The sequence below is a fragment of the Mus musculus genome, chromosome 5, assembly GCF_000001635.26.
Source record: "Mus musculus strain C57BL/6J chromosome 5, GRCm38.p6 C57BL/6J".
NCBI classification, from domain to species: domain Eukaryota; kingdom Metazoa; phylum Chordata; class Mammalia; order Rodentia; family Muridae; genus Mus; species Mus musculus.
In genome coordinates, this window is record NC_000071.6 from 138,325,341 (window position 1) to 138,469,519 (window position 144,179).

The following is a 144,179-nucleotide window of genomic DNA, read 5'->3' on the forward strand; positions in this document are numbered from 1 at the left end:
TATTCTTCCACAAGATTCCAGTTTCTGCCTAATGTTTAGCAGTGGGTCACTGTATCTGTTTGCATCAACTGCTGGATGAAGCCTCTCAGAAGACAGTAATGCTAGGCTCCTGTCTACAAGCATAGCAGAGTATCATTAGTAGTGTCATGGGTTGACTTTCTCTCATTGGATGAGTCTCAAGTTGGGCCAGTCATTAGTTGGCCATTTCTTTAATCTCTGCTATATCTTTATCCCTGCACATCTTGAAGGCAGGACAAATTTTGATTGAAAGTTTTGTGCATGTGTTTGTGTCTTCCCTCCTGCCACTGAAAGTCCAGCCTGGTTATATGAGGTGGCCACTTTAGTTTCCATATCTCCAGCTGTTAGGAGTCTCAGCTAGACACCTCCCCTATAGACTACCAGGATCCTCCCCAGTCCTAGGTTTCCTTATCATTCCAGAGATGACCCCCCTGTTCCCGCACTGAAATTTTTTCTCATTCCTAGCCCTATCCCACTTCATCTCCCAACCAGTTCCCTCCCTCCACCCACCTTTGCTGTCTTTTAGTTCTCATTCTGATTAAGATTCAAGCATCTTCCCTTGAACCCTCCTTGTTACTTAGCTTCTTCTTTGGGTCTTTGGATTGTAGAGTGGTTATCCTATACTTTATGGCTAATACCCACTTATAAGTGAGTGAATACCATGTTTGTCTTTCTGGGTCTGGGTTACCTCACTCAGGATGATCTTTTCTAGTTCCATCCATTTGCCTGTAAATTTCATGATGTCATTGTTTTTAATAGCTGAGTATTATTCACTAATATGTGTTTCTCATATACTAGATATTCCTCAATTCAGCTCTGTATCCCATTTTTTGATTGAGTTATTGGGTTTTTTGGAGTCTAATTTCTTGAGTTCTTTATAGATTCTGGATATTAGCCCTCAGTTAGATGGAGGGTTGGTGAAGATCCTTTCCCAATCTGTAGGCTGCTGTTTTGTTCTGTTATTGTCCTTTGCTTTATAGAGGCTTTTCAGTTTCATAAGGCCCCATTCATCAATTGTTGATCTTAGAGCCTGAGCCACTGGTGTTCTGTTCAGGAAGTTGTCTCCTGTACCAATGAATTTAAGGCTATTCCTCACTTTCTGTTCTGTTAGATTTAGTGTATCTGGTTTTACACTGAAGTCTTTGATCCGTGTTCAAGGCTGTCTTCTGACCTCCATAAGCACTTGACCCACATTTGTTACCTTGTACAAAGCTCAAGTCCAAGTGGATCAAGGACCTTAACATAAATAACCAGATACACTGAATCTAGTAGAAAAGAAAGTGGGAAAGAACCTTGAGATCATTGGCACAGGGGGACATTTCCTAAAGTGGCTCATGCTCTAAGATCAACAATTGATAAATGGAACCTCATGAAAATGGAACGCTTCTGTGAGGCAAAGGACATGGTCGATAAGACAAATCAGCAGCCTACAGATTGGGGAAAAAATCTTCACTAACCCCACATCTGATAGAGGGCTAATATCCAAAATATATAAAGAACTCAAGAAGTTAAAAACCAACAAAACAAAACTATCCAAAATATATAAAGAACTCAAGAAGTTAATAACCAACAAAACAAAACAAAACCAAATACAAAAAAACCAAACAGCTCCATCAAAAAATATGGTATAGAACTAAACTGAGAATTCACAAATGAGAAATCTCAAATGGCTGAGAAGCACCTAAAGAAATGTCCAAAGTCCTTAGCAATCAGAGAAATGCAAATCAAAACGACCCTGAGATTCTACCTTGCACCAATCAGAATGGCTAAGATAAAAACCTTAGTGACAACACATATTGGAGAGGATGTGGAGAAAGAGGAATGCTCCTCTATGGTGCGATTGCAAGCTGGTACAACTACTCTGGAAATCAATTTGGAGGTTCCTTAGAAAATTGGAAATAGATCTACCTGAAGACCTAGCTATACCACTATTGGGAATATACCCAAAAGATGCCCCACCATGCCACAGGGGCATGTGCTCCACTATGTTCATAGTGGCCTTATTTGTGATAGCCAGAAGCTGGAAACAACCTAGATGTCCCATGACCGAAGAATGGATACAGAAAATGTGGTTCATTTACACAATGGAATACTACTCAGCTATTAAGAACGAGGACATCCTGAGTTTTGCAGGCAAATGGATAGAACTAGAAAATATTGTCCTGAATGAGGTAACTCAGACCCAAAGGACATGCATGGTATGTACTCACTAATAAGTGGATATTAGCCCAGAAGCTGAGAATACCCAAGATACAATTTGCAAAACAAATGAAACTCAAGAAGAAGGTAGACCAAAGTGTGGACACTTCCATCCTTAGAAGGAGGAACAAAATATCCATGGAAGGAGTTACAGAGACAAAGTTCAGAGCAGAGATTGAAGGAATGACTATCCAGAAACTGCCCCACCTGGGGAATCCATCTCATAAACAACCACCAAATCCAGATACTATTATAGATGCTAACAAGAGCTTGCTGACAGGAGCCTGATATAGCTGTCTCCTGAGAGGCTCTGCCAGTGCCTGACTAATACAGAGGTGGATGATCACAGTCATCCATTTGATGGAGCACAGGGTCCCCAATGAAGGAGCTAGAGAAAGTTCCCAAGTAGCTGAGGGGTTTGCAGCCTTCTAGGAGGAACAACAATATGAACTAACCAGTAACTCCAGAGCTCCCTGAGACTAAACAACCAATGAAAGAAAACACATGGAGGGACGCATGGCTCTAGATGCATATGTAGCAGAGGATGGCCTAGTCGGTCTTCAATAGGAGGAGAGGCTCTTGGTCCTGTGAAGGTTCTATGCCCTAGTATAGGGGAATGCCAGGGCCAGGAAGCGGGAGTTGGTGGCCTGGGGAGCAAGGGGACGGGGGAGAGGATACGGGATTTTTAAAGGGGAAAGTAGGAAAGGGGATAACATTTGAAAAGTAAATAAAATAAGAAAACCCCAACCCCTCCAAACAAAAGTAAAAGCAAAAAACCAATGTACAGAATACCCAAGATACAGTCCACAGAACTCAAAAAGCTCAACAAGCTGAAGTGCCCAAGTGAGGATGCCTCAGTTCCACTTGGGGGAGAGAAGAAAGCAATCATAAGTGGGAGGGAGGGAGGGACCTTGGAGGGAAAGTGGGTGGGGTTGGAGGGTTGGTGGGTGGGGGAGAGGGAAACCTGAGGGTCAGCAGAAAGAATGTAAACAGGCAACCTCAGGCAATAGGAGGTTGGGAGGACCCCCAGAATACACCAGACACCTGGGAGGTGAGAGACTCCCAGGACTCAAAGGGAGGGACCTTCGATGAAATTACTTACAGTAGGAAGAGGGAAATTATAGAGCCCACCTCCAGCAGGAAGATAGGACATCAAGTAAGGGATGGGGCTGCCACCCCATAGTCACATCTCTGACCCATAATTGTTCTTGTCTGAAAGAATTACAGGGATGGAAATGGAGAGGAGCCTGAGAAAAAGAAGGTCCAGTGACAGGCCCAAAGTAGGATCCAGCTCAAGGGGAGGTCCCAAGGCCTGACACTGTTACTGAGGCTATGGAATGTTCACAAAAAGGGACCTATCATGCCTGCCCTCCTAAAGACCCAAAAAGCAGCTGAAAGAGTCAGATGTAGATATTTGCACCCAACCAATGGACAGAAGCAGCTGACACCTGTTGTTGAATTAGAGAAGGCTGAAAGAAGCTGAGGAGAAGGGCGATCCTGTAGGAGAACCAGCAGTCTCATTTAATCTGGAGCCCCAAGATCTCTCAGTCACTGGACCACCAAACAGAAAACATACACCAGCTGATATGAGGCTCCCAACACACATATAGCAGAGGACTTCCGGGTCTATGTTCATTCAGAGATGATGCACCTAAACTTCTAGAGACTGGAGGCCCCAGGGAGTTTAGAGGTTTGGCAGGTTAGGGGTTGGGGGCATTCACATGGAGACAGGGTAGGGTGGGGAGAAGGTGTGGGTTGTGGAGCAGATGGAGGGTGGATTGGGGGTGCTGGGGGATGGAATATGCAGTGTAAAAAAAAAACACGTAGCACAGAATAAACATTTTCCTCCCAAAATGGATAGATGTGGGCATAGGGAGAAAATATGGGAACAGAACCTAGTAGAGCACAAGGCAGTTCCATGTCTAACATTTGGGACTTGTCGTGGGATCACAATGAATGTCCTCACTCCTATTACTGGTTTTCTGAATTGATAACATTTCTCATCACTGACCAATTATCTAACAAAAAAAAGGGGGGCACATTATTTTAGTTCACAGTTCAGAGGAATGCAGTCTATCATGGTGGGGAAGGCAGGATAATGGGAGAGGTTTGGTCTATACTACTGTCCAGGAAGCAGATACAGGGGAATCCCTGTGTTCATCTCAAGCCTTATCTTTTAAAACTGTCTCAGTGGATAAAAGTGTAAGTATAAGAACCTCAGTTCTGATACCTGTACCCATATGAAAAGCCAGGCATGGCCACACACGTTTAACCCCTAGCACCTTGGCAGGAAGGGATAGGTGGAGGGTTGGATCTACCTCCAAGTTCTGTGAGAGACAGTGATGAAACAGAACACCCAATATTTTCCTCTGGGTTTTACACATGCTCTGGTGCATATACCCGTACACACATGGACATAGCATACACATACAGATGTCTACAAAGCTACAACAAAAATGGTGACACAACCCCAAACTGGTGGTATTGCCATAAATTCTGCCAATGAGGAGAGTCATTGGTGCTATATCTGAATCACAAGGTGAAGAGATTTTTTCTGGATTACTCAGTCAGTCTGGATACTCAAAGTTACCCCACCTTTGAGCCCTAGGTCTCTGATTTAGAGGTTATAGAATGAGGAAATCTTTCTTGAAGTGAGGGGAGGCAGTGGAAGGAAGATCTTTGAAATTTTCCTTGGACTCTCTAGAGCCTGACCTGGAAACAGGATGAAACTCTGCACCAAACAAGCCACTCTAGAGCAGGCTTCTAAGAATCCTGGGTGTGGGTCAGGTGTGGTGGCGCACTCCTTTAATCCCAGCACTCGGGAGGCAGAGGCAGGTGGATTTCTGAGTTTGAGGCCAGCCTTATCTACAGAGTGAGTTCCAGAACAGCCAGGGCTACACAGAGAAACCCTGTCTCAAAAAAAACAAACAAACAAACAAACAAACAAACAAACAAACAAAAAACCCCAAACAAGAATCCTGGGTGTGTGCAGAATCAGGATGGCCGGACAGATAGCACTAAGGGGCTGTGGCTAGGAAGAAGTGAAGTACCAAAATTAGAAAACATTGCTACTCACCCTGGGAAGCTAGAGACTTCCAGTATGCAAGTCTCATATTTAATAGAATCAGCAAAAGAGCTGGATGAGGTAGTGCACACCTGTAATCCCAGTATTCAGGAGGTGAAGGCAGGACCATTAGAAGTTCAAGGTTAGTCCCAGCTACATAGTGTGAGGCTGCATGAGACCTTCTCTCAAGTAATCTTAAGTAAGTAAAAAGAACCAGTAGAGAATTATGTAGAAGTCAAACAAGTGTCCTGAGTCATTGCAATGGCAGTTTTGAGTTCTTATGGTGATGTGATCTGGCTCAGTAATTAAGGGATACAGTTTTGGCCTCAGCTCTCCACTGATGCAGCCTTTTGTTAACATGACCTTGTAGTCCATTTACACATTTAAATTTACTTATTTAGTTGGGTTTGTAAAAAGATTTTATTTTTTTAATTGTGGGCATGGGTAGGGTGTAGATGCCAGAAGAGAACACCATGAAGTACAGAAGCGATTATCAGACTTCCTGGAGCTGAAGTTACAGGTGGTTGTGCGTGATGGACATGGATGTAGGGAACCAACCCTGAATCTACAGGAATAGCACATTCTCCTAAGTGCTGAGCCATCTATGCAGCCCTTAATTGTTCTGGCTTTGTTTTGTTTGTTTTTGTTTGAAGAGTCTCATAATGTAGCTGAGGATAGTCTGGAACTTACTGTGTAGCCTAGGCTGGTCTCCAACTTAAGGATAATTCTCCTGCCTCCATCTCCCAACTGTCAGGATCATAAGTGTAAGGCACTACACTGAGACATTAAAAAGTACTTTAAGTTCAAAAACAATTTTCTTAGCTTGAGAGAAAAACAACACAGTAGGTAGACAGAGAACCCAAACTGCCAGGTGTGGGAAGCCATTCCGGACTCCCTGGCCAGCCGGACGGAAATCTATGCCAGGCAGTAAACAAGCCCATATTTGATGGATGGCTCACCCTTAATCCCTGATTGGCTGAGCAAGCCTGCCTGGTGAGGCGATGTGACCTGTGGTGATTTGGTTGAGGTGTGGTTGTGGCTTGAGTGGATAAAAATGCTTGTACCCCGAGAGGCGGGGAATTTGAAGAGAGAAGCTGCCTGAGTAAACTGCTTTAAGATGAACCGGTGGTTGCATTTTCCTTGCTGGTTGAGTTGGACGCAACAAGTGGTGCTGAAACCTGGGACCTGACTCCCCCACCGAAGAGGTTCAGAACTTTCTGCAGTCAGGGTCTGTCGACAGGATGAGTACGGTAAGTAACTCACCATCCCGGGGTTGGGATTAGGCTCTCGGTAAGAGACAATTAGGCTCTCGGTAAAGAGACAATAAGGCTCTCAGTAAGAGACAATAAGGCTCTCGGTAAGAGACAATCTCGGTAAAGAGACAATAAGGCTCTCAGTAAGAGACAAGTAGGCTCTCTGGCTCTGGAGACAAGAAAGTGAAAGTAAGAGGGTAATAGGGACAGTCTATGGATTACTTTCTTTTTCTAGCCATTTGGTTAATTTTTCTTACTGCCTTTTGGTTTAAGGACTGGCCAAAAGGATGGCCTATTCAGGAGTCAGAACAAATATTACCAGGCCTGGGCTATGCAAAGAGCCCAGACATAAGTGCCAGGATGCTCCCTTGGAAAGATAAGGAAGGGCATGATGGGATGTTTCAACCATATGTGCTTGAGCTTCCCATTACCTTATGGGGTAGAGATTTGTTGAAAATAGTGTCCTATTTAGGAGCAAGGATCACCCCTATGGCTGTTTGGCCTCAAAAGATACAGTTGAGGGTTGATTCCTTGCATACTTTAAATGATTTTCAGAAATTGTTAGGCGATATCAATTGGATTCGACCCTATTTGAAGATCCCAAATGTTAAATTAAAACCTCTGTTTCAAATTTTAGAAAGAGACTCAGAGATAAGTTCCGAAAGGGAATTAACACCTGAGGCTAGAAAGGCCCTTGCCCTAGTGGAAGAAGAATTGATTAAAGCCCAGCTTCAGCGTTATAGAGAAGGGTTACCCATCATTTTGATAATATTACCTACTGAGATGCAACCCACAGGATTATTGTGGCAAGAAGGCCCATTGTTATGAATCCATTCCAAAATATCCGCTGGGAGGACATTAGACCATTACCCTACAAGAGTGGCTTCTTTAGCCTTGTTGGGAATTCAGCATTGTTTACAATTTTTTTGGTATAAAACCCGGCTCTATTGTAATCCCTTATGATGGGTATCAGCAAAAGGTCCTAACAGCAAATATTGATGAGTGGGCTATTTTAGCCTGTATTAATGAGGGCTCATTTGATAATCATTATCCCAAACATCCGTTAATGACCTTTTTAAAGGACCATCCAGTCATTTTCCCTCAAGTGGTGAGGAAAACACCCACTAAGGATGCAGTTAACGTGTTTACTGATGGATCAAAAACCGGATGTGGAGTATATATGGTAGAGGGGAAAGATCCTGTTGTCAGGCAGTATTATCCCTGTACTCCACAGATGGTGGAATTACAAATAGTTATTGAGGTCATTAAGGATTGTGATTTTTCTTTTAATCTAATTTCATATTCACAATATGTAGTTAATTTAGTTTTATCCCTAGAAGTGGCTGGCCAAATAAAAGCTCGTAGTACCATCCAAGCCTTGGCCTTACAATTACAGAAGTTGCTGTGGGAAAGACCCCAACCATTATATATTGGACATGTCTGTGCCCATAGTGGGCTTCCAGGACCCTTAAGTAGGGGAAATGATATTGTGGATAATTGTACTCGTATGGAGTTCATATTTTTAGCATTCCCTATGGAGTTAGCCTCACAATTTCATTCTAAATTTCATGTTAATGCTAAAACTCTGCAGAGAAAATTTGGAATCTCTAGAGCACAAGCTCGGGATGTAGTCACTACCTGTGGACATTGCCTTGAGTTTCAATACCTGCCTTCTTATGGAGTGAATGCTAGAGGATTGTTCTCTCTACAGGTGTGGCAGATGGATGTGACACATTTTTCAGAATTTGGCAAATTGAAATATGTTCATGTATCCATTGATACATGTTCAGGAATAGTCTATGCATCTCCCATGGCAGGGGAAAAGTCCTCCTATGTTATACAGCATTGTTTGGAGGCCTGGGCAGCTTGGGGTAAACCCCAACAACCTAAAACAGATAATGGTCCTGCATATACTGCCAAAACCCTGGTGTCTTTGATGGAAGTACAAGTTAAACACAGCCTGCCATATAATCCTCAAGGCCAAGGAATCATTGGACGAGCACATAGAACCTTAAAAGAGTTATTAATAAAACAAAAAGGGGGAATAAGCTATGGCCATACCCCAAAGATAAGACTCTCCTTAGCTCTTTTTACCTTAAATTTTTTACAATTGGATAAGGAAGGTCACTCTGCTGCTGAACGACATGCTAATACCAGCCCCAGTAAACTGGGGTATGCTAAATGGAAGGATGTGCTTACAGGATCATGGAATGGTCCGGATCCCATGTTGGCCTGGGCGAACGGGTCTGTTTGCATGTTTCCACAGAATTGCGCAGAGCCAGTGTGGGTTCCAGAGTGGCTAGTACGACACTGTCAAAATGAAGAAGCTGATCTTGCTGGTGATGAGCATGTGTCTGCTCCTGATGGGTGTGGAACCCAGATGGGGGATACTGTTGGTGTTTCCCAGGCCGATGCCTCTTCGTCATGATGCTTCCTGTTAAGAAATTCCTGTTAAGAAATTGGACTGCAAATTTTGATGGCAAGATGAATTAGCTTCGCTCGGCGATTGTCACTGTGAATTCTACCCGAGTGGATCCTGGCTTGGCATCGGGAAAGAATGGGCTGGGATAGGTGCCCTCACTGTGGCCCTTGTTTTGGCATGCATGTTGTGTGTATGGTGTATATGTCGGTTGCGGAATGCTCAGGTCTACACTGCCGCCATGGTGGTGCAAGCTTTTGCCGCAGTGGAAGCAGGGCAGTCACCTCAGATTTGTCTTGCTGCCATGAAGAATGAACAATGAAGCCATCGCTCTGCAGGCTTGTAAGGCTAAGCACTGCACAGAGGTCAGTCTGGAAGCTGTTTGACGATCTCTGGGAGGTATGTCTGATTGCATGAGGGTTGAGTGTCCTAGTGTCCTTCCTCTAGGAAAAATGGCACGGGAGCAGGTCAGGGTTGCTCTGGGTAAAAACCTGTGAGCCTAAGAGTCAATCCTGTACATGGCCCCTATTTCTGCACACTGGGGATCAGACCTCTATCTTCACCCACAGAGCTTGCTTCAAAAGAATATAAAAGGGGGAATTGTGGGAAGCCATTCCAGACTCCCTAGCCAGCCGGACAGAAATCTGTGCCAGGCAGTAAACAAGCCCATATTTGGTGGATGGCTCACCCTTAATCCCTGATTGGCTGAGCAAGCCTGCCTGGTGAGGCGATGTGACCTGTGGTGATTGGTTGAGGCGTGGTTGTGGCTTGAGTGGATAAAAATGCTTGTACCCTGAGAGGCGGGGAATTTGAAGAGAGAAGCTGCCTGAGTAAACTGCTTTAAGAACAACCGGTGGTTGCATTTTCCTTGCTGGTCGAGTTGGACACAACAGCCAGGAAGAAAGAGATGAAGATGAAGAGAAAAAGTCATGTCTATTGCAACAGAGATCAGCAAGTCAGCTTCATGGCAGAAGGAGGCTTTGGAGAAAGGGTAAGAAAGCCCAGATATTTCTGTTTTAAATTATCTGTGTGGGAGGAAGAAGCAGCTCATTGTAGATCATGCAGTGGTTTTGAGAGGATGGTAAAATTTTTGTCAGGATCCAGAAAGTTGGTTCACTGGGTTTTGACCCTGGGCAAGTAGTTATTTCCTTCAGATTGTAAGTGTGAGTTAACCTGAACAGTTTTGGCAGATAGTATACACCCTGCTGCTTATCTCTCACTACTTCTATTAATTTAATAAAGGGTAAAATGTGCACTAGGAAGATGGTTTAGTTAATAAACTCCTTGCTGAACAAGGAGAAAGACCTGAGTTCAATGACCCAGAACCTATATAACAAAAAGCTAGGCGTGGCAGTGCACCTGTAATCCCAGCCCTAGTGAGGTAGAAACAGGAGGATCCCTGGGACATGATGGTCAGTCACTTGGGCCAACTTGGTCAGCTCCATGTTCAGTGAGAGACCCTGTTTCAAGTAATAAGTTGGAGAGTGATTAAGGAAGGGATGCTGACCTCTGGCCTCCACATGCAGAGACCTGCACACATACCTACACATGTGCTTACACAAATTCATGCATACAGAGGAAATGTATATGTGAAAGTAAAACATAACAATTACCAGCCTTAGCCCATAAGCTCAGGCAAGCAGAAATATAGCTTCACTTTTCTCTATACCTTCAAGCCCTTCTGCCCAGCGAGTGGAAATTTTAACTCTGGGTCTCCAGCTTCCTTCATTTTCCCTAAGGCTGTGCCAAGGCATGTGGATTGTGCCTCTGGGCTTCAGTCCACACAATATGAACAGGGCATGTGCTAGATGTTGGCCTCAGGAATCTGCTTAGCCTTCCCTGACTTGTGGCACATGTTCTTCCTTCAAATGCTATTCTAAGTTGTGGCAAGAGCTCACGTCTCCTCCTTGGCCTCTGACAGGCATTTTATCTGAACTACAGAGTCTCTAGGTTTCCTTAGGAAGCTGAGTGTTCGAATTAAGAGTAAGAGCTAGGCCAACAATGTCAGCTTTATTCTCACCCCAGACCCAGCAGTCCTAAAGTCACAGGTCTTGCCTGGAGATGGCTCTGCTTAACAGGAAGAAAAAACAAACAAACAAAAAAACCCCAAACCAAAAAACTCAAGGAAAATCACAATTGGATATTACCTCAAAAACATCTGGGAGCTGGCAATATAACCCAGTTCAGAGAGCTTGTGCCAGGCATGCATGAAGCCCTGGGTTCCAGCCCAGTACTATAGAAAAACTGATGTGGCAGCACATGCTTATAATCCTAGCCTAGTTAGAGGCAGGAGGATTAGAATTTCAAGGTTATCCTCAGCTACATAGTTCAATACTAACCTGGTATACATGAACTGGCTTAGAAAACAAAGTCATGGATATATATATATATATATATATATATATATATATATATACATATATATATATATATATATATATATAATTTTTAAATTACAATTATTTATTTTGTCTGGGTGGGCACATGCATGCGTGCAACAGTTTCTATATATCATATATGTTAGGTCTCAGGAAGTCCATTTATACAGAAATAAGCTCAAGCTAGACTAAATAAAAGTCAATATTCCCCAGGAACTTGTGAAATGGGTTCATGTCCATATGGCTCTCTATTGACAAGCACCTGTGGTGTGGACCTCCCTCAGTCCCTATTCACAAGTACCTGTTGTTCATTTCAAAGGCCCACACTAAGCTCCACATGCTCCTCACCTCAGATCCCTGCTTTCTTCACACCTCACTTTTCTTACTGTTCTTAGTCTTTCCTCTCTTGCTGTTCTCTTTTCTTGCTTTCTCCATGTATGCTCTCCATTTCCCTAGTCCTGGCTGTGTCTAGTCTACTGCTTTCTCTCTGCTCTAAATTTTCCAGATGCCTCTAGATATTTTCTCTCTTTGTTAATCCCACCAAGCAAGAATAAGACCACTACCACAGTTTTTGAGCCACATGTGAAGTAAGTGTTATGAAATACTGGCCAGGATGATGGACACCAGCCAGGTCCATACCCAAGACTCCCAGAGAATGGCTGCAAATCACATTAGTTAGGAGTTTATAAAGGCAAAACCCACAAGGCTACATTCTTCCTGCCTTTGTTCAATTTGGGAAAAGCATACATTGGGACATACTTCCTGCCATGTACCTTCCACCTATGTATGACCAAGCATATCGTGTGCAGCATGGGCATACAACCTTGTTAACAGAAGTGGAAACACGTGGCTTGTTATATTACATAAACAACAGTTGCCAACTTTCCAGGAGGTTACCTGGGCAAGTGGGGCTTACAGGCTTATCTGTTCTTTGGCAAGTGGGGATAACAGATGAGAATCATTTGGTTTTGTTTGTTTGTTTGTTTGTTTTTGTTTTTGTTTTGAGACAGGGTTTCTCTGTGTACCCTTGGCTGTCCTGGAACTCACTCTGTAGACCAGGCTGACCTCGAACTCACTGAGATCTGCCTGCCTCTGCCTCCCAAGAGCTTAGATTAAAGGTTAAAGGTTTGCACCACCACCACCTAGCTTGTTTTGTAAATCATTTAAACACAGTGATTTAAACTTAAAGTATAAATTTAGCTCTCATATCTTATCCATAACAAAAACCTTCCTTTATGGAGGGGCATTTCAGCACTTACTTTCCTGTGCATCCTCACATCCAATACGGAACTCAGAGGACGGCTTGCAGGCATTCTTTCTCTCCTTCTACCATGTGATTGAACTCAGGTCATCACCCTAGTGGCAAGTGCATCTACCAGTTATGCCCCCAAATTCTGGATTTTAATGGACTGGGCCATGCAGTACCCTGTGTTTGGACCTCAAGAAATGGGTCTTGCTGGAATCACTGCCTGATTTTCTGTCTGCATTAGGCCAAGCCAGTAGACAGAAAGAACAAGGGAACCCAGTGAAGAGCTGGTTACTTCCACAAGGAGACTGGGATATGGAGGTCAGGACTTATGGGGGAAGAAGTATCTGTGTGACTGGGCAGTGGTGGTGTATACCTTTACTCCCAACATTTGGGAGGCAGAGGCAGGCAGATTTCTGAGTTCGAGGCCAGCCTGGTCTACAGAGTGAGTTCCAGGACAGCCAGGGCTATACAGACAAACCCTGTCTCGAAAAACCACCCCCCAAAAAGTACCTGTGTGAAGACTTCCATGCCTGAACTGAGGAGGCTGATTGATATTCATCCCATCTCCACGGAGGTACAGGAAAGATCATGATGCTCTGTGTTGTCATATCTTGCTCATAAATCTCTCTCTCTCTCTCTCTCTCTCTCTCTCTCTCTCTCTCTCTCTCACACACACACACCCCAACACACTCTGTACCCCAGTGTCCTGGAGAGAGAAGCTTCAAGGAAGGTGTCATACCATGGCCACTAACCTTCACTGAGGGTACACGCCACAACCAGCTGAGTGTCCCAACTATACTAACAGACTTAATCCTTTAGCCACACACAGCTTCTTGGCAGGCAATATTAGTTATTTTTCTTGTTGTTATTGGTACAGAAAAGACTAGGAGTAATAAATTGATGTTACAGAGAATTAAGAGGAATTCAGTTGAAGGAGCACTGTTTCTAATGTGACTCAAGGCAGAATAGTACAGTAACCAGATTGTTAGAAACTGTAGGAAGGGAAATTTTTTATAGTGTAGGGAGCCAATCTTGACTACCAGCCATCAGGCCCATCTGCATATCAAAGAACATGCTTCTGTCTACCCTAAGCTTCAAGCTGGCTGGCCTGAAAGCTTCTAGGGATTCTCCTGTCTCCACCTTTTACCTCCCCAAAGAAATGATGGGATTATACACAGCAGCTACCAAGTCCAGCCTTTGCATGGGTTCTAGGTATTCATAAAAAAAGATCCTCATGCCTCAAGCTTTTTTTTTTTTTTTTTTAAACACATTAAGGCCCCTCCATAGACTTCTCAGCTGAGTTCTCAGTTTCTTCTACATGTTGGTAAATGGTGTCAACCAAAGCAGAGAGGACTGCCCCTTCAGTACTTGAAGTTAGCCTGTTTGCCACTGCAGCAAAGAATTTGATTGCTGGCATCACAGCCTGCCTGCTGTGACAGCCATTCAAGTAGGAAGTGCCACCCTAAGGCAGCTATCTGGAGGTGATGAAACAGGCAGGATCTCAGCAAGTGGGAGATGGAGTCCTTTATACGTAGGTGATTGACGTTAGCAGCCCCTTGTGCCCCAGGGATTGTTGATAGAAAAAAAAAAAAGAGACATAACACTCACGTCAAAGATGAGAAATAGTTTATTCTGGAGCCAAGGTCATGGCCTGGGGACACAGGTTGAAGTTGCTCCAAATTCCATGCTCCTACATGGAAGCAGGTTTGTGAAATCTTTATAGTAACAGAAGAAAGCCAAATCAAGATACTTTAAAAATATGTTGGTGGAACCATTAAGTCAACAGTAGAGGTAGGCAAAGGGGGAAACCTTGTGTTACTAGGCCGCAGAGGCTATGTGACAGTGTTTTAAGCATTTGGTTGGCTGGCAAGCTAGCACTATGTTTGACCATTCCAAGTGGTTCCAAATCTAAAGTCAAGTACAGAAGTAAGTTGGTCTTAAGGTGGCTAACGATGGCACAAGATAATGTAGCTCTGGACTTAAAACATTCCAAACTCTCAATAATCTCTGACGTTCCAATCAGCTTATTAATCTTGCAGTCATTCATGAAAGGCAGAGCTTTGTTATGGGAACTTTTTTTTCCATTTTTTTATTAGATATTTTCTTTATTTACATTTCAAATGCTATCCCGAAAGTTCCCTATAACCTGCGCCCCTCCCCCGCCCCACCCTGCTCCACTACCCACCCACTCCCACTTCTTAGCCCTGGTGTTCCCCTGTACTGGGGCATATAAAGTTTGCAAGACCAAGGGGCCTCTCTTCCCGATGATGGCCAATTAGGCCATCTTCTGCTGCATAACTTTTAAAGATCCTTTAGCCTACGTAGCCTGACCTCAGGTTAGTCAGCTTTGTCACATTAACTGGTGAAAGCAGGTCTCTGTCAGGTCTCTGGGCCTCAGAGGAGATCAAAGAATGAAGAGAATGCTGGCCAGACCAGGAACTGTGGGGACAAAGGCCTGGAGACCACTCTGGTAGGCACTGTGAGGGCTAGTTTATATGTCTGCAGCGGCAAGGATAAAGAGACAAAATAGTGTTCAGATAGAGAGAGCCCGGGCTCTGGTGTAGACCTGGGATTCTGGTTCTCAGTACACAGCGTTCTGATCCCTGGACAGGGTCGGTCACCTGTCACCACATATACCGCAGCATCCTGGTCAATTTGTGGCATTCTCTAAATTACTTTGTGTAGGACAAAGAGCAGTGGCAATGCTTGTGGAAAGAAAAAACAATTTGGTGGGGACAGTGACTGCCTCCATGACACAATTCATGGGCAAGGGCCAACCTGCCCTTGGGACTTCCCAATTCAATAAAGCAATATGTCACATAGCAATATGACACATGGGGGTGGGGAGAGTTAAGAACAGAAGCAGGTCTGAGAGAAACTTCAATGTTTTGGTTCCTAGAGAAATAAGGAAGAGCAAGCAAAGGAATGATCCGTGTGTTTTGAGGGTCACCTGGGCTGCTGCAGTGAAGCCAAGGTTGATGTGGGGTGATCAGCAAGCCAATTTGTTATTTTGCTCTTCCCAGCAGATGACATTAATAGGTAGATGGTGGTAAGGGAGGCAGAGAGAAATCAGTTGGTCAGAATGGGAGTCAGCAGGATGGAGATGAACAAACAGCTTCAGGGCTAAGCAGTTTGAAGTTAATGTGCTAACAAGCAGAGCTCTGAATGGGACAAGTGAAGACCACTCTTATTAGTGTTATGAAATATAAAATATAAATTGTGGTATAACATGGTAGGAGTAATACTTGGCAGGACAGTGCCGAGATGTTCCTCTGAGGAATCACACCATGCAGCATGCCTGTATAAAGATTTATTGTGGAGATGGGAGTGGGAACCTGGAAAGAGGTAGAGGCAGAGAAAGGATAGGACAGAGAAAGACAGGAAGAGAGAAAGAGAGCAAGAGAGGCCTGCCAGGAACACATGGGAACTGAGAGAGTGGGAAAGGGAGAAGTGGGGGTAGGGCTGTGAGCAGTCCTCTTTAGATGATGCTGCGCTGCCAGGCACCTGCCTCACACCGGGTGGGGCAGAGACAAGCTTTTGCTGGGTAGCCATTGGGCAGAATTGCCTGTTTCCAGGTGGACATGGGACAGGAGCTGGGAAGGGATGGTGAATTGCAGATTCAAACCAGGGACTACTAGTATGTAATACTGAGAACACACCTTGGGGTGTGCTGGGTCACTCAGGTTGGCTCCTGACTGCCTCCACAATGGCTTTCCTGATTTTAGGATCTTGCAATCTCCAGTTGTTCCATTCCCTGCCCCTTAGCTGTGTAGGGCTGAATGGGATAAGGGCTAAGTTCCTCAGGGGCAGCCATGGACCCTCCTCTCTCTGAGGCAAAGAGACGATTGACCTCAGCGACCTCTGCAGCTTTCCTCACTACTACTGCAGATCTAGGAAGTAGCAAGCAAAGCCTGGTACTGTAACTTTAAGAGGGACAACCCATTACCCTGAGTTCACTACCACTGAGGCCTGCAAAAAGGAAATAAGGCTAGGTTGTGGGAAGTTACCACAGTGCCTCTAACTGCTGACAATGTGAAAACCTCCAGCCATGAGAACAGGCAACACACAGGCTGCCCATGCAACAAATATGGGCCAGATGCAGACCCTGGTTCTATTCTCAACATTGCTGACCCTCTGTGTCTCTGAAGGTGAGTGGAGAGGCCAGAGCAGTGTAGGGCCATGGGGGTGGACAGTATGGACACACAGGCACTGACCTTCCTGTTTTCATTCCTCAGCAAGCCCTGAGGTGTGGGTGCAAGTCCAGATGGAGGCCACCAACCTCTCGTCTTTCTCAGTTCACTGTGGGGTCTTAGGATATAGCCTCATCTCCCTGGTAACAGTGAGCTGTGAAGGATTTGTTGACGCTGGAAGGACCAAACTAGCTGTGTTACATCCAGAATTTGGTACCCAGCAGTGGGCTCCTGCCAGGCAGGCCCACTGGGAAACCCCAAACAGCGTCTCTGTCACTCTGACCATGGGACAATCCAAAGCAAGAAGCTCTCTAGCCAACACCACATTCTGCTGCGAGTTTGTTACCTTTCCTCATGGTTCCAGGGTTGCCTGTAGAGACCTGCATAGATCAGATCCAGGTATGTCTGGGGAGAGGCGGGAGACGGGGAGGATCTTAACACTGGCTGCCCATCTGACACTTTTCTCTGTGTCTAGGACTCTCTGCCCCAACTCCAGCCCTCAATCTTCAAGCAGACCTGGTGAGGATCTTGGGAACCTCAGGAGTTTTCCTGTTTGGTTTCATCTTTATACTATGTCTCCGGTGGCAGCAGAGGCATTGGTGAGATTGGGTTCAGTAATATCCACACACCACTTGGTTAGGTGCCTTCTGCCCCTAACTCTGCCTCTTCTGTCTTACAGGTGTTTGAGTAAATCTCAGCCATCTCTCACTAGCACCCAGGCACAGGTGGAGACTCAGGTAAGGCTTGAAGGAGGATGTTTGGAGCAGGATACCAGGGGTCCACAGCTGGACAGGGACTTGGGGTCTTATCTGACTCTCCTTCATGCCCTACAGCCCACCAAGACCATCCCTGGCCACTGGGGTGGATCCACCATCCCAATACCTTCCCCAACCTCCAGCCACCCTGTTTAGCAGCTCTGTATGAGGCTGTAGTCCATTCTGACCAACACATGCCTCAGGGCACATTGCTCCCCACTAGTGACCCACACCAACCCCATGCCTGTCTCCTCAGCCTCCCCACTTGGCCTCTACACACAGCAGCTTCATCTCCATGGAGAATGGACTGTATGCTCTGGCATGAGTGAAACTTCCCCACACTCTTCCCAACTTCCACCGACTGTCTGGAGCACAGTACCCTGGAAAAATGCTTAGAAGTTCAATGACAGGTACCCTTGGTCCACTACAGGCCTTTGGAACATCTATCTACTGATGTCTTCAACCTGGGCACCAGGCTTCTTCATGAATCTTGCTCTATTCTTAAGCTTCTGATCAGTGTCATCAAACCCTGCTAGCCAGGATGTGGTTATTGAGTGTGCATAAATGGACACAAGTGTGAGCCGAAGAGTACGACAAAGGTTCAGTTACATCCTGTTTTTGCACACATTTCCAAACACCCAGATGATTTCTTTACCAATGTCCATAAAGTGGTCCTTCTGTTTGGGACTTTAGCCTTGGCTTCTTTAGAAATGTTAAAGGCAGGTTCAGTACCTTGGGAAAAAGGAACCAGCTTAGAGCCAAAAGAGACTGGGCCTGAGACCCAGGCTGGGGTGGAATGTCCTGAACCTGTAGGTCTTGCTGAGGGCCATAAGAAGCCCCAGCTCTTCTGGGCCTTCAATCCCTGTTATCTGACCTGGTCTCCTCATGATGGACTCTCTGTATAGCTGGGGTGGAGTCCTGGAACCCTCTTCCACTGAACTCATGTTCAGAAGCAGAGAGGAGAGGGCAGAGGGAGGCCTTTTCCAGCTCCAATACTTGCTCCTTCAGCTTTCCTTTTATGATCAGGGAACCAGACTCCCCACTGGCCACTCAGATGCAAATTGTAGGGTGTTTTCTCTCATGGCCTCAAGCTTCCAGAATAACAGCTCTGAGACTTAAATATATTTACAAATGCCTAGGCCAAAGCTCTGGCTTGTTTTTTGATTATCTCATAATTTAATAACCTATTTGCCTTATTCTTTGTAAACCACATGGGTGGCTACTTCTGCTCAGGTTCTATACATCTGTCCTTCTTAGAGTCCCCAGGGTGAATCCTCCCACACTTGACTCTATCTCAGAATTACTCTCTCTGTACTGAAACTTCCACCTCCCTATATCCTACCTAAGCTAATAGGCTAACAGCATTTTTATAGACAAGTGATGTTTCCATTCAAGAGATTCTCTCTACAGAGGCAGGCAGAGAGAGACCTTGAAGACACAGGGTTGACTATAGGCTCATACACCTGAAATTGTTCTACCTAGGAGCTGTGCTCCTCTGCAGGAGACAAGCACCCTGGGCTCCTGTACCATCCACAGAGAAGACAAAATGAGCTGTAAGCCTTGTGAGAACCTTGTGAGCCGTAAGGACCCTGGGTTTGGATTCCTGGGCCACTCTAGCCTGGCAAACCACATAGCTTGAATACATGGGAGGTTCCCCTTGCTTGTGGGGTACATCCGGAGGCTAAGGAAGCCTTAGGAACATGAAGATTGCAAACAGGGAGACTAAACTGTTGTTTGGTCTGTTTAGGCTTTAATGCCCTTGAACCAAACCTGAAAGATGGAGAAGCTTGGGATCCTGTACAGGGTAGAGAATCAGGAAGTCTTTTAAGGAAAAATCTGAGCATAAGCATTCCTAGTGGGCATCCTGGGAAACCCTGTTAGTGGTTTTGTTCCTACCAGCTGACAACTAACCCCACTGCTGAGGGGCCAGATGGTCCCCACAGGGCCATAGCACAAGAAGCCCAGAAGCCACTGGCAAGGGGATAACTTCACAGCAGCTGTGAGTTAGGGCAGGGTGACCTGGAATTCATAGCCCAGCCCTCTGCTGGGAGGGGGAGCTGGACCATCCTCAGGCACTCTCCGGAAGCTGCCACTGGCTGTTGCTTTTCCCAACTACTCACCTCTGGGAAGACCAGCAACTAGGCCCCCAAGAATCCTCCACAGACTCCTCTGCCTCCAGTCACCCCGAGTCTGACTTCCTTGGTATAGTCTCTGCCACCCTCAGCCTTATTCCCTTGACAATTCTGCTTGTGGTGTCTCCATAGTCTTTCTCACCTTCCCTATGTCTGCTGCATGTCCCCTTGCAACTTGCTGGGTGTCTGTACCCCAGCATAGCCCTCCTGGCAGTCTAGATTCATAACTACCACATCCTGAGAAGCCTGTACCACATTCTGAATTGGCCCAAGATCTTTTCTTCCTCAGTCCAACCTCACTCCAACCAGTGGCAAGCCTATGGAAGCTGTGGGACTGAGGGGTTGTGTGACCTTGAATCAATGGCTAGCCTTTAGACCTCAAACCATTGCCTAGTGCATTGTTCTCAGGTTCTCAACTCCAGCTTCCTGGGGCCACCATGCATAGGAAGTATCCAAAAGACTGCCAACAATGACAACAAGCTATGGAATATGAAAAGAAAATCAGGTCTGAGATCTTGGCCAGCAGGACCAGGGAGAAGGCCCTTGTCAGGGTGGTGTGGTGTGGGAAAGGTCTGATTGGAACAGTGGAGCCTTCCTCCTTCTTTCTATTGCATGAGATTTTCCAAAGCCCCACAGGGGAGTCACTTTAACCATATCCCCCAAAGCACAGGACATTAGGTCTGTTAGCAAAGTTATGGTGAAGAGGGACAAGGTTTCCAAACCGAGGTTCCAGCCAACCTCTGCAGAACAGGGGTCAGTGGCAGAAAGGATTCTGTAGATCCACTCTTAAACCGATTCAGCATCTGTGAAATAAAATAACTTGCTCACAAGACAGTGATGGCTGGAAAGAGTCCAGGGTCTGAGAGCTGCCACAAACAGCTCTTCCAGAAGAGTGAAGGACAAGATAAGGCAGAAGGTCAAAGTGAGAGAGAGGAGGACCAGCCAGCTATGGCATGCCTGTTGGTGGCCAGCTATGGTGCCTTGCCCTCCATATCCTCCTTCAGGATGTCTAAGCACGGATGCATACTGGGCTGGAAAAATGAAGCAGAGTCCAGAATGGGTGGGGTCTGTAGGATTCTGGTCTTTTCTGGCTGGGAGTGAGTGCCAAGGGGTAGAAGGCTTTCTCTAAGGATTGTAGTGTTACAGTTCTTTTAGACAATACTCAATGAAACAGCTCTCTTAGACGCTCTTCAGTGAAACAGCTGGTGTGCATACACTTTATTTGGGGTGGACAATGGTTGTATATGAATCTTGGAGAGTTGGAAGGAGTTTTCAGGTTGAATGTAAAATCATTGGCCAGAGTTTAATCCCAGGTTCTTGCTGGATGGGTCCTTATTTGGAAAGATGTTGAACTTATAGTTTGCCAAGTTGAACTTGTAGGTTTGCAACCTTCTCCAGATAGAGGGTGTGGGGGTCAGGCTCCCCAGACAAGGTCAGAGAGGGGAAACCCATGCTGGAAAAAAAGGAGTCCCTCATTTTGCGCCAAGCTCAGATGAGTGAGCTATCTGGACATGGTAGACTTGGACCTTAAGTAGCAAGGTTTCCAAACATCTCCCCCCCCCCCCCCCGTTTTATTTATAATGGAGAGATGTCATAGTAGCCTTCAGCCCCTGTGTTGGGAACAGTTTGGTACTGAGCTAGAACCCAGTTGGCAATGGTTTTTGTAATGCTACTCATCTGCTGTTTTAAAAATTGGACAAGGCAGGGTGCCAGGAGGAGGGCTCTGATGGCCAGTACAGGGCCAAGGAGGGCAGGGAGAAGCCAAGCCACAAGGGGGTTTGAGTACCATGAGGTTGGGGTGTTAGACACATAGCAGGCTTGGAGATTCCCAGTGCAGATGAGCATTTGTATGTCTTGTTCCACCAGACAGATTTGTTAACATAGAATCAGCATTCCTTTCCCAATATAATGCAGGTCCTTCACTGTTTGGCAGTCATCAAGTCCAGAGCAACTCCCACTAGGAAGTTTATGTGTTGTTGAAGGTTGAAGGGACTCAAGACCATCTGTAGTAGAAGCCTGGTCAAGCTTGTCCTGGAAGTCTCTGGCCAAATGGCGTGCTTGGGCTGTTTCAGCTGCTCCTGTGGCACCCAGTGAGACTGTAAGACCCAGTCTGATGAACGGGGGGGGATGAAAATCTCTTTTCTTTTGGTCTTCTCACAGCTGGAAGGCAAGCTCTTTAGGCTCCTAGAGATAAGCCTGGGGAACAGTCATTATGGGGGTCCAGAAGCCTTGGGAAGGGGGTTTAATGCACTCATCAGTAGTGTTTTTGCACCAGAGAAGAGAGTTGCAGGAAGGAGTTGACAACGATCTCTACATGAGGATTTTATCTCCAACACCATCCTGCCATACATGAGTATTTCAAGAACCCAGTCACCTGAACTGGGCACAGGATCAGACATCTGTCTTCCTTGGAATCTTGAACTTGCAGGTGAAGGACCAGATTCTGTGCTTCTGTCACGTTCATTGGAACACATGGAGAGAAGGCATGAAGGAATGGTAGTCATTTGAGGGGACAAAAATTTGTCACCTACAGTGAGCCTCATCAGCTCAGGCTCTGATGCCCCTGGATTTTTTTGTTCCCTAGAAGGCATCTCAGGCTCTAGTCTCTGACCCTGTTTCAGGTTCTCTCCCCTGCCTCTGCCTTTCCCCATGCCTCTGATCTTATCTTTTCTCTCCCCTCCCCCCGTAATCATCCCCAAACCTCAGCTTCTTCTTCTCGCCTTGCCCCTCACTCTGCTCTCAGACCCAACTGCACTGCACTTCCAAGTTCTCCCTCTTCTTTTTCCGAACTATTACTCTGTTCATAATGACAGCATTACTCAGACCTTATTTTCACAGTATTGGTGGCTGAACCTATTTTCTTGTTTGTTTGTTTTGTTTTGTCTTCTTATTGACTAAGTTATTTATTTACTTTACATCCAGTTCACAGCTTCCCCTCCCTCTTCTCTTCCCAGTCCCTCCCTCTCCTGTCCTCTTCCCGTATCCATCTTTTCTCCCTTTTTCCCCCCGAAAAGGGGAGGCCTCCCATAGACATCAGCCAGCCCCAGCATATCAAGCTGCAGCAAGACTAGGTACATCCTCTTCCACTGAGGCTAGACAAGGCAGCCCAGTTAGGGCAAAGAAATCCAAAGGCAGGAAATGTAGCCAGAGATAGTCCTGGCTCTTGATTTTGGAATCCCATATGAAGACCCAGCTGAACAACTGCTACATATGTATAGAGGGTCTAGGTCTATCTCATTCATGCTCTTTGGTTGACAGTTCAGTCTTCATAAGTCCCCAGGGGCCCAGGATAGTTGGCTCTATAGATTTTCTTGTAGTGTCCTTGACCCCTCTGGCTCCCTCAATCCTTCCTCCTCCTCTTCCACAGGATTACCCAAGTTCCACTCAATGTTTGGATGTGGGTCTCTGCATCAGCTTCTAAGAGTTGCTGGATGAAGCCCCTCTGATAAGATTTATGCAAGGCTCCTTGTCATGTTTGCCTTTCTGCTGGGTTATATCACTAAGGATGATCTTTTCTAGTTCCACCCACTTGCCTGAAAATTTCATGATGTCATTGTTTGTAATGACTAAGTAATACTCCATTATGTAAATGTACCACATTTTAAAAATCCATTCTTCCTTTGAGGGACATCTAGTTTGTTTCCAGTCTCTGGCTATTATGAATAAAGCTGCTATGAACATAATTGAGCAAGCATCCTTGTGGTATGGTGGCGTTTCTTTTGGGTATATTCATAGTAATGGTATAGCTAGGTCTTGAGGTGGATCTATTCTCAATTTTCCGAGAAACTACCAAATTGGTTTCCAAAGTGGTTGTACAAATTTGCACTTCACCAGCAGTAGAGGAATGTTCCCCTTGTCCATATCCTACCCAGCATGAGGTGTTGCTTAAGGTTTTGATCTTAGCCATTCTGACAGGTGTAAGATGGAATCTTAGAGTTGCTTTGATTTGCATTTCCCTGCTGACTAAGGATGTTAAGCATTTTTTTCTCTAAGTGTTTCTTGATCCTTAGTGATTCCTCTGTCTAGGTCTGTACCCCAATTTTTAATTGGGTTATTTGGTTTGTTAATTTCTTGAGTTTTTAAAATATATTTTAGATGATGCCAATCATTTTTATTTCTTCCATGGAACGTTGAATACCAGAAGTTTCCTTGGAACAACCCACACTGCAGGTCCTGTGGTCCTTTTATCTAGCACATAACCTCACAGGAGATGAATCTCCTGTTCATCTATCCATCCTTCCTGTCCTCTACCTTCCCCAGCACAGAACTCAAATTAAACACCAAAATAAGAAGCTCCCAGATGTGGGCCTGTTGGAAGTAAAGGATATTGGAGAAAATGCTAGAAGTCTGAAGACCTGCTGTAATTATAGACTTGCACCACCATGCCTGGCTTCCTCTAGTACTTTTTAATTTTTTTCACTGCCTAGCTCAGGTGGGGCAACCTAAATTCCCAAACACCAGTAGCCAGCCTATAGCACTGTGTCTGTTCCCCAGTAGAACCATAATGCTTCTTTAAGACAGTAAGAGACACAACAGTTCATAAGGGCATTTGGCCAGGGGTTAAACACCAAAATGTGGTTGAGAATATAGATTTTGCCTGGAGAGATGGCTCAGAGGTTAAGAGCACAGAGTGCTCTTCTAGAGAATATAGATTTTATGTAAGTCTTTGCTGTTGGCCCCTTTTGATGTTTCTCTCTTAACAGTCAGTCTCCTGTTAGAAATTAACCAGGCAAGTCCCATGACCATTTGAGTAATAGCTTTGAGGCCCTTTCCCTGTGCTCTGATACCACCAGCATGGACCTGATGAACAGATGCTACTATAGATGACTGGCCAGACCCCAATTGTGGCAGTGTTTGTGTGAACACTTCAGGGATGCTCAATGGAAATACCAGTCCAGCTGCCACGATCACTGTGACTATGACTGCTGCCAGGTGCAGTAAATATGAAAAAAAGGTTCCAATGAATGATTCTTATCACTGGTATCAATCTGGGTCACGTTCCAAGTGCTTGTAAACATTGTAGTTAATCATTAAGAGACAAAAACATCTTTTGCTGGAGGAGAACACAGAAAATGGTTCCTGGACAACTGTCTTAAGATATAAGGTAGCTTCAGTTGTGTTACTGACAGATCAAAGCTAATGCAAGACCAAGAATACATTGTTCACAGGCATGACCTCCAAAGTTTGTGATTTTTTTCTTTTTTCTTTTTCTTTTATTTTTATTTTTTATTAGGTATTTTCATCATTTACATTTCCAGTGCTATCCAAAAAGTCCCCATACCCTCCCCCCCACCACTTCCCTACCTATCCACTCCCACTTCTTGGCCCTGGCGTTCCCCTGAACTGAGGCATATAAAGTTTGCATGGCCAATGGGCCTCTCTTTCCACTGATGGCCGACTAGGCCACCTTCTGATACATATGCATCTAGAGACACGAGTTCTAGTGGGTACTGGCTAGTTCATATTGTTGCCCCACTTATAGGGTTGCAGATCCCTTTAGCTCCTTGGGTACTTTCTCTAGCTCCTCCATTGGGGGCCCTGTGATCCATCCAATAACTGACTGTGAGCATCCACTTCTGTGTTTGCTAGGTCATTTTTATTAGATATTAGAATGGCTACTCCAGCTTGTTTCTTCAGACCATTTGCTTGGAAAATTGTTTTCCAGCCTTTCATTCTGAGGTAGTGTCTATCTTTTTCTCTGAGATGAGTTTCCTGTAAGCAGCAAAATGTTGGGTCCTGTTTGTGCAGCCAGTCTGTTAGTCTATGTCTTTTTATTGGGGAGTTGAGTCCATTGATATTAAGAGATATTAAGGAAAAGTAATTGTTGCTTCCTATTATTTTTGTTGTTAGAGTTGGTATTTTGTTCTTGTGGCTGTCTTTTTTTTAGGTTTGTTGAAGGATTACTTTCTTGCTTTTTCTAGAGCGAGGTTCCCGTCCTTGTATTGGATTTTTTCTGTTATTATCCTTTGAAGGGCTGGATTCGTGGAAAGGTAATGTGTGAATTTGTTTTTGTCGTGGAATACTTTGGTTTCTCCATCTATGGTAATTGAAAGTTTGGCTGGGTATAGTAGCCTGGGCTGGCATTTGTGTTCTCTTAGTGTCTGTATAACATCTGTCCAGGATCTTTTGGCTTTCATAGTCTCTGGTGAAAAGTCTGGTGTAATTCTGATAGGCCTGCCTTTATATGTTACTTGACCCTTTTCCCTTACTGCTTTTAATATTCTCTCTTCATTTAGTGCATTTGCTGTTCTGATTATTATGTGTCGGGAGGAATTTCTTTTCTGGTCCAGTCTATTTGGAGCTCTGTAGGCTTCTTGTATGTTCATGGGCATCTCTTTCTTTAGGTTTGGGAAGTTTTCTATAATTTTGTTGAAGATATTTGCTGGCCCTTTAAGTTGAAAATCTTCATTCTCATCTACTCCTATTATCTGTAGGTTTTGTCTTCTCATTGTGTCCTGGATTTCCTGGATGTTTTGAGTCAGGATCTTTTTGCATTGTCTTTGATTGTTGTGCCGATGTTCTCTATGGAATCTTCTGCACCTGAGATTCCCTCTTCCATTTCTTGTATTCTGTTGCTGATGCTCGCATCTATGGTTCCAGATTTCTTTCCTAGGGTTTCTATCTCCAGCTTTACCTCACTTTGGGTTTTCTTTATTGTGTCCACTTCCCTTTTTAGGTCTAGTATGGTTTTGTTCATTTCCATCACCTGTTTGGATGTGTTTTCCTCTTTTTCTTTAAGGACTTGTAATTCTTTAGCAGTGTTCTCCTGTATTTCTTTAAGTGAGTTATTAAAGTCCTTCTTGATGTCCTTTACCATCATCATGAGATATGCTTTTAAATCCCAGTCTAGCTTTTAGGGTGTGTTGGGGTGCCCCAGACTGGGCAAGGTGGGAGTGCTGCATTCTGATGATGGTGAGTGGTCTTGGTTTCTGTTAGTAAAATTCTTACTTTTGCCTTTCGCCATCTGGTAATCTCTGGAGTTAGTTGTTATAGTTGTCTCTGGTTAGAGCTTGCTCCTCTCGTGATTCTGTTAGCCTCTATCAGCAGACCTGTGAGACTAGTTCTCTCCTCTGAGTATCAGTGGTCAGAGCACTCTCTGTAGGCAAGCTCTTCTCTTACAGGGAAGGTGCACAGATATCTGGTGTTCAGACCTCCCTCCTGGCAGAAGATGAAGGCCCAAAACAGGACCTGTCCCAGAAGCTGTGTTGCTTCGGCCTGTCACAGAAGCTGTTAGCTTCTGTAGTCCACTTTCTCACCTGCACAGATTAGTCTCAGAGGGATCCGGGAACCAAGATGGCTCCCCTAGGTCCTCAGGCAAAGCCCTCCCGTGCAGGGTGGACACCTCTCCTCTGGCAGGGAAGGTGCCCAGATGTCTGGAGCCCGAAACGGGGTCTGTCTCAGAAGCTGTCCTCTAGGGACCTTGGGGGTGTCTGCTGACTCTGTGCCCAGGTGACCAAGTGCTGGCGCCGACTGGAAGGGACTTGTGACCCTGGTCAGGCTGGGTTTCTTGCTTCTCTAATGCTGTCTCAGGTCCCGTGCGACTGGATTGGAACAGAAGTGTGTTCCACTCACAGGTGGTCCTAAGATCGTGTGGAGAATCCTCTAGGGGACCATGGGGGTGTCCACTGACTCCGCGCCCAAGGTGACCCAGTGCTGGGGCCGACCGGAAGGGTGTGATTTTTTAAAACAACTAAAGAAAACAAAACCAAAGGTTTTTCTTGGTGTTCCATAGATTTAGCATTGTTGCTTTCCTTTGTCCATTATCTATTCTTTCCCTCTCTAGTGATCTATCTGGTTACACTCTGTAGAACCAAGGTATAGTTGTGGATGGGAGGAGTAAAACAGAGGTAGAGAAGATGGCTCAGTGGGTAAAAGGTGCTTGCTGCCAAGCTGGATAACCCTAGCTTCATTCTCTGGGATCCACATCGTGGAAGGAGAGAATTGACTTCTACAAACTGTCCTCTTACCCTTGTGGATGATCAAAAAGTGCACAAAAATGAAGCAATCTGATTCTTCATACAATGGCTGAGGCAAATAATTATTACCTTAAACAAGCAAAGTATGGGTTTCTGTAAAACAGAACAGAAAAAGAAGGCTCAAAACAAACACATCACACTTGTGGTCATCTGATTTTTTCATATGGCATGGACACCACCCCTAGAAATATATATTTGGAGTCAGTAAAAAAAATAATAGCCATTTTCCTCTTTATTAAAAACAGTAAACTTGCTTGCCCTCTGTGTGGAGGTACCTGGTGGGAGGGTTTTTGCTTTTCCACCACACATCAGCTTGAGTTTTCCTTGGTCACTGAAACTGCTCCTGTCAGGGCTAGAGAGATGGCTCAGAGGTTGAGAGAGCTTGCTGCTCTTGCAGAGGACCCAGGTTCGATTTCCAACACTGTCATGGTAGCTGACAACTGTCTGAAACTCTAGTTCCAGGAGATACAGTGCCCTCTTCTGACCTTCATCGGTACCAGGCACATGGGGTGCACAGACATACATGCAGGCAAAAATCCCATACACAAAGAATAAATGATTCCAAGATTTTACGAAATAAAAATTTTTTTCTATTTTTTATTTTTATTTTTTATTAATTTATTTTTTTACACTCCATATTTTATCCCCCCCCCCATCTATCCTCCAACTCTTCCACATCTCATATCTCCTCCTCACCCACCTGTCTTCATGTGGATGTCCCCACTCCTCTACCCTACCTGACCTCTAAACTCCCTGGAGCCTCCAGTCTCTTGAGGGTTAGGTGCATCATTTCTGAATGAACACAGACTCGGCAGTCCTCTATTGTATGTGTGTTGGAGGCCTCATATCAGCTGGTATATGCTGCCTGGTTGGTATTCCAGTATCTGAAAGATCTTGGGGGTCCAGGTTATATTAAGACTGTTGGTCCTCCTACAGGATCACCCTTCTCCTCAGCTTCTGTAATTCTGCCTCCTGTAATTCAACAACGGGGGTCTGAGTTTTGCAGGCCTTCTCCAATTCAACAACACCTGCTTCTGTTCATTGGTTGGGTGCAAATATCTGCATCTGATTCTTTCAGCTGCTTGTTGGGTCTTTCAGAGGGCAGGCATGATAGGTTCCTTTTTGTGAGCACTCCATAGCCTGTTCTGAAACACATCTGCTTCTTCCAGCTTTGTTGACTTTTGGCACATTGACAAGAGTGGCTCCATTTTACATCTGACCATGTTCATACATTTTTACAATCCTGTCTTGTATTATTTCAGTGTTTTCCCCAGCTGTCTCTTAGGTAAGAGCTGAGGGTCCTATGTTTCCTGAACGGACCTGTCCTGGGTGTTGTTTTAATCTGATCCCAGGACAGAAAGAAGATGTTAGATTGAGTAACAGAGAGCTTTGTCAGGGGGTAGTTTCAGAACAGGCTTATCTGGGTTCCAAGGATTTGATCATTATTTATAGGCATCTTTATTTTTTATTATTATATGCACTTATTTTTCTTTTTAATTTTTAAAATTATGTGCCTGTATAGATGAGTGTTTTTGTGTCTGTCTCTCTGTAAGTATGTGTACATGAATGGTACAGGTGTACCAGAGCATCAGATGACCTAGAGCCAAAGTTGCAGGTGATTTGTAAGCTACTTAAAGTGAGTGCTCAGAACCAAACGTCCTGTAGTAAGAGCTTTAGTTTCTAAAATAGCCCAGGGAAGTTATGAATATGTTTGTGTTTTAATCCCAGATGTGGGATATGGGGCTGCTAAAGTTTGTCCATAGATGTTAACTATGATTGTCTTGTGCTCCTAGGGGGGCATGATTTTTCCAGGTACAGATAGAGAGGGAATGAATGGGAGAGCCCAGAGAGGACCTGTGGCTGCTGGAAATCCCCACGGCTGCTGCCCCTACTGCTGTTGTATTTGCTATTACTGGACTGCTGGACTACTGGATATTCTGACAGTTGTTAGCATTTTTTCTAGGCTCCACCCAACAATTACCTAGCAGCAGGCAGGTATTAGCCTGGCTCACATATAAGAAGACTGAGTCTCTCTCTCTCTCTCTCTCTCTCTCTCTCTCTCTCTCTCTCTCTCTCTCTCTCTCTCTCTCTCTCTCTCCTTTCTTCCATATCTTTCTCTCTCTGTCATCCTCAACCCCTCTCCTCGTGATCTCTTCTTCTTCCACTTTCCTTCTTTCTCTTCCTCTATGCCCTTCTCCACAGCCCATTCCCATACCCCAAATAAACTTCATTTTATATTACATCTGTCTTATGGCTGGTACATTAGGGTACCAGCACGGGCTCACCAAGACATCCCCTCCTGCCACACCATGGCAGCACATTACAATCTTCCTTCAATGAGGAAGATTGAACTTGCCCCAAGAAACCAGATGACCCCAATCAACAGGAAATAGCTTATAGAGGTCCACATGCCCTTTCCACTCTAACCTTTCTCTCAGACCTATTGTTGGAGTTTGAAGGGATAAGGGTGTAATAAAGAAGAGTGGAGGGAGGTAGAGGTAAAAGAACCCAATAACATAGTAAAACCAAATATGCCAATGCTCCAGGGTTCTCCAAGATCAATACAAACCCATGACCTCTTTGCTATCTCTGTCCCACATGTATTTATTTTTATTCTGTGTGGCTCCACAAGCTTCTGTATGTACCTGTGCATGCTATGGTGTTTTAGGGAGTCAGTCCCTGAAAATGAACACAAGGCTTTGCAGCAAGTCCTTTGTGGTTTCTTTTGGTTTATAAGTAAAACAAGGACATGATAAGATTCACATCCCCCCAAAACCACTATTTTGTGTCTTGTGGAGAGAAAGCCAAGGGTGCTGGATTGGGGGAGAGAAGAGAGTAAGGAATAGAGGCTCCTGTGATGCTCCAGTTAGAAAAGACTGTGTAAGCCAGGAAGGGAATGAGAACAATGAGTGGATTAATGACCTGTTTTGAGGGCAGGGCTGTTGGTGTGGGCAAAAGGCTAAGAATGGCTTCCCTGTCTTTGATCCCCAGGCCTTTGTGTTCCAAAAAGTCCCTCCTCCCCCATAACAGCACCTTGGCTGCAGGTGACTTCCAGGACTTATCTTTCAGGTTGGGGAAATATTAACAGTTAAGAAAGCTGAGTTCCCAATGTCCCTGAGAGAAGCCATACCCCAGGAGATCCTTTTGGGGATTCAACTTGGTTCAGGGCACTGAAAGGAAAAGAAAAGTGTGATTCTTAGGTTTAAGGAGACAGATGGTAGCAGCAGTGAGGTCGGAGTCCAAGAGTGGATGTAGAAGTCCCCAGAGCCTGCCCTGTAATTGTTCCTAAGGACCAGAATCTGGCCCATGGCACCCCCTGCATGCTTGCATTGGGATGACTTGACAATCGGGCAACTTTCTTCTCACAGTCCATAGATGGTAGGGAAAAGCCAGGTGGAAACTAGACATGGTTATCCCTGGACTAGGAGGGCATCTCTTGAAGACCCTGCTTGGGGTTGAGGTGTAGCTCAGCTGACACAGTCCTGGGGAGTGGTTGTACATGCTCATAATCCCAACATGTGGGGAAACTGGGTGTTTCTGGTCACATTCAGCCACATAGCCTGAGATATTCGAGACCCCCATTTAAAAAAAAGAAAGAAAAGATTCTACTGACAAAGGAAATGGTTCACCTGCCCCCTCTTCTAACTGAACTTTCCATTCAAACTAATTTATTCCAAAGATTCCGTGCCTTTGGGTTCTTAGAGTACAGTGGACTTAGTGTGTCAGCAGAACATGTACAGCCTGGCTAGAGTTAAGGGATTTGAGGACCATGGGTGCTACAGATGAACCTCTACTGGGCCCCTGATCTGTAAGGAATGGGTTTCTGGTTGCAGGTGAACAAGGGTCAGCAAGAATTGACAAACAGATACAGACACAAGGGAGAGCTGAATCTGAATGTATTTTGTCCAAATGAACACCAGACTTTTAATACAGAAGAAAACCAAAAAAGCTAGGTGAACATATCCGCCAAGTTACATTGACACAAAACAAAAAGAATGCATACATAAAAAAGATGGTGGGAGCCAGGCCATGTTTACCACTGTGAGTAGGAACAACCTTTAATTAAAAAGATCAGCTAAACACAGGAGCCAGGTGAATGCTCTGATGCAATGCTAGTCTATTGTTAAACCCACCACCAGGGGTTCTTTAGTAAATACCTGATTGTGCTATTCCTCTGGGCCTAGTGAAAAAACCTGCACTAGGGGAATTCCCTTCTGCTAACCCTTTCATGAGTAATACTACAACCCACCTATTTCCTAGGCCATTGTGTATTCCTATGTTTGGGTGTGACTTGGCTATTGTCCTAAGTAATTACTATGCAGACTAGCCCTGAGCTTTTCTAGCTCTGTTCAAGTAAATAGTAATGCCTGATTATTTTCACTGACTCTACTAGAAGTAAATTTGAGTGTTACTGAATAGGTAACATTCTTACTGAATTCCAAGCTCAGGGTCGGCTTCAAGGACTGCCTAGGACATTGGAACACTGGTGAAGGCTTAGCTATATGTCAAAATCAATCCTTAAAGGCACTTATAATAAAACAATACTGAAAGAGAGCATATGGATCCATGCACCAGACTACAGTGGGGACAAGTTTTGAGTATATGGGCTATGGGAATGCCAAGGTTCCAGGAGGCTGTTTCTGTGAAACTCTTTGCCTTGTGACTGCTTCCAGGCTTTTAGGCCTACCAAGCAGACTTCACTGGAGTAGATATATAACATGGGGACTGTGGTGGTTGCAGGTATGAGAGAGAAGGCAGGCTGCATAGCCAGCTGCAGGGAAGCATGGACAGGCAATCAATGCCAGGAAAGCTATGAAAATGGGAAATTGACTTTGCATGTCACTCAGGAAGAATGATACCACTCCTCTGATAAAGTCATGTCTGCCCACCCCTCAGCTAGGTGGTGGCACCTCATCATGAAAATGGTAGGGTGACTCTCTCATAGAACTACCCCTGAGGCTCCCCACCTCTCAGGTCTCCACCCTAGTTACAGTCTAGCTGTGTCCTTTCTCAGAAGTGTTTCAAGTAATATATTGTGAGTGACACATGGCTGCTCTGAGCCACCTTTGTCCACTTAGTCCAAAGAAGGTTCAGGAATGGCCACAGCTAGGGTTCAGCATGTGTCCTACCCCATAGCTCACACCTTTTTTTGTTCCAACTCTAACACTACAATCCTTCCCACTTTCAACCCATTACCCCAACCAAGGTGGATGAACTTTTTCCAGGATGTAGCTGACTCTCTTGGTCCTGTAGCAGGGCTCCGATTGGTTCCTGTATGCAGCATCTCTGCACAGGTCCAACCTAAGCACAGAACAAACAGATGCCATTGGGTATTCTTGATATCCTATGGGCCAACTATAAACTGCCAGCTGTCACCACAGTCCCTCATTTCCCCTCCTAGCTCCCCAGGACACATCTCATGTCTCCCTATCCACTGTCTTGTCTCCTCTCTGTTTCCCTACTCCCCTGTCTCTTTCAGTGCCCTCACCTCTCCCACACAAGATAACAGGCTCTTCGGTAATAATGTCCCCATTTTCACAATGTGACTGTCCTATCTTCTGATCTCTGAAACTCCTCTAATGCATAAGTAACTAGAGTCTCACACACATGAGACCTGGAGAATCAGTCTTGTTACTCTGTGGTCATTACTGTCCCTTTCTATCACATGGCCCTAAAGGACCTGGGGGACTCATTGTACTTTGTTGTTGATCATGACATTGCTCTGTGGATCTTCTTTGTTTATGTTCTTTTTTAGGTAACAGGGTCTCACTATAGTCCTGGTTGTCCTGGAACTCCCTATGTGGACCAGCATGGCCTTAAAGTCACAGAAATATGCCTGCCTCTGCATCCCAAGTGCCAAGATTAGAGGCATGTGCCACCATGCCCAGCAATGGATCTTGACAGTAGTAAGTCAACCAGTGAGAGGATGCCCTCAGGATTGTTTTGTGTGCAGTCTATAGCTGCCATTTTGACTTGATGTAATGACAAACAACAGCTTCCAGGTCTCAGGGAAGAAAGAGAAAAAAGATGTCTCATGATTCTAGAGTTTTCAGTTGGTAAAGGTTCTGGAAATTAATTGTACTGATATTTGTAGAGGAAGTTATTCTATTTTGCCCCGTACTAAGCTATAATCTTACAGATAAAATGATATTCTTTATGCTATAATGTTTTATATATTCAGTGTGTATGCACATGTGGGTGTGTCAGTGTAACTTTGTGTGTGTGTCTGTGTATGTGTGTTCACTGATTCCCATGTTGGAGGAGGTAAGAGAGCATCCTCGAATTTCACCATCTTAGTTTTTGAGTCCAGTTCTCTGACTGACTTCTGGTGTGCCAAGGAGATCAGGTTGTATGACCAGTGAGTGCTAGCCATCTACCTGTCTTCACCTTTTCAGAACTGGGATTAGAATCATGCAGCCCTGTTAAGTGTTAACTCAATATATACAGCAATTTGGCATTGAACTCACAGAGATCTGCCTGTCTCTGCCTCTAAGATTAAAGGCCATGCTCACCAATTTCATCTGGGTTCTTCATGTGGATACTAGAGATCAATCTTGTGTTCTACGGTCTGAACAGCAAACACTCTAAGGACTGAAACATCTCTGCCTGTTACATACATTCATGACAAAAGCAACTGTATTTGTATGACTTAGCTATCTGTGAACAAATGATAATCTGAAGACATATAGCAAGACATTTGGAGAATATGCATTTGAGCTTGCTCTCCTAGAGTTCAGCCTTATGCATTTGTTCCCCTCTCTGTGTGACAGCTGTTCCCCACCCCACACCCACAAAAAAGACAAGATGTGACACTCACCCATCTCTCCCTCATCCAGGGAAGGTCTGCTCACTTCTCATCTCTCCACAGCACTCAGTACCACCATGAGCACTCAGTACCACCCCTCCATCATCATCTCTGCAGTCATCACAGCTTGTCTGGAGGACACAGGGGGCCAGAGGATTCCTCCACTGCTGATCCTGAAATCCATGGTAGGGATGATCATAGTAGCCAAGGCTGTGGTCATAATCCTCATTTACAGATGGATGATCTCCCTGTGGTGGAAGCAAAGTAAGTGGTCCAGGACAGGCCTTACCTGAGCTTCCCCACTGGGAGTGTTCTCAGCTTTGGGAGATGGAGAAGGGAAGGCTTGTGCAGGGAAGAGTACAGAGAACAGGAGGAGGGAAACTCCACAAGAACTGCATCCCTGGAGCCTGCTGTCCTTCCCGACCAGCTGGAAATTAAAGGATCAGATGCAGATGAACACAGAGCCTGCTCCTAAGGAGTTAAGGATGCACACAGGAGCTTCAGGGGCTGAGTGCTCATTTGGAAAGAGCTGTGGCTGCTAAATAAGGTGTGAGGGTAGTCCAGGTTTCAGGGACAACTCCTCACAGGAAGTGACACCTAATGAAAGGAGATACTTTTTTGAGTTGAGCATGTGTGATCAAAATGGAAATTAAGAGCAGGTGTGTAATAGACCCACAGATGAAAGGGCAGTGTATAGGCAAAGACCTAAAAGCTGATGGAGGTTAAAGTTTTGGACACTAAAAGAAAACACTACAGAGCAAAGTTACAAACAGCCTATGAGGTGGCTCAGCTGAAATGTTTGCTCCACAAGCACTGGGACATGAGTTTCATCCCCAGGAAGCACACAAAGAGCTGTCAGATGCTTGGACAGGCTGACTCACTAGGATCCCTGGGACACTGTGCTGCCAGCGTTATCCAAAGACAGAGCTGTTTCAATAACTATGTTGTGATGCTCTCAATGTCCAAGGTTGTGTTCTATCATTCACAAGTGTGTGCACACATCCAGATACACATGTATACATACATACATATTGCCAAACATACATTTAAAATTAAGTAAATAGTAAAATGTGTAAAGATATTCAAAGAATAAAGTCTTTACCATACACACACATGCACGTTCACACACACACACACACACACACACACACACACACACACAACCTAAAAATTCAATGCAATCTCTATTTGATTCCAAATTGCAGTTTGTAAAGATAAATGATTTCTCTTCTAACACTCATAAGCATTCTAAGAAACAAAAATGGGGACACAGTGAAGGACACCTGTGTCCCAGCACTGGGGAAGGGCAGAGAGGAGCATCAGGAATTCAAGGCCATCTACAGATACATAGCAAGCTGAAGGGCAACCTGGGGTCCACAAGACCTTGTATCCACAAAACAAGAGCCCATGTAAATGGGGTTCAGAGCAGATTTAAAGCCAGGGTGACTAGAAGATCCAGGACAAGGGCAGAGATGAGTAGATAGTGCTGTGTAATGGAATGTCAATAATGAAGAAGTGAAAATGCAGCTTTTGGCTTTCAGGTAGGGTCAGGCCTCCAATAGCATTAGCAGCAACTGAAAGGAGGGAGAGCAGCACCCTGAGAGGCAGCAGAGTCTGAGGGATTCAAACCATGAGGGTGAATCTGCATAATGCAGCAGCCTGCACACACACACACACACACACACACTGAGAGAGAGAGAGAGAGAGAGAGAGAGAGAGAGAGAGAGAGAGAGAGAGAGAGAGAGAGAGCGAGCTAGAGAGGGGTTTCTCAGGGAGGCAAAAGGGACATGTGGTGAGTGCAGGGCAGAGAAGGCAGACATGTGTCAAGAGGTCAAAGCCAGGTGAAGAAGCAAAGGAAGATATGGACATGGGTCAGGGGTATACAAATGGTATACAGAGAAAACTGACTCTGGAGAATTGTGCTCTGCCCCTCAGGCTCACCCACAGGCTCCTGGTGAGACATCATCTCTTAGTCTCCAGCTAACAGACCATGATATCTCACCAGGGAGGTGAGTTTACATCAAAGTATTGATGACCACACACCCTGCATATGACCCCTTTCCATGTCTCCTCCCTGGTAATCAAAGCACATGGCTGTAGGATTCTGCTGTAAAACATCACCATTCTTGGATAGATATAAGAAGATAACCCTTACGTGTGCTCTGATACTATCTCCTGGAACACAGGTCATCCTGTGTGTCTCTGGTCCTGAGATCATGACTGTGCCGTTCTCTGTCTGCTCATGGAGTTATTGGCACTTTTAATACAGGTCTTACTCACAGCAATCCATCTCAGCATCTCTCTTGAGTCTTTGCCTCTTCCCCCGATATGACACCTCTTAGAGAGTTGCACATTGTGTCCAGGATGCAGGTCACAGGGAAAGTTGCAAGGACCATGGTCCACACTGATAACCACAACCTGAGAATTGGGGATCCCCTCTCCCTTGCTCCTGAGATCCTGCCATCTCATCCAGTACCTCGACCCTTCCATGCTTCACATCCAGTGACAGACCATGGCTTGCTTGGGTCCCATGTTGGGCTTCCTTTACTCACAAGTCCAACTGTATGCACCCACTTTCTCATTTCTTGCCATGTTGATATTGTGGCCTCTGGGATCTCTCCTAGGACAGGACTTTTGTCATCCCAATTATTGACAGGTAGTGATGGGAAGATTATCAGTTGGAGCACTGGTTCTCAATCTGTGGGTCACCACCTTTTTGAGTATAGAAAGACCCTGTCACAGGAGTCACTTATCCTGTATATCAGATGTTTATATTATGATCATAACATTCACAAAATCAGTCATAAAATACCAATGCCATAATTTTATGGCTGGAGTCACCCCAACATGAGGAAATATTGTCCCAGCATTATGAAGTTTGAGAACCACTGAAAGGGAAGCAATTCTAAGTACCTCTTGAGTTTGCAGCCAGCCTGGGTTATATGAGACTTTGTCTTGAAACCAACAGTGAGAATTTCATAAATTCGTTGTTTTTAATAGCTGAGAGTACTCCATTGTGTAAATGTACCACATTTTCTGTATCTATTCCTCTGTTGAGGGGCATCTGGGTTCTTTCCAGCTTCTGACTATTATAAATAAGGCTGCTATGAACATAGTGGAGCATGTGTTCTTATTACCAGTTGGAGCATCTTCTGGGTCTATGCCCAAGAGAGGAATTGCTGTGCTGCCTGTTTTAACTTTAATATGGAATGGGAATGTTCGTTTTTGTTTTTTTCTATGATATGTTCTTCCTGTATTTTTGTATTAGAAAGGACATCTCTTTTCTTAGATTTGGGAAGTTTGAGTTTGTTTTTATTGGGAACAATATATATGATTTTGACATGAATGAAATTCTTCTTATTGTATGCTTAAACTCAAAGACTTTGTTTCTGATCTCCAAAACCAAAAAAACAAAACAAACAAACAAACAAAAAACAAAACAAAAAACCCCCTTTTCTAGTCATGTTCACCCTCTTTTTTTTTTTTTTCTGGCTCTATAGTAATTTTATTGTAACAGAGAAACCAGGCGGCAGTACGTCTACATGATTAGAGCGGATGGTGGTTATCTTTCCCAAGGGCGGAGTCTGAGCCGGGCTGGCAGCACACAAACCCCAGAGTATCTCCTTCTGATCCTACCCTGCACGTCTGACTCATGTGAAGAGACAGGCTGTGCAGCCAGGATGGATGAAGAGGTCCAGCTGGGCAGAGGCCCCATCCCAGTAGGAGCCAATCAATCAATGACTGAAGAGGACTCTGAAATCAAGGGCAGGGTCTCTCTCTCCACGGCTCTTTGATGAGAGAGGAGGCTATGCAGGAGCAGAAAACCTATGCTCTCCATTCTTATGTAACTCCCCCCATAGGCTGAGGCGGACGTTCGCAGTAGAACGGGATGAGACTCTAGGCTCTAGAACAGCAATGACAAGGGGCAGGCGGACACGACACTACATCTTCTACTGTCCCTGTTGAAGTGGCAACAGACCTGTTGGTTTTTGTAAAGCATAATTTCTGTAATGTGGTCTGCTGACACAGTTTGCTCCACACCAGGAGGACGAACTTGAGGACAACTGTTAATGACAGAACTAGTTATTTTTCTCTTACAGCCTCTATTACGTGAGGCTCTACCGGGGTCCACGGGGGAGCCCCTGATACCACCTGAGGCTTTAGGTAAAGCGTCTGACCTATTCCAGTGCCATGGCTGACAGGTGTTTGGTGCTGTGATTTTTCTTGCGTGTGTAAACTTTCAGAAAAGCTGGAGACAAAAGGATGAGGGAGTTTGGTTTAGAGCCGACGAAGTTCCAGATACCAGCCGAGGAAGCCTCTGCCCTACCTCTCTTTCGAGGAGCGAGTTCAGTTGCTGAGTTGTGCACCGTGGTTGGAAACCGGATCTATTCACCACCACCCACCCTCCCTCACCCTGCACATGACGCTCACGAGCGCAAAGGCTGTCGGGAAAGTGGTCTCTGTTCCTTCGCACCTGGGAATTACTTGGTGACCTGGTGAATGGCATGGGCAAGGTAGCCCACATTGCCAGAGGTGACCCCTGCCACGGAGATTCGGCCATCCTTTGTCATGTAGACCGAGAACTCCTTGGTCAGCCGCTCCACCTGCTCTGGCTTTAGGCCGGTGAAACAGAACATGCCGATCTGGTCGGTGATGTGCTGCCAGTTGTGGGAAGAGCCCTCTTTCTTCAGGTTGGAGACCAGCTGGGTCCTCATGCTGATGATGCGGTCAGCCATGCCTTTCACCTCTTGCAACCATTGCTTCCGCAAGTCTGGAGAAGTCAGGATGGTTGCTGTGATCCGGGCCCCATTGAGAGGTGGGTTGGAATACAGGGGACGGATCAAGATCTTCAGCTGTGACTCCACCCTTTTGGCTTCTTCTGCATCTTTGCAGACCACCGTGAAGGCTCCCACACGCTCACCGTACAGGCCCATGTTCTTGGCATACGATTGGCAGAGGCAGACATTGATGCCCTGCTCGATGAAGTGCCGCACGGCCCAGGCATCCTTATCACCATCACCGCTGGCAAAGCCTTGGTAGGCCATGTCAAAGAATGCGAAGAGATTCTTTTTCTTCACCACGGACGCTATCTCCTTCCACTGCTCGGGACGAGGGTCCACGCCTGTGGGGTTGTGAGCGCAGGCATGCAGGAGGAGGACACTCTGCTCTGGGATTTTTGATATGTCTTCTAGGGCTCCGGAGAAGTCAAAACCGCAAGTCTTGGGGTCATAGTAGCGATAACCTTGGAGCTGCATGCCGGCATCCCTGAAGATGGGCGTGTGATTCCCCCAGGACGGTTTGGGCAGAAAGACATCTTGGCTGAACTTAAAAAACCTTTGCAGAAAACTGGCCCCGACCCTTAAGGCTCCAGTCCCGGAAATGGTCTGCACAGTGACGAACCGGCCGCTTTTCAACACTTCGTTGTTCTCGCCCAGGGCCAGTTCTGCAGAAGCCTTACAGAATTCAGCCAGTCCCCCAATGGGCAGGTATTCCTTGTCCAAATTTTTTGCAGCAATCTGGGCCTCTGCCTTCCGGACACTGGGGAGCACGTAAGGTTTTCCGTTATCATCCCGGTAGGCACCAACTCCCAGGTTCATCTTCTTGCTGTTGGTATCTCTCTTGAAGGCTTCGGTAACGCCCAGGATGGGATCTGGAGGTCCCATTTCGACATGGGTCCACCAGGAGCTGGCTCTGGCAGAGGCTGCAGCAGCTAGGCCTGGGTGAAAGGCAGCAGCCATCCCGGAGAGGATGCGGCTGGAGTGCAGGAGGGCCATGGTGGGCGGTAAGACGGCAGTGGATGGTGGTAGAGCCGAGATCTGGGGAAGCGTCCCATGTTCACCCTCTTTATCAAATTGATTACTAACCACAACTAAATCATTCTTTTCTTCTCTCTTGTCTTCCTGACTCCATTGTCTGTTTTCTACATGATCCATTCTGTGAGGTTTTCTACTGAATATTATGTATAACTTAATGAAATTTTCATTTCTGTCATCATTTACTTTTGATTCTCTTTTGTATCTCTATCTTTTAAATTAAACTCTACTTTTTATTTATTTTTAAAGAATCAAACTATTTTAATACCTTAAATCAATTTCCTTATTTCTTTCTGCATTTGGTGTTTTCTTGGGATTAATTTAGAAGATACTGTTGTAGAAATCATTTAATCCTGCCCTGGGAGTTTCTATGATTAGTTAGTTCTCAAAGAAAAACAACACACATCCATTACATTTACAATAAGCCTTAAAAATACAAGAGCTGGGCAGTGTTGCCTACCCTCTATGCAGTTAGACTTGACTTTCCTATAGACAACCCTGAGTTATTATTTACTCCTCGCTATGTTTCACCTTGGTTGCTCTTTACACCAATTGGACAGCCCTCATGGTAGCCCTCCTAACCTACATTGGCTTCTTCTCTCTCTTCCTGAAACTTCTTTCCTGATGGTTCTCCTCCAACTCCAACATCATGAAACCAAAACCACACTAATGTCTCTTCTCCCGAGCTATGAGCTGTTGGCCTCCTTATTTACCAATTAGAAATAATTTTGGAATGGTGTCACTTAGTGTTTATGTCTACGTCTCTGGAGCAATCAGTCTTGGGGATCCAATATTAGCATTAGAATACAAGCAGCATCAAGTCAACCACTATAAGATATGCTTGTGTTATATGAATTCTTTGAACAAACTTACAGTCATTTTCTTTTTTAATTTTTAACTTGAGTTTTGCTTGTTTCTCTTATTTGGGGTTATTATGAGCTTAATAATTATTGAAGGGGAATTGATTTGGATTTTCATGGTTTCTTGTGTTTTAGAAATGGGACTTGCCCATCTGTGTTTACATCAGTGGTGAAGTTTTGTTGCTGCTTTAATTCAGTAAAGTTTTCCTTCCTTCATTGGGAACATTCCCAGTGTTAAAGAAAGACAAGGTGTTAGTGGTCTTGAGGTGGTAATTTCCATTGTCAGGCTTGTATGCAGGTCTCTGAGCTCTCCCCTCAGCCATCCTCAGAGATGTGACCAGTATTTTCAACACCAGTTAATATCCATCTGTAAGATCTCTATTACCATATAGTAGTTGTTGACTATAAAACAGTCATTAGAAATTCTTTATGTATCAATTGTTTAAGAGAGTAGGACATACTTTCTCTGTACTTATATGTAAGAGTTTTTTTTTTGGCTTGTTTTAGAGAGTAGGACATACTTACTTCTCTCTGTACTTATATGTAAGATTTTTTGGCTAGGTATAAGTAAGAAAAAAGGAGCAGAGGAATCAGATGCAAATCACTGAGGGACTAGTGATTAATACAACATTACTTATAGAAAATATGCGAGGAGAATTACATAGAAAGGACATGGTAGGGACAACAAAAAGTTAGGGGAAGGGGTGAAAGTTTTGGCTAAATATAGACTCTAATCAGAAAGGTAAAGTTGTGCAGTCATAGTGTATACAAAATCCTGCCTTTTCTTTCAGAAAGCCAAATCAGAGCAATACTGTAAACCAGGCCTGTCTATGTTCCAAGAAAGACGAGAGGTTATGAAGAAAGGTTTATAAAACAAAGAAACTCACATACCATGTAAAAAATGAGAAAACCAGGAATCTATATTGATATTGGGTATGATTTTAAAAAAGGAATATGGTGAAATCAGACTGGGGTGGAGATATTAGATAAGAAAACCATGTCTTAGTCAGGGTTTCTATTCCTGGACAAAACATTATGACCAAGAAGCAAGTTGGGGAGGAAAGGGTTTATTCAGCTTACACTTCCACATTGCTGTTCATCACTAAAGGAAGTCGGGACTGGAACTCAGGCAGGTCAAAAAGCAGGAGCTGATGCAGAGGCCATGGAGGGATGTTCTTTACTGGCTTGCTTCTCCTGGCTTGCTCAGCCTGCTCTCTTATAGAACCCAAGACTACCAGCCCAGAGATGGCACCACCCACAAGGGGATCTCCCCCCTTGATCACTAATTGAGAAAATGCCTTACAGCTGGATCTCGTGGAGGCATTTCCCCAACTAAAGCTCCTTTCTCTGTGATAACTCCAGTCTGTGTCAAGTTGACACAAAACTAGCCAGTACAAACCACTTGCCCAGAATATTGGGCTTTCTCACCACTGGAGGACTCTCTGCATTATTTTATGAAAAAAAATCCTGCTCCAGAAAATACTTCAGGTTGAGTTTCATCAAATTCTTCTCTGGGTCAGCCCAGTTACTGTGATGGAGCAGACATGCCAGTGTGCAGTGATGGGAATATGATTATTTATGTATTAATGATTTTTCTTTTTTTTATTTTTTATTTTTTTTCTTTTTTTTTCTTTTGCTTTTTTTTTCTTTTCTTTTCTTTTTCCATTTTTATTAGGTATTTAGCTCATTTACATTTCCAATGCTATACCAAAAGTCCCCCATACCCACCCACCCCCACCCCCCTACCCACCCACTCCCCCTTTTTGGCCCTGGCGTTCCCCTGTACTGGGGCATATAAAGTTTGCGTGTCCAATGGGCCTCTCTTTCCAGTGATGGCCGACTAGGCCATCTTTTGATACATATGCAGCTAGAGTCAAGAGCTCCGGGGTACTGGTTAGTTCATAATGTTCCACCTATAGGGTTGCAGATCCCTTTAGCTCCTTGATTCTTTCTCTAGCTCCTCCATTGGGAGCCCTGTGATCCATCCATTAGCTGACTGTGAGCATCCACTTCTGTGTTTGCTAGGCCCCGGCATAGTCTCACAAGAGACAGCTACATCTGGGTCCTTTCGATAAAATCTTGCTAGTGTATGCAATGGTGTCAGCGTTTGGATGCTAATTATGGGGTGGATCCCTGGATATGGCAGTCTCTACATGGTCCATCCTTTCATCTCAGCTCCAAACTTTGTCTCTGTAACTCCTTCCATGGGTGTTTTGTTCCCAATTCTAAGGAAGGGCATAGTGTCCACACTTCAGTCTTCATTTTTCTTGAGTTTAATGTGTTTAGGAAATTGTATCTTATATCTTGGGTATCCTAGGTTTTGGGCTAATATCCACTTATCAGTGAGTACATATTGTGTGAGTTCCTTTGTGAATGTGTTACCTCACTCAGGATGATGCCCTCCAGGTCCATCCATTTGGCTAGGAATTTCATAAATTCATTCTTTTTAATAGCTGAGTAGTACTCCATTGTGTAGATGTACCACATTTTCTGTATCCATTCCTCTGTTGAGGGGCATCTGGGTTCTTTCCAGCTTCTGGCTATTATAAATAAGGCTGCTATGAACATAGTGGAGCATGTGTCCTTCTTACCAGTTGGGGCATCTTCTGGATATATGCCCAGGAGAGGTATTGCTGGATCCTCCGGTAGTACTATGTCCAATTTCCTAAGGAACCGCCAGACTGATTTCCAGAGTGGTTGTACCAGCCTGCAATCCCACCAACAATGGAGGAGTGTTCCTCTTTCTCCACATCCACGCCAGCATCTGCTGTCACCTGAATTTTTGATCTTAGCCATTCTGACTGGTGTGAGGTGGAATCTCAGGGTTGTTTTGATTTGCATTTCCCTGATGATTAAGGATGTTGAACATTTTTTCAGGTGCTTCTCTGCCATTCGGTATTCCTCAGGTGAGAATTCTTTGTTCAGTTCTGAGCCCCATTTTTAAAATGGTTTATTTGATTTTCTGAAGTCCACCTTCTTGAGTTCTTTATATATATTGGATATTAGTCCCCTATCTGATTTAGGATAGGTAAAGATCCTTTCCCAATCAGTTGGTGGTCTTTTTGTCTTATTGACGGTGTCTTTTGCCTTGCAGAAACTTTGGAGTTTCATTAGGTCCCATTTGTCAATTCTCGATCTTACAGCACAAGCCATTGCTGTTCTGTTCAGGAATTTTTCCCCTGTGCCATATCTTCAAGGCTTTTCCCCACTTTCTCCTCTATAAGTTTCAGTGTCTCTGGTTTTATGTGAAGTTCCTTGATCCACTTAGATTTGACCTTAGTACAAGGAGATAAGTATGGATCGATGCGCATTCTTCTACATGATAACAACCAGTTGTGCCAGCACCAATTGTTGAAAATGCTGTCTTTCTTCCACTGGATGGTTTTAGCTCCCTTGTCGAAGATCAAGTGACCATAGGTGTGTGGGTTCATTTCTGGGTCTTCAATTCTATTCCATTGGTCTACTTGTCTGTCTCTATACCAGTACCATGCAGTTTTTATCACAATTGCTCTGTAGTAAAGCTTTAGGTCAGGCATGGTGATTCCACCAGAGGTTCTTTTATCCTTGAGAAGACTTTTTGCTATCCTAGGTTTTTTGTTATTCCAGATGAATTTGCAAATTGCTCCTTCTAATTCATTGAAGAATTGAGTTAGGATTTTGATGGGGATTGCATTGAATCTGTAGATTGCTTTTGGCAAGATAGCCATTTTTACAATGTTGATCCTGCCAATCCATGATCATGGGAGATCTTTCCATCTTCTGAGATCTTCTTTAATTTCTTTCTTCAGAGATTTGAAGTTTTTATCATATAGATCTTTCACTTCCTTAGTTAGAGTCACGCCAAGATATTTTATATTATTTGTGACTATTGAGAAGGGTGTTGTTTCCCTAATTTCTTTCTCAGCCTGTTTATTCTTTGTATAGAGAAAGGCCATTGACTTGTTTGAGTTTATTTTTATATCCAGCTACTTCACCGAAGCTGTTTATCAGGTTTAGGAGTTCTCTGGTGGAATTTGTAGGGTCACTTATATATACTATTATATCATCTGCAAAAAGTGATATTTTGACTTCCTCTTTTCCAATTTGTATCCCCTTGATCTCCTTTTGTTGTCGAATTGCTCTGGCTAATACTTCAAGTACTATGTTGAAAAGGTAGGGAGAAAGTGGGCAGCCTTGTCTAGTCCCTGATTTTAGTGGGATTGCTTCCAGCTTCTCTCCATTTACTTTGATGTTGGCTACTGGTTTGCTGTAGATTGCTTTTATCATGTTTAGGTATGGGCCTTGAATTCCTGATCTTTCCAACACTTTTATCATGAATGGGTGTTGGATCTTGTCAAATGCTTTTTCTGCATCTAACGAGATGATCATGTGGTTTTGTCTTTGAGTTTGTTTATATAATGGATTACATTGATGGATTTTCGTATATTAAACCATCCCTGCATCCCTGTAATAAAACCTACTTGGTCAGGATGGATGATTGCTTTAATGTGTTCTTGGATTCGGTTAGCGAGAATTTTATTGAGGATTTTTGCATCGATATTCATAAGAGAAATTGGTCTGAAGTTCTCTATCTTTGTTGGGTCTTTCCGTGGTTTAGGTATCAGAGTAATAGTGGCTTCATCAAATGAGTTGGGTAGAGTACCTTCTACTTCTGTTTTGTGAAATAGTTTGTGCAGAACTGGAATTAGATCTTCTTTGAAGGTCTGATAGAACTCTGCAGTAAACCCATCTGGTCCTGGGCTTTTTTTGGCTGGGAGACTATTGATAACTGCTTCTATTTTTTTAGGTGATATGGGACTGTTTAGATGGTCAACTTGATCCTGATTCAACTTTGGTACCTGGTATCTGTCCAGAAATTTGTCCATTTCGTCCAGGCTTTCCAGTTTTGTTGAGTATAGCCTTTTGTAGAAGGATCTGATGGTGTTTTGGATTTCTTCAGGATCTGTTGTTATGTCTCCCTTTTCATTTCTGATTTTGTTAATTAGGATTTTGTCCCTGTGCCCTCTAGTGAGTCTAGCTAAGGATTTATCTATCTTGTTGATTTTTTCAAAGAACCAACTCCTCGTTTGGTTAATTCTTTGAATAGTTCTTCTTGTTTCCACTTGGTTGATTTCACCCCTGAGTTTGATTATTTCCTGCCTTCTACTCCTCTTGGGTGAATTTGCTTCCTTTTTTTCTAGAGCTTTTAGATGTGTTGTCAAGCTGCTAGTACGTGCTCTTTCCCGTTTCTTCTTGGAGGCACTCAGAGCTATGAGTTTCCCTCTTAGAAATGCTTTCATTGTGTCCCATAGGTTTGGGTACGTTGTGGCTTCATTTTCATTAAACTCTAAAAAGTCTTTAATATCTTTCTTTATTCCTTCCTTGACCAAGGTATCATCGAGAAGAGTGTTGTTCAGTTTCCATGTGAATTTTGGCTTTCCATTATTTATGTTGTTATTGACCATCAGTCTTAGGCCATGGTGGTCTGATAGGATGCATGGGACAATTTCAATATTTTTGTATCTGTTGAGGCCTGTTTTGTGACCAATTATATGGTCAATTTTGGAGAAGGTCCCGTGAGGTGCTGAGAAGAAGGTATATCCTTTTGTTTTAGGATAAAATGTTCTGTAGATATCTGTCAGGTCCATTTGTTTCATAACTTCTGTTAGTTTCACTGTGCCCCTGTTTATTTTCTGTTTCCACGATCTGTCCATTGATGAAAGTGGTGTGTTGAAGTCTCCCACTATTATTGTGTGAGGTGCAACGTGTGCTTTGAGCTTTACTAAAGTGTCTTTAATGAATGTGGCTGCCCTTGCATTTGGAGCATAGATATTCAGAATTGAGAGTTCCTCTTGGAGGATTTTACCTTTGATGAGTATGAAGTGTCCCTCCTTGTCTTTTTTAATAACTTTGGGTTGGAAGTCGATTTTATCCGATATTAGAATGGCTACTCCAGCTTGTTTCTTCAGACCATTTGCTTGGAAAATTGTTTTCCAGCCTTTCACTCTGAGGTAGTGTCTGTCTTTTTCCCTGAGATGGGTTTCCTGTAAGCAGCAGAATGTTGGGTCCTGTTTATGTAGCCAGTCTGTTAGTCTATGTCTTTTTATTGGGGAGTTGAGACCACTGATATTAAGAGATATTAAGGAAAAGTAATTGTTGCTTCCTGTTGTTTTTGTTGTTAAGGTTGGCATTCTGTTCTTGTGGCTGTCTTCTTTTAGGTTTGTTGAGGGATTATCTTCTTGTTTTTTCTAGGTCGTGGTTCCCGTCCTTGTATTGATTTTTTTCTGTTATTATCCTTTGAAGGGCTGGATTCGTGGAGAGATAATGGGTGAATTTAGTTTTGTCGTGGAATACTTTGGTTTCTCCATCTATGGTAATTGAGAGTTTGGCTGGGTATAGTAGCTTGGGATGGAATTTGTGTTCTCTTAGTGTCTGTATAACATCTGTCCAGGCTCTTCTGGCTTTCATAGTCTCTGGTGAAAAATCTGGTGTAATTCTGATAGGCTTGCCTTTATATGTTACTTGACCTTTTTCCCTTACTGCTTTTAGTATTCTATCTTTATTTAGTGCATTTGTTGTTCTGATTATTATGTGTCAGGAGGAATTTCTTTTCTGGTCCAGTCTATTTGGAGTTCTGTAGGCTTCTTGTATGTTCATGGGCATGTCATTCTTTAGGTTTGACAAGTTTTCTTCTATAATTTTGTTGAAGATATTTGCTGGCCCTTTAAGTTGAAAATCTGCATTCTCTTCAACTCCTATTATCTGTAGGTTTGGTCTTCTCATTGTGTCCTGGATTTCCTGGATGTTTCAGTTAGGATCTTTTTGCGTTTTGTATTTTCTTTGGTTGTTGTGCTGATGTTCTCTATGGAATCTTCTGCACCTGAGATTCTCTCTTCTATCTCTTGTATTCCGTTGCTGATGCTCACATCTATGGTTCCAGATTTCTTTCCTAGGGTTTCTATCTCCACTGTTGCCTCACTTTGGGTTTTCTTTATTGTGTCTACTTCCCTTTTTAGGTCTTGGATGGTTTTATTCAATTCCATCACCTGTTTGGTTGTGTTTTCCTGCAATTCTTTAAGGGATTTTTGTGTTTCCTCTTTAATGTCTTCTACTTGTTTAGCAGTGTTCTCCTGTATTTCTTTAAGTGAGTTATTTAAGTCCTTCTTGATGTCCTCTACCATCATCATGAGATATGCTTTTAAATCCAGGTCTAGCTTTTCAGATGTGTTGGGGTGCCCTGGACTGGGCGAAGTGGGAGTGCTGGGTTCTGATGATGGTGAGTAGTCCTGGTTTCTGTTAGTAAGATTCTTACGTTTACCTTTCGCCATCTGGTAATCTCTAGAGTTAGTTGTTATAGTTGTCTCTGTTTAGAGATTTTTCCTCTGGTGATTTTGTTACACTATATCAGCAGACCAGGGAGACTAGCTCTCTTCCCTGAGTTTCAGTGATCAGAGCAGTCTCTGCAGGCAAGCTCTCCTCTTTCAGGGAGGTGCACAGTTATCTGGTGTTTGGACCTCCTCCTGGCCGAAGATGAAGGCCCAAAACAGGATTTTTCCCAGAAGCTGTGTTGCTTTGGCCTGCAGACTGCCCGCCGCGGAGTCCCGGAACCAAGGTGGCCCCCACGGAACGTGAGGCTGAAGCCTCTCGGGCTGGGTGGACCCCTGTGCTCTCACCAGGAAGGTGGCCGGTTGTCCGGAGCCGGAAATGGTGCCGCCTCAGAGGCTCTGTGGCTCTCGCCCGTTCCAGAAGCTGCTGGCCTCTGTGTTTCACACTCTCACCCGCAGACCGCCGGCCGCGGGGTCTCGGAACCAAGGTGACCCCCGCGGAACGTGAGGCAGAAGCCTCCCGGGCTGTGCTCTGACCAGGAAGGTGGCAGGTTGTCTGTCTTCTTTTTTTTTTTTTTTAATTTATTTATTCAGTATACATCCCTCTCACTGTCCCTGTCCCTGCTTGTCCCCCCTGTCCACCTCCCATCCCCAGCTCATCAAGTCTTTGAGGCTAGGCATATTCTATTCCCACTGAGTCTTGGCAAGGAAGCCAAGCTGGGAGAACCTATCTCATGTGCCAGCAACAGGTTTTGGGATACCCCTTGTTCATGTTGTTCCAGACCCATATGAAGACCAACATGTACATTTGCTACATATGTGCTGGTAGACCTAGGTCGGTCCCATGTCTGTTCTTTGGTTGGTGGTTCAGACTCTGAGAGGCCCAAGGGTCCAGGATAGGTGAGTCTTTTCGTCTTCCTGTGGAGTTCCTATCCCCTTTGGGACCTACAATCCTGCCTTCTATTCTTCCATAAGAATCCCCAGTCTCCATCCACTGTTTGGGTACAAGTGACTGTATTTGTCTGAATCAGCTGATGGGTGGAGCCTCTCAGAGGACTACTTGCTTCTGTCTGAAAGCATAGCAAAGTATCATTAATAGTGTTAGAAACTGATGCTTTCCTATTGGATGGTTTTTTTGGGGGGGCAAGTTTTGGGTATAATACCCAGGAGTAGTATAACTGGGTCTTGAGATAGATAGGTTTTCTGTGAAACCAGCAAATTAATTTTCTAAGTGGTTATATAAATTTGCACATTCTCCCCCACCTCTTCAAAATATCTCAACACCCATATTCAGCTTTAAGAAGTTATGTAGACTTATCGCCCAGTTCCCTGAGCTTTGGGGCTGGAGGCAGTTATTATAGGTTTTCTTTCTAGACAATATAGCAATGATCATAATTGAAACATGGAGGAATAGCTCAAATTAATGCATAGCCATAATCTCATTTAGTAGAAAACACTTTAATTTTTATTAAGCTGAAGTTGTAATTTCTTAAAATCAGGTTTTCATTGCTATAAATTCTTCTATTGATACTAAAAATTTTAAAGTACAGGTCTTAGACCCAGTCCTTCTATTACTGTATTTATGAACTTATCTGTGATGGTTAAGCCTGTGAGTTAAGGACCAAATAGCAAATTCGTGGCTCTGAGTTTATTGTCAGGGTGTTTTCAGATATTTTAATTAGAAATAGCTGAGAGTAGTTAGCAGAAAACAGTCCAGGTTACTTTACATAGATAGTTGGTTTTCAAAAATGTCAGAAATCCACAGAATGTGACATTTAATGTTATTTATTTACTTGTTGAGACAAGTCTGATCTTGACAGCGTTCCCTTTCTTGGATTCAGAGGAGAAATGGAGCATCTATGGAGTTGTTCCAGTAGTGACAAGACAGCCACTAGGAAAGAAATACCTCATCTCATCTACAGACATAATACTGTCCAGAAATGGGACAAAATTTACAGGTTAGGAAAGCTTAGTTCTGCTGAGATAGAAGGGGCTAGTCCTTAATTTCCTGTTTCTCTAAGGTCTGTCAAATGATCCTGGACCAGAAGGCAGAAGACCAATGCTACAACCTTTTGAAGTATAAGGGACTGTCCAGGTGTTCAGTGATCTCCATAAATTCACTAAATTTTGGAAGCTATATTTTGTCATATTGTCAGGTAATATTAGTTATTCTTGGATTTCTAATGGGGTTGAAAAACTATATAGTCTCATAGCCAACCTAGGCTATTTACTTTGAGAGAAAAGATTTTAGAGGAGGATTTTCAGATGGCTTGCAATCTAAAGGACATAAGTCTGACGTAAAATTATAAATCTTTTAAGTTAGGATAGATGACAGAGGTTGTATTTAATTGACATAAATGATGGAATGGGTGTTAGGTTTATCTCGTATCTTATAAACTACAAAATGGTAATAGTTTTGCTCAATTTATATTTTGAAAGAAAAGTTTTATTTTATTTTATTTTTTAATTTAAACAGAAAGGGTGATATGTGACAGGATTTTCCCTGTCCAATCAGACTAAAATATAAGAGCAGCAAGAGGTCTGTGATTGGACAGGGAAAAGGGAGGCAGACCTAAGAGTTATAGGGACAGAAAGCATCTAAGGGAGAGGGGGAGAGGCCAAGATGGAAGTAGACGAACAAGAAAAACCTGAACCAGCATGGCTTTAATTAGCCACAGGTAGTTATGATATTAAAGAATAGAATGATTGGGATATTTGTCTTATCTAGGTGGACAGCTTCTATTATTATTTTTTTCCATTTTTTATTAGGTATTTAGCTCATTTACACTTCCAATGCTATACCAAAAGTCCCCCATACCCACCCACCCCCACTCCCCTACCCACCCACTCCCCCTTTTTGGCCCTGGCGTTCCCCTGTACTGGGGCATATAAAGTTTGCGTGTCCAATGGGCCTCTCTTTCCAGTGATGGCCGACTAGGCCATCTTTTGATACATATGCAGCTAGAGTCAAGAGCTCCGGGGTACTGGTTAGTTCATAATATTCCACCTATAGGGTTGCAGATCCCTTTAGCTCCTTGGGTTCTTTCTCTAGCTCCTCCATTGGGAGCCCTGTGATCCATCCATTAGCTGACTGTGAGCATCCACTTCTGTGTTTGCTAGGCCCGACATAGTCTCACAAGAGACAGCTACATCTGGGTCCTTTCGATAAAATCTTGCTAGTGTATGCAATGGTGTCAGCGTTTGGATGCTGATTATGGGGTGGATCCCTGGATATGGCAGTCTCTACATGGTCCATCCTTTCATCTCAGCTCCAAACTTTGTCTCTGTAACTCCTTCCATGGGTGTTTTGTTCCCAGTTCTAAGGAGCTTCTATTATTATTAACTGGTTCTGAAATTGTTTTGGCATCTTGTAAATTGAGAATTTATTGATATATAAATCTGATTGGTTAATTATAATCTTCAAGAATTTTGTTTCTACTGGGTTGATGGGTGGTAGGGTGGCTGACCACCGGGTAATTGTGTTGGGCTGGTGTGGCAGCAATCTGCCAAGGGACTCAGGAGCTCTGGCCCAGAAAGACCGCCAAGTTGATATCACCCAGCTGGAGCCATGTGGTCTGCCAGTTGCTGGCAGTAGTGTGGCATGCTGTTTTCATTCCTATAGTTTGAAGTCTGTGATGGTGATACCTCTAATCATTTGTATTATTTATAGTTTTTGAGCCATTGTGTGTATTTGTGTGTATCTGTGTATATGTATATATGTGTCTTTTATATATTTCTGTGGTTCCATATGAAGTTGAACATTAAAAAATGTGTGAAGAATTGTGTTTGATATGTTTTGATGGGTATTACATGGAGCCTGTAGATAGCTTTTAGTAGAAGGATTATTTTGTAGTAGTAATCCTACAATCCAAAAGCTTGAGAGAACTTCTAAACTTCTGGTGTAATCATCAATATAATTTTTAATGTCTTAAAATTGTTTTATTTTTCAAAAATTTAAATAATTCAGTTACCTGTGTAGAGTTATCACAAGATACATAATAAAGAGGAAAAGTTCTATCTTTGTAGTAATTTCAGAAGGAGCATTAAAAATATATTCAACTTCTGTTTACAATGCAAAGAATTCTGAAAGGGTTTAGAAGAGCATTTCTTGGCTCAACCTAGACTTTGAAATAGCATAAAGATGTTGGAATCCTAGGTAAGCCCTATCCTCTTCCATCATTTTAATGCTTTCATGTTTGTGTGTATCACTTTTTCTTAAATAATACTTTTAAATAAAGGAAATCTCATCAGCTCTCTTATTTTGACTTCTATAAGTCAGTCTATTCTTGGTTATTTTAATTGAAGAAAGTAGCTATGGATTTGCAAAGATGGTTCATTTAGTAAATTCATCTGACATCCAGTCTGACAAGCTGAAGTTGAATTGTGCATCTCTTGCAGTGGAAGGAGATACCTGACTCCTGAAAGCTCTTCCGAAACTCCATCCCCAAGCAGTGACTTGAGATGGAGCCCACATATGCACATAAAATAAAAATTTCATATATAATCCCAATTTAAAAGGAAAGAGAGGGATTTCATATACCAGAACAAACAAGCAAAAAACTTTGAGAACCACTGGAAATAATTTTTTTGAGTTCATGAGGTTGTTTAATCTGAGGGTCACAGGGTTCAGTCATAAAATCACCTCAGTTCGCAAGATGTCATCTTTGACCATTATTTGAACAATGAACCCACTATCCATGAAGTAAACAGATATCCATAACATTTTAGGCATTTGGTCAGGGTTGTCATTAACACTATGGTATGACCAACCCCAATGATTTTCCTTGATCTCTGACTAACTCATTTTACAAAATCACTATTTCAAGAACACAATTGTGCTCACTTCAGTAGCACATATACTAAAATTGGAATGATACAGAGAAGATTAGCATGGCCCCTGCGCAAGGATGACATGCAAATTCGTAAAGTGTTCTATGTTTTTATGGAACACAGAGCCCCCAATGGAGGAGCTAGAGAAAGTACCCAAGGAGCTGAAGGAGTCTGCAACCCCATAGGTGGAACAACAATAGGAACTAACCAGTACCCCCAGAGCTCGTGTCTCTAGCTGCATATGTAGCAGAAGATGGCCTAGTCGGCCATCACTGGGAAGAGAGGCCCCTTAGTCTTGCAAACTTTATATGCTCCAGTACAGAAGAATGCCAGGGCCAAGAAGTTGGAGTGGGTGGGTAGGGAGGCAGGGCAGGGGGAGGGTATAGGGAAGTTTTGGGATAGCATTTGAAATGTAAATAAAGAAAATATCTAATAAAAAAAGAACACAATCATCTATGTTTATTAATCATATGTTGTATTCATAGATTGCAGGACCACTTTCAAGTGTTTGAATTAGGACTTCACTGTTACTTCTATGATGAATTGATAGGGAAATAAGAGTAAGGTAAGGATACGTAAAAAATTCTAAGAGAGAGAAAACTGGGGACTCACAGAGATATTTTGATGTAAAATGTCTGTAGAGGCAGGACAAGTTCAGTGAAAGAACTATTGAGATGTAGAAGTACATGGGTTAGTATTTTTGAATTAAAAATTCCCCCCCTAGTCACAAATACTTGAATATCCATTCTCCATTTGGTTGAACTCTTGGAAGGAAAAGGAAGTGCAACTTTGTTGAAGGAGTATGGCACAAATCATAGGTTTTTAGGTTTCAAAAGACAGAGTCATTCCCAGTGTCCTCTCTATCTCCTTTTTCTAGATACAGATGTGACTTCTCATCTGTTTCTGTTTCCACATTGTTGTAACCTACCAAAATCTTTAACCCCCTGGAAGTGTAAGCCCAATTAAATGTATTATTTTGGATATTTTCATGATTACAGTGTTTTGACCCAGTTATAAAAAAGTAACTAAGAAGGAAAGTGCTACCAGGGAGTGGGCACTTCCTGTGGAAGGCTTGCCAACATTGCTTTTAAATGAATCTGTAAACTCTGGGATTTTGGAGTAGATAGATGTTGAATGCTATAACTAGGATTTAATGGACCATCCTACTAGCAGCTAGAAAGACATTGCAGAGAGCCATGGGGAGGTTGGAAGCCCAGCCACAATATTTTCCTAACCATTATGGACCTTACACCGTTGAAATCAAAATCCCAATTAAACACTTTTGTAAATTGCCTTGAAAATTGTGTTTGGTCACAGCATTAGGAATGTAACTAATAAACATGGGTTGGAGGATGCTCAACAATGCAAACTTTGTATACTTCCATGGAAGTTTCTGCACAGGAATGTAAGTGAACCTTCATGGCTGTGAAAATGTGACAACTTAGACATAATTATTGTTTTTATTTTATGTTGTTATTGTATACCAGACATGGGATCATTCCTCAAAACTAAATTATTTGTTGTTTTCCTTCCTTCCTTTTCCCCTCCACCCTTTTATTTTCTTTGTCCCTTTGACCCTCCTCTATTTCCCTTTTCTCTTTCTTCTTCATCTTTTTCCCTCTCTATGCTCTCTTCCATTCCTTCCTTTCTTCTCCAGATTTTTATTTTACTCATTTTATGTTGTTTATGTGATGTATATTTTGTCTATATGTCTGGAATACATGTTAGTGTCTCTATATGTGAATGTGTATATGGGTAGTATATACATTTCATATAGACACGTGAGGTCTGATACATATGACTGTCTTTCAATTTTCTTTCATATTTATTTTTTGATATTTAGAATAGGTTGATAATGAGATACAGGGTTCTGCCTGTAAATACCTGCCCAGTCCTGGTGTTGCAGGTACCCAAGACTCCCTGTGTATTTTACTGAGGTTCTCAAAATCCAGCCTAAAGTCTTATGCTTACAAATCTGAGCAATATTTACAGCTATGCTTCAATCTCTTGACTGAACATTAAGCAGAATGGGCTTTTATAGATAAATACATGCATTCTTACTTAATTTCCTAAGGGCCTGCAACAGTTGCAAGCGTATGTGAAAACACAATAAATAAAAAAACTCAATGGAAATCAAGTAACAACAAATACTTTAAGAATAATAACATGGCCCACTGAGTACTCTGGGGCACCCCCAGCTTCTCTGAGCCACCTACTATCTGTGTAGACCTCTATTATCCTGCTACCTCACTGCCTAACTTCATCAGACTTGCTGATCCAGAAGCATACAGGTTATGTTCCTTTCCTGCATCAATATCCCTTACTTGCTGAGTCTTCTGGAGTGCCCCCAGCCGCCCTGAGCAGCCTTCTATCCCAGCTAAACTGCTATTATCCCAGTAACTCTAGATCACCTTCATCAGACCTGCTGATCTGGAGCTGTTCAGCACGGAGATTTACATCAGAGGCTTGCCACACCAGGGTGATGGAGATTAGACCTCCCTCCAATACCTACTACAATAGGAACAATCAGGGACAAAAGCCACCCAAATGACTAAAAGTCTTCAAAAGAACACAACCAACAAAAACCAGGGAAATATGACACTTCACTCCACTACAGCAAGCCCTGGATATCTGAACACAACCAAAACACAAGAAAATGACCTTAAATCCAAACTTTTTAAGATGATAGAGGCATTTAAAGAGGAAATGAATAAATCCTTTAAATAAATATAGGAAAATACAATCAAACGGATAGAGGCACTTTAAGAGAAAACAAGTAAATCCCTTAAAGATATGTAGGAAAATGCAATAAAATAGATGAAGGGAATAAATAAAACTGTGAAAGACCTGAAAATGGAAATAGAACCAATGGTGGAAACACAAACTGAGGAAATCCTGGTGATGAAAAATCCAGGGAAGAGAACAGGAACAACAGATGAAAGCATCATCAACAGAAATACATGAGTTGGAAGAGAGAATCTCAGGCATGGAAGACACAATAGAAGAAACTGATACATCAGTCAAAGAAAATGTTAAATTTAAAATTTTTCTCACACAAAACACCCACAAAATCTACAGTACCATGAAAAGACCTAACCTAAGAATAATAGGAATAGAAAACAGTGAAAAGTTCCAGCTTCAACGGCTAGAAACTATTTTCAATAAAATCACAGAAATAAACTTTCCCAACCTGAAGAAAGAGATATCTATAAACACACAAGGAGCATATAGAGCATCAATTAGACTGGAACAGAAAATAGAGTCCTCCTGCCATATAATAATCAAAACACAGAATCTAAAGGATAAAGAAAAAATATTACAAGGAACAAGGGAAAAGGGCCATGTAATATGCAAATGCAGTCCTACCAGAATGACAACCAACTTCCCATTAGAAACTGTAAGAGATAGAAGGGACTGGACATACTGCAAGCAATCCCTGAAAACCCACAGATGCCAACCTAGACTTTATAACCAGGAAAAAAAGACTTGCTTCTTGGCTTGGGGCTGCACACTTGGCTTAGCCCTGAGATTATCTTCCCAGGAGCTTGGTCTGTATTCTGTCCTCAGCAGCTGTATCTGCAAACTGCCAACAACAGCCCCAGCTGCTCTCTTTATCCTGCTGTCCAGCTTAGTCCTGTGGATGGAAAACACCTGACAGTTTTACTATTTTTAAAATACCCAGATAACACAATGTCTGGGCAAAGAATCTCCTGCCCTAACCTTATCAACTAATGCCTGCCAACCTCCTCAACCCCTGCCTGTGGTGGAGGCTGCAGGCTCTATGTACCCTAACACCTTACATGGTGGTTGTGTCTTACTTATTCCAAAGCCTGGTCCAAAGAAACTTCTCTACCTGTGTCCCTATGTACTTGTGAATCAATGAGAGTGTCCTTAGTTGTGACTCAAAGAGTTGGGGATATAGAACCTGAAGAGGTCATCTCTTATAGCCAGGTAGGAACACCAACAGAGCGATAGGGACAATAGCCTATCCACAAAAATTTTACCCTAAATTTATTCTGCCTACAAAAAAAATGCAGGAATGGGGGATGGATCAGAGACTGAATGAATGGACAAGCAATAGTGGGCTCAACTAAAAGCCTATCCCATGAGCAATATCTGACAGTATTAATGATACTCCATTATGTTTTTAGACAGGAGCCTGCCATGGCTGTTCTCATAGATGCGCTTCTCTTCAGCTTACCCAGACAGATGCAGAGATCCATGGCCAAGCATTTGATAGAGTTTGGGAACCAATATGGAAGAGTTAGGGGGTGGATTGAGAATTGAGGATTCTGTGGGGTATAGGAACTCTATAGAAAGAACAACGTGGCCAACAAACTTGAACCCTTGGGGACGCTCAGAGACTGAACTACAAACAAAAGACCTTACACAGGCAGGACTAGTCCCCCATTCACATATATAACAAATATGCAATGTGGGTCTTGAACAACTAGAGCAGGGGCTATCCCTAAATATATTTATTTAGGGATACACCTGGCCCTAGCCCTGCAGAGATTTAATGTTCCTTGGTAAGGGGATACCCTGGGGATGGCTCTTCTCTCTTTCAGAGAAGAAGGGAAGTAGGGAGGGGTTAGGGACTTTGGAAGGTGATAGGAATAGGGCAGCGATCAGGATGTAAATTGAATAAAAATTAAAGAGAATAATAATGCATTTTGTGTGTGATGTTACATGGCTGTAATCCAAGAAATCAATATGCACACTCTGGAGGATTCCATGTTTCAAACAAAGTGAGTTATATAGCAAGTTCTAGACCCCAAACAAGAACAAGAAAACTCAACTCCCCCAACCATAGTAAGTAAATCTTTAAAAACAAGTAACAACTAGTCAAAGTAGTTGTCAGTAGAATGGGCAGCCAAAATGGGAAGTTAAAGATTCTTCAATGAAGAAAGATTGACAATATTAATAAGAAAACTTTAATCAGTATAGAAGTGAAACATATTTTACTATCTCTGGGAAAATGGACCTTTAATATGAAAGAAAATATACATTACTGATCAATAGTTTTCCTTTCATACATAATCAAGACTCTACCAAGACAATTAAAAATAAAGACTCTGAATATTCAACTTGCAAAGTGCAGCAGATTACACTTATAGTCATCTAGATTTTCTTCTAGGGTAAATTAAAATCTCAGGTATTTATAGTGCATCCATTAAGGAATATATCAGAACTTGAGAACAAAATCAGCCTTCATTTATGGCTCCATCTCTTGCTGTAACTTTCAGAACAATGGGTTTTTCTGGAGAAAGAATCAGTTTCTTACTTAATTTCAAAGGAATCTGAAATAATTGAATAAACACATTGGTAAGTTAAATGAATTATCAAATTTCACAGGTTTCTAGCCAATACATTAAGAACAATAATGGCTTCTTCCTATGTTGTTGCATGGCTGTGACCCTAATATTGAGAAGTAAGAGGGAGGAGGAATACAAATTGAAGGCTTAGCGAGGAACATAGTATGTTTCAAACCATCGGGAACCAAAGAGACTACTTCCTGCTTTGTTTTATTTTGTTTTTTAAAATCTATATAAGTGATAAAATATCATTTTAATACTGAACATCTTGAATTGCTTATATAGAATATGAAAATATGATTGTCTATTTATGCTTTAACATATATATTGAGTACCTATTCTGCAATAGGCCTAGAACAAAATTGTAGTGGGATATCTTCTTATTTGATCATGTAGGTAGAGTTTGTCAGAGATTATGAGATGCCCAAAACTTGTCTGTGCTCCAACTAAAGCAACTCATCTGTGGTCATGTAAAGAGCAGGAAGATACTGTCCTGAAGCATTCAAAGGTAAAACAAACACATTATAATCTTTTCTATAACAAATATGCTCTGACTTTTGCATCGTATTTAGCACACATGATATTAAACTTGCTGGGTATCATTTCTTCAGTTAAGTTAATGACAATATATTCTTAAGTTTTTCTGAGGAGATTTTTCAAGCATGTTTCTAAATGTGACAACTTGCTTTAAAAGTTTACACAGAATAGGGTTGACGATTTGGAAGACCAGATGACTGACTTCAATGAGACTGTGTCTTTCAGGAACATCAAGACAGATACACATATAGACTTTCATATATAGTTAACCTGAAACACACTTTAAAAATATGTTCCATTATTGTAGGAGCCATAGGGGTCAATGATATCAGGAGAACATAGTCCACAGAACAAAGCAGAGCTCATAGGAGCTCACAGAGACTGAAGTGGCAATCATGCAGCATGCATGGGTCTTTGCTAGGCCCCCTACATCATGCCATGTGTGTGTAGGTTGAGGGTTTTGTGTGACTCCTAACAATAGAAGTGGGTGTGTTTCTGAGTCTTTTGCCTTCATATATATATATATATATATATATATATATATATATATATATCCCCAAGTTTATGAAAATACATCTGAATAAAAAACAAAACTAATCCAAAAAAGAATATATTCTGCCTTACCTCTGTATCCTCACAGGGCTGCACAGAAAAGTTTTGGAGGATTTTGACAACAGCAAGCTTCATGTTAATGAGAGCAAACCTCATGCCAAGGCAGTTTCTAGGACCGTTTCCAAAAGGCATGTATACATAAGGATTGATTCTATCTTTATTCTCCTGGCTGAACCTGGTGTCACAATTGAACAAGAACATTAAAAATGAAATAATAAGTACACAAGATTGGCATATTTGCAGGTTTCACTTATAGCCCTTAGAGAGAATCATATACAGGAATTCAGTTTATTCACTATTCTAATCGTGGTGTTGTTCAGTTATTATGAGATTTAGAAGTTAAAGGTTCTTTGTACAACTTTACAATAAGGAAGCTCCCAGTATTAAGATGATGTGTGGTGGATGCTCTTTGAAATCAAATGTGTCAAACATTTAAAGTCTTTAAAATAGTAAAGAAATCTAAGTTCCCTGTATCTAAACATTACAAAACATTCCTCCATGTAAAGGAGGAAGAAGCTTTCCAAAGGTCTGAGTTGGGGATTTACTCACTGGGGATGGATGAGAAGATATGTTATGAATGGACTGTTTCTATTCCATCCTCTTGTCTTCTCACCCTCTTTTCTTCCCATCTTATCATTGTTTTATTCTACTTATCCTATTCTGCTTCTTCTTCATTATCCCTTCCCTTTCAGGACTCCTTATACCTCTATAAGATCCTTCGAGAAATCATTTTATTTTTCTCTCCCTCCTGCAAGAGTCATCAAGTGAAGTAGCTTACAATGACATACACTATGGCTTAAGTGAGCCCTGTGAATGGGGGAACTGGCCTAGAGCAAGGGTGCAGTTGTGGCATGTCAAAACCCTGACAAGCTCATCTTGAGACAGGCAGGTTCAAGGATTGCTCTATCCCTGTTTCTGGGCATGCAGGCTCTAGTGCACATAGTCTTGTGTTCTCCACACCCACAACCTTTGGGTAGTCACACAGCCTTTTGTCCAAATTCCAAATTTAACTTCATTCCTTCCCATAAGGACATGTCCAGCAGTCACCTGGAATTTCTCTTCATTCAAATGAAGCATTCCCAGCATCTCAGCTACAGTCAATAATGTATACTCACCCTGAAAAACCCTACATAGTACCCAAGGTTTATATGGCCCTTGTGACCCCCCAAATAAAGAGAGCTGTTTCACTGAACATCTGGAAGAAAGCTGGTTTTCTCTGTAATAACAGCTGAACCAGATTCCTTCTGACACACCTATCCAGATCAGATAAGCTTTGTTCCCTTCATTCCATCCTTGTGCACATCTGGTGTCTGGAATTCAGGAGGGAAAACGTGAAACTGGACTGGCAAGATGCTGCTTTTCTATTCTCTTATCACTGACTTTTGTGTCTACCTTTTCAATTCCGATAGAAATTACTAAAGGTAAAGTCTTATGTCCAATTAACATCAGCAGTCTCAACTGACCTGGACTCCCAAGATCTCTCAGACACTGAGCCACCAACCAGGCAGCCTACACCAGCCCCTGACACATATACATTAGTAGACTACTTGATCTGGCCTCTGTGACAGGATAAGCACCTAACCTTCGAGAGACTTGAGGTCTCAGGGAGTAGGCAAGACTGGCATGGCGGAATTGGATGGGTTGGGGACATCATCTTGGAGATGGAGTGAGGAAGTATGGGATGGGATGCAGTTGAGGGGCAGACCAGGAATGGGATGAAGACTGGACTGTAAAAAAAAGGACTAAAGAATAAAGAAGAGAAAACAGAAAAAATTAAAAATTTTAATTTCTCGTGTGATTATATAAACAAATAATGTTGATTCTGGAAATGTTCTGGAAGCCTAATAGCCATCTCTTCCATGGGAGTTTTTAAACATCAGGAATGATTGTGAATTAATTCTTTAGTAATATTTTACAGAACAGCATTGGCATCAGATGAAGTTTGTGTTGGAATGTATGTGCAATCTAAATTTGGTCCATCTCATCAGGGAAGATTACACACGAACATGAGAAACACTAGAACTCTTCTGTAAACTTTTTATATTATATGTTGGATTATAACCTTAATTTTTTAACTTTTGCATTCTTCACTTGTTGAACTAGTAGTCACTGATGTTCACTGTGCACATAATATTGGGTTCAAGTCACATCAAATTGTACAATAAAATGACAAGCTAGAGTTGGTTGGATTGCTAGGTATATAGAAGTCACATAGAAGTCACCTACGCAGGACATAGGAATCAGTCAACTCTCTTTTACTCCTCTAATGAGTAGTATATGTAAACTGCCTTAGACAGAGACACAAGTAAGAATACAAGGTCTTAGGCATCAAAACTTTATAAAAATGACAGTACAGTATATGTCTAAATTATTTACCTCCTGATTCAACTACTTCTATCTTAAAAATATCTTTTTCACATAAGTAGCTTAGTGTGGACTGAGCAGGTTACATTCATGAATATATATACATAGCTATATACCTACAGACAAAAAATAACAATTTATGCAAAAAAAGGCCTTGAACATGAAAAATTATGGGTAGAGATGTACTGTAGCTCTTGGGTGGAGAAAGGGTAAGAAGAAATATTATACCTAAATTAAAATTTTAAAATTTAAAAATTTAAGAAAAATTATTATATTTTTATTAGTGGGCCAAAAATGTCAATCTATCAACCATTTCCATGCTTTATACAATTCATACAGGCTTCTCATTACTTTCTTTTCACAGATGACCCTGACCCATAGTCAAGAAGGATAGTGAGAATGGCTCTGAGGTTGAGAGCACTGAGTGGTCTTCCAAAGGTGCCAAGTTCAGTTCTCAGCAACCACATGATGGTTCACAACCATGGTATCTCCTGACATGCAAGCAGAACACTATGCACATACTAAAATAAATCTTTAAAAAAAGAATGAGCATATGAACTTTCTAGGAAATAGATTACTTGGCTTTGGAGGAATCATCCACTAAATGTGTGTGAAGGAGCAATCCTCATGAAGGAGAGAGAGACACAACACTAAGAGGAGGTATATTCACATTTATCCTCAGCGAGACTGCTTCAACTAGCAAAAGCTGACTTTCTGCAACTTCTAAATGCACAAATGAGTAATTCAATGGATTCCTATATTTGATAAATGATTCCTGTATTTGGGCATGTGTCTGGAGAGTTCTACTACCATTAAGGACAACTTCAAAGAAACATAAACATAACAACTTTAATAAAGCATTAATTTCCTAATCATTATAATTGTGCTTGCTCTCTCTGACACACAGTAACACACTTACATGCACACATAACACAAACATCCTTCAAAAAATAGTGTTGATAAATTACAGAAACTAACCAGAATTTTTTTTTTTTTTTTGAGACAGGGTTTCTATGTATAGCCGTGAGTGTCCTGGAAATCACTTTGTAGACCAGGCTGGGATCGAACTCAGGAAATCCACCTGCCTCTGCCTCCTGAGTGCTGGAATTAAAGGAGTGTGCCACCACACCAGGCTGAAACTAACCAGAATTTATAAAAACTGGAGAAACTTAGTGTTTTTTCTAATTTTTAAATATCTACCCATATGTACAGATATCACTGTATTACAGTAATTTGTATTGATGTTTTAAGACTCTAAAACAAAATTACACAATTTAGAAATGCCATTTTTTGTTCAGCTAAAATCCTTGTATCTTTTAAAAATATTAATTATCTCTTTGTAGTAAGAACATTCTAAATTCAAACACACATTTAAGTAATATAAACATATCTGTGTGATTACTGTAAGAGATATCTTAATGTGCATAGAGAATTATGATTCTGAGTATGTTCCTATTCACAGAGTCCTCGTACCTTTCAGGGCAAAATTTCTCAGAAAGACAGGTACAGCTACTTCTGTATTTTGGGGAATGAACACACCATTGATTTCAGCATCTTTCTTACTAAGTCTGGAAATTCTGGCACCAATTGGATATAATCTCAGAGTTTCATTGATCACCATGTCCAGATATTCTATCTTTTCTAGGTCATTATAAGTAGCAGGTGCCTGGGAAAAACAAAACAGATATTTGATAATTTGAGATCTGAAATTAACTTTCATGTCAATATATACAGTACTTTTAAGTTGTTAGAAACTCCACGTGCAACACAGATTAATGAGTGAATTTACCACTGATATGTTACATTCAAAATATTTTGGCCAAGTAAAAGGCCATTGAAATGCATGGTGAACTGAGTATTTGTGATATTCAGATAAACTTCTGCTTAGGCCCAATATCATCAGTTTCTCTTTATACTGCTTTTCTTTTCAATAATAATGAGTGTCATATTATATCAATCTTGTTCAACATAAGTCAGCTATCAAGGCCATCATAACTTTTTAAAGAGAGGCCATAAATGCAGACCAAGGAAATGTGATGCAGTGTTAAATTCTCTTTTAGAAATTATATTTCAAGCCTTTCTAATGAGAACCCATAGTGTGCAAACCTATTCTTAAGTTTAATATTACTATTGGTATGAAAATTAATGTCATATTAAACAGGAATCACGTATGAGATGATAGTGAAGTAACTTCAGTTACTTCTTTTCTCTTTAAAACTCATTATGTTAAAATACAGTAAAAGTGGACAAAAGTTGAGCATAAAATTTCTGATCTACAGAAAGGTCCATTCAACTCCATGCAGAGTTGCTGAAACAGTCCTCTCCCTCTTGCTTCATATAGTGTTCTAATAAATCTTTAACTTTCAACATCTCACAGCCTCGAGGTAGCCGAAAAGGACGTTCAACAGAGGATTAATGACTAGTAGATTAGATAGGTTTGTGGATTTGCCTGCAAGGGTTATTTTCCTGATTGTACTGATTGATGTGGCTGTGTCTAGACAAGTGCAGGTAGCATTATTTCATGAGCAGATTATATTGGGGTGTATGAAAACAGCTATCTAGTGATAGTTCATTGAGTGGGCCAGAGAGTAATCAGCATCCTCCATGATCCCTGCTGTACTTATTTGGCTGTGAGTGAGCGAGTGCCTTGGGCAGAAGAAATGCTATGTGGAGTGGCAAGCACTCCTGCCTACAAGTTCTTGCCTTGAATTCCTGCTTTTACTTTCCTTAATGATAGATTTTCATAAAATTTGTAACTGAAGTGAGTGCTTTCTGCCACATAGTGGGTTTTGGTCATGTTATTTGCCACAAGACAGAATGAAGCAAGAACACAAGGGGAGTCTGAGACCTGATGATGCTTTGTGTGTTTCTCACTGACAACTAGACAGTCACAGAGTTCAGGTACCTCACAATCCACTGCAGTCAGTTTTGGGTAGATCTGTGAGTACAATTTAGATGATATATTGCTATTACCCCGTGGGACACTGGAGCTCCCTAATATAGAGATAAAAGTTGATGTTGGAAGCTGCCATAATTTCCATGTTTATATCTAATTATGTGATTGGAGAAAGGAGTAATGAGGAGAATACCTGCCATACTTAGATAAGAAAAGGCACCACGGCTGGCTTTTTCAGTGTACAATTGTGTCATGTTCTTTAATGTTTGGTTGCTATCTCTTAGACTTGCTCTTCCTGAGCTGGAGCTGTGAGGAGTAGGTGGATGAGAAACTGTGTTCAGAATGTATTACACAAGAGAAGAATTTATTTTCAATCTAAAAAAGGAAAAAGAAATATGTGGTAGATTATTCTATGTCTTCAGATATTTACCGCTGCTTGATCTCTGAGCTAGGGATATACTTCCTTTGCCTGAGTAGCTTCTTTTCATGGCTATTTGTTTTTGAAAAATATAGTAAAAGTGATTTAAAAAGACAAGGTTCCATTGTCAAGACTCATGCCAATGCATTACCCATAGTAATGCAGCTATCAGGTCAGTGAGAGTCTAGAGGGATGTCTTAGTGATAAAGAGCACTGATTTGTCTTGCAAAGGACAAAGAGTGGTTTCCCAGTACCAAAATGGTGAATTACAATTACTGGAAATCTAGTTTTGAGGCATCTGTTTTACCATTCTAGTCGCCTCAGGCTGTAGGCATGAACATGATGATAAATATACATTCAGTTAAAACAGTTATATCCATCAAGTACAAATTTAAAAGGTGATTGATTGATTGATAGATGATTATACTTAAAGTCTGGAGATTTTATGCATGCTATTGGAGTGTGTCATTTTGGCAAGAGATGATAGATACTAGAGGATCATTAAAAGGTACAATGATTAATTTTCTCTATGAACACTATTGTCTTGCATCTCTCTTTTTGCTTCTGCACTTAGATTTTCACTGACTATTGAGTGTTGTAAGGACCAATGCTTACTCTATTTATTATGATTTTCAATATATTTGTGGAAAAAAATTTTCTTTTTGAGGTTTGATCTCTTCCTTTCTTCAGATGCTATCTACTCACCTTATTGGGCAGAATTGCATCAATTTCTTGCTGGAGTTTCTTCTGGACATCAGGGTGAGTGGCCAGTGTATACATAATATAGGAAAGCGTATTGCTTGTGGTCTCATAGCCAGCAAAAATAAATGATATTGATTGGGCCACAATCTCCAGATCAGAGAGAGCTAAAACAAGATTATATAGGTTAGGTTTAATGTATCAAGTTGGGAAGATGTAATAGTTGAGATCACCTCTCTTTATAATTTGGGAAAAATAATATCAATCATGTGTAACACAGTTTTCTATGAGAATAGAAAGTAAATAGACACCAGGATAAATGTAAATGTACTTATCAAAGCAGCATGGACCATAATACAGGACACAAAGCAAGGTGCCAATGTGCCACAGCCTATGTGCCTCTACAGTAACCAAAGACATAGCTCCACTTTCCTTCTGATCCACTTCCTCACTCAGGTCAGATCAAAGGCCTGATACCTGCCCACATAGCACATGCTACAGCTTTTGAGCCTCCTAGGAAGTCCACAGTAACCAAGGTCAAGAATTCATGCCTCCCAGGATGTCTCTAGCAACCAGAGACACAGCCAGCATGTCTTCCAGGAGGTTCTCAGTAGTCAGGGACACAGAAGGCCTGGTCTAACCAGAGACACAGGAAGCCCACTCTAAGCAGAGACAACACTGCCTGCTTCCTAGGAAATGGACCTGTTGTAACCCAGGTAACAGAGCTCTGCCTGCTTCCAAGAAGGCCACTGTAGTCAGAGACACTCAGGCCAGTTATCAGCAGAGATAAAAAAAAAAAAAAGCAAGATGATGACCTAAAAATATCTTTTCATGAAGATAACATGGCCATTAAGGAGGATATAAATAAATCCCTTAGAGAAACACAGTCAAACAGGTAGAAGCTGGTAGAAAAAGAAACAAATAAATTCTTTAATAAATACAGAAAAATACAATCTAGCAGGTGAAGGAATTGAGCGACACGGTCCAAGAACTAAATATGAAAAGAGAAACAATAAAGAAGACACAAATGGAGATGGAAACAGATTAGGAACTACATATGCAAGCATGACCACTAGAAAATAAGAGATAGAAGAGAGAATTTCAGGCATAGAAGATACCATAGAAAATATTGACAGATCAGTCAAATATAATATAGTGTAAAAAGTGCCTAAGCCAAAATATCCAGGAAATTCAGGACATAATGACAAGAACAAATCTAAGAATAATAGTAATAGAAGAAAGTGAAGAATCAAATCAAAGGACTAGAAAACATCTTCAACAAAATCAAGAAAACTTCTCTAACCTAAAGAAAGAGATGACAATAAATGTACAAGAAGCATACAGACCACTAAATAAGGCTAGACCAGAAATGAAAATCCTATCATGACATAATAATCAAAACACTAAATATAAATATAAATACAAATATAAATACAAATATTAAAAGCTGTAAGGGAAAAAGATCAAGTAACATATAAGGGCAAACTTATCAGAATTACACCAGACTTTTCCACAGACTCAAAAGGCCAGAAGATCATGGAAAGATGTCATCCAGAACCCAAGAGGACATAAATGCTAGTCCAGGTTACTATATCCAGCAGAAATATCAATCATTATAACTGTAGAAATGTAGATATTCTATGACAAACCAAAATTTAACATCTTTCTCCTAATCCATCCCTGTAGAGGATACTGGAAGGAAATCTCCAACACAAAGAGGGCGACTATACTCCCTCCCCCGCCCCCCCCCAAAAAAACCCACAAGAAATTGAACATTTCACAAGAAGCCCAAAAGAACAGAATAATACACACATAATACCACCTCCAGCAATGAAAAAGAAAACAGGACCTAACAATAAATCATTGTTTTTTAAAATTACTCTACATCAATGTACTCAATTCCCCAATAAAAAGACACAGGCTCACAGACTGGATGCATAAAAAAGATCCAGCATTTTGCTGCATACAAGAAACACACCTCAGAGGCAAAGAAAGAAACTACCTCAGAGTAAAGGGCTGGAAAAATGTTTATGGGAAAATGGTCTCATTTTCTGTATCCATTCCTCTGTTGAAGGCCCTCTGGGTTCTTTCTAGCTTCTGGCTATTATAAATAAGGCTACTATAATCCTAGTGGAGCATGTGTTCTTATTGTATGTTGGAGAATCTTTTGAGTATATGCCCAGGAGTGATAAAGCAGGGTCCTCAGGCAATACTATGTCCAATTTTCTGAGGAACTGCCAGACTGATTTCCAGAGTGGTTGTACTAGATTGCAATCCCACCAACAATGAAGGAGTGTTCCTCTTTCTCCACATCCTCACCAGTATCTGCTGTCACCTGATATAACATTTGTGTTATACTTACATAATGGAGTATTACTCAGCTATTAAAAATGATGAATTCATGAAATACATAGGTAAATGGATGGGACTAGAAAATATAATCCTGAGTGAGGTGACCCAATCACAAAAGAACACATTTGAGATGCTCTCACTGATAAGTGGATATCAGCCCAAAAGCTCTGCATGCCCAAGATACAATCTATAGATGACATAAATCTCAAGAAGAAGGAAGTCCAAAGTGTGCATGCTTCAGTCCTTCTTAGAAAAGGGAACAAAATACTCATGGGAGCAAATATGGAGACAAAGTGTAGAGCAGAGACTGAAGGAAAGGCCATGAAGAGAATGTCCCACCTGGGGATTCATCCCATATACAGGCAACAAATCTGACACTATTATAGATGCCAAGAAATGCTTGCTGAAAGGAGCCTGATTTAGCTGTCTCCTAAGAGGCCCTGCCAGAGCCTTACAAACACAGAGGCAGATGCTTGAAGCCAACCATTGGACTAAGTGATGGGTCCCAAATAGAGGAGTTACTGAAAGGACTGAAGGAGCTGAAGGGGTTTGCAACACCATAGGAAGAACAACAATATCAACTATCCAGACATCACAAGATGTTCCCAGGGACTAAGCCACTAACACCTGGCTCCAGATGCATATGTAACAGAGGATGGCCTTATCAGGCATCAATGGATGGAGAAGTCCTTGGTCTTATAAAGGCTCAATACATGCCCAGTGTAGGGAAATTGAAGGTGGGGAAGTGGGAGTGGATGGGTAGTTGGAGGAACACCTTCATAGAAGCAGAGGGAGGGAGGATGTTATAGGGTGTTTCCAGGAGGGTGGAAACAGTGAAAGGGAATAACATTTGCAATGTAAATAAAGAAAATATCCAATAAAAAAGAAAAAGGTCTCAAGAAAACTGGGTGTGACACTCTAATATCAAATAAAATGTACTTTCAACCAAAAGTTATCAAATGAGATGGGGAAGATGAATATATTCCTATTCATCAAAGGAAAATCCACCAGGCGGTAGTCTCAAATCTAAACATATATGCAAGGGCAGCCACCTTCATAAAAGAAATGTTATTGAAGAGTAAAACACACATGGAACATCACACAATATTAGTGGGAAAATTCAACATCCCACTCTCGCTAATTGACAGGTCATCGAAACAGAAACTGAACAGAGATACAGTGAAACTAATAGATATTATGAACCAAATGGATTTAAAAGATATCTACAGAACATTTCACTCCAAAATAAGAGAATACAACTGTCTTCTCAGCACTTCATGCAACTTTCTCTAAAACTGGCCGTATACTACAACATAAAATACGCCTCAACAGATGCAAGAAGATTGAAATAATCCTCAGATCACCACTGAGTAAGGCTAGACTTTAATAACAACAAAGCAACAGAAAGCCCAGAAACTCATAGAAATTGAACAACACTCTGTTCAATGTTAACTTGATCAGGAAAAAAATAAAGTAAGAAATCAGAGGATATATAGAATTCAGGGAGAATGTAGACACATCATATCTAAACTTATAGGACATAAGGAAAGTAGTAATAAGAGGAAAATTCATAGCACTAAGTGCTTCCATAAAGAGATAGGAGAGATCCCATTCAAGTAAGTTAACAGTACACCTGAAAGCTCTAGAACAGAAAAAAGCTAACACACACAAGAGGAATAGATGGCAGGAAATAATAAAATTCAGGCCTGAAATCAAAGGGTTAGAAACAACGACAACGTCACACAAAAAAATCTATCAACAAAAGTAGGAGCTGGATCTTTGAGAAAATGAACAAGATAGATAAACCCTTAGCCAAAGTAAATAAAGGGTATAGAGACAGTATACAAATTAAGAAAATCAGAAATGAAAAAGGAGACAAAACAACAGAAACTGAGGAAATTAAAAAAAAATTCAGATCCTACTACAAAAGCCTATATTCTGTAAACTGGTCTCATAACGCCTAATAGAATAGAAATAATCATTAAAAACCTCCCAGCCCAAATAAAGCCCAGTGGCAGATGGTTTTAATGCAGAATTCCACCAGACCTTCAAAGAAGAGCTAATATCAACACTCTTCAAACTATTGCAAAAAAAAAAAAAAAAAAAGAAATAGAATGAACACTACCTAGTTAATTCTATGGGGTATGGAGCTAAACAGAGAACTCACAAGAAAAGAATCTCAAATGGTTGAAGAACACTTAAAGAAATGTCTAAAGTCCTTAGTTATCAGAGAAATGTAAGTCAAAATAACCCTGAGATTCCACCCCACACCAATTAGAATGACTAAGATCAAAACCTCAAGTGACAACACATGCTGGAGAGGATGTGGAGAAAGAGAAACACTCCTCAATTGCTGGTGGGAGTGCAAACTGGAACTACCACTCTGGAAATCAATCTGATGGTTTCTCAGAAAATTGGAAATAGTTCTACCTGAAGACCCAGGTATACCACTCCTGGGTATATATCCAAAAAATGCTCCACCATATCACAAGGACATGTGCTCCACTATGTTCATAGTGGCCTGATTTATAATTGCCAGAAGCTGTAAACAATCCTGATGTCTCTCAATCAAAAATGGATACAGAAAATGTGGCTCATTTACACAATGCATTACTGCATTACTATTCAGCTATTAAAACTGAGGGCATCATGAATTTTTTTTTTTTTTTTTGGTTTTTTTGAGACAGGGTTTTTCTGTATATCCCTGGCTGTCCAGGAACTCACTTTGTAGACCAGGCTGGCCTTGAACTCAGAAATCCGCCTGCCTCTGCCTCCCAAGTCCTGGGATTAAAGACATGTGCCACCACATCCGGCCATCATGAATTTTTTAGGCAAGTGGATGAATCTATAAATCATCACCCTGAATGAGGCAACTCAGACGCAAATCCATGCATGGTATGTACTCACTGGTAAGTGGATATTAGCAAAAAATGCAGAATACTTATGATACAGTCCACAGATCATAAGAACTTTAGTAGAAAGGCCCAAGTGAGGATGCTTCAATTCCACTTAGAAGGGGTTTGAAAATAATCATGGGAGGCAGGAGAAGGGATGGGTCTGAGTTTTGTGGACTGCTACCTCCTTTTTCTGCTCCCTCAAAAAGGGGTGCCTATACTTAGATGATATCTTAATTTTAAAATAAAGCTAGAGCTTGAGATTGGGCAGTGGAGTGAGGGGACAGAGCTGAAAGTTTTAGAGAGGGGACAGAGAAAGAAAGAAGAGGTCAGTTGAGATGAGACAGGACAGAGAAGGGGACAAAATGGAACCAGAAAGAGAAAAGATGGAGCGGACTCACATGGTCTGGAGAAGCCACAAGTCACTAGAGATTTCATAAATGGGCAATAAGCAGTATAGGTGGCATTTGCCCAATCTAGGTGTACAGCTTGTATTTATATCAATTGAGTTTTGTGTTCTTTGTGTGGGTATTTTGGTATTGGAGATTTACCAATGTAGGAACTAAAGAGGGGCCCGGGAAAGAGGGGGGAGGGAGGGCCCACATCCAGCCAGAGTTCCACCTATGCTCTGGACAGGCAGACGTGGGAAGGCTGCCAGAAGCTTTCCATTCAGCCCCGTGTGGGCATCCAAGCATCTGACCCACTTGAAGGGAGGTGGACAAGGGGCAGCCCTGACCTGGGGGCTCAGGGCTACACCCTGTAGCCCCAGGGTTATGGGAGAGAGGGAAGAGGGAAGAGAGTTTCCCACACAGGCGAGAGTCTGTGCAGCTGGACAGAGAGAGTCTATGGTTTTAGAGCTTTATTATTTATTATAGAAAGACAGGGGGAAAGAGATAAGGTAGGAGAGAGAGAGAGAGAGAGAGAGAGAGAGAGAGAGAGAGAGAGAGAGAGAGAGAGAGAGAGAGAGAGAGAGAGGGCTAGAGAGAAAGAGACAGTAAGAGGGAAAGAGTGAGAGGAGAGGAGAGTAAGAGCAAGAGAACAAAGGAGTGAGAGGAGTGAGAGAGCAAGGAGGGGCCCAAAAGCCCCTTTTCAAGTGAGCTGCTATCTTTTCTGTTGCTAGGTAACTGGGGAGGAGTTTAGCTTGAAGGTCAGGAGCTTGGGACATTGCCTATGTGACTTCTAGCCATGCTTCTCTTGTGGTTGCTGTGTGGGGGTGGTAACTTAGGCAGGGGCCATAGTTCCAGCATGAGGGAATGCCTTCTGTCTCATGTAGGTAAATTATGAACACTGGGTCCTGGGGTTCAGTATCTCAGCTCAACTGGATACCAGCATGTCTGTGCATAGCACAATGCCCCACATACCAATATAAATCTGACTGGTTATTACAAGTCTCTAGTTTTGTTATTTTATGGGGCCAAGAGTATCTGAGCTACTGGTATCTGGCTTTTGTCAGGCTAGCCACAGGTGGTCGATGGCCTGGAAAAATTGGAGTGGCTTAGCAGCAGTTGATCAAGGGAACCATGGGGTTCTGCAAGAGTGCCATTGCAGGTGCACAGTTCGTTAAGCATGGATTGATTTTTTTTTTTTTAAACTACATGCTACATCTGGATGGGAGAGGGGACAGGGAAGGGAAAAGGTACTAGTGGGGAAGAGGAGACAGGAGAGAAGCCAGCAGAATCAATGGAAATATGTACGCTTGAGGGGTGAAAGGTAAGGGGGACCCTCTAGAAAATACCAGAGACCTGGGATGTGAGAGACTCTCAGGACACAATGGGGGTGGCCTTAGTCAAAATGCCCAACAATGGGGAGAGGGAACTCGAAGTGTCCACGTCCAGTAGATAGGCAGGTCCTCAAATGGTAGGATGGGGTACTAAGTCACAGTCAAAATTTTTGACTAAGAATCATTTCTGTCTAAAAGAACTGCAGGGACAAAAATGGAGAAGAGACTGAAAGAAAGGTTGACCATTGACCATCACAATTTGGGATCCATTTCAATGAGGGGATACCAAGGCCTGACACTATCACTGATGCTATGATGTGCTTACAAATGGGAACCTGGCATGGCTGTCCTCTGAGAGGCTCTACCAGTAGCTGACTGAGACATACGCAGATCCTAACACCTAACCATTGGGCTGAAGTCAGCGACCCCCATGGTTGAATTAAGGGAAGGATTGAAGAACCTGTAAGGGAGGGTAGCCTCATAGGAAGGCCATCAGTCTCAACTAACCTGGACCCCAGGGAGACTGAACCACCAACCAGGATCATACACAGGCTGGTATAAGGACCCTGGCACATATATAGCAGGAGACTGCTTGCTCTGGCCTCAGAGGGAGAAGTGCTTAATTCTTCAGAGCCTTCAGGCCCTAGTATAGTATAAGGCTGGGGTGGGGGCACCCTCTTGGAGGAAATGTGGAGAAGGAATGGAATGAGGAATTGTGGAAGGGGGAACCAGGAGTGGCGCAATGACTGAAATGTAAATAAATAAAATAATTTTAAAAAAAAGTAAAAGGTCTTAAAAGAGAGTCTCTAATTTGGTATGTCAAGTGGTGGCTGGCATTAGAGCATGTCTTAGTTAGGGTTTCTATTCCTGCACAAACATCATGACCAAGAAGCAAGTTGGGGAGGAAAGGGTTTATTCGGCTTACACTTCTATTCATCACCAAGGAAGTCAGGACTGGAACTCAAGCAGGTCAGGAAGCAGGAGCTGGTGCAGAAGCCATGGAGGGATGTTCTTTACTGGCTTGCTTCTCCTGGCTTACTCAGCCTGCTCTCTTATAGAACCCAAGACTGCCAGCCCAGAGATGGTCGCACCTACAAGGGGCCTTTCCCCCTTGATCACTAATTGAGAAAATACCCCACAGCTGGATCTCATGGAGGCATTTCCCCAACTGAAGCTCCTTTCTCTGTGATAACCCCAGCCTGTGTCAAGTTGACACATAAAACCAGCCAGTACAGAGCAGTAATGGAAAATGAAAGTATGATCAGGGATAGCTTTACCAGAAAGCAAATTATACGCAGAAAATGTCGTTTGGAGAGATATGACATCCATGTACTGCTCTTGAGTGTGAGTGTGTGTGTATGTGTGTGTGTGTATTCATGTATTTCCATTTTGTATCACTTTAGATGTGTACTTGTTCTATATTGCTTTAATTATATAGATACATAATCAGAGATTCTTCAGGATATTTATCATATAGAAATGTTGGATTTGTAAAAGACTTTTTCTGCATCTAATGAAATGAAAAACTATACATTTTCTATTCTTGAGCTTGTCTATGCCATGGGGATATATATATATATATATATATATTATATATGTACATATTTATATGTGAATCATTACTGAATTTCTGAGATAAAAGAAGTTCAAGAGATTCAATCCTGATAATTGTCCTTTTCATGTATTATTTAATTTGGTTTGCAAGCATTTTATTTTTTCACAACAGTGATTTGTCTATACATTTTTTTAATTTGGTTTGCAAATATTTTATCTAGAAAGTTGTGCTTATATTCACCAAGGAAATTCACCTATAGATCTCTTTTTAATGAGGTTTTTCTATATTTGCCACCAATATAATATTCCATTTACATAAAAGATTTTTGAATGTTTTCTTCCTTTTTTCATTTTCAGAATACTTTGAGTAGTATTGATTATAGTTTCTGAAATTCTGACAGATTTTATACTGAAATATTGTCAAATTATTTCTGTCTTTTTTTGCTATGAGTGTGATGGTTTGTATAATCTTGGATCAGGGAGTGGTACCATTTGGAGGTGTGGCCTTGTTGGAATAGGGGTGACCTGGTTAGAGTAGGTGTGTCACTGTGGGTGTGGGCATAAGATCCTCACCCTAGTTGCCTAGAAGTCAGTCTTCCACTAATTGGTACCAGGGACTGGGGTATTGCTGTGATAGGCCTGGCCATGCTTTAATTTGAAAGAATGTGGACTTTGGGACTTTGGATTTGGAAAGCAGTGGAATGCTTTAAATGGGGCTTAATGGGTTATCCTAGTAGGAATATGGAAGACTTTGTTGCTGGGAGTAATTTGAACTGTGTTGACCTGACCCAAGAGATTTCAAAGGTGAATTTCAGAATGTGGCATAATGTGACTCTTTTTGTGGTATTTTGGTGAAGAATGGGGATACTTTTTGCCCTTTTCTGAAAAGTCTGCCTGAGGCTAAGGTGAAGAGACTTGAATTAATTGCATTAATTGCTTTGACAAAGGAAGTTTCAAAAAAGCCCAACAGAGACTTTGTTCTCTGGTTAAGTCTTATGAAGAGAAGTTTGAACAAGTGTAGCAAGCTTAGAAAGGAAAAATATAAAATAGAATATTAAAGGAGTACCAGGAAGTGAAATGGAGCAAAATCCTGTGTTCTAGGAGATAACAGATTAAGGGAGTGGGACCTTGGGGCAAAATCCTACCCAGCTAAATTTAGATTCAGGCATGGTGGTACACACCTTTAATCCCAGGAGACAGGCATACTGATCTCTGTGTTTAAGGTCAATCTACAGGGCAAGATCCAGGATAGCCAAGTTTAGGCAGTGAAGGATTTGGAAAACATAAAGCTAGTGATAATGTGATAGTACAAGGGGGTCATGTTCTAGTTTCTGCAAGCAGCAGAACTCGGCAGCTTCAGCCATGTGGCTCTGGCTCTAGAGTTAAGAATGGGAGGAACTACTGGTACAATTGATGCTGGTCAGCTGGAACTAAGAAATTAGCAATGATTAAGAAGAGACCAGCATCACTGAAGTGAAATCTTCTGGGAATTGTTTTCTGGGAGCACAGAGAAGCTGTGTTGCAGAGATAGCCAAGGTTGTACCCCATGCTGCATCTGGACTTAGTAATGTCTAAGAATCACCCAGGAGGTAGTGGTTTTGAAGGCATGAAGGTGTCATGAAGAACAGCTGAGGCTTGGCACTGTGAGAGGTCATGGAAGGCCATTGGAGAAGGTGTAGCCTCAGCTGTAGTTGATGGCCTAGGACTGAGGGGTCATGCAAAGGATTTGAGGCTTGGCACCATGAAGAGGGCCTATGAGAAGCTATTGGTGAAGCCTAGTTGGAGTACCCAGTGTATTGGAGATGCCAGTACCATGGGATGATCACCAAGAACAGCAGCCATAGAGGAGTGGATCAACCTGAGCTTAGAGTGCTACAGAGGGCAGAGCTGGAAAAGTGATGCCAGTCCTTTGGATGAATCCAAAAGATCAAGTGGAATCCCAGACACTGGAACAAGAAGCTGTAACATTGAAATTGCCTTGGAGACTCAAAGATGTTAAAGATGCCAGAGCCATACGATACATGCTGAGGAAAGCTGCTAACAGGGAGTGGAATCAGCCCAGGAGAAAGCAGTTTGTTGTAGTCAGCAAAGATGAAAAAGGAATGAAGACCGCTTTGACATCAGCCACGGAGATGCAGAGTTTGGAATTTGCCCAGCTGGTTTCCTGTCTTTCTTTGAGGATAACAGTTAAGTGATTGGATGAATCTCAGAAGAGACTTTGAACTTTGGACTTTTAACATTGTTGATACTGCTATAGACTATGAGGACTTTGAAAGTTGGACTAAATGCGTTTTGCATTATGCTATGTTTAAGTATGTCCCCCCATAGACTTACGTGTTTGAAAAAGTCTATGGGGGCCAGGGAGCGGAATGTGATGGTTTGTATATTCTTGGACCAGGGAGTGGTACCATTTGGAGGTGTGGTCTTGTTGGAATAGGTGTGACCTGGTTGAAGTAGGTGTGTCACTGTGGGTGTGGGCATAAGATCCTCACCGTAGTTGCCTGGAAGTCAGTCTTCTACTAGCAGCCTTTGGATGAAGATGTAGAACTCTCAGCTCTCTGCCTGTGCCATGCCTGCCTGGATACTGCCATGCTTCCACCTTGATGATAATGGACTGAACCACTTAACCTGTAAGCCAGCCCCAATTAAATGTTATTTTTTATAAGACTTGCCTTGGTCATGGTGTCTGTTCACAACAGTAAAATCCTAACAAAGGCAATGAGTTTGTTTAAATTATTTATTTCATCTTGACAGAACTTTAACATTTCATGTACATCTAGAAATACATATATGTTGTTTTAGATTTTCAAGATTAGTAGAATTGAAAAATCGAAATTATGTCCTTATGAGTCTATAAACTTTTTCAAGCCCTGAAACTCATAAAATTGCAGGATACAAAATTAGTGTGTAAGAATCAGTACCTTTCTAATAAAAATGACCAAAAAAATAAAAAATAAAATCTTGATAGAAATCAGAAAATCACTTTCATTCACAGTTGCTTCACAAATGTCTTGGAATTAATGTAAGATTGTTAAAGTCTTGTAAAGTAAAACCTTTAAGACACTGGAAAAAGAAATTGTAGAAGACACCAGGAAACAGAAATAACTCCCATGAAGATTTGGTGGTATTAATACTGTAAAAAGAGCTACATATCAAAAGCAATCTGCAGATTCAGTTAAATCTTCTTCAAAATTTGCTTGCAAATTTTCCAAACTGAGTGACATTGCAGGCAGCAGATCAGGTTTAAACATCAACCAGCCTGTGCCCTTCTCAGGTATGACTTGGGGCTGCTACTAATCTGCCTGGGGAATGATTTCAGCCAGTAACATGGGCACAACACAATGTGTGAACTAAAATATAGCAGACACTGGGGACAAAAACAGGCAGACCTATGAATTCTGGGCCTGGTCTGCACAATAATGTCAGGGCAGGAACCTCTGCTGATAGAGCCACTTAAAAACAGTTGTCTGGGATTCAAAATGACAGTTTTTCCTTAAATGTATTATATAGGTTTTTGATTAATAATAATTAGAAGGGTCCTTAGCAATTAAAAATAAAATGCAAGTCAATTTTAAATTTGTATAAATATAAGAGGGCATCTGGATTTATTCATCAACATATGGTATGCTTATAATTTCAAATTGAAAAATTATTCTTTTCTGTTGCCAGAACGCATTTTGTCCTAGGAAGGATGTATTCTGTTTGTCAATGTGCAGAGTTGGGGTAGGGGCAGAATTATTTTGCTTTTGTCCAACAGAAAAATAAAAGCTATGCTCATAAGAGCTAACATAGAATTTCAAGGGTAGAATTTCAAGGGTAGAATTTCAAGGTACTCTGAGCAGCCAGCTTGTCTACTTGGAATGTGGGGCTTCCACAGGCGAACGAACAGCAACTCATGAGAGCTAACTTGATAATGGATATCACACTTGTATGAGGGCTCTATAATTGTGGGCTTACACATTAATCCTTCTTTCTTTCTTAGGTAAAGGAAAGGAGATTATAAAGTATGAAATTAAACAAATAGGGTTAGATTACTGAATGTACTCTTGAACTAAAAATTACTTTATAGCCATAATACTACATTGGTAGTATCTTTATATTTTGAGGCAGAATTGAGGTTATATTTTGTTACATTTGTACATAATTTTATACATTGATACAAGTTTAAGATTTACATTGATATAAATCTCTTGAGATATTGATAAAATTTTGTTACAGCATACTATATGTATGTTTCAACCCTTGTTGTACTATGTCTATGCAACTCATTTTAAGAATACAAGGTTTACTCCCAATCATTTTAATAGCTGATATTATAAACTGTTAAAGATAATTAATACAAATTAATAATCAGACAGTCAAATTCATAGTCATATCAGATATTTGTTCTGGGTTGTACAGATAATAGGTAGCTGGAGACAGGCAGTGTTTTCTTGTTCAGATATGCTAAGAATAGATCGATGGTATTCAAAAGCATTAGAGATCCAGAGACTATGATATTTAAAATTATTTTATTATTTATTGTTTATCTTTTGATTGTCACACATGTGTGCTTCTGAAAGCACCACAATTCTACTTCAAAGAAATGATGAGCACAATTAACCTCCATGTGCAGTTGTTTCTAGTGGCAAGCAAGCCACTGGTCAAGAAATGCCCTAACTTCATCTGTAGACAATGCTGTACAGATACTCAGTTGCTAAGCTTTGCCCAGACAGATTTTGATAGTCCTTCATAATTCCTGCTTCGCTTAAGACCTGTCAGATATATTGGTCCAGAAAGCTAAAGATGGATGTTTCAATGTTATAGAAGCAATATTGGGGACTTCCAGGAAGTCAGCTGTCTCTGTCAGTTCCTGCACTTTGTACATACTCAAGTAATATTTATTGATTCTCAGGTCTTTTATGGGGTTGAAGACTATGTAGGTCAAACAATTAAACTTAAGTTGGTTAGCATTTAGGAAGATAATTAGGTCTTATAAAGAAAGTCTTATAAAAAACAACATTTAATTGGGGCTGGCATACAGGTTCATCCATTATCATCAAGGTGGGAGCATTGCAGCATCCAGGGTGTCATGGCACAGGCAGAGTTAAGAGTTCTACGTCTTCATCCAAAGGCTGCTAGTGGAAGACTGACTTCCAGACAACTGGGGTGAGAGTCTAAAGACCACACCCATAGTGACACACCTACTCCAACCAGGTCACACCTATTCCAACAAGGCCACACCTCCAAATGGTGCCACTCTCTGGTCCAAGAATATACAAACCATCACAAACAACTTAAAGAGGAAACACAAAAAAACCCTTAAAGAATTACAGGAAAACACAACCAAACAGGTAAAAAAATTGAACAAAACCATCCAAGATATAAACATGGAAGTAGAAACAATAAAGGAAACCCAAAGGGAGACAATTCTGGAGATAGAAACCCTAGGAAATAAATCAGGAACCATAGACGTGAGCATCAGCAACAGAATACAAGAGATGGAAGAGATAATCTCAGATACAGAAGATTCCATAGAAAACATGGACACAACAATCAAAGAAAATGCAAAATGCAAAAAGATCCTAACTAAAATCCAGGACACAATAAGAAGACCAAACCTAAGGATAATAGGTATAGATGAGAATGAAGATGTTCAACTTAAAGGGCCAGTAAATATCTTCAACAAAATTATAGAAGAAAACTTCCTCAACCTAAAGAAAGAGATGCCCATGAACATACAAGAAGACTACAGAACTCCAAATAGACTGGACCAGAAAAGAAATTCCTCCTGACACATAATAATCAGAACAACAAATGCACTAAATAAAAATAGAATATTAAAAGCAGTAATGGGAAAAGGTGAAGTAAAATATAAAAGCAGGCCTATTAAAATTATACCAGACATCTCACAAGAGACTATGAAAGCCAGAAGGCCCTGGACAGATGTTCTACAGACCCTAAGAGAACACAAATGGAAGACCAGGCTACTATACCCAGCAAAACTCTCAATAGATGGAGAAACCAAGGTATTCCATGAAAAAACCAAATTCACACAATATATTTCTAAGAATCCAGCCCTTCAAAGGATAATAAAGGGAAAACTCCAATACAAGGACAGAAACTACGCCCTAGAAAAAGCAAGAAAGTAATCCTTCTACAAACCTAAAAGAAGACAGCCACAAGAACAGAAACCCAACTCTAACAACAAAAATACAGGAAGTAATAACTACTTTCCTTAATATCTCTTATATCAATGGACTCAATTCCCCAGTGAAAAGACTTAGACTAACAGACTGGCTACATAAATAGGACCCAAAAGTTTGCTGCATACAGGAAACACATCTTAGGGACAAAGACAGACACTACCTCTGAGTAAAAGGGTGGAAAACAATTTTCAATGAAATTGGTCCCAAGAAACAAGCTGGAGTAGCCATTCTAATATCAAATAAAATCGACTTTCAACCCAAAGATATCAGAAAAGACAAGAAGGGGCACAGATTACTCATCAAATTTAAAATCTACCAGTATGAACTCTCAATTAGGAACATCTATGCTCCAAATGCAAGGGCATCTACAATCATTAAAGAAACTTTAGTAAAGCTCGAAGCACACATTGCAGCCCACGCAATAATAGTGGGAGACTTCAACACCCAACTTTCATCAATGGACAGATCCTGGAAACAAAACTAAACAGAGACACAGTGAAACTAACTGAATTTATGAACCAAATAATTTAACATATATCTATAGGGCATTTTATCCTATAACAAAAGGATATAACTTTTTCTCACACCTTGTGATACCTTCTCAAAAATTGACCAAATAATTGGTCAAAAAACAGACTTCAACAGTTACAAAAATATTGAAATAATCCCATGAATCCTATTACATCACCACAGACTAAGGCTGACCTTCAATAACAATATGAGTAATAGAAATCCAACATGCATGTTGAACCTGAACAACACTCTACACAATGATAACTTGGTCAAGGAAGAAAGAAAGAAAGAAAGAAAGAAAGAAAGAAAGAAAGAAAGAAAGAAAGAAAGAAAGAAAGAAAGAAAGAAAGAAAGAGAGAACTCTTTAAAGTTTAATGAAAATGGAGCCACAAACACCTAACTGTATGGGACACAATGAATGCAGTCCTAAAAGGAAAACTCATAGATCTGAGTGCCACCAAAAAGAAACAGCTGACAACACACCTAAAAGCTCCAGAACAAAAGAAAGCAAATTCATCCAAGAGGAATAGACAACAGGGGATAATCAAACTAGGGACTGAAATCAACCAAGTGGAAACAAAAAGAACTATATAAAAATCAACCAAACCAGGAGCTGGTTCTTTGAGAAAATCAACAAGATAGATAAACCCTTAGCCAGACTAACTAGATGGCACAGGGACAGTATCTTAATTAACAAAATAAGAAATGAAAAGGGAGACATAACAACAGAATCTGAGGAAATCAAAATATCATCAGATCCTACTACAAAAGCCTATACACACACCAAAAAAAACCTGGAAAACCTGGATAAAACTGACAATTTTCTAGACAGATACCAGGTACCAAAGTTAAATCAGGATCACATTAATGATCTAAACAGTCTCATATCCCCCTAAAGAAATAGAAGCAGTCATTAACAGTCTCCCAACTAAAAAAAGCCCGGGACCAGATGGATTTAGTGCAGAGTTCTATCAGACCTTCAGAGAAGATCAAGTCCAATTCTCCTCAAACTATTCCACAAAATAGAAACAGAAGGTACTCTACCCAACTCATTCTATGAAGCCACAGTTAGTCTGATATATAAACCACACAAAGACCCAACAAAGAAAGAGTTCTTCAGACCAATTTACCTTATGAATAATAATGCAAAAATACTCAATAAAAATCTCCACACACCGAATCCAAGAACACATCAAAATGATCATCCATCATGATCAAGTAGGCTTCATCGCAGGGATGCAGGAATGGTTTTATATGGACATCCATCAACGTAATCCACTATATAAACAAACTCAAAGACAAAAACCATATGATCATCTCATTAGATGCTGAGAAAGCATTTGACAAAATCCAACACCCATTTATGATAAAAGTCTTGGAAAGATCAGGAATTCAAGGCCAATACCTAAATATAATAAAATCAATCTACAGCAAACCAGTAGCCAGCATCAAACTAAATGGAGAGAAACTTGAAGCAATCCCACTAAAATCAAGGACTAGACAAGGCTGCTCACTCTGTCCCTACCTATTCAATATAGTGTTTGAAGACTTACACAGAGCAATTAGACAACTAAAGGATATCAAAGGAATACAAACTGGAAAGGAAATATCACTATTTGCAGATGATATGATAATATATATAAGTGACCCCAAAAATTCCACCAGAGAATGTCTAAAACTGATAAACAACTTCAGTGAAGTAGCGGGATATAAAAGTAACTCAAACAAATCAGTGCCCTTCTCTACACAAAGTATAAACAGGCTGAGAAAGAAATTAGGGAAACAACACCCTTCACAATAGTCACAAATAATATAAAATACCTTGGTGTGACTCTAACTACGGAAGTGAAAGATCTGTATGATAAGAACTTCAAGTCTCTGAAGAAAGAAATAAAAGAAAATCTCAGAAGATGGAACGACCTCCCATGCTCATGGATTGGCAGGATTAATATACTAAAAATGGCAATCTTGCCAAAAGCAATCTACAGATATCATGCAATCCACATCAAAATTCCAACTCAATTCTTCACAGAGATAGAAACGACAATTTGCAAATTCATCTGGAATAATAAAAAACCTAGGATAGCAAAAATTATTATCAACAACAAAAGAACCTCTGATGGAATCACCATGCCTGACCTCAAGCTGTACTACAGAGCAATTTTGATTAAAAAACTGCATGGTACTGGTACAATGACAGACAGGTTGACCAATGGAATAGAATTGAAGACCCAGAAATGAACCCACACACCTATGGCCACTTGATCTTTGACAAAGGAGCTAAAACCATTCAGTGGAAAAAAGAGCATTTTCAACAAATGGTGCTGGCACAACTGGCAGTTATCATGTAGAAGAATGCAAATTGATCCATTCTTATCTCCTTGTACTAAGGTCAAATCTAAGTGGACCAAGGAACTCCACATAAAACCAGAGACATTGAAACTTATAGAAGAGAAAGGGAGAAACACCCAGAATTTATGGGCACAGGGGGAAAACTCCTGAACAGAACAGCAATGGCTTCTGCTATAAGATCAAGAATTGAAAAATGGGACCTCATAAAATCGCAAAGCTTCTGCAAAGCAAAAGACACCGTCAATAAGACAAAAAAGCCACCAACAGATTGGGAAAGGATCTTTACCAATCCTAAATCCAATAGGGGACTAATATCCAATATATATACAGAACTCAAGAAGTTGGATTCCAGAAAACCAAATAACCCTCCTAAAAATGGGGTACAGAGCTAAGCAAAGAATTCTCATCCGAGGAATACTGAATGGATGAGAAACAGCTGAAAAAATGTTCAACATCCTTAATCATCAGGAAAATGCAAATCAAAACAACCCTGTCTTTTCACCTCATATCAGTCAGAATGGCTAAGATTAAAAATTCAAGTGACAACAGATGCTCCCAAGGATTTGAGAAAGAGGAACACTCCTCCATTGCTTGTGGGATTGCAAGCTGTTACAACCACTCTAGAAATCAATTTTGCGGTTCCTCAAAAAATTGGGAAGTAATATCCAATTGGAAGATCCAGCAATACCACTCCTGGGCATATACCCAAAAGATGCTCCAACATGTAACAAGGACACATGCTCCACTATGCTCATAGCAGCTTTATTTATAATAGCCAGAACCTGGAAAGAACCCACATGTCTCTCAACAGAGAAAGGATGCAGAAAATGTCGTACATTTACACAATGGAGTACTACACAGCTCTTAAAAACAATGAATTTATGAAATTCTTAGATAAATGGATGGATCTGGAGGCTATCATCCTAAGTGAGGTAACCTATTCAGAAAAGAACACACACGATATGTACTCACTGGTAAATGGATATTAGCCCAGACACTCAGAATCCTTCTTAGAATGGGGAACAAAATACCTATGGAAGGAGTTACAGAGACAAAGTTTGGAGCAGAAACTGAAGGAACAACCATCCAGAGACTGCCCCACTTGGGGAATGCATCCCATAAACAACCAACAAGCAGAGACACTATGGCAGATGCCAAAAAGATCTTGCTGACAGGAGCCTGATACAGCTGTCTCCTGAGAGGCTCTGCCAGTGCCTGACAAATACAGAAGTGAATACTCACCATCATCCATTGGATGCAGCACAGGTTCCCCAATGAAGGAGCTAGAGAAAATACCCAAAGACCTGAAGGGATTTGCAGCCCCAAAGGAGGAACATCAATATGAACTAACCAGTACCCTCAGAGCTCCTTGGGACTAAAACACCAGTCAAAGAAAGCACATGGTGGAACTTGTAGCTCTAGCTGCATATGTAGCAGTGGATGACCTAGTTGGTCATCAATGGGAGGAGAGGTCCTTGGTCCTATGAAGGTTCCATGCCCCAGTATAAGTGAATGCCAAGGCCAGGAATGAAAGTGGGTGGGTTTGGGAGCAGGGGGACGGGGGATGGGATAGGGGATTTTTGGAGGGGAAACAAGAAAAGAGGATAACATTGAAAATATAAATAAAGAAAATACCTAATAATTTTTAAAAGAATAAAAGAAAACAAAAACAATTAAAATGTTTTAATTTTTCATGTGATTATATATAATATATATGAGATATATACCCTATGTATATATCTCATATATATTATATATACATGATTTGGGAAATGTTCTGGAAGCCTAATAACCATCTGTCCTATAAGAGTTCTTAAGCATCATGATACATTGTAAAATAATTCCTTAGTGATACTTTTGAACATCATTGGCATTTGATGAACGTTGTGTTGGAATGTATGTACAAGTTGAATTTGGTGAATCTCATTAGGGGAGATTGCTCACAAACATGAGAAACATTAGAACTCTTCTGTAGCCTTTTTATTCTATATGTTGGATTATAAGCTTAATGCTTTTTAACTTTTGCATTCCTCGCTGTTTTGACTAGTAGTCACTGATGTTCACTGAGCACTTTATATTGGGTTCAAAGCACATCGATGTGTACAATCAATGGCATCTGTTTGAAGTCACTAAGCTACAGGAGGTGGCATTGGTGGGTATATCGAAGCCCCATAGAAGTCACCTTCACGGGAAACAGGAATCATTCGACTCTATTTTACTATTCAAATGAGTACTATAAGTAAATTGCCTTAGCCAGAGTCACAACTAAGAATACAAGGTCTCTTGAATCAAAAACTTTATGAAAAAGGACAGTACAGTATTTGTCTAAATTATTTGCCTCCTGATTCAACTACCTCTATCTTAAAAATATCTTTTTCACATAAGTAGCATTATATGGGCTGAGCAGGTTACTTACATGAATAAATATGTATAGCCATACACATACATACAAGCAATAACAATTTATGTAAAAAAAGAGGCCTTGAACTTGAAAAAGTGTGGGTAGAGGAAGGGTAAGAACAAATGTTTTACCTAAATTAAAATCTAAAATCTTAAAAAATTAAGAAAATCTATTATTTAATTTTTTATCAGTGAGACAACAATATCAACCTACCAACTATTTCCCTGCTGTATACAACTCCTACAGACTGCTCATCACTTCCCTTTCACAGATGACAATGGTCCATATTCAGGAAGAATGGTGAGAATGGCCCAGAGGTTGAGTCCTGACTGTTCTTCTAAAGGTCCCAAGTTCACAACCATCACTCCCTATTCTGACATGCAAGCAGAGCACTATGAACATACTAAATAAAATCTTTTTTAAAAAAAGGATGGACATATTAATTTTCTAGGGAATAGATTTCTTGGCTTTGGAGGAATCATTCGCTGAATGAGTGAGAAAGAACAATCTTCAGGAAGCAGACAGAGACAAAGCTAAGAGGAGATATATTCACATTCATTCTCAGCGAGACTGCTTGAACTGTCAAAATCTGACTTTCTGTAAATTCTAAATGCACATATGTGTAATTCGATAGGTTTCTATATTTGAGAAATGATTCCTGTATTTGGGCATGTGTCTAGACAGTTCTTCTAGAATTAAGGAAAACTTCAAAGAAACAAATGTAATGACTTTAATAAAACATTAATTTCCTAATCATTTTAATTGTGCTTGCTCTCTCTGCCATATACTACCTCATGTACATGCACACATCATACAAGCATGTTTCAAAAAATAGTGTTGATAAATTATAGAAAGTAATCAGAATTTATAAAAACTGGGGAAATTGTTGCTTTCTCTCATTTTTAAATATCTACCCATACTTAAAAATATGTACAATGATATCACATATTAAAGAAATTTGTATTAAGGTTTTAAGACTCTAAAACAAAATTACACAGTTTAGAAATGTTAATTTTTGTTCACCTAAAATCCTTGTAGATTTTTAAAATAATAATTATCTCTTTACAGTAAGAGCATTCTAAATTCAAACATCCATAATTTAAATTTATATCGGTGTGGTTACTGTTAGAGACATCATAATATGCTGAGAGAATCATGATTCTGAGAATGACCCAATTCACAGAGTTCTCATACCTTTCAGGGAAGAATTTTGCAGGTTTGGCCAATACTCTGGATCTCAGTGAAGAACAAAGAGAGCTACATCTACTTTTGTATTTTGGGGAGTGAGTACACCATTGATTTCAGCATCTTTCTTACTGAGTCTGGAAATTCTGACACCAACTGGATATAATCTCAGTGTTTCATTGATTACCATGTCAAGATATCTGATCTTGACCAGGCCATTATAAGTGGCAGGTGCCTGGGAAGAGAAAAACAGATATTTGATGATTTGAGATCTGAAATTAACTTTCATGTCAATATATACAGTACTTTTAAGTTGTTAGAAACTCCACATTCAACACAGATTAATGAGTGAATTTACCACTGATACATTATATTCAAAATATTTTGGCCAGCTAAAGGGCCTTTGAAATGCATGGTGAAGTGAGTTGGGGGGTATTCAGTTAAACTTCTGCTTAGGATACAAATCATCAGTTTCTCTTTATACTGCTCTTCTTTTCAGTAATAATGACTGTCATATTACATCGATTACATTCGATATAAATCAGCTATTAAGCTATATATCAGCTATCATAGCTTTCTATAAAGAGAGCATAAATGCAGACCAAGGAAATATAATGCAAGCAGTGTCAAATTCTCTTTAAAAATTCTATCTCAAGTCTTTCTAATAAGAACTCATAGTGGATAAAACCTATTATTAAGTTTAATATTACTATAGGTATAAAGATTAATGTCATATTAAATAGGAATAACATATGACATTATAGTGAAATAATTTATTTAGGTTCTTTTACCTTTGAAACTCATCATGGTAAAATAAGGTAAAAGTGGACAATAATTGAACATAAAATTTCTGTTCTACTGAAAGTTTCATTCAATTCCAAGCAGAGTTTCTGAAACAGTCTTCCCCTTCTTGCTTTATATAGTGTTCTAATCAGTGTGTAGCTTTCAAAATCTCATAGTGGAAAAGGATGTCCCAATTGAGAGATTAATGATTAGCAGATTAGATAGGTTTGTGGATATGTCTGGGAGGGTTATTTTCCTGATTGTCTTGATTCACATGCTGTGTCCAGATATCTGCAGGTAGCATTATTTCATGCGTAAATTTTATTGGGGTATATGAAAACATCTATATAATGATAGTTCAGTGAGTGTGTCAGAGAGCAATCAGCATCCTCCATGGTCCCTGTTATGCTTATTTGGCTGTGAGTGAGTGCCTTGTTCAGAAGAAATGCTATGTGGAGTAGCAAGCACTCCTGCCTACAAGTTCTTGCCTTGAGTTCCTTCTATTACTTTCCTCAATGATAGATTGTCATCAAAATGTAAGCTGAAATGGATGGTTTCCTCCACATAGTTGGTGTTGGTCATGTTATTTGCCACAAAACAGAATGAAGCAAGAACACAAGGTGAGTATGAGATGATGCTTTGTGTGCTTCTCATTCACAAATAGACAGTCACAGTTTCCAGGTACCTCACACTCCATTGCAGTTAGTTTTGGGTAGAGATGTCAAGACAGCTTATATGATATGTTGCTATTATTCCATGGGACACTGGAGCTACCATAACGTAGAGGTGAAAAGATTATTTTGGAAACTACCATAATTTTCATGTGCATATCTTATTATGTGATTTGAGAATGGATTCATGTGGAGAGTAGCTGTCCATCTTAGATAAGAAAAGGCCTCCCAGGAGGTTCTCAGTAATGAGGAACACAGAAGGCCTGCTCTAACCAGAGATACAGGAAGCTCACTCTAATCAGAGTCAACACTGTCTGCCACCAAGGAGACAGACTTGCTCTAACACAGGTAACAGAGCTTGGCCTGCCTCCAAGGAGGCCAGATCAAGTCAAAGACACCCAGGTCAGTTAACACTAGAGATATCCAGATGGCCAGAGGAAAGTGCAAGATCTTAAACATCAGAAACCAGTGCAATTTGACACCATCACAACCCAGTTCTCCTACCACAGAAAGCTCTGGATACATACCTGAAGAACAAGATAATGACCTAAAATAGCATCTCATGAAGATAATAGAGGCCTTTAAGGAGGATATAAATAACTCCCTTAAAGAAATACAGGAAAATATAGACAAACAGGTAGAAACTGGTTAAAAAAAATAAAGAAACAAACAAATAAATTCTTTAATAAATACAGGAATATACAACCTAGCTGGTGAAGGAATTGAACAGCATGGTCCAAGAAATAAAATGGAAATAGAAACAATAAATAAGATACAAAGTGAGATAAATCTAGATATGGACAAATTAGGAAAAACCAGGAGGTAGAGAAGCAAGCACCACCACCAGAATACAAGAGATAGAAGAGAGAATTTCAGGCATAGACTATACCATAGAAAAAAATGACACACAAGTCAAATAAAATACCTTGTAAAAAGTGCATAACACAAAACATCCAGGAAATTCAGAACACAATTACAACATCAAATCTAAAAATAATAGTAATAGAAGAGGGTGAAGAATCAGATCAAAGGACCAGAAAACATCTTCAACAAAATCAAGAAAACTTCTCAACATAAAGAAAGAGATGGCTATAAAGGTACAAGAAGCATACAGAACACCAAATAGGATAGACCAGAAATGAAAACTCTACCATTACATATGAATCAAAACACTAAACACATAACTAAACACACGGAACAAGGAAAAATATTAAAAGCCATAAGAGAAAAAGGCCAAGTATAAAGGGAGACCTATCATAATTGCACCAGACTTCTCAGCAGAGACTCAATAGGCCAGAAGATCATGAAAAGATGTTGTCCACCCTAAGAGGACACAAATGCCAGCCCAAGTTACTATATCCAGTAGAACTCTCAATCATCATAGATGGAGAAACAAAGATATTCCATGACAAAACCAAACTTAAACAATATCTTTCTACTAATCCAGCACTACAGAGGATACTGGAAAGAAACCTCCAACAAAAGAAGGTCAACTACACCCATGAAAACACAAGAAATTGAACATTTCAAAACAAACCCAAAATAAGAGGATCATATAAACATAATACCACCTCCAGAAAAAAACATAACAGGGCCTAATAATCATTAGTCTTTAAAATCTCTCAACATCAATGGACTCGATTCTCCCATTAAAAGACACGGGCTCACAGACTAGATGTGTAAACAAGATCCAGCATTTTGCTGCTTACAAGAAACTCACCCCACTGACAAAGAAAGACTCTACCTCATAGTAAAGGGCTGGAAAAATGTTTATAAGAAAGTGATCTCAAGAAACAACCTGGAGTTGTTACTCTAATATCAAATAAAATGAACTTTCAACCAAAAGTTATCAAATAAGACGGGGAAAAACACTTCATATTTATCAAAGGAAAAATCCACCAAGAGGTAGTCTCAATTCTGAATATGTATGCCCCAAATGTAAGGGCACTCACCTTCATCAAAGAAATGTTACTGAAGCTCAAAACACACACTGAAACTCACAATATAATAGTAGGGACTTCAACATCACACTCTCACTAATTGACAGGTCATTGAAATAGAAACTAAACAGAGATACAGTAAAACTAATAGATCTATGAACCAAATGTATTTAATAGATATCTACAGAACATTTCACTCCAAAATATGTTGAATACAACTGTCTTCTCAGCACTTCATGCAACTTTCTCCAAAACTGGCCATATAATAGAACATAAAACAAGCCTTAACAGATACAAGGAGATTGAAATAATCCCATTTATTTTATCAGATCACCACTGAATAAGCCTAGACTTTAATAACAACAACAAAAAAAACCCCAACAACAGAAAGTCCACATACTCATAGAAATTTAACAACTCTCTGCTCAGTGATAACTTGCTCAGGAAAAATTAAAGTAAGAACTCAGAGACTTTATAGAATTCAATGAAAATGAAGATACATAATAACTATACTTATAGGACACAAGGAAAGTAGAATTAAGAGGAAAATTCATAGGATTAAGTGCCTTTATAAAGAGATGGGAGAGATCCCATACAAGTAAGTTAACAGTACACCTGAAAGCTCTAGAACAGAAAGAAGCTAACACACCCAAGAGGATTGGATGGCAGGAAATAAACTCAGGAATGAAACCAACCGGTTATAAACAAAGAACTATACAAAGAGTCAACAAAACTAGAAGCTGGTTCTTTGTGAAAATCAACAAAATAGATAAACCCTTTGTTAAACTAAATAAAGGACACAGAGACAGTATCCAAATAAACAAAACCAGAAATGAAGAGGAAGAAATAATAACAGAAACTGAGGAAATTAAAAAACCATCAGACCCTACCACAAAACCATATAAACTGCAAAATCTAGTTGAAATGGATGATTTCTAAGCAAATACCAGGTACCAAAATTAAATCAAGATCATACAAACTACCTAACCAGTATCATATTCTCTAAGGAAACAAACAAACAAACAAACAAAAAACCCTTCCCAAACTAAATAAAGCCCAGGGCCAAATGGTTTTAGTGTAGAATTTCACTAGACCTTCAAAGGTGAGCTAATACCAGCACTCTTCAATCTATCCCACAAAACAGAAATAGAATGAACACTACCTAGTTCATTTATGGGGTATGGTGCTAAACAGAGAACTCACAACAGAAGAGTTTCAAATGGCTGAGGAGCACTTAAAGAAATGTTCAATGTCCTTAGTTATCAGAGAAATGCATGTTAAAAATGACCCTGAGATTCCACCCCACACCAAGCAGAATGACTACAATCAAAACCTCAAGTGACATGATGGCGAGGATTTAGAGAAGATAGAATTGCTCATGAGAGTGCAAATGGTACTACCACTCTCGTAATCAATCTGATGTTTTCTCAGAAAATTGGAGATAGTTCTACCTTAAGACACCGCTATACCAGGTGGAACAACAATATGAACTAACCAGTACGCCCAGAGCTCGTGTCTCTAGCTGCATATGTAGCAGAAGATGGCCTAGTCGGCCATCATTGGGAAGAGAGGCCCTTGGTCTTGCAAATTTTATATGCCCCAGTACAGGAGAACGCCAGGGCCAAGAAGTGGGAGTGGATTGGTAGGGGAGCAGGGCAGGGGAAGGGTATAGGGAAATTTTGGGATAGCATTTGAAATGTAATTGAAGAAAATATCTAATAAAAATGATTGGGATAGCATTGGAAATGTAAATGAAGAAAATGCCTAATAAATAAATTTAAAAAAAAAACAACTAGCAGACACAGAAATCCTGAAGAACAGAGGTGAGATTTAAATCTAAGAGGTCTGAGTTCACAGCCCAACTTTTGAACTGTTAGGTACTGTTATATTTCTTTACCACTTCAAATAAAATCATGAGGTTGATAAAAAGAATGAAAAAAAAAGACACAGGTATACCACTTCTGGGCATATACCTAAAAGATGTTCCACCATATCACAGGGACATGTGCTCCACTATGTTCATAGCAGCCTGATTTATAATAGCCAGAAGCTATAAGCAAACCAGATGTCTCTCAGTCAAAGAATGGAGACAGAAAAGGTGACTCATTTACACAATGGGCTACTATTCAGCTATAAAAATGATGGTATCATGTATTTTGTAGGCAAATGGGTGGATCTAGAAAATATCATTCTAACTGAGGAAGCTCGGACTCAAAAGTACATGCATGGTATGTACTCACTGATAAGTGGATATTAGCCAAAAAAGTACAGAATACTCATGGATACCCATAGATCATAAGGAGTTTAACAAGTAGAAAGGCCCAAGTGAGGAAGCTTCAACCCCACTTAGAAGAGGGTAGAAAATAATCATGGGAAACAAAGGAAGGGAGGGATCTGGGTGTTGTGGATTGCTGTCTGCTTTTTCTGCTCCCTCAAAAGGGGTGCCTTTACTCAGGTGGAGTTTTAACTGGTCAGATAAAGCTAGAGCCTGTGATTGGGCAGTGGAATGAGGACATGGAGCTGAAAGTTTTGAGAGGGGAAGGGAAGAAGAAGCCAGTTGATGTGAGATGGAACAGAGAAGGAGACAAGATGGAACCAGAAAGAGAAAAAGATTGAGTAGACCCAGATGGTCTGGAGATGTTGTGGGTGGCCTGGTGCTGTTCTTGTGAATCAATCCCCTAATGAATATAGAAGCCAATCACTGGGCATGTAGGCAGGATTTCTGGATTGGACAGAGGAAGACTGGAAGCAGGAGAGAGTTCATTTTGGAATGGGAACAGAATATGAGTAAGATGCAGCTTCTAGAGTTTCATGATATCATGGTAGGTCCACAAGGATTCACCACTTGAAGAATAGGATTTTAATAAGGCTTATAAGATTAGGGTTTAGTTGTTGTACCCAGATATTGAGTTACCATTGTTTCTGAGCTAAGTTTGTGTTGTGTTTTCATTCATTTGTAGGCTTGTCTGGGTTCAAGAGGGAAAGTGTGGGTTTGCAAGAAGTGCACCACAAAGGCCATGGGCAATTTGAAGCACAGGGTTGCTGTGGCAGCAACTCTCTGGAGAGAACTTAGCAAGCTGGGTGGAGAGATCTTGGAGCCCAGAGTCAGAGAATCTCTGCAAGACAAAAACAGGTCAGCCATTGATCTCCAGTGCATAGCCAGCCAGGACCCAGGGGTAGAGATACAAGCATGGGACTGTGATTGTTCTATTTTTAAAAATATTTCCTGCAACAGGAGAAGCCACGGGTAGCTAGGGATTTCATAAATGGGCAATAAGCAGTATAACATATATTAGCCTAATCTAGATGTGCAGATTGTATTTATATCAGTTGAGTTTTGTGTTCTTTGTGTGGGCATTTTGGGGATGGAGATTTACTGTTATAAATCTGGCTGGTTTATACAAATCTCTAGTGTCATTTTAGGGTAGCTGGCTTTCTGTAGGCTAGCCATGGGAGTGGATGGCCTGGGAAGACTGGAATGGCTTGGCAGCAGTTGGCCTAGAAAACCATGGGGGCCTGTGAGACAGCCAATGCATTGCTGGTTTAGTGTGGATTGATGATTTTTATAAAGAAGAAGAAAGCTAAAAGAAGAAAACTAAAATACAACACATACTCATATTCGGGTGTATGGTTCTATATATAAATGACTCCAAAGACTCCATTGGATAACTCCAAACAAATTTAGCAAAGTTCCAGGATAAAAATTAAAGTGTAGAAATCAGTACCTTTCTAATAAAAATGACAAAACACCTGGATAGAAATCAGAAAATACATTTCATACAAAGTTGCTTCACAAATGTCTTGGAATTAATGTAAGATTGCGAAAGACTTGTAAAATAAAAATTTTAAGATGCTGGAGTAAGAAATTGTGGAAGACGCCAGGAACTAGAAATAACTTCCATGAAGATTTGGTGGCATTAATACTGTAAAATGAGCTACATATCAAAAGCAATCTACAGATTCAGTGAAATTTCATTCAAAATTCAATGCAAAATTTCCATACTGAATGGCATTCCAGGCAGCAGAGGCCACCAACCAGCCTGTGCTCTTCCCAGGTTCTACTAACGCACAGCTCTGCCTGGCAACACAGCATCTGAACTAAAATATAGCAGACATAGGAGACAGAAACAAGCAGATCTCTGAATTCTGCACCTGCCTGGTGTGTACAATACTGTCAGTGCAAGACCCTCTGCTGATAGACCCACTTAAAAACGGCAGTCTGGGATTCAAAATGACAATTTTTCCTTAAAAGCATTATGTAGGTTTTTGATTAATAATAATTAGGAGGATCCTAAGGAATTAAAAAATAAAATGCAAATCAGTCTTAAATTTGTATAAATATAAATGGACATTGGGTATATTTATCCACATATGATATGCTTATAATTTCAAATTGAAAAATTATTATTTTCTGTTGCCAAAAAAATTTTGCCCTAGGAAGGATGTGTTCTACTGGTCAATGTGCAGGCTAGGTCACAGTTGTTTTGCTTTTATCCAACAAAAAATGGAAAGCTATGCTCATAATAGCTTGAAGGTGTAGAATTTCACATTACTCTGAACAGCCAGATTGTCTTCTTGCACTGTGGAGCTCCCACAGGAAAACTAACAACAACTCATGAGAGCTAAGTTGATAATGGAAGTCACACTACTATGAGGGTTCTATAAATATGGGCTTCTGCATTTATCCTTCTTTCTTTTTATAGGTAAGGGAAAGGAGATTGGAAGAAAAGAAATTAGACAAATAGGGTTAGATAATTAAACGTACTCTTGAACTAAAAAGTATTTTACAGCCACAATACTACATTGGTAGAGATCTTTATATTTTGATGGAGAATTGAGGTTATATTTTGTTTTATTTGTACATAATTTCATACATTGATACAGGTTTAAGGTTTACAATGGTTTAAATCTCTGCATGTTAGCGCCCGACTCGCCAGCAAAGCAGATGCCACAACAGGATCCTTCTGCAACATGTTTATTGGGAGAGCATTTACTGCGTAGGCAAGAAGACCCAGAGCCCAGAACTGGTGCTGCTTATATAGGCCTAGGAGAGGCGTGTCTCACACCCCGATTGGTTATGCATTCTACCTCATTTGCATGTTCCTCATCTGATTGGTTATTCTCTCTCAGTACCTCACTGAGCCTCATTATCCTACCTCATTTGCATGTCTCTCATCTGATTGGTTATTCTCTCTCAGTACCTTGCAGAGCCTCATTATCATGCCCAGGCCAGGCAGTGACTTGGTGAAAAACTTTACTGCATATGTACACATTGGTTGTTTACCCAGACTTATGCGTGGTGGCCAGCAGTAGCCAGCAGTAGCCAGCGCCACCTTGTAATGGCATATGTGGCTTCCCACATCTGCATATTGATAAGATTAATTTGTTACAACATTATATATATAATATACATTGAAACATATATATGTACATATATATGATATGTGTGTATATGTGTGTGTGTGTATGTGTGTTTCAATCCTTGTATAGCTACTATGCCTATGCAACTCATCTTAAGAATACAAGGTCTATTTCCCATCCTTTTAATAGCTGATATTATAAACTGTTAAAAATAATTAATACAAGTTAATAACCAGAAAGTCAAACTTATGATCATATCAAATATTCATCTAGATAATAAATAAAATATTTAACCTGGGTTAAATAGATAATAGGTGCCTGAGATAGGCAATGTTTGCTTGTTCAGATATGTTATGAATAGATAGATGGTTTTCAAAAGCATTAGAGTTCCATAGAATATGGCATTAAAATTATTTTATTATTTAAAGATCTTTTGACTATGAGACATGTCTGTTTGTGAAAGCACCCCCATTCTACTCCAAAGAAATGATGAGCACAAATAACCTCCATGTGCAGTTGCTTCTATTGTAGCATGCTAGCCACTAGTCAAGAAATGCCCTAACTTCATCTGCAGATATGTTTTCCCTAGCAAAACAACATCAGACAAACTGACTTCCCAAAGAAACCAGAAATTCCCACTTCAGATATCTGCCTCGTACTAGTGCTGATTAAGGATCATTATAAATAAAAAGGTTGGGTGTATTTTTATCTGGGAACTGAATAGCCAAAGGCAGATTAGAAACCCAATGTGAGATTAAATATTTTCTACTACACACCACTATTGGGCATAGTCTCAGATTACACTTAATCCTACAGGAGAGATACTTGTGGATATCGATGCTTACCTATAATCGCAAAATTATAGATAGCCATCAACTGATAAACAAATTAAAATATAGGAATATACTTAGTGCAATGTAATGTCTGACTTATGAAAACTGAGATAGAAAATTTCAAAGAGATATGGATGAAGTTGGAAATATTTATTCTGCTTATAATAACATAAATCCAGAAAGGCAAATTACACATGACATTCTTTCTCATATATGGATGTTAGCTTTGTCTTTTGGTATGTGTTCTTAAATAGCCCTATAAGCCAGAAATCTAACTGTTCATTAGGTTGTTTATGGGAAGGAGGACAAATGCATATTGGGTACAATGGAGAAAACTAAAGTAATGATACAGGAAAGTTTAGGAGCAGGGTAGAACAAGAATAACTAAGACCAAAATCATAGAAATTACCACATGTGATTTATATACATCAATGAATGCTGTTTAAACTGACTTACTTAATTACAGAGGGACAAACGCTCTCCTGGACATTCAATCACACAGAAAGACTGTGGTCAATAATAGGACATCTCCTTTTTTTTGTTGTTTCTGGTTTGCAGGCACAAAACATTACAGTCTATGACCATTGTCCTTTGTCACACTCCAAACTTGATAGAAAGACTCTATTACTAAAAGCACTACATACTAATATCACAGACAAAGAAATCAAGCTTTCCTCGAATCTGGAAATTTTATCTATACTAGTGAGCTTTTAGAGTGAAAAATGGTTCTATGCATCCTTGGAGGTAGTGATCAACAGAGTTATCTAGCTGTAAACCCTGTGAGGCAAAATAATAACTTGCCTTCTTCCATGGAATGACTATTGGTGTAATAGTGGCATAATGCTAAGAAAGAACTCCATCCTGGTCTTTGCAACTGGGCCAAAGGTTAATTGCTGAATGGGTCATAGACCATATAGGAGAACCTAACACTTCTATAGACAGAATAATAGATTGGTCCCTAATTTTTTATCAGCATGCATAGAATTGGTGGTTGCAAGATGCTTAGAGATCTTAATGGGACATTTGCATCACACCCCCTCTAGTAATAGCTCAATGGCTCAGATCTTATCCAGGAATAAAGAGAAATATTTTAAAAGTAAGAGATGATGCATGTCTGCAACACTTTCTGGAGATGACAGGGTCCTTGCAAACATGTACCCATAGGAGGTGGGATGAATCTAGTAGACCTGTCCAAGATCAAGTCAGAAAATATTCCAGCATGGATGGCGGAGGGCTTTTGGTGTGCCACACATAAAGAAAGAGCTGATGGAAATAGATAGGTACTAAGAAATGAAGAGCCAGATTTCTTCGGGAATTACACCCAGAGATTTTACTCATACTGCATTTACACTAACATAAATGACCCTATATTCATCATGTACAAGCAGCTCCAAGTGGAAGAAAAAGTTATCTGAAGATTGTGGAGGAAATTTGGGATGGATTTACTCACATTTATTTATGTGTTTGTATGAAATCCTCAAAGTTTTTAAAAGGACATAGATTTTGAAAGGACAAATTTCTGGATGGAATCATAATTGAAATGCATATTCAAATATATTTATCAAAATATAAAGGATTTTAAGGCTACGAATTAAAACTTATGTAAACTAGAAAGTTACATAATAAAAGTATGTTAATGTATACTCATCAGTTACAAAGTATCTACTACTTCAATGGGGATGATAATTGGGTGTGTATTTGTTTCTAGGGTCAAGAGTTTGGGTATATTGCTACATCCACTCCAGTAGTGGCAAGTGCAACAGGCCCCAAAAACCTGGGTGCTGTCCCAAAGCAAAAAGTTCATGGAAACTTAGTCTCCTGGAACAATGGCATCCTGTATAAAGAATGTTCCAATGTCCTTGCTTTAGTTGATAAATGGATCTGTGTGCTTTCCTTCAATACTGCTTTATTACAAGTGCTCCTAAGGATTGATATTTTGACATATAGCTAAGTTAGATTCTAGGCAGTCCTTGATCCGACCTTGAGCATGGATAGCTAAGTCACTGCCCTACACAGAAATTTACTAAGTGGAAAGTATTTTATTAGCTAATGCCTCTAAAGGGAAGTTTACTTCAAATGTTTGCTTTCACACAATGAGCTTTAAAATTCTGGGGAGTAGTTGTTGCTCCATAAGATTTAGAGGCAATATATTTTTAATATTTAGGGTTTTAGTTATACTAGAAAATTGTGGGACAGAAAATCTAAGAAAGAGAAATTGATTTGCTTCAAAATTTTTATTTTCAAAAGCTTCCAAGAGATGTTTTATCAACAATTTAATGTTACCCTTGTTACTGACATATTTTTATAATTCTCAAAGACAAGGTATTGTAGAACTTTAAAAACTATACCTTCTTAAAAACAAAGAAGGGGAGGAATTATATCCCCGTGCACATTATTTAAATATCATTTTTATTTTTAAAAACTAGACATAATCATGTCTAGGTGAGATGAAAGGATTCACTTATTGCCACATGGCATGATCCTGAACAGAAAGTTAATATGGAGAAGAGAGGGAGTGTTTCTGTTTTTTCCACAGAATACTGCAGGAGCATTCCAAAATGCTCCAAAATGATTCCTATGACAGGCTGACCTGTGAGTTCCTGAGCGCCCTGACAGTGGTGACAGGAAAGCTGTACTGAGTGCACAGGGAAAGAGGAATTGGGGAGAGCAGCCACTTGCAAACAAGATGAAGAAACTTCCTATCTTCGCCGTGGGCTATAGCAAGGAGAACCGACTGGTGCCAACTTAAAATAAAAACAACTAAAAAAGCTGACTCGTGAGGCAGAGTGACTGCTACAGAGTATTAGACAAGATTTTGTCAGAGACGCTGTTTTTGGCCATTCAGGCCAACTCCCTATAACTGTGAAAGCTTGTGTTCCTTACCTGTATGCTATATTGTTAGATAATTCTAAGAGTTAAGATCACCAATATTGACAAGTCTTTTCATATTCATTGTAATTCTTGTCAATTAATTAATTGTGTAGATCCTAATTTAGATAAGGAATCTGCTTTTATGATTTTGTTAAAGAGACCTGCTTATGTTTTGCTGCCATTTGAGTTAGGAAATGATCCTTGGTTTAAAAATCTGGGAATGCAAATTTTGAAAAGGTATCTACCATAGCTTTAGATCAGCAGCTGCATACTGCTTATTTTGTTAATGATAAGCATAGAAATATTTCCATAGCTTTGTCAGAACAACATATTATATAGGTAAAAAATTGGAAGCAAATGATGTCTTAGAAGTAGGACAGGATATAGCACATATTAAGGCTAGAAAGGCAGAAAATTCAGATATTAACAAAGGTCACTTGGACACTTGGAACATTGATGAATTGGCCAGAGATTTAAAGAATAACCTAAGTGCATTGAATCCCTTGGATTGGGTTCAATATATAATCTTGCTTGCTATTATCACTGGCATTTTTATTAGTAATCATTGTGTTTCCACTCATCTTTAGAGTTCTTCTGAGATCTGTAGCTACCACAAGGCTGGACATTCTGGAACTTTGTCTAAAAAAAAAAAAAAAAAAAAAAAAAAGCGGGGAAACTGTTACATCCACTCCAGTAGTGACAAGCACCACAGGCCCCGAAAACCTGGGCGCTGTCCTGAGGCGAAAAGTTCGTGGAAACTTAGTCTCCTGGAAGAGTGGCATCCTGTATAAAGAATGCTCCAATGTCCTTGCTTTAGTTGATAAACGGATCTGTGTGCTTTCCCTTAATACTGCTTTATTACAAGTGCTCCTAAGGATTGATACTTTAACATATAGCTAAGTTAGATTCTAGGCAGTCCTTGATCTGACCTTGAGCATGGATAGCTAAGTCACTGCCCTACACAGAAATTTACCATTATCTAGGAAGAAGGAAGTTTGTGACCTAAAGAGGAACCAGAGTAGATACCTGAGTTACACCCATACACAAGTATTTACAATGGTTTAGGGAGAAGATGGACTATACAATAGACTAGAGTAGGAGCTATGGCAAGGGCACGAAGCCCTTGCCCCTGGCTTTGAAGATTAAGTGGACCTTAGGTGGAGCTGTTTTTGATCCCAGCTGTTAACATAAAATATTACCCCAGTTGGTTCCTGCCAGTTCTTCCTTGTTTGCATTCCTCTGTTTTGTGTAAGAATCCAGTAACATCTAGGTACCTTGCTGGTGTGTCACCCAACTTCCCTATTTTCTTCTGTATAAAAAGTTTGATGCTTGGTTTGACAAATTACATTCAGATCCACACTCCCTTGTGTTGAGTCAATTCCCAGCAACTCCTTGCCCACCTGCACCAGACAAGGGACCAAGAGGGTCTGCAGCAGTATATTTCCCTACATTCTTCTCAATGGTGCTGTGAACTGAAAAATTTCTAGTAACTTTTAACTTCAGTACCTAATGTTTTATAGAGAACTGTATAAAAGTCCATGGAAAGGGCAATTTCACCAAACTGAGAGGTAACACATGATATAAAAATGATTAAAAAGATGAATTTGCTTCTTGAGCTCTTTGTATATATTGGATATTAGCCCCCTATTGGATATAGAATTGGAAAAATCCTTTCCCAATCTGTTGGTAACCATTTTGTCTTATTGACAGTGTCTTTTGCTTTACAGAAGCTTTGCAATTTTATGAGGTTCCATTTGTCAATTCTTGATCTTACAGCACAAGCCATTGCTGTTCTGTTTAGGAATTTTTCCCCAGTGCCCATATCTTTGAGGCTTTTCCCCACTTTCTCCTCTATAAATTTCATTGTCTCTGGTTTTATGTGGAGGTCTTTGATCCACTTGGACTTGAGCTTTGAACAAGGAGATAAGAATGGATCAATTCGCATTCTTCTACATGATAACTGCCAGTTGTTCCAGCACCATTTGTTGAAAATGCTGTCATTTTTCCACAGGATGGTTTTAGCATCCTTGTCAAAGATCAAGTTACCATAGATGTGTGGATTCATTTCTGGGTCTTCAATTCTATTCCATTGATCTTCCTCTCTGTCCTGTACCAGTACCATGCAGTTTTTATCACAATTTTTCTGTAGTACAGCTTAAGGTCAGGCATGATGATTCCACCAGAGGTTCTCTTATTGTTGAGAATAGTTTTTGGTATCCTAGGTTTTTTATTCTTCCAGATGAATTTGCAAATTGCCTTTTCTAACTCAGTGAAGAATTGAGTTAGAATTTTGATGGGGATTGCATTGAATCTGTAGATTGCTTTCCACAGGATAGCCATTTTTACTATGTTAATCCTGCCAATCAAAGAGCATGGGAGATCTTTCCATCTTCTGAGATATTCTTCAATTCCCTCTTCAGAGACTTGAAGTTCCTATCATACAGATCTTTCACTTCCTTAGTTAGAGTCACACCAAGGTATTTTACATTATTTGTGACTAATTTAAAGGGTGTTATTTCCCTAATTTCTTTCTCAGCCTGTTTATCATTTGTGTAGAGAAAGGTCACTGATTTGTTTGAGTTAAGTTTATATCCACCTACTGCACTGAAGCGGTTTATAAGGTTTAGGAGTTCTCTGGTGGAATTTTTAGGATCACTTATATATACTATCATATCATCTGTAAATGTGATATTTTGACTTCTTCCTTTCCAATTTGTATCCCCTTGATCTCCTTTTGTTGTCGAATTGCTCTAGCTAGGACTTCAAGTACTATGTTGAATAGGTAGGGAGAACGTGGGCAGCCTTGTCTATTCCCTAAATTTAGTGGGATTGCTTCGAGTTTCTCACCAGTTACTTTGATGTTGGCTACTGGTTTGCTGTATATTGCTTTTATTATGTTTAGGTATGGGCCTTGAATTCCTGATCTTTCTAACACTTTTATCATGAAGGGGTGTTGGATTTTGTCAAATGCTTTCTCAGCATCTAACGAGATGATCATGTGGTGTTGGTCTTTGAGTTTGTTATATAGTGGATTACATTGAAGAATTTCCGTATATTAAACCATCCCTGCATCCCTGGGATTAAGCCTACTTGACGATGATGGATGATCATTTTGATGTGCTCTTTGATTCAGTTTGCAAGGATTTTATTGAGTATTTTTTCATCGATATTCATAAGGGAAATTGGTCTGAAGGACTCTTTCTTTGTTGGATCTTTGTGTGGATTAGGTATCAGAGTAATTGTGGCTTTGTAGAATGAATTGGGTAGAATACCTTCTGTTTCTATTTTGTGGAATAGTTTGAGAAGACTTAGAATTAGGTCTTCTTTGAAGGTCTGATAGAACTGTGCACAAAACCCATCTGGTCCTGGGCTTTTTTTGGTTGGGATACTATTGATTACTATTTCTATTTCTCTAGGGGTATTAGGACTGTTTAGACCGTTAATCTGATCCTGATTTAACTTTGGTACCTGGTATCTGTCCATTTCAACCAGGTTTTCTAGTTTTGTTGAGTATAGGCTTTTGTAGTGGATCAGATGATGTTTTGGGTTTCCTCAGGTTTTGTTTTTATGTTTCCTTTTTCATTTTTGATTTTGTTAATTAGGATACTGTTCCTGTGACCTCTATTTTGTCTGGCTAAGGGTTTATCTATCTTGTTGATTTTCTCAAAGAATCAGCTCCTGTTTGGTTGATTATTTGCATAGTTCTTTTTGTTTCCACTTGGTTGATTTCAGCCCTGAGTTTGATTATTTCCTGCCATCTACTCCTCTTGGGTGAATTTGCTTCCTTTAGTTCTAGATCTACTAGGTGGGCTGTCAGGCTGCTAGTGTATGGTCTCTCTAGTTTCTTTTTGGAGGCACTCAGGGCTATGAGTTTTCCTCTTAGGAATGCTTTCATTGTGTCCCATAAATTTGGGTATGTTGTGCCTTCATTTTCATTAAACTCTAAAAAGTCTTTAATTTCTTTCTTTATTTCATCCTTGACCAAGGAATCATTGAGTAGAGTGTTGTTCCATTTCCACGTGAATATTGGCTTTCTATTATTTATGCTGTTTTTGAAGACCAACCTTAGTCCGTGGTGATCTGATAGGATACATGGGATAATTTCAATACTTTTGTATCTGTTGAGGCCTGTTTTGTGACAAATTATATGGTCAATTTTGGAGGAGGTACCATGTGGCGCTGAGAAGAAGGTATATTGTTTTGTTTTAGGATAAAATGTTCTGTAGCTATCTATTAAATCCATTTGTTTCATAACATCTTTAGTGTTCATGTGTCTCTGTTTAGTTTCTGTTTCCAGGATCTGTCCATTGGTGAGAGTGGGGTGTTGAAGTCTCCCACTATTATTGTGTGAGGTGCAATGTGTGCTTTGAGCTTTACTAAAATTTCTTTAATAAATGTCACTGCCCTTGTATTTGGAGCATAGATATTCAGAATTGAGAGTTCATCTTGGTAGATTTTACCTTTAATGAGTATGAAGTGCCCCTCCTTGTCTTTTTTGATAACTTTGGGTTGGAAGTCAATTTTATTAGATATTAGAATGGCTACTCCAGCTTGTTTCTTCAGACCATTTGCTTGGGAAATTGTTTTCCAGCCTTTCACTCTGAGGCAGTGTCTGTCTTTTACCCTGAGGTGTGTTTCCCGTATGCAAAAAAATGTTGGGTCCTGTTTGTGTAGCCAGTCTATTAGTCTATGTCTTTTTATTGGGGAATTGAGTCCATTGATGTTAAAAGAAATTAAACAAAAGTAATTGTTGTTTCCTGTTATTTTTGTTGTTAAAATTTGGATTCTGTTCTTGTGGCTGTCTTGTTTTAGGTTTGTTAAAGGATTACTTTCTTGCTTTTTCTAGGATGTAGTTTCTGTCATTGTGTTGGTGTTTTCCCTTTATTATCCTTTGAAGGGCTGGATTCGTGGAAAGATATTGTGTGAATTTGGTTTTTATCATGGAATACTTTGGTTTCTCCATTTATGGTAATGTAATTGAGAGTTTTGCTGGGTATAGTAGCCTGGGCTGTCATTTGTGTTCTCTTACGGTCTGCATAACATCTGTCCAGGATCTTCTGTCTTTCATTGTCTCTGGTGAGAAGTCTGGTGTAATTCTAATAGGCCTGCCTTTATATGTTACTTGACCTTTTCCCTTACTGCTTTTAATATTCTATCTTTATTTAGTGCATTTGTTGTTCTGACTATTATGTGTCAGGAAGAATTTGTTTTCTAGTCCAGTCTATTTGGAGTTCTGTAGTCTTGTATGTTCATGGGCATCTCTTTCTTTAGGTTAGGGAAGTTTTCTTCTATAATTTTTTTTGGGGGGTGGGAGGGTCGAGACAGGGTTTTTCTGTATAGTCCTGGCTATCCCGGAACTCACTTTGTAGACCAGGCTGGCTGCGAACTCAGAAATCTGCCTGCCTCTGCCTCCCAAGTGCTGTGATTAAAGGTGTGTGCCACCACTGCCTGGCTCTTCTATAATTTTGTTGAAGATATTTGCTGGCCCTTTAAGTTGAAAATCTTCATTCTCATCTACTCCTATTATCTGTATGTTTGGTCTTATCATTTTGTCCTGGATTTTCTGGATGTTTTGAGTTATGATCTTTTAGCATTTTGCATTTTATTTGATCGTTGTGCCCATGTTCTCTATGGAATCTTCTGCACCTGAGATTCTCTCTTCCATCTCTTGTATTCTGTTCCTGATGCTCACATCTATGGTTCCTGATTTCTTTTCTAGGGTTTCTATCTCCAGAGTTGTCTCCCTTTGGGTTTTCTTTATTGTTTCTACTTCCCTTTTTATGTCTTGGATGGTTTTGTTCAATTTCATCACCTGTTTGGTTGTGTTTTCCTGTAATTTTTAAGGACTTCTACCTCTTTAGCAGTGTTCTCCTGTATTTCTTTAAGTGAGTTATTAATGCCCTTCTCAAAGTACTATATCAGCATCGTGAGATATGATTTTAAATCTGAGTCTTGTTTTTGGGATGTGTTGGTGTATCCAGGACTGGCTGAGGTGGGAGTGCTGGGTTCTGATAATAGTGAGTGGTCTTGGTTTCTGTTAGTAAGATTCTTATGTTTGCCTTTCACCATCTGCTAATCTCTGGAGTTAGTTGTTATAGTTGCCTCTGGTTGGAGCTTGTTCCTCCTGTGATTCTGTTAGCCTCTGTCAGCAGTCCTGGGAGTCGACCTTTTCCTGAGTCTCAGTGGACAGAGTACTCTCTTCAGGCATGCTCTCCTCTTGCAGGGAAAGGTGCATAGAGGTCTGGCTTCAGACCTGCCTCCTTGCTGAAGTTGAATGCCCAAAACAAGGCCTGTCCCAGTAGATGTGTTGCCTCTGTAGTCCGTGAGCTGATCTGCACATACTGGTCTCCAAGGGATCCAGGACACAAGATGGCTCCCTCACTCTCCAGCAGTCACAGCCCTACCAGGCAGACACCTCTCCTTTCAATGGGAAGGTGCCCGGATGTCTGGAGCCTGAAACAGTGGGTGAGTGGGGGTTTGTCCCAGATGCTGTGTCGCTTCTGCCTGTCCCAGAAGCTGTGTCCTTCTGCAGTCTGCACTCTCACCTGTGCAGTCTGGTCTCTGAGGGACCAGGGGCACAAGATGGCTCCCCTCACCTGCTCTGGCAGTCAGAGCCCTTGTTGGGTCTTTATGTGGTTTTAGTATTAGCTTATTTATCTATAGTGAGTTCCAGGACAGCCAGGGCTACACAAAGAAACCCTGTCTCAGAAAAACAAACAAACAAACAAACAAAAACAAAACAAAACAAAGCATATCTGTGGCTTCCTAGAATGAATTGGGAAGTGTTCTTTCTGTTTCTATTTTTTGGAGTAATTTGAAGAGTATTAGGTCTTCTTTGAAGGTCTAATAGAATTCTGCACTAAACCCATCTGATCCTGGGCTTATTTTTGGTTTGGGGACTTTTAGTGACTTCTATTTCAATTTGGGTTATAGGACTGTTTAGGTGGATTATCTGATCCTGATTTAACTTTGGTACTTGGTATCTGTTTAGAAATTTGCCCATTTCATCCAGATATTCCAGTTTTGCTGAGTATAGGCTTTTGTAGTAGGATCTAATGATTTTTTTTTTTTTTGGATTTCCTCAGTTTCTGTTGTTCTCTTTTCATTTCTAATTGTATTCATTTGGAAACTGCCTCTGTGCCCTATGGTTAGTCTAGCTAAAGGTTTATCTATCTTGTTGATTTTCTCAATTAACCAGCTCCTGGTTTGGTTGGTTCTTTGTATAGTTCTTTTTGTTTCTACTTGGTTAATTTCAGCCCTGAGTTTGACTACTGCCTCCTACTCCTCTTGGGTGTATTTGCTTCTTTTTGTTCTAGAGCTTTCAGGTGCTATTAAGATGCTAGTGTACGCTCTCCCCAGTTTCATTTTGGAGGCACTCAGAGCTATGAGTTTTCCTCTTAGCACTGCTTTCATTGTGTCCCATAAGTTTGGCTATGTTCTGCCTTCATTTTCATTAAATTTTAAAGTCTTTAATTTCTTTATTTCTTCTTTGACCAAGTTATCACTGAGTAGGCTATTTATTTATTCATTCATTCATTCATTCATTCATTCAATTTTGGGTTTTTCAAGCAGGGTTTCTCTGTGTAGCCCTGGCTGTCCTGGAACTCGCTCTGTAGACCAGGCTGGCCTAGAACTCAGAATTCCACCTGCCTCTGCCTCCCAAGTGCTGGGATTGAAGAATGAGCCACTACTGCCTGGTGAGTAAGTGTACGTGGGCTTCCATATGTAAGTGGGCTTTCTGGTTTTTTGTTTGTTTGTTTGTTTGTTTGTTTGTTGTTGTTTGGTTTTTTGTTTTGTTTTTTTGTTTTTGTTTTTTTTTTTTTGCTATTGAAGTCTAGCCTTAGTTCTTGGTGATCTGATAGGATGCATGGGATTATTTCAATCTTCTTGCATCTGCTGAGGCCTCTTTTGTGACCAATTATATGGTCAGTTTTATAGAAGATGCCATGAGGTACTGAGAAGAAGGTATATTCTTTTGTTTTAGGATTAAATATTCTATAGATATCTGTTAAATATATTTTGTTCATAACTTCTGTTAGTTTCACTGGGTCTCTGTTTAGTTTCTGTTTCTATCATCTGTCCATTGATGAGAGTGGGGTATTGAATTCTTCCACTATTATTGAGTGAGGTACAATGTGTTCTTTGAGCTTTAGTAAACTTTCTGTTCAAAGTTGATTTTATTCGATATTAGAATAGCTAGTTTCTTGGGACCATTTGCTTGGAAAATTATTTTTCAGCATTTACTCTGCGGTAGAGTCTGTGTTTGTCACTGAGATGCATTTCCTGTATACAGCAAATTATTGGTTTCTGTTTATGTATCCTATTCAGTCTGTTAGTCTATGTCCTTTTATTGGGTCCATTGATGTTAAGAGATATTAAGGAGTAGTGATTGTCATTTCCTATTATTTTTGTTGTTAGATGTGAAATTATGTTTGTATGGCTATCTTCTTTTGGATTTGTTGAAAGATTACTTTCTTGCTTTTCTTAGGGTGTAGTTTCCCTCCTTGTGTTGGTGTTTTCCATCCTTTTTAGAGCTGGATTTGTGGAAAGATATTGTGTAAATTTGGTTTTGTCATGGAATATCTTGTTTTCTCCATCTATGCTAATTGAGAGTTCTGTTGGGTATAGTAGCCTTGGCTTGCATTTTTTTTTCTCTTACCATCTGTTTGAGATCTGCCCAGGAATTTCTAGCCTTCATAGTCTCGGGTGAGAAGTCTGGTGTAATTCTGATAGGTCTGCCTTTATATGTTACTTGACCTTTTCCCCTTACTGCTTTTAATATTGTTTGTTTAGTGCATTTGGTGTTTTGACTATTATGTTAAAGGAGTAAATTCTTGTCTGGCCCAATATATTTGGAGCTCTGTAGGCTTCTTGTATATTTATGGGCATCTCTTTCTTTAGGTTAGGTAAGTTTTCTTCTATAGTTTTGTTGAAGATATTTACTGGCCCTTTAAATTGGGATACTTCACTCTCTTCTATACCCATTATCCTTAGATTTGGTCTTCTCATTGTGTCCTGGATTTCCTGGATGAAAGATATTTGGGTTGGAGTGCTGTGGCACAAGATCGGCTCCAGCACAGGGTCTGTTCTAGGTTCAGAAAGAATTGCAAGGATCCTGTCCCAGGCTGCTCCTAGGTTCCATTGTCCTAAGGATTCTGGGAAGGTTCCTCTGAACCGAAGCTGTGGTCTTACTTATGCTCACAGGCATGTCTGCACTCCTGAGATATCAGCTCTCCCCCAGTGGCATTTGTGTATGGAATGCTGTAGCATAGAATCAGTTCCAGGTGCAGACAAAATCTGGAAGCCTTTTTTGTCTTTGCTTGTTTGTTTGTTTGTTTGTTTGTTTGTTTTTGGAGACAGGGTTTCTCTGTATAGCCCTGGCTATCCTGGAACTCACTTTGTAGACCAAGCTGGCCTCGAACTCAGAAATCCGCCTGCCTCTGCCTCCCGAGTGCTGGGATGAAAGGCGTGCGACACCACGCCCAGCTTGTTTTTGGCTTCTTAATGGTGAGTTTTCACACTGATCTTGAACTGTGTTAGTAGTTGAGAGTAATCTCAATCTCTACTTCTGTAGGTCTAGTATTTCACGTGTGTGCTATGGTACTCACTTGTGAATAAACTTTAGGTGATTTATGTGTATAGTTGAAGAGAAGGGTCTATTACCTTTCCTCAACCTGTGGGTATCCAAATTTCTTAGTCTGGCTTATAGATGAGAAGTCCTAGATATAATATTCTCTATGTGTCTATTTTTATGCTAGTACCATGATTATTTATTTCATTTCTATGAATCTGTATTATAATTTGAAATTGGGTGTGCTCCTTCTGCACTATCCCTTTTTTTTATTTTGCTTTGAATATCCTATGTCTTTTGTGCCACTATATAAAATTTTGTAATTTTTCCTATGGTTTTACAGAATAGCATTGGAATTTTTATTGAGATTGAGCTGAATCTGTAAAATAACTTCAGTAGGATAAAGGCAGGCAAATTTCTGAATTCAAGGACAGCTTGGTCTACAGAGTGAGTTCCAGGACAGCCAGGGCTATATAGAGAAAAAGAAAGAGAGAAAGAAAGAAAGAAAGAAAGAAAGAAAGAAAGAAAGAAAGAAAGAAAGAAAGAAAGAAAGGAAGGAAGAAAGAAAGGAAGAAAGAAAGAAAGATTAAATCTTTCAATCCATGAGCACTGGATGCTGTTTCATCTTCTGGTATCTTCCTCAACTTCATTCTTTGGTGTCTTTAAAAAATCTTCACTTTAGACACTGAAGAAATCCTTTGTTTTCTTGGTTAGGTTTTTTTCTTAGATTTGTTTGGTTTTTTTGTTTGTTTGTTTGTTTGGTTGGTTGTTTTTTTTGTTTGTTTGTTTTTTTGTTTTTGTTTTTGTTTTTGTTTTTGTTTTTGTTTTTGAGACAGGGTTTCTCTGTATAGCCCTGGCTGTCCTGGAACTCACTTTGTAGACCAGGCTGGCCTCGAACTCAGAAATCTGCCTGCCTCTGCCTCCCAAGTGCTGGGATTAAAGGCATGCGACACCACACCCAGCTCAAGATTTGTTTTATATTACATTATTTTTGTGACTATTGTGTGACTTCCCTGATTTCTTTTTCAGTCTTTTTGTTGTTAGTATATAGGAAGATAGGAAGGCTAGTACGTGTTGTGTGTTATGTTTGTATTTTGTTACTTTGCTGAATATGTTTATCAGCTCTAAGAATTTTAAGTGCTTATGTGTATTTCTATTTCATTAGTTTTGGAAAAGTTTAATTATTTCTTTCCTCATGTCATCTGAGATTTGTTTTTTTCTTGTTTTTCCAAAGTCTTAAGGTATAAAGTAGGGGGAAAAGGCCATGCTTCTGATCTCAAATCCTAAGTGGTAATGAGCTGAATGGCACAACCAGGTAATGACCATAATGTGCAAAGTGCCCTGCTGCAGAAAGAGTGGCATTCTTTGTCAGCCACAGGAACCTATGATACTGACAAGTGTTAATCCAAGGGAGTGACTTTTCTCTGAGAGAGTTTGGTTTTCATGGCAGACTAGACAGAAGACCGGTTGTTTTTTGTATGTTTGGTTTTTTTTTTTAATCACAATTATGGAGTGCTATAACTAGAGGCCATATTAAAGATATGATTTCAAAGCTCAGTCAAAATGAAATGGTGAACACAAATGCAGTTTCTTTGTAGCTGGTGTCCACAAGAGGCAGCTATTGAAACAAGCATGATTAGATGGAGATTCTATAAGAAAGTTAAGGAGAGGAGAGAAGATTTTGTATTGGAGTACCATGACCTGCAAGCCTTTGGAATTGACCTGCTTGGGACATGAAAAATGACAGACAGATATATATATATGAAAAATCTGAGACTGGGTGGACTGTGTACTTTGATGGAGATGTACCAGCCACAAGAAAGTTGGGACATTGTTATCTTAAACTGAGCGAGAAGGCAGGTCATATGTTGGAACATAGTTCAAGAATGAATCTGTATGAAGGGAATTCTGAGTGCTTGTGAGAAAACTCCAAGAAAACAAGAGTCTTGTGACCTTCTTCCTTCAAAACATAGGTTTGTTCTTAGAATGTGCTTTTGTGCTCCTCCTAGGTGTAGCAAAAAAAAAAAAAAAAAAATGGAGTGAAGTTTGTTTCAGTTTACTCATTGTTGCTTATAATTGTTATTCAGATAATATTTCTACACATTTGTTCTTATAATTATACACAGCTGAAACTCATGTGAGCTTTGCTCATATGATCTTGCTTAACCCTTAGAATATTGTCTAATGCTCTAAATAAATTTGTTGATTGCATAGGACTTTGGTTCACCTCATTTTTAAGCCCCATTCTCCCATGTTCCACTGCCTCCAGATCCATGACAGTTAGATGATCTTGGTGTTGGGTTTCTATAGGTGTGCAGTCTCAGGCTACAGTCATCTGGAAGCCATGGTTGATACTTTCAGTACAAACTATCAGCATCCATTCTCAGATGAGAAGGCTTTACCATTGCCCTCTGCCTGACCCCTTGCCATGTCCATGGGTCTGAAGCACTGATGTCCTTAACATGGCTGTGCTCATATCAACAATACGGACTCACTCAGACTTCATCGGTTTCCCACAATGGAGGATTTAGTTGTCTCATCTTCTGTGATAAGGAATGAGCCCCAGCTCTTAGAGATTTTCGCAGAGAACAGGAGCTCTGAGCTCAGATTCAATTCTTAGCCTTTGGACATTTATTTATTTATTTATTTATTTATTTATTTATTTATTTTATTTATTTTTGCCAATGCTATGTGTTTTGCTGTACCACGAGACTGAGAATTCTGAGCCATGGCAACAAATCATTGGCTCTTCATAGCCTTTTCCTCACCACTGGTCATAGTGTTCTGAAAGCGCTGAGGAACTCAGGCAAAAATCCCAACTCCCTTTCCACTCATATAGTCTGACACTTCAAGGGCTACTCCTGTCTTTTATTCCCTCAGTGTAAGAAAATTGAGGTTTCTGTAGTGAGTAAATATACTACCTAATGATAACCTCTAAAGCTCATTGACATCAGCAGAGACTTCTGTGCAAACAAGGAAGTGTCTCAGCTGAATGAAGCCCTTTGCTCACCCCCCAACCCCAAACCTGGTAATTAGAGCACCTGCTAGCAGATTCCACAGTTAGTGGATGTCTTAGTCAATGTTCGATTTCTGTGAAGAGTTACCATGGCCTCAGCAACTCTTATACAAGAAAGCATTTAGTTGGGGATGACTTACAATTTCAGAAGTTTAACTTCATTGTTGTTGCGGGAGAGGGGAACATAGCAGTATGCAGACAGACGTGTACTGGAGAAGTGTTTGAGAGTTCTACATGATCTGTAGGCAGCTGGAAGAGAGCCACAGGACCTGGTGTTAAACACAGGTACTGGACTCATGCACATGCTGGGAAAGGCTTTTCCTTTGACCCCCCCTACCCCAAATAAATATTGTGTTGTGCTGAGTTAAAATAATCTTCATTTTTCCTTTAAGTGTATGGAAAAAGTTTCCTTTGTCCTAATTTCTTCCCTCTTCCCTCTTTTCTTTCCTGTCCTGTTCTCACTGTGAAGCCCAGGATGAGCTAGAACTTTGAGTTCTCCTTACTCACTCTCCACAGTACTGGGACTATAGCTGTGAACCATCACCCTCAGCAATAATCAAAACTTACTGTGGTAATCTGAATGCTAATGGGCAGCACTGCTTGGAGAGGTGGTGAAACATTTGGGACATTGAACCTTGCTAGAGGAAGTATGCCACTGGGGGGCTAATTGTGACAGTTTATACCTTCTCCTTATTTCCAGTTTTCCCTCTTTATAAGCTGCTCATGCTTTGAGTGATGGTATCATCTCTAAGTGTTGTGCTCTGGCCACCTGCTCCCCTGCTTCCTCCACCATTATAGACTCTCCCTCTGGAATTGTGAGCCAAAATAAATTTTTCTCCCATAAGTTGCTTTTGGTCATGCTTTTATATATAATTGCTTTTTATCATGACAACAAAAAAGTAACTAATACAATTATTGAACATAATACTATAGGGCAGTGGTAGACGGTTTATATGTGTAATAAATTGAGAAAAGTGATTAATGAAAAATATTTCTCAGTTTTGGATTGTGGTCAAAATGTTCAGGTACTAAAGGCATAAGCCAGTGGTATGATATGCTCATAGCATGCAAGAGGGTTTGGTTCAGTCTCCACTTGTTCTGAATTTGAATCCCAGTACTCCCAGTTAATAGCTGAATAATCCTGGACAAGCAGTTTGCCCTGTATAAGTGACAATCCCTTCACCTATGCAATGACTTAAAATATGTGCCTCACAGGATGGCTGTGAGGGTGAGATGTGTTAACCACTGTCAGCACAGATCTGGTAGAGTGCAAGTTCTCAATGCAGCATCAACTACAGTAGGGAACTACTGTAATCTTAGCACTTGGGTGGCAGATGCAGGAAGAATAGGAATCCAAGGCTATCCTGAGTTACATAGGGAGAACATGTTTTTAAAACAAAACAAGGAAGACTGGGTAGTTTTCAGGCATAGAGCACTCACCTACCGTGTATAAGACCATCTCTTATATCCCATTTACCACAAAGCAAAAAAAAAAAAAAATCAATCAATCAAACAAAGCACTCCAAAGAACAAATAAACACAAACACTTCCATAAAGCTAAACAAAATAATCTCTCAACATGTGGAGACATCGCATTAAGTTGAGTAATCATTAATACAAGGCACAGGAGTGGCTGGACACTGAGTATGCTGCTCTGATCTCCTCTCAATAAAGAATTAATGATGCAGCTGCTAAAAGTGTACAGAATATCTGCTGTGGCTGATCCAGTTGTGGATAGGAAGGTCCTGATGTTTCCATCGATGCCATCTGTCACAGCCTGATGGTATCTCCACCCAATTAATCCTGCTGTTTCTTTCCCTGGGTATTACACCTCATCAATCTTTAGTCCCCTTAGTATCGTATAAGTGACTTATATTCGGGGGAGAAAACAAACCACATGGCTTTTAAAGTCTCTGCACTTCCTCCTATGAAACTATTCTTTATTCCTATGATTTCCACACTTTGGGTCCTCTCGCCATGGCAGTGAGGATTAAATTGTGGTGGTTGGCACAGTTGCCTGGCAGAACAGAGTGTCTACATAGCATGGTCTGCTCCTGCTTAACAATCTAGGGTCCTGGCACCAGATAGAATTGTTCTCTTCCCTGCTAGGATCTGGCAATGTGTTGTCCCCAGTACCTTACCTCTTCAGTACCCATGCCCCTAATGGATGCTCTTACACACACTCCTCTAGTTAAACTCTGGGAGGATGGCAAGATGGCTCATCAAGTAAAAACACTGCTGCCAAACTAGGTGACTTAAGTTTGATTTTTGGGACTCACAATGTCTAGCAAACTGTCCTGGGACTTTCATACTCAAGCCCATGCAAACACATATAAATACATAAATTTAAACTCATTGATATATGTGGTGGTTTGAATAAAAATGGTCCCCATAGGCTCATATCATATATCTGAATGATGAATCATGAGGGAGTGACACAACTTAGAAGAATTAGGAGGTGTGACCTTGTTGGGGGTAGATGTACCCTTGCTGGAAGAAGTGTGCCACTAGCAATGAGCTTTGAGATTTCAGAGCCCAAGACAGACCCAGTGTCTCTCTCCCTGCTGTCTGCAGATCTGGATGTAGAACTCTCAGCTACTTCTCCAGCACATTTCTGTCTGTGTGCCACCATGCTCCTTACCTTGAGAGTCATAGACTAAATGGCCGAAACTGTAAGCAAGCCCCCGTTAAATGCTTTCTTTTTTAAAAGCCATTGCCTTGGTTATGGTGTCTCTTCACAGCAAAAGAACACTGACTGAGATAATATACCAAGCTATGCTTGAATGAATCTGATTTTTTTTTTTTGTTCTGTTGCTTTTGTTCAATCTGGGGAGAATAGAAGTTTGTTCAAAAATAATTAGTAAGGAATTTAAGAAACCACTACGAAGTAATCCTTGACAGCTATTGTCTTGGGGGACTGGAGTCATACTGAATTACTCTGGAAAGCATTTTAACCGTATTAATGCCTGGGTTCTAGATCCTGGACTCTGATTTCACTGGTTCTTTATTCCACTGGAAACCTTTGCTATGATGTCAGAAGTTACAATCACAAGTTCTATGGTTTGTGATGCCTGAACTATGCATGATATCCATGTATGCTGTGAGGCTTTGCCTAGCTAAAATCAAAGAACAAATTCAAGACATGATCCCTTGTTCGGCTACATTGTTACAAGAGAAAATGTATTCCTTGCATACACATCTGTATGAATGTCCCTAGCTTTCTTGGGAAGGTGACCTAATAACAGAGATTTGATTATTGTTTATGTTGGAAATAGAAAAAAAAAAAAAAGAAAGAAAGAAAGAAAGAAAGAAAGAAAGAAAGAAAGAAAGAAAGAAAGAAAGAAACCAGTAGGCCTCTGTTTGTGCTGGGATTAAAGACCAAGGAATGGAAATATTTTGCATGTATGTGGGATGCATTATACATGTTTTCAAATATTTCTTAAGGTAAACAATGAAAAGCATCCATAGCAGCATTGGTTTCCTAAATGGTAGTTTTTAAAATCAAATCCAAATGTTTGTTTTGATTGTTTTAAGTGAATACTTAAATTTGTTCTTGGAATACATAGGGCACGAACAATGTATATAGATTTATATACAATTCACACATTTTCAGATACTTTATTTACAAGGTTAAGTGAAAACAAAAAGGAAGGAGGTTCTGTCACAGGAAGCCCTGCCTTAATTTACCCATGAAAGCAAGGCCTTGTCAATTCTGGCTTCATCCACCCCTGGGTTGAAGCGTGAACTGTCACTCAGGGTGGACCTGAAGCGCTACCCTATCAGACACAATAGACTGAAGGCTACCCAATCAGACACACGGTCGGAAGGGAGGAGGCGGGCCTTGCGTACGTTGTTGCTGACCCCGCCATCTTGGCATCTGTGGCCGCTTTCTTCTCCCAGCTCTGTGTTCTGGATTGCACCTAGTGTCTGTCGCCGTGTGACTCGCTGGTACCTGGACACCCAGCGCGAGGCGGGGCGCTCACCTGAGTCCCGAAATGGTGCGTTTACCCACGACAAGGCCCCTAGCCCCGCGTCCCGCATCGGGGTCGCTTGTGCCCCTGCTGCCTGCGCTGTGGCCAGGCTGAGCTGGCTGCTGCAGCTCGGGGGTCTTGTCGCGTCCGCGTGATTCCCATGACCAGGGCTGCTATGGATGCCTCCTAGGTGGGGACACCGGGACTGCGGGACTTATGACTGCCCAAGCGCGGCCGGGAGTTTGTCGGCCGCCTCCAGATCTGGTAGGACTTTGACCAGCATGGGGGATTGCTGCCTTCTTGGTCTCTGGGCCCTCAAGGCCATCGGCCTCCCCAGGATTTTTCTGCAGCCGGCGCCCCGCCCCGTCTCTTCATCTTGCATCTCCACGTTTGTCCCTGGCTTCTCAAGTCACAATCTTGTGATGTTTCTATCTCAGAACCTCTATGGAAGCCCGTGAGCATGACCTTCCCCGCCCACTTCCTCACCTCTCAACCCATCTCAGCCCATCACGTTTTGTTCATGAGCCCGGTCCTTCAAGTCCCGGGAGTCCCTGAGTGACCCGGAGTAGGTACTTCTTCTCCTCTCTGCTGTTTCCTTCACTCTCCCTCTGTCTTCTGCCTCTGGCTCTCTATTTCTAGGGATGGAGTCTAGGAATTCATTTATGCAAGGTAGTGCTCTGCCCTAAGCCAGTTAGTTACTTGTCCTTTTTTTTTTCCTTTCACGATTTTAGCATTTATATATTAATGGTACACCGTAGTGACTTTCATTTCATTACATCTTATATCTATGTGTAATGTTGTATTTTCTTCTACCTAACCTCTGTTATCCTCCCGGTCCTTTTCCTACTCCCTCAGATTCTCTTCCTCTTTTCCAGTACTTCCCCTTAGTATTAGTTTTTTTTTTTTTTTTAAATGACCCCCCCGACTTCTACATAGGAAGAAGGTTAGTTACAGGAGCATGGGCCCCACCATTGTCTATACTACTATACTACGGAATAAAGAGGCTCTCCTGAGCCTCTCCCTATGCAACCATTAACTGCCTATACATCCTCAAGGAGAAATGGGGCCTTGTGAGCCTCTTCCTGTTCTTCACAATTTCACTTCATTTACAGATTTTTATTTATGTGTTTTTTAGCTTCCTAATTTTTTTACAGTTTGTTTGCTTATTTATTTATTTATTTTAGACATAGTTTTAACTGCAGCACGAGTTGGCTTTGAACTTAACCATTCTCCTCCCTGAGCTGGGAACACAGGCCAACCTTTCGTACTTGTTGGCAGGAGCCCAGGTCCTAGTTGTCCTTCCTTTACCTCTCCCCACCTGTGCAACTTGGGGATCAGGGGCAACCCTGAATGCTTCTCTTCTGGTGGGGTCCTGGCACACAGGCATAGCTTATGTAGCACAGTATGGTGCTGGGGGAATTAAAACGCAGGTAGCAAAAAAAGGACTAGAGTCAGAGGAGAAGACATGAGAGACAGCACACAGCAAGACCTGCAGACATTAAAGGGAGGGGAACCAGCCAGGTGCTTAGGGACATCCCTGGCTCATGTGCTCTGGAATAAGAGAGGTGGGGTAGAGAGGCAGGCTCTGTAAGTCCCGTTTTGGAATTTGGCCGTATAGCACTGGGCTTTCCAGATATTCCTTGGGTACTGGTCTGGTTCCTGGGTGGTGAAGGAGGAAAGTTAGGAGACTCTGGGTGCAGGAAATGGGGACTGCACCCTAAACCTGAGCACTTCACATATCAGTCTCAGTTCTCTTTATGTGTGCCCCTTTTGTGTCTGTAAAAATCTGTCCCTGCATCCTTTGCCTCCTTCTGTGCCTTGTTTGTGAGATTTATTTGTTCTTTGTATCTGAGTTTTCATATAGGACCTCACAGTGTAGCCTAGTCTGGTCTCAAAGCGTATGCTGACCCTCCAGCCATAGCCTTGTGATCCTTGGGGATTTTTTCGACACAAGCCATCGTATCCATCTCCATGCCTTAGACATCATCATGTCTCTATCTCTGTGTCTTTGGTGAGTCTCAGCCTCTGAAAGAGCCCTGCTCTGGAAGGTAGTTTGTCTGACTTGATCCCACTCAGAAGGATTTAATGTGGGATTCCAAGAACAGCCATGCATGGAGGCTTCACCTCTTCCTTCTTTCTTCACTCTGGATGTCTCAATCCATGTTCTAGTAAGGTGAGACAGGGAGACCTAGATAGGTTCAAATCTCGCCTCTGAGCCAGGAGGTGGCCTGGTGGTGCAGGCCAATATATATATATACATACATACAGATAGATAGATAGATAGATAGATAGATAGATAGAGATATAGATTGCAAATTTGAGGACTGTAAAGTGAGTTCATGGTGGGTTTGGGCAATTTAGTGAAACCTAACCTTAAAGAAAAAGATACAAACCAGTTCAGTAATTTGTGTGTGTGACACGTGTGGTATGTTCCATTCCCAACCCTTGGGGCAAATTTGTTACAATTTAGACTGTACAAAGCTTCTAAATGAACTGATAACTTCTAAGACTAGATAGCAGTCTGTCTTGTCACCCTTGTCTGTATTATTGCTGGATTTTAGACAGTTGTTTTTCTAGACCTAGCTCCCTAGCACATTTGCATATGCCAGATTGCTTTGTTCATAGATCTTGGGAGTTTAGCATATATTCCCACAAGTAGATGCAATCTAAAACTGAGGTTCAGTGAGTGCAGACTGTGGTCATAAGTGTAAAATTATCAATACCAATCCAGGGTTTCTATCTTATCTTGATCATTCAGTTCTCGGATAAAAGACACACAACTTTTATTATTTACAATAAGCCTGAAACAGCACATGAGCTGGGCAGATATCTACCCTCTATGCTATTTGAATCTACTTTCTTATAGATAACCCTAAGTTATTGCTTACTATGTTTCATTTAGGCTGCTCTTAAATCCAATTGGCCAGTCCTCAGGGCAATGTTTTCATGAAGTCACCTCTTCCGCCTTACCATCTTCTGGCTATGTGCTCATAGTTCATCTCCCCTCATGGCAGTTTCCTCTCTTCCTTCTCCCCTTGGTCTCTCCTCCTTCATCCAGGTCACTCCAAACCCACCTACCTCTAATCCAGGGAAGTGAACTCTATTTCCAGGGCTAAGACCTTGGGTTAACGAGCAGTGTGTCGTTGCAGGGGTTGGTGTCATTTGAAGACGTAGCAGTGGACTTCACTTGGCAGGAATGGCAGGAGCTGGATGCTGCTCAGAGGACCCTCTACAGGGACGTGATGCTGGAGAACTATAGCAGCCTGGTATCCTTGGGTGAGTCTCATTCCCTGGCAGCTCTCAGCAATTACTTTCCTCTTGGCTGAGAACTGTTGGTATTATCGCAAACTTTTAATATAACACTAAGTTGCTCATATTTTAGCTTGCCTGTGTTGATGCCGTACATACATAAAGAACTGTGTGGCTTGGGAAATACTCTAGATAATATATGATTATCTGATGAAGCCAGGCAGCAAGTCTGCCAGCTTAGACACAACCTGTTTGTGATAGGAACATTTAAATTCTCTCTGATAGCTACTTTGAAAGATTGATTTAATTGTTGTCAAATATATTTATTACCGTATATAGAATGTAAATTCTGTGTCCCTTGCCTGTGTACTTGGAGCAAATACTAACCACCCCTCTCTACCTCCCCACACCCGCCATGTCTGCTCTTGGAACTGCCATTTTCTCTATTTCTTTGAGGTCACCTTGAACTTGCAAATGTAGTGAGGGCATGCAGGATTTTGATTTTTTGTGACAGACATAGTTCATTTACTTTGTCTTTGTTGTAAGATATCATCTGTTTACCCCACCCAAGAAAATATCCATTTCTTCCAATCTGGTGAACCAGAGAGTGTATTTGTTGTAGTCAGATAAAGTGACTCTCAGACAGTGGTAGCCCTGAAGACACCGCCTCTTACTCAGTTTTGCCCTCTACGGCACATGTACTTGGGCAGAAGGGGTCTGAGTCGCTCTCTTGAGCATCCGGTCCATCCGAATCCATTTCAAATCCCCAGCATAACCCTGAATAGGTATGGTTTTGCTTGGGGCTGTTCAGTCTCTTCCAGTGGTTTCTGTGTCTCTTTTGGCGGCCATTTCCTACGTCTCTTTGGAATGAGGTTTGAAGGTAGATACTAAGAGCTACATGTTTGTGCTTTCCGATCAAGATGCTTTGCTACTTTGGGGTCTCTGGAGCTTTTATATTATGTTTAAGGCATTGTTTGGGACAGTGTTTTTCTGTTTATGTAGAGAAGTATGTATATTTTACTGAAGGTAGATACTAAGAGCTACATGTTTGTGCTTTCCGATCAAGATGCTTTGCTACTTTGGGGTCTCTGGAGCTTTTATATTATGTTTAAGGCATTGTTTGGGACAGTGTTTTTCTGTTTATGTGGAGAAGTATGTCTATTTTACTATGAGGATATTATTGAATCTGCAAACCACTTTGAAAGTGTGGGAACTTTTTCCTTCAGTATTACTTCCAATTTGTTAACATGGAATATGGTGACTTATATTCTGTGTCTTACCCTGGGTATCTCCCGAATCCATGTATCATGGAGTCTCTGCAGGGTTTGGCACATCTTCTCCCACTGAGGACAGACAACGCAGCTCTGTTGGGGAACAGATTTCACAGTTAGGCAACAGCTTTAGGGATAGTCTTCCTGCTATTGTTGGGAGACCCTCATGGAGACTGAAATGCACATCTGCCACTTATGTTCCCGGGGTCTTGGTCCAGCCTATGTATGCCCTTTGGTTGGTGGCTCAGTCTCTGAGAGTTCCCAATGATTCAGGTTAGTTAACTATGCTGCTCTTTCTGTGGAGTTCATATCCCCTTCAGAGCCTTCAGTCCTTCCCCAACTCTTCCATAAGATTCCTCTACCTCTGTCCAGTGTTTGGCTGTGGGTATCTACTTCTGTTTCAGTCAGCTGCTCTGATGATTTCATACACGCACGCAGTGTGTTTTCAGCTTTACGTCTGTTATCCTCCTGCAGCCTCCTGATCTCACTGCGCACGCTCGTCTTTCCAGTCCCTGTCTGCCTTCTCTCCTTTTATGTTGTGTTCTTTTTTTCCTCACTGAATTTGATTCTTTGCATGAACATGGGATGTGGTGGGTTAACTCTTGAACTGTGGGCTTTTTTTTCTCTTGGTTTTCTGAGCCACAGTTTCCCAGGGTGCCTTGAACTTGCTTTATAGTGCAAAGTATTTCCAAACTTATAAACAGTCCTCCTGTCACAGCATATCGCATCCTGGGATTTTTCCATTTGGTAAAGGGGAGGGTGTGACCTCTTTTAACTTCTCAGTGTTTGGCAATTTCAGACTGGTATTAGACTCCTTGGTTATACAGTAGAGCTGGGGACATAGCTCAGAGATGACCTGCCAAGCATATTCAAGCCTGTAAATTCAACCCCTAGAACCACAGAATGAAATAAACAATAAATAAATATTAAAATTATTGAACCTTTTAAGATTCCTTTAATTTTTTTAGCTTTTAAATTTCTTTATTAAAAATAGATTTTTAATATACTATATTCTGATTATGATTCCCCCTCTCCCAACTACTCCCAGATCCTCCCCACCCAAATCTACACCCTTTCATGCTCCCTCTTGTTAGAAAACAAACAGATATCTAAAAAAAAACAAAAAAGAAAAATATTTAGGTAGCTATTTTGAATGGGAATGTAAAATTGAAACTTCTCAACATTTTTTTTATTGTATATACTCTATTGTAGATTTTTTGACTCTGTGGTTTTTCTCTAGTTTTTTGTTGTTCTCTTTTTTTTCTGAGGCCTTTAAGTTTTTCTCTGTGTAGCTTCCTTTACCCTTCATAGCACAGCTCAAATGGAGCAGTCATGTTCCATCAGCGAAATGGACTTCTTGGGAACAGTTTATATATCATTTTCTGTTTACAGGGCACTGCGTGACTAAACCTGAGTTGATCTTAAGGTTGGAGCATGGATTCCAGCCATGGAGCATAGGAGACACTTCAGTCTGGCGTCTCCCAGGTCAGTGACTGTGAACAGGGGAGGGGAAGTCAACAAGGACGAATGCTCATAGGATATTGGTCATCTTGAGCTTGAACCGCCTTCACCATTTATTTTATTCAGTTTCCAAATGAGGAACTCTGTGTCAGTTTGTGTCCTTTGTTGTTGTTGAAGTCTGTTTTCCTAAAATTACTTTTGAAAAATATTGATCTTTGTATAGGTTCTCTCAGACATTTTTGTTGTTGCTTTGAGACCAGGTCTACTATAACCCGGACTGCCCTCAAGCTTGCCCACTATCAGGAGATGTCGCCGTACCCAGTCTTATTTCTATTTGTTAGTTAGATACGTTGCTTAAATATTTTATCTGAATTCTTAATTGTCCTTTCTACCTTGTTTAATAATGAAGATTTCTTCAGTGCTTGGTCTTGATCTGAGAGTTTGATAGCATTAATTAACACTCAGTTGCATGTATTCTTGAAGGGCTTACATTCAGTGAGAGAAAAGGGAAACGATCACATAATGTACTGGAGCAAGATGAGAAACACCAAGAGTATTTACCCAGAGAAAGGCAAAAAATAAAAATAAAAATAAAAAAAATTAAAATAAAAAAAAAACGGATGGAGTTTTATTTTAAGAAAGGCGTAAAGACACTGTTGAGGAAATACTCATTTATTTTAGTTTAGTGTTATGATTACTCTTTTTTAAAAACTGAACTAGCTATGTGGTGGTAGTGGTGGTGGTGGGACAGTCCTTTGATCCCAGTACTCAGGAAAGAGAGGCAGTGGAGGCAGGCAGGTCTCTGAGTTCAAGGCAAGCCTAGTTACAGAGTGAGTTCCAGGATAGCCAGGGCTACACAGAGAAACCCTGTGTTGAAAGACAGACAGACAGACAGACAGACAGACAGAGACAGGGTAGAGGCAGGGAGGATGTGTGGGGATGAGGGAGAGGATGGGGAAGGAGAGAGGGAGAAAGGATTGTTGAACTAAATATATATGTGGATGTCTATTAAAGGTGTGACAATGAAGTTAGAATGGTAAAGACATTTGGAATTGGTGGCCTAAAAACAATCAACTGCTTTTTTTTTTTTTTTTAAATTAGGAAAGAAAGCTTTGGAAGTTTAAGGATGGGATTGCTGATAAGTTTTTTCTATGCTAGTGCATGAATACCCAATGTCATAGTCACAAATGAGAGAATGTTTCCCAAGGAGACCAAGAAAGAAAGAACATTTGGCATCAAGAAAGGGGCGGCAGGGACAGTATGCCCTAAAACAGAAAAGCTATTGGGAAAAGTGTACCCACATCACAACTTCCAACAGCAAATCCCACGTGGTAGTGAGCTGAATGCTGCATGATGACCATAACGTGCAAAGTCCTCTGCTGCTGATTGACTGGCATTCTTTGTCATGGGAGGAACCAGTGGTACTGGCAAGTGTTAGTAAGAGAAGAGACTCCTCTGACAGTCTTGTGTATTCTGGGTTAATAGATTGAAAAACAAACTAATTGCATTTATCCACACGCAGAATGTTATATCGGGGTCTATCCACTCTTGGGATGCATATAACTAAGATCAGTCAAAACCTCAGGAGGCTGGGGACATACTGGCAGTTTCTTTGTGGGCACAAGAAGTAGCCATGGAAACTTAGATGGTGGCAGGCTCCTCGAAAGGAGCGTGGAGTATAAGGTATGGAGTCTCTCATTTCTTGTAAGGAGTATGCCCAATCCTCACAGATACTGTCAGAGTGTAAGAAGAGTGGGCCCAGTGTCAGCAAGTTGTTTGGCCTCTACACCATTTTTCCATCTTTGTATGTTTACTGTACCTTAGGATTTGAGCCTAGGAATAAGAATTCATTAGGCTTTCACAGCTATCTTTCAACCAGAGCGTGCTCACTGTTTATTGGGTTCCAGAGGACCTGAGAAACTCAGTCTCCTTACCTTCTTCTGGCTCTATAATCTAATACACTAAAGACACCCCCTGTCATCTTCATCATCTTCTTTCCATTCCCCTTCCTCCTCTTCCTCTTCCTCCTCCTCCCCCTTCTTCTCTCCCTCTCCTCTCCCTGTCCTCTTCACCCTCCCCCCTTCTTCTTCCTCCTCTTTTTTTATTTTTGTTTTGCTTTCCATCGGTGAGTTCAGAAATACTGATGTTTCTGAAGAAATAGTATTACCATACTGGCTGACACCCTCAAGAGCCTAGTTTTTAATGTCACAAAATGTTCTCCATGCTTACATTTTTCCTATAATTACTGATAGTGTTGTATTTGTTTAAATTTTTTAAAATATTATTTCTATGTCTGGTTGGTTCTGTTGCTGTTCTTTTAGCATTTTGATTTCTCTCTGCGTGGTGTCAGGAGTTGGAGCGTCAGGTGAACGCTGCTGAGAGTACCTCACCCTTTTTTGTAAGATGAAGGGTGCTTTCCATTCCCCATTCTTCCAAAGTGACAGGTGAGGGCAAGAAATCCTAATACACATGGCAGCAACCAGGCAAACGGTGGTACGTATTGGAAAAATGAGAACATTTCCAACAGTCGATTCTGAGGATTTTGGAAAGAGTGGAGTATTAGGCATAAAATGCAAAAGTGAGGTTTTAGTAATGATCCATACACTAACATAGTATTCAAGTAAATAGGTTCAGCAAACAGTGATAATGATAGAAAACACAAGCTTAAATAACTGTAGAAGGAAGATCAATAGGTCAAGCATTCATTGGAAAGCAGCCTTCGCTGGAGTAGCCGAGAAAAATCCACGAGGAATGAAGATAAGGTTGAGAAATGACTGTAGTGAGGGAACCATACAGGAAAAGGAAGAATGGTCAGGAGTGCAACATTTAAGCTCCCTTGTCTATGGTAAAGAGATGCAGCCTATCACTGGGAAATGAGGAGACGAAAGACACAGGAAAGGTACTCCATGAACTGTAGCTTAAAATTGCATAAATACATGGAAAGAACAAAAAACCCAAACCAGAGAACACACATCCAGGGGCGCAACCGTTCAGAAGCACCTCACGGTTGTAGTTAAGATGCAACGTACAGAATAGAGAAAGACACCTTACCACATACGAGGCAAGTCCCTTTAGCCTGGTAACCTTTTAACTGGAACCCTGGTAGTAGAAAGCATGGGCTCCTGTATTTTCAAGCACTGAAATAAAATAATTGCCAACGAAGTTGCCTCTCTTCAGCAGTGTTACCCTGTAAACGGTAAGATTAGTGAAGAACTACAGATCTTTCTCCATGAGTATAAAACATATCACACTGTGAATATAAGGGGTACCGTGGATACTTCAAGAAATGTTGCACAGAAACAAAAAGGTGAATGTAATCAGGGTTTGAGTGATGGTTCAAGGGTTAAGTGTACTGGCTGCTCTTTCAGAGGACCGGAGTTCAATTCCTAGCAACTGATGCCTTTTTCTAGCTTCTGCGGATACTACATGCACATGGCACATACATAGGAAAAGCACCCAAACACATAAAATAAATAAAAATTAAATCTCAGAAAAATCAAAACAATGGATGTAATCAAGAGCCTTGAAAAGGATTATAATCCACTAATAAAAACATCAGAATGAAGAAAGTGTTAGACATTAACTCCATAAATTAGCAGACCTCTAACATGGAGGAGAAAAAAAAAATTAGTAATTATTCTTTAACAAGATTAATTGTAACTGATTTTTCCAACTCATAGCTGAACACTGACAACCAGGATTTAAAGAAGAACACTGCAAGCTACTACTTAAATGTGAGTTTATAATACGGGTGAAGGACAGACTGAAACAAAGGAAAACTGTTTTGGAGCAAATAGAATATGAACGAATTCAACAGTAGCCATATTTACATTAGTCAAATCATACTGCATGCCAAAGTAAACCAGAAGTTTTTTGCACATGAAATATTGGACTAGTGTATTATGATGACCGCTAATTAAAGAGAATCTATCCAAATTAATAAAAAAATGATGAAATGGACGATTTCATCAGACATCTTTGAGATAGAAAAGATTTCTTAGGAATATATTTTAGAATGTATTTTAGTAGTTACAGAATAGGAAATTGAACAGACATGTATTTGTACATAAATATGACCTTCCAGAATTCTACAAAATGAAATTAATGTTATATCAATCAATAAGAAGTGATGCCATTGAGGCAACAATAGGGTGCCACAACTAATCAAAGCTCCTTGTAAAATCTCTTTGACTAGTTCTTCTACCAGACAGGTATAAAAGTACATGTCTATGCCCATCAAGCTGATTCATAAAGTGGAATAGGAATATGGTAATCTTGGAGACTTGCTATATTAGATATCAGCCAGTATTAGATAGCAAGACTAGGTAGGAATCAGAGAAGAAAATGTACATGTAAAAATCTTCAATAACAACAGACAACAGAATTCTTTAAAACATTAAAAATATGCCCCGTGATAAGTGTCATTTCATACCAGAGATACCAGGTAGTATAATTTATGGAAAACATTATATGTAGTGTGCATGTAGTTAGAATTTGGAACACACTCACATGTTCATTTCAGTTTAATGTCTGCTAGAATTTGGCATCTCTTCAAAGTTAAAAAAAAATGGATAACTTTTTCAAGTGGCCAAAGAAAGGAATATGACAACATAATATTACAGTCTGGACAACTATTTATACTGAATATAAAAAAGGAGAAAACATTTTGCCTAAATTAATAGCAATACATATTGTATTCCCTCTCATTTACTTTTTTTTTTTTTTTTTTGAGAACTTCTTATTTGCACAAATTATTTGGTCAAGGTTTCCCTTCCTTTCTTTTATCCAACTTCTTTCCTATCCCACTATCACTTCTCCCTCCCACACTCATGTGCTCTACTTTTTAAACCCACTGAATCCACTTTGTGCTACCAGTGTGTGTGAGGGTGGAGGGCCATTCATGGAGCTTGAGTGCTCTCTTGGGGGCCATACCCCTGTAGAAACCTCAACTTTCCATCACCTAGTAGCTCTCAGTTACCAGTTGCTTCTGAGTTATCAATGGGACTTTGTCAGTCCCTTCTTCATTTATGTTGGGATTTTGATTAGCTTTATTCTGCAAAGGCTTTATATACATAGTCCTAGCTATTGTGAGTTCATGTGTGCAGTGGCGTTGTCTTGGCCTGACATTGCTGTTTGAGAAAGTTATCTACCACTTCTGTTCCTACGATCCTTCCTTTCCTTCTTCCATGGTGACCCCTGACCTCTGGGAGGAAGGTGTGTACTGCAGATATCTCCTTTAGGATTGGGCACTCTGACAAATGAAGAGTGACAGCTGCACTAATATATGCATATAAAGATAAGTACTTAGGAGACTCTTTAATGCTATAGCTATATAGAAAAAGGTTGAAGTAGCTGCTGCCTGACAGCCGGTGACCTACCCATCCACACGTTCTTGACCCAGTTACAAAGCAAGAGTTCTATCTCATGGAGTGTGCCTTAACTCCAACTAGAGTGGATGGTTGCTCCTTTAAATCCCATGCCACTACTGTGAAACTAGGTATAAAGTATTAGGCCAGTTATTATTGTAGCTCTCAGGGTTCACAGCTGGCTAAGCATGTTGATAACTTTTCTTGTAGTATTGTGATGGCACTTCCCAGTACTACAAAAGCTAGCCAGCAGGCATGAAGCTTCAAGATCAGTATCAGCTTAATCTTTCATGTTTTATAACTGAAGTTTAAAGTGGCTTCACAAGTGGGGTCTTACCGTCAAGTTCTAGGGAGTAACTAAGAACAGTAGCAATATTTTTTATTGTTGGTGCAGGGGAGGTCTTTGGAATCAAACTATCAACACCTTGAAAATAGATAACGTCAAAGCACTGAATATTTTGTTCAGTAATATATGGTATCTGGGGCATTTCATTTTTCCCTATCTAAGGTATCTCTATTCTATCTTTCTGTCTGTCTGTCTGTCTGTTTATCTGTCTATCTATTAATCAGTCATCTGTCTATTTATCTCATCCATCCATCCATCCATCCATCCATCCATCCATCCATCCATCCATCCATCCCACCTTTCTTTTAGAACCTTTCAAAGTGGTTTCCATGAGGCTGTTAAAGAAAGGTCTTTTAGTGTTAGTATCCCACCCTCTGCCTTGTCCTCTCACCCTCACCTCACTGAACCTTACCTTCACCATTATTCCCCTTTACTCATTTATAACATTTGTTTTATATCTCCCTTTTGGCCTCTTTTTGTTTTCCTGACTTCTATAGGTTTTCCTATTTAAGCACATACATCTAAAGATTCAGAGGTCGGATCCACATATGAGAGAGAACTTGGGTCATCTTTCAGGATCTGGGTTGTCTTTCAAAGAATCATCTATTTCCAGCTCCATTTATTTACCTGCAAAGGTCACAATCTAATTTTTATTTACAATATAATAATTTTTTATTTTATGTGTATATAAATATCATATTTTAATTATCTATTCATTAGATAATGGTCATCTCTGCTCTTACTTCAATTTCCAAGCTTTGAACAGTCATGCATGTGTGTATTAACCATTTCCACTGCAGCAAGAAGTTTTTCTGATGAAGTTTGAGAACAGTGTAAACTGGAGATAGAAACATACATGTTTAGAAGACAGTTCAATAATATGACCATTTGAAAGACAAAATAGTTTCTTACTTAAGGATTCAGACTTCTCAAGCTATGATTTTGAATAAATTATGTCTATAATTTTGTACAATTAATATATAGTAAAAGATACCTAAATGTGTATTGATATTCTCTACATATAGGCACATACCAGTCAGACTCGCAACCCAATCCTTTCTTAGCATTTATTTTTAATAAATTTTTTTTTTTTTTTGCAAAAATGTATTTTAGTCCAAGAGGCAAAGAGATTTGTAGAACAGAAGATGGATTCCTGGGAGCTTCTGCAGCAGCTGCCCTCCAGTGTGGGAGAAAGGCGATCGTAGGCAATGACCAATGGAAGACAGAGCCTGTGTGGCTTTTCAGGGCGAAGGAATCAAATTTATAAGAAATGTATAATAATCCTTTTATGAACCTACATTTTTTGCTCCTAAAACAGAATGTGAAGCCTATGTTTAGTGGGTAGCTAGTGAAAGAAAATCTTTGCACCTCACATAATGAGCTGTGGTATCAGATGGTGTGTATACAATTAAGGTTATAAAGGAATAGCAGCTCAGGTTAACAACACAGTTAAAAATTAATGCGCCAAACAATAGCGAAGAAGTAGGTGAATAACTTCTTTCCATGTATTTGTCAAAAGAAGAAGCAGTGGAGGAACATGGCTTAGGACTGCCTTACCTGTTTGTGTAAAATTTCCCTCATTAAGCTGAAGAATCATGAAGAAACCCCACAATTATATTTGAACTGAATAAATAATATATTTGATTTAAGGATAGTGATTTTTTTTTTTATTATATTGTTGTAGGTGTTCTTGAAGTTTATACTCCAAATGAGAGTTGCCTGGAAAATGCAGAGAGTCGTATGTGGCCAGTGGGAAGCATCAACAGAAATCTTTCAAATAAAGAGATGATTGAAGTAGGTAAAATGTGAAAGTGAATACATCCTTCACATTTTGATTGTGGACATAAGGAGGATTGCTCACAGCAAAGGAGCCTAACCTGTGGCAGAAAGTGTGTGTAGCGAGCCTAATGGGATGCTAGCTAGTGACAAACCTGATAATAACTGACAAGCCCCTCTGGCACCCTGAACATCTTACTCTGCCTAACAAGGTTGAAAGTTCACATGATGATATTTATAATGTTTGACTGGGGACATACATCTACACAGAGACAATGTTATTGATACCTAAAAAGTTTTCTATTTAAGAAACTGCTAGTTTCATGATTGGAAGTCTTTTTTTTTTTAAATTTTTTATTTTCATTGTTTAAAATTAACTCTGCAAAACATATCTCATATAAGGAAAATATTGCATATAACCAGACACAGAATAGAACACGGTAAAGGATGAGATAGCTGAGCAGTTAAGAGCCTGAGCTACTCTATCTCATAGCAGGAGCTAGGTTCCCAGCACACGTTTTGCGACTCTTAGCTAGCCTGTAATTCCAGCGCCCAAGTAATAAGACATCTCTGCCTCTGTGGGTGCCTGCTCCTGAACACACATACCTCTACATGTATGCATAACTTAAAATGGTAGAAAGAAATTAATCTTATTTTAAGTAACAAGATGCACAGCAGGGAAAATTGTGAGTGTACTTCCTGTAAAACTTTTAAGATGTTATTATCCTCACAGAACATTAGTAAGTACATGCTAGAAAAAAGCCCCATTTGTAGAAAACCTTGACAGATTCTTTTGTCTCAAGGCAGAAATGAAGGTTCAACTGGAACTTCCCCGAGGTACAAAACCCTATGAGTGTAAACCGTGTATGAAAATGGTCAGCCTGCCATCGCAGTGCAGCAAGCAGCATGCATACTATCCAAGTGTGAAACCATACGAATGGAAGGAATGTCAGAAAGCTTTCTGTTACAAGTCAGCGCTCACTCAACACCAGAGAGCTCGTACAAGATTGAAGATCTATCAGTGTACAGAATGCAAGAAAGCTTTCTCCTCCAAATCAGAACTCACTGTGCATCATAGAATTCATACTGGTGAGAAGCCCCATGCATGTGAAGAATGTGGGAAAGCTTTCTATCGTAAGTCAACCCTTACAGTACATCAGAAAACTCATAGAGGTGAGAAACCTTACGAATGTAAAGAATGTTGGAAAGCTTTCTATTATAAGTCAACCCTCACTGAACATCAGCGAATTCATACCGGCGAGAAGCCTTATGTGTGTAAAGACTGTGGCAAGGCTTTCTTCTACAAGTCAAACTTAACTCGCCATCATAGAACTCATACACGTGAGAAACCTTATGAATGCAAAGAGTGCAGGAAAGGTTTTTCCTCCAAGTCAGAGCTCACTTCACATCATAGAACTCATACCGGGGAGAAGCCCTATCAGTGTGAGGAATGTGGCAAAGCTTTTTACTGCAAGTCAACCCTTCGTGTACATCAAAAAATACATTCCGGAGAAAAGCCTTATGAGTGTAAGGAATGTCAGAAATCTTTCTATTATAAGTCAACTCTAACTGAACATCAGAGAACTCATACAGGTGAAAAGCCCTATGAATGTAAAGACTGTGGCAAGGCTTTCTTCTACAAGTCACAGTTAACTCGCCATCATAGAATTCATACAGGTGAGAAGCCTTATGAATGCGAAGAGTGCAGAAAAGCTTTCTCCTCCAAGTCAGAGCTCACTGCTCATCATAGAACTCATACCGGCGAGAGGCCCTATGAATGTAAAGACTGTGGCAAATGTTTCTATCGCAAGTCACACTTAACTCTTCATCATAGAATCCATACAGGTGAGAAGCCCTATGAATGTAAAGATTGCAGAAAAGCTTTTTTCTGCAAGTCAGGACTCGCCCGACATCTGGGAACTCATACACATGGTACTAATACAAAGAACAGAGAAAAGCATTTTCCTGCAACTCACAGCTCAGTCAATATCAGAAATGATATACAAGTTAGAAACCCTGTGGCTCTAAATAATGAAAAAAAACTCTCTACTATAAATCACTCCTCAGTTCATATGATGGACTTCTTAGAGTTGAGAAGTCCTATAGATGTACATAATGCAGGAAAACTTACCTTCTTAACTCATGCCTCATTCAATGTGAATGAACTCAGGTGAGACACGCTAATAACAGAGAAGGCTAGAAAGCATGCAGTCAACCAGGATCACTTGACATCAGAGGATGCCTTACGAAAGAGTACGGCAAAGAACTGGCACAAGGGAGACCTCTCAGTATCAGAAGACCGTTTTGTCTGGAAAGAACACAGGAAAGCAGCTTAAACATGGAAAGAAGCTTATGACTTAAAAGCCCAAAGTTTTGAATGGTGACTCGGGTCTCTGTTGAAACCTGCAATGGAACACCCTGAGAATGTATAAAAATCAAAAAACATTTTCCAGTTAGGCTACCATATACGTACTAACCTTGAAAAACATTTAAGGGACCCTTTTAAAAAACAGGAAAATTTTGATGTCAGACCACAGTCTGCATCAAAAAAAGTCATACAGGTGAGAGACTGTGTACAAATAAATCATGTATAGTGGCACTTGCTTATGTTCCGTTTCATTGACACAGTTATTCAAGACTAGGGAACATCATATTCTCTCCAACTCTAGGTGGGCCTAGAATGTTAAAAGGGCATGTGTAGAAATGTGATATGTTTCAGAAGTGCTGTTGAGTTATGTTGGAAATGACTGACTCTGTATTAGGTAGGAGGCACTGGCTTATTCTGTAGGACTGCTAAAGTGATCTGTGTTATCTGATTCTCATCTCGAAAGAGAAAATGCGGGAAGTCTTCTGATGACGTCATTTTAGTCTGACAGTCAGTGATGTAGGGGCCCAGACATTAGCAGTACTTATTTCCTGATCTCAGAGAAGCGATGGCTGAGAGTGGCAACATTTATATCAAATTAGCAGCACAGGAGAGATGGAGGTCCATGGGATTTGTACCACAGTTTGCAGATAAATGAGGGAATCTAGACCAGTGCTTAAGATAACAAACCGAGTGAGTGTTAGAGCCAGGATCAAATACCCTATCTCAGCTCAGTGTCGCTTGCACTCACTCTGCACCATTTCACCTGACCAGATTTATACAGCTTGCTCTTAGTGGATGGAAGGAGAACAGTTTTCATTATCATTTTCCAACTCTGGGAGAAGAGAATCTAAATAATAGTGTCCTGACTCTTTTAAGCCAAGCAACAGCCAGCTCCGAGAATTCAGCTGTGCCCCCTTGCAGAAGCTCATCACAACTGGGCTTATTGATGGTTTATACTCTCGTCTCCTCCCAGCATCCAACTGCTCCCTACCAACTGGCAGCTCTGCAGACTGCCTAGAGAAAAGATTTAGAGTAAGTGCCAGGAAACACTAGGGAAGTAGCCACAGCCTCCATCTATGTTGTTTTGGAAAAAAAAAATCCCATTCCTGCTGAGTAAGTCATTCCAGATGCCACCCACTAGGGGTGGTGTACTCATACCCTTGGAAGTAACCCTTACTCACGCTCTGTAAGGAAGCCAAATAAAGTCATTGATATATTTATGAACTTTGGAATGACGGCTCTGTTTGTTATTAGTACCTTAGGGGAAGGGGTAGAGATTGCTTTACATCAACCCCCGGGAAGGAATTTATATCAACATGGAGTCACCATTAGCATGCCCCTGTATCTTTGTGAAGGATTACGTGGCTGTCAGTGATCCTGGAGTCAGAGCTATGGGACAAGGAGTCTGTCCCAGAGGCTTAGGAGGAAATCTCAAAATCTCAGTACATAGGAAAAGGCCTTCCAGAAGAGTCTCAGATCTGAGCTTACGATTTAGATGCATATTGTCTGCCCCTCAGAGTGACATAATCTTGACAAGATACAAACCACCCAACCTTTAAGATGCCTGGAGTGTACAGAAGTATGACATTTTCACAGACTTGTAGTTAGTTTCTAGTATGGGTAGGTAAAAGGTACCATGTATTCTCCCTAAATCTGAGAAAAACTGGTGGCTAGTGCTTAGCTTACTATGTGAGTCCACACGCTCCCAGCCTGAGTTCAGCAGTTTAGAATTATGACCAGTTTTTCTTTTAGAGAAAAGCCTGGCCACTCTTTTTCCACATACATCTGACTATACAAGGTCCTGGAAATAGTGCAAATGGTAGAGGGTATGGCAGCTATGATGTAAGGGGGATTTGGATAGACTTTGGCTGCTTGCCCACTAGGGCAGTATTACATAGTTTTGAAAAAATGCAGCTAGAGGTTTTATAGTTTAGGGTAGGAATGGGAGTGTGGTAGTCATGTTACAGCTTGCCCTATTCACTTACTAGGCTTTCAAAGATAAACATCAAAATGTATCAAAGATAAATTTCAAAATTACACATCAGGATCAAAAGAGGGTTTGTGAATGGGACTAGAAGCATAGACAACTTTGTGTGTGTGTGTGTGTGTGTGTGTGTGTGTGTGTTCTTGTGTGCACACATTCTTTGTAAACTCGAGAATAAACATCAAGAGTAAACAATGGTTTATATCCTTTCCTATACTAAAGAAGGCTCTAACAAGAAGTCTGAGAGGACATCATCTACTTGCCATCACCAGTGCCTTGTAACATTCTCATCAAGCACAAAAGTACTTAATCCCATGATTAAATGAGCATGGAGCCAGAAAAGAGACATGTCAAGCTATATTTAAAGAAATAGAGCAATCCTTTCAGAGGGCTTACCTAAAACCATTGGCAAATAGAGATATTTATATCATGATTCATAATAGTAGCTAAATACCATTATAAAGTAGCAATGGAAATAATTTTATGGTTGGCTGATAAGAGCTAGCTAGTGTCTGAATTCCATAGGATTAATTAGTAAGACTCCAGGATACAGCAGTTAATGTGCAAAATGTTTAGAAGTTCTTTCAAAGTTAGGCATTCACTTATCTTACTCAGAGAACAAAAACCTTGATAGTTACTGATGTAACTAAAAGCTGAATCTTTAAACAAATATCCACCCTACTATATGTGGAGATATTCCTGTTTCAAGTTTTAAATGTCAACCAGGATGTTGGGAGAATGGCAGTGGATAGACTATAGTAGACTACAGTAAGACTATGTATGGCATACTCATTGAAGAAGTGATGGGAGGTGCTGAGTTAAGTAACATTAGAGGCTTGCAACTATGTCCTCCAAATATCAGACTGCACAAACTACTCCAGTTGCCAGATATGTTATTTACTAACGGTGTACAAGTTTGCAAGTCAAGGTCCTCTTGGAAAGGAATACATTATAGATAAGTGGGACTAATTCCTACAATCTCAATGAGCAATTTGTAAATAAAATGAAAATACTCTAGCAAACGCTGTGCCAGTGTATAACTGGGATCATCAATGTGAACCTATCCCTCTTCCACACTTTAATCACTTTGTGAATGTATTTCCCTGCACTCGCTTTGAACCAATACTGATATGTTCTCTTGGGTTATAATCATGCACATGAATACTTATTTCTGTATTGTATTGTTAGTAGGAGAATATCAAATATATTTACCAGCTAATTTTACTCAATGAATAATAATTTATCATTAAATTTTTATTAATGAGTACTTATTCTAACTCTTCACAGTTTGGGCTTTTAAAGATTTTTTTCAAGTTAAAATATATTCTTTTCCTCCTTCCCTTTCCTACATTCAACCTTCCCCAAGTACTCCTTGCTCTCAAATTCATGCTCTCTTCAATTTTTATTACAGATGTGTGTAAATATATATAATATACATATATGTATTCCTAAATATAAATACAGTCTCTTAAATCTGCATAATGTTACTTGTATGTGCGTGCTGTTAGGGTATTGGCTAACCAATTGGTTGAAATGTTGGGAAGATTATTTCTCCTGTTCTCAGCATTCCTTAGTTATCTGCAGACCTCTGTCTAGAGTTGGCACCTTGTGCGATTACTGCCTGCCCTCTGTTAGTATATCTGTTGATGCGATCCTTTAACGAGAGATTTTAAAAATTGTATGTGTATGAATGTGCTGCTTCCACTTAAGTTAATACACTGTGTGCATACTTGCTACCCTACCTGCAGATTCCAGAAGATGATGTTGGATCCCGTGAATTGAGAGTTAGATGGTTGTGGGTAATATGAGTGCTGAGAACTGAGCCTAGGTCTTCTGCAGAAGCACCAAGTACTCTTGACTACTGAGCCATCTCTGCAGCCCATGCCGCTAGTGTTTTAATTTACATCTCCATTGATTTCTCTAATCTCTAAACATATTGAGGATAGTTTATGATATTAAACACTTATGTATGTTCTATACAATGTGACCTGTGGCCATTCAAGTCTTTTGTCTTTGTTTGTTTGTTTGTTTTGTTCTGGGATGTCTAGTGTCTAGTTTTTCCTTTTATTTTCAGAGTATTTGAAGTTGACCCAAGTTTTAATCCTATCAATCAGGAGGTAGAGGCAGATGGATCTCTGTGAGTTCATGTTCGGCCTGGTCTACCTAGTGAGTTTCTAAACAGCCAAGGCTATGTAGAGAATAAAATGAAAGTAGTTGATCTATGTGACGTGGTGAAGTTTCTCCTAGTGTGTTTTTTCTTCCTACCCTTAAACTATATAGTCTGATGTATGGTCTTTTTAAAAAAGTCATTGCATTATAAATACTTTAAAATCATGGCTTTAAGCAAATTTGAAAGGAAATAATAAACAGATTGTATATTTCCCATCCACTTGGTGACTTAGAGCCATTCCTTTATCAAGTTATTTTTTTAAGTTTTAGTGCTGATCTAGTGTGATGTGAATAACATTCTTTTTTTTTTCCATTTTTTTTATTAGGTATTTAGCTCATTTACATTTCCAATGCTATACCAAAAGTCCCCCATACCCACCCACCTCCACTCCCCTACCCACCCACTCCCCCTTTTTGGCCCTGGTGTTCCCCTGTACTGGGGCATATAAAGTTTGCAAGTCCAATGGGCCTCTCTTTCCAGTGATGGCCGACTAGGCCATCTTTTGATACATATGCAGCTAGAGTCAAGAGCTCCGGGGTACTGGTTAGTTCATAATGTTGTTCCACCTATAGGGTTGCAGATCCCTTTAGCTCCTTGGCTACTTTATCTAGCTCCTCCATTGGGAGCCCTGTGATCCATCCATTAGCTGACTGTGAGCATCCACTTCTGTGTTTGCTAGGCCCCGGCATAGTCTCACAAGAGACAGCTACATCTGGGTCCTTTCAATAAAATCTTGCTAGTGTATGCAATGGTGTCAGCGTTTGGATGCTGATTATGGGGTGGATCCCTGGATATGGCAGTCTCTACATGGTCCATCCTTTCATCTCAGCTCCAAACTTTGTCTCTGTAACTCCTTCCATGGGCCCATGGAGTGAATAACATTCTTATATACTCGGAACAGTGGAAAGATCTGTCATCCAGAGGTGCTAGCCCCTTGTACAGCTGTGCACCTGAGTGACTAGTTCATCTGTCACTCAGCATTCAGTCTGTTGAGGACAGGGTTTGAGAAAGACTTGGTACACAGCCTTGGCCTTCCTGGAACTCACTGTGCAGAACAGGCTTCCCTTAGCCATGCTGGAATCTTCTGCCTCTCAAATGTTGGGATTGTATGCCTGTTCGATCATACCCAACTGCATTCAGTATTAAAAATGTGATTGCTAGCAGAGTTCCAGATGCAACTATGAACATCTAGATGGTTCTACTACCCAGATGAACTGCAAATCAGAAACAGTACATGAAATAACTTGTTGATTACAGTTTTGTTCTCTTACAGGTTCTTGTGTCTGAAGCCTGTTTATATATGTGACAGTGTTGAGATGCCGAATTAAGTATGAGGTCTCTACTGCTCCTTCCCATCACAGAGATTTTATCACCCCCTCCTTCCTCCCTCCCTCTTTTCATCCTTGGCACTAGTTAGAGGACCACCACCAACAACAATTTAAGCTCGTAGACTCCAAATTTATTAACTATAGTTCTTATACATAATTACCAGTTAAAGTATTCCATTATTCTAAAAGAGTTTAATTCTAAAAGATGTATTTATGTTCTGTAAAAAAGCATTTGTTCTTGATTTTTATTAGTTTGCTCTTCCTTGAAAAAAAGAAATGACCTGTGACAAGAAAATGTAAAAAGAGCTTATTTTGCTTCCTGGTTTTCAGGAGTTATCAGTCTATCATGACAGGAAAAGTATTAATAGGATTAGCTAAGCCCCAGGTAGTGAGAGCTGAAGGTGTTCATTTCTCACATAGTAGAGGGCAGAGAAGCAGAGACTGGAGGCCAGATCCATTAATAGGTATAAACTTCAAAAGTCTGTGAGTAATGATAAACTGCCACAGGCTCAAACTCATCACTGGAAGTTGCTAAAGAGACAGGGGAAGCTAGCCTCTGCACTTCCCTACTGCTGTGCAGGGCTAGAAAGGTGAGCTCTCCTTCCCTTCTCCCTTCATAGATGCCCTGGCCTTTGGAGAGGGTAAACAAAGAGTGCCCAGCCTTGTGCCAGAATATTGTAATTCCCCTTTTCACCTTTGCAGATCTCTGGAATCTGCAATCCGGAGAGTCTAGTGCCAGCCAATAAATTGTGAGTGTCAGTGTTCTTGTACTGTTTGCATTTGTTCTGTTAGTTCTGTTGGAACAGCCTCGAGGCGTCAGTATACTCCGCAGAAGGGTGACTAGAGCGGACTTGCTAGAAGGTCACTGCGGAGATGTCCCTGATCCTGCAAGCTTGACAGTTACCTTCATAGGGAGGAATCTGTGTTCGAGGAAGGGTCTCAGCACAATCTACTTTCTTACTCACCTCACTTCCACTTTCCAAGGCGAGAGTCTGAGTCCTAGTGCTTGGAGTGGCAAGCCGGCTATTTCGTGCCTGTGGGTCTGTCTGTGGTACTTCGTGCAGTGTTTGGTTTCGTGTTGTACTGGACTCTGATGGATGATATGGGACAGGCTGACTCCTCCCCCTTCAACATTGTTTTAGCTCACTTTAAGGAAGTGAGAACTAGAGCTCACAATCTCCATAGATGTGAACAAGAAATGTACAGTCAGGTGACCACCAGAAGGGACCTTTCACCTCCCCACGGTATTAGCAAAAGGCGCAGGGACATCTGGATCAAGTCCCCTATATAGTGGTTTGGAAGGACTTGGTTTCTAATCCACCACCATGCGTTAAACCCTTCCTCTTCCCTCTAACTAATGCTTCTACACCACTAGGAACAGTGTCGGCCCTGGTGACAGAAGAACAGATGTGGGAAGTTCCTAAGTCTCTTGCATCTCTTTGCCCCATTTTACAGGAGAGTATGCCAGAGGAAGTTCTATCCTACCGCCTACCACCCAAACCCCAGCAGCACCAGCATTCCCACTGGGACCAGCTGTGCCAGCACCTCTACAAGCCCAACCCCAGCTGTGCCAGAGTCCCCCCTGGCTGCGCCAGCTTTAGCCCCACCCATGCTTTCCAAGGAGGAAGTACCACAACTTCAGGAATGAAGGGGGTGGGGCTGGCACAGGGGCCTCAAAGCTGGCACATGGCCCCTCCCGAGGCTATAGAGCCAGAGGCAGATTCCGTTGTCTTACCCCTAAGGGTGACAAGACTACCAACAGGGAAATCAACCCCACTATTATTGGTCCTTCACTACTGCTGATCTTTTCAATTAAATAAGAGAGAATGCTAGATTCTCTGACAACCCTGGAGAGCTCCTTGCGCTCTCTCTCTCTCTCTCTCTCTCTCTCTCTCTCTCTCTCTCTCTCTCTCTCTCTCTCTCTCTCCATATATATAAAATGTATATATATATTGGAGTGGCGAGCCGGCTATTTCGTGCCTGTGGGTCTGTCTGTGGTACTTCTTGTAGTGTTTGGTTTCGTGTTGTACTGGACTTTGATGTATATATATATATACATTTTAATGGTAAGATTTATGAGCCTTATTTTAATTAAAATAATATAATGTCCAATCTTATTTTTCCTCTATTCAATCCATCCTATGCTTCCCCTTGCTCTTTCTTCAAATTATGGCCTTATATACTGTGTTATACACACATATACACAAATGCCTAAATATATAAATACAACTTGCTCAATTCATTTAATTATATAAGTGTGTGTGTGTGTGTGTGTGTGTGTGTGTGTGTGTGTGTGTGTGTGTGTGTGTTTTAAGGCTGTTGCACTGCTTGGTACTGGATAATCAATTAGATGGTTCATCCCTGGGGAAGACCAATTCTCTCACTTCCATTATTTATTGGTTTCCTATAGTTCTATATCAAAGCATGGGGTCCTGTGAGGTTCCATTTCAATGTATCAGCTCCAGTGGTGTTGTCATTCTTTGGGTCTAGTTAGGCAGCTGTGTTACTGAAGTAGGATGGGTGATGCTTCCCTGCGATTTCTTTCTTTTTTATCATATTCTTTAAAATTTATAAAATATTGTAACAATAAAAATGAGTATTATAAAAGTTGTTTGATATAAAACAACAATCAGTCGAACAGTATTATGTAGATGTTTCTCTACAGCAATACTGAAAATACCTATGTTTTTCTTAATATAAATTTAAAATAACTCCAAATATATTAATTGTATATTTTAAAATAATATATCACTATTAGTTTTTTTTAAAATGAACATAAATAGATAAAGTCTGTTTGTTTGTTTGTTTTGTTTTTAATAGGGCTTAAAATCTTGGCTCTTACTGTGGTACAAACATAAAATAAGAACAGTTTTTAGACATTGGAGGTCATTTTAATAGGGCTGTACTTGACTATCCCTCACATTAACAAAGGATTTTACCTCCATAGTAGATAAGCTAAGAGTTGACGGTTCTACTGCACCAAGGAATGAATTGTAGGCACGATTTTTGGATACAGATTTCCTGCTACTGTCAAAGTTAATTGACTTGAGTGATTGTCGTCATTCTCAGCCCACAGGGAACAGGTTATATTCATTTAAGAAATGGTGTGTGTATTAAGATGGTCTATCCATGAAGTCATTTATCAACTGTTTCAATGAACAATGGTCCTGCTTGGAGGGTGGCACAGAAGTTAGGTGAATATAAGATTCTGGTTCATTGGCTGTGATGATTTTGAAAAGCATTCATTTCAGAATAAGAGTAACTTATAAAGTCCTCTTCTTCAAAATTGATACAATAATTATAAATATCAAACAAGCCTTTAGTTTTACTTTTTGCTGTTCTCTTACAGGTCACCTCCCAGATTAATTGTCTACATTTCTTTTGGCTACATAAATAATTTTGAAATATGTAAGCTGTTCTGAAAACCATAGTATAGTGTAAAACATCAAATAAACAATCCTACTAATAGAGAGGCTGAGATAGGAGAAGCATGATTTCAAGACCATTATGTGGCACACAGCAAGACCCTGTCATGTATCAACAGGCAGAAAGTGTATATGGGTTGTACAATATTGGACCTATTTCTCCCATTACCAGATTAGAGAGAGACCATGGGATGACAGCTGACAAATTTCAATTCCTCATATTTTTGAATTCCAATTGATTAGGATATGTTGGTAATATTAATTTTCATATTAAGAGATATTAAGGAAAAGTGATTGTTACTTCCTGTTAATTTTCTTGTTAGAGGTAGAATTGTTTGTGTGGGTTTGTTGAAAGATTACTTTTTTGCTTCTCCTAGGGTGTAGTTCCACTTCTTGTGTTGGTGTTTTCCATCTGTTATCCTTTCTAGGGCTAGATTTGTGGAAAGATTTTGTGTAAATTTGGTTTTCTCATGGAATATCTTGTTTTCTCCATCTATGGTGATTGAGAGTTTTGCCGGGTATAGTAGCCTGGGCTGGTATTTGTGTTCTCTTGGGGTCTGTATGACATCTGCCCAAGATCTTCTAGCTTTCGTAGACTGGTGAGAAGTCTGGTGTAATTCTGTTAGGCCTGCCTTTATATGTTACTTGACCTTTTTCCCTTACTGCCTTTAAAGTTCTTTCTTTGTTTAGTGCATTTGGTGTTCTAATTATTATGTAACAGGAGGAATTTCTTTTCTGGTCCAGTCTATTTGGAGTTCTGTAGGCTTCTTGTGTGTTCATGGGCATCTCTTTCTTTAGGTTAGGGAAGTTTTCTTCTATAATTTTGTTGGAGATATTTACTGGCCCTTTAAGTTGGGAAGCTTCACTCTCCTCTATACCTATTATCCTTGGATTTGGTCTTCTCATTGTGTTCTGGATTTCCTGGATGTTTTGGGCTAGGAGCTTTTTGCTTTTTGCATTTTCTTTCACCGTTGTGTCAATGTTTTCTATGGTATCTTCTGCATCTGACATTCTCTCTTCTATCTCTTGTATTCTCTTGGTGATGCTTGCATCTATGACTCCTGATCTCTTTCCTAGGTTTTCTAACTCCAGGTTTGTCTCCCTTTGTGATTTCTTTATTGTTTCTAGTTCCATTTTTAGATCCTGGATGGTTTTGTTCCTTTCCTTTGCCTGGTTGATTGTGTTTTCCTGTAACTCTTTAAGGGATTTTTGTGTTTCCTCTTAAGTTCTTCTAGCTGTTTACCTGTGTTCTCCTGCATTTCTTTAAGTGAGTTATTCATGTCTTTCTTAAAGCCCTCTATCATCATCATGAAAAGTGACTTTAGATCTGAATCTTGCTTTTTTGGGTGTGTTGGGGTATCCAGGACTTGCTATGGTGGGAGAATTGGATTCTGATGCTACCAAGTAACCTTGGTTTTTGTTGCTTATGTTCTTATGCTTGCCTCTTCCCATCTGGGTTATCTCTAATGCTACCTGCCCTGGCTATGTCTGACTGGAGCCTGTTCTTCCTGTGATCCTGGTAGTGTCAGAACTCCTCCGAGTCAAGCTGTCTCTGTAATCCTGTGATTCTGGGATCCTGCTATCCTGAGATCCTGGGTGTGTCTGAGCTCCTAGGAGTCAAGCTGCCTTTGGGGCCTTGAGATCCTTGTGTGACCAAGCTCCTGGGATCCTGGGATCTTTTGATCCTGGGCATTGCCACACCCACTGCAGTGGAGTCTCTGTGACAAGTCCAAATTTTGGCTGCTGTCCTGAGGCAAAAGATTTCATGAAAACTGGTTCCCTGGAGGCTTGGCATCCTGTAACACAGATATGTTTCAGATTTGTCCCTGTGATAGTCATGGAGGGTCTTGCGTGCTTTCCTTCAGTATTGTTTTATTATAAGTGCCTCCAAGGAATGATTTGACAAATATGTAAGTTAGATTAAACATTGCTTCTTGGCTTCCACTGGTGTCCAAATGTCCTAGGCAATCGTTGAGCCAACGTTGTGCTTAGAATTTCATAAGAATGCTACTTATTCAGACGAAATGACTCCAGTGTTGATAGTGAATGAAATCAGGCATTGCAGTTTACTCTATAAGAGCTAGAAATCTCAGGGCAAGTTCTACAAAGTAAACTTAGAATTCTCATTGCAGTCAGGTATGCAGACTACATTACATATTAGAACAAAGTTGGTGAGTTCCTCTGACAAATGGAGGTTCCCTACAGATACTTAAAATAACAGCTAAGTTACTTCCATATGCAGGAATTTACAATCGTCTAGGAAGAAGGTGGGTTGTGGTTTAGGAGGAACTAGAGTTCATGAAAAGGTTAGCAAGAGCAGAACTCCCTGGTGCAAGTTTTCACAAGGCTCAGAGGAATAGCATAAGTTGTGACAAGGGTGCTAAACCCTCACCTGGCTCCTAGAATAGCGGACTTTAGATAGGGCTGCTTTTTATCTCAGTTGTAGCCACTGCCTGGTTCCTGAGAGTCCTTTATGTATGCATTTCTCTGTTTTGTGTCATTATGCATCAGATAACTTCAATGTAATAGCTGTTGACTGAAGGTTAGGTACAATGGGGGCAAGGGACACCATACATACATAACCTCAAAGGGAATTAATCTCATCCAGTAGGGGAGTTTCTCATCTGATGTAGGGTGACAGGAAGGAGCATTACCCAGTCTCTGCCAGTCTCTATAGACAATTTAGTTAAGGTCTCCTGTTTAACCTTTCTACCTGGCTTGAACTTTGGGGTCATTATATGCTATTACAAAATTAAAAGATAATAAGTTAATATCTAAGGTCAGAGCAACCCAGTAGACTCATGAGTATGTTTGGCCTAAGCTGTGTACCCTCAATGAAGCAGGCCCACTTCCAGAATTACACAAGTTTCAACCAGGAGACTGGTTCTATTTGAAGAGATTTCACTGGGATGTGCTAGGACCCAGGTAGAAAGAACCATTTGTTATCCTGCTGACCACTCTGACTGCCATTACAATAGACAAGATCATCACCGCTGAAATAGAAAGTTCAAAAGGACACCGATCTTCTCAAGTTAAAAATGACCTGATCCTGAGCCTAATGTTACTGTTAACTATATGTACTGCAGCTCCTAACCTTTTGACCTGACCTGAGTAATTAAAAGTCCTGAGACTGGCTAGCCTGTATGAGGAAGCCCCTTGGGACAACCTGGTTC

At 40.6% G+C, this 144,179-nt stretch overlaps 2 protein-coding genes, 1 long non-coding RNA gene, 1 other non-coding gene and 3 pseudogenes across 8 annotated transcripts; 5 read left to right on the forward strand and 2 right to left on the reverse strand.

Annotated features, from left to right (window-relative positions):
• The first annotated feature begins 16,590 nt into the window (after positions 1–16,590).
• Positions 16,591–23,351, forward strand: Pvrig (poliovirus receptor related immunoglobulin domain containing). Its single transcript, NM_001378438.1, has 5 exons — positions 16,591–16,728; positions 16,816–17,169; positions 17,246–17,369; positions 17,450–17,507; positions 23,025–23,351. The coding sequence occupies exons 1-5, from the start codon at positions 16,629–16,631 to the stop codon at positions 23,076–23,078; spliced, it is 690 nt and encodes a 229-aa protein (NP_001365367.1). The 5' UTR covers positions 16,591–16,628; the 3' UTR covers positions 23,079–23,351.
• Positions 21,971–36,716, forward strand: Pvrig-ps (poliovirus receptor related immunoglobulin domain containing, pseudogene; annotated as a pseudogene).
• Positions 37,927–40,268, reverse strand: Got2-ps1 (glutamatic-oxaloacetic transaminase 2, mitochondrial, pseudogene 1; annotated as a pseudogene).
• Positions 38,379–62,947, forward strand: Gm10874 (predicted gene 10874). The gene is made up of 4 exons (NR_157560.1): positions 38,379–40,011; positions 58,957–59,068; positions 59,738–59,837; positions 62,438–62,947. It is a non-coding gene; the product is annotated as a predicted gene 10874 (long non-coding RNA).
• On the forward strand, positions 53,251–53,357 carry Gm25525. Its single transcript, XR_003956036.1, has one exon. It is a non-coding gene; the product is annotated as a U6 spliceosomal RNA (small nuclear RNA).
• Cyp3a61-ps1 (cytochrome P450, family 3, subfamily a, member 61, pseudogene 1) lies at positions 58,450–66,254 on the reverse strand (annotated as a pseudogene).
• Zfp157 (zinc finger protein 157) lies at positions 116,118–135,560 on the forward strand. Of its 5 annotated transcripts, none has more exons than XM_030254822.1 (5): positions 116,118–116,526; positions 119,412–119,538; positions 122,175–125,977; positions 129,640–129,749; positions 130,535–135,560. In XM_030254822.1, exons 4-5 carry the CDS (start codon positions 129,696–129,698, stop codon positions 131,903–131,905), a joined length of 1,425 nt encoding a protein of 474 aa, XP_030110682.1. In that variant the 5' UTR covers positions 116,118–116,526; positions 119,412–119,538; positions 122,175–125,977; positions 129,640–129,695; the 3' UTR covers positions 131,906–135,560. The 5 variants fall into 5 exon arrangements, with proteins under 5 accessions (XP_030110682.1, XP_006504689.1, XP_006504688.1 ...); XM_006504626.4 differs by having other exon boundaries at positions 116,118–116,289; XM_006504625.3 differs by having other exon boundaries at positions 116,119–116,526; positions 122,175–122,267.
• Positions 135,561–144,179: the final 8,619 nt, after the last annotated feature.

What these genes read in the sequence shown, in the direction of transcription:
- Pvrig (NM_001378438.1), top strand. Translation starts at nt 16,629, where the DNA reads ATGAGAACAGGCAACACACAGGCTGCCCATGCAACAAATATGGGCCAG. An exon ending in GACCCTCTGTGTCTCTGAAG is followed by an intron (nt 16,729 to 16,815) that starts GTGAGTGGAGAG and finishes TTCATTCCTCAG; the next exon opens with CAAGCCCTGAGGTGTGGGTG. An exon ending in AGGCACAGGTGGAGACTCAG is followed by an intron (nt 17,508 to 23,024) that starts GTAAGGCTTGAA and finishes CCTCTTCCACAG; the next exon opens with GATTACCCAAGTTCCACTCA.
- Zfp157 (XM_006504625.3), top strand. Translation starts at nt 116,479, where the DNA reads ATGACTGCCCAAGCGCGGCCGGGAGTTTGTCGGCCGCCTCCAGATCTG. An exon ending in TAGCAGCCTGGTATCCTTGG is followed by an intron (nt 119,539 to 122,174) that starts GTGAGTCTCATT and finishes TTCTGTTTACAG; the next exon opens with GGCACTGCGTGACTAAACCT. An exon ending in CAAATAAAGAGATGATTGAA is followed by an intron (nt 129,750 to 130,534) that starts GTAGGTAAAATG and finishes TTTTGTCTCAAG; the next exon opens with GCAGAAATGAAGGTTCAACT.